Source organism: Neoarius graeffei, chromosome 1 (genome assembly GCF_027579695.1).
Source record: "Neoarius graeffei isolate fNeoGra1 chromosome 1, fNeoGra1.pri, whole genome shotgun sequence".
NCBI classification, from domain to species: domain Eukaryota; kingdom Metazoa; phylum Chordata; class Actinopteri; order Siluriformes; family Ariidae; genus Neoarius; species Neoarius graeffei.
In genome coordinates, this window is record NC_083569.1 from 76513502 (window position 1) to 76636148 (window position 122647).

A 122647-nucleotide genomic window follows, 5' to 3' on the forward strand; every position below is an offset into this window, starting at 1 on the left:
ATGTAGAAATGCTGCCAATTTCTCTGGGCCTAAACTCACCTTAGATGGCCTGAAAGACAGTAGAAATGTGTTCGGTGGTCAGATGAGTCCACATTTCAGCTTGTTTTCAGGAAAACCTGACATTGAGTTCTTAAGGCGAACACGACCATCCAGTTTGTCATCAGAGAAAAGTGAAAAAGCCAGCATCTGTGCTGGTATGGGGGGCATCAGTGCCCACAGCATGAGTGAGTTGCATGTGTGTGAAGGTACCACTGATATATTGGGGCATATATTGGGATTTTAGAGAGACATATTCATCAAGGCAACATCTCTTCCCGGGAAGTCCATGTTTATTTCAGCAGGACAATGCCAGGCCTCATTCTGCACAGGCTACAACAGCATGACTTCATAGACACAGAGTGTGTGTGCTTGACTGGCCTGCTGCCAGTCCAGATCTGTCTCCTACTGAGAATGTTTGGTGCATCATGAAGAGGAGAATCAGACAACCGTGACCATGGACTGTTGAGCAGCTCAAGTTTTGTATCAACAGGAATTGTCAAAAATTCCACTTGCAACACTGCAACAATTAATATCTTCAGATCCCAGACAATTAAAAAGTGTTATTAAAAGGAAAGGTGATGTAAGACAATGGTAATAATGCCTCTGTCTCAACTTTTTTTGAGTGCGTTACAGACATCAAGAGCCAAGGTGGCCAAGTGGTTAGAGCGCTTGACCACTAAGCGAATGGTCCCCGGTTCGAGCCTCATCTCGGACAGTGATTTGGGGCTCGCCTCCTGTCCACCCAGCAGTGAATGGGGACCTGGTGGAAACACTGGGGAAGTTAAGGAAGTGAGGAAAGGAACTGGCCACCCTACCTCATCATGCCGACGGCCCAGGACAAGTGTGCTCTCTAACAGGCACTCCCCAACATATGTACGAAAACATATATGGGACTCTTTGACTTTTGACAGGCATCAAATTCTAATTCATTTATATTTACAAAATACAATTCAATTGGTCAGTAAAACTATTGAAAATCTTTTCTTTGCACTTTTGTCAGTTAAATTAAAGTTCACTTAACAAATCATAGATTTTTGTTTTTATTGCATTTTGGAAACTATCTCAACTTTTCTGGAAATGGGGTTAGTCCTTCCATAGTCTCTGAATTATCTTTTCCAAACATTACTGAATAAGTAAGTCATTTGTCTGTGTTCAATAATGATTGATGTGTCACTGTGTCCTTCTCGAGGAGTCCATGGTGATCTGAAAAGTGAAACACATACAGTAATAAGTAAGGCATAATGTACAGTGAGCCGGTCATTATTGCAAAATAAACCCTGACAGGGTGATGCAGAACCCCAACATGAAGTAGAGGGTTTGTTTTGCAAGAATAGCCTTCTTGCTGTACCTTACCCACTTATTACATGGCTACTTACTAAATAAATTGATAACGACACAAACCATTGATTTAAAGATGATCTTATTGATTTAAAAATGATTTTATTGCTTTCATTAATGACGTGGTCCATATCAATGGTCTGTTGTACAGATATAATAGACCATAGAATGCTGTAATTGACCAATCAGAATCAAGCATTCAACAAAGGTGTGTCATAACTCATGATAGCACACAATAACTCATTACCGATGACTAGTTAGTTCTTAGTTCTCCAGAAGATAGATATAAAATTATAAAACTAAGAACAGATGACGTTTTTCAATTCTTCAGCTCTCTAGGTTTGGTGAGGCTACGTTCCTGTTTTTGGCTGACAGGAGTGGAACCCAGTGTAATTTTCTGCTGTTATCGCCCATCTGCCTCAATGTTCGACATGTTCTATTTTCTGAGATGCTTTTCTGCTCACCACAGCTGTAAAAATTTGTTAGTTGAGTTACTCTAGACTTCCATCATCTCAAACCAGTCTGGCCATTCTCTTCTAACCCCTTACATCTGTTGCCATAAGATAAGATAAGATAAGATAAGATAAGATAAGATAAGATAAGATAAGATAAGATAAGATAAGATAAGATAAGATAAGATAAGATAAGATAAGATAAGATAAGATAAAACTTTATTAATCCCAAAGGAAATTATTGTGCCAGAAATTGCTCAATAGCAATAGTGTGTTAAAATACAATAATACAAGCTGAAAATAGACTGTATGTAAAATAAAACTGTACAAAAAAATAAATGCCTAAAAAAACAATGCCTAATACAACAATAAAATAACAATAGAAATACTGTAGGTTACATAAGGGGCTAAACTACAAAATTAAGATGGGGGGGGGGGGGGGAACAGTGCCTAGATAGTTAGCATTCTTGATTGGCTGATTGGATAATAGCCTGAATAAGGAAGTGTACTGATGTTCCTAATAAAGTGACGTATGAGTGTAGATATCCTATTCTAAATATTATCTAACCAGTGTTGTAGTCAAGTCACTAAACCTCGAGTCCGAGTCCAGTCTTGAGTCCCCAGTGTTCAAGTCCAAGTCATTAAAGAAAATTTCGAGTCAAGTCCGAGTCGAGTCCACTATTGATCCGAGTCGAGTCTGAGAACAAGACTCCAGCTGCACCATTTGACGGTGGCTGTTGCTGCCTTTATGTGAAAGCGTCTCTGCTGCTGTGTTGGACTAGCGTTACTGCTTGACTGCCCCATTTTAGTTAACAGGCTACAGATAAAAAGCTTGTTCATCGCTCAGCAAGCCCCGCCCACTATCAACAGGGCAAATAACATGAGAGAGGGTTAACACTAGCTAGTTCATCAGTCAGCAAGCAAGCCCCGCTATCAACAGAGCAATGAACATAGTGTGTCACTTACTTCTCTGGGTGGAGTCTTACCAAATGACAATTGAAGTTCGAGATTGTCCCCGTGATCTCCTCAATAGTTCTTCTACATATGGAACACATTGCAGTGCATTTTTTTCCCACTGTACGAGAAGTCTGTATAAGCAAAGCAGACAATCCTGGGGCATTCTCTCCAGACATTTTAGTGCTGTTAACCTTAGTTTGTTCCTGAACATGGCATATGAACAGGTGAATGTGCATTCTCTTGCACGAAATTAGTATAAAAATTAATGTAGATAGAAATATCTTATGGCAAATTATTATGGCATGTTACAAAAAATAAAGAAAAAATCAGAGTCCTCGTCTCCAATTTACGAGTTCAAATGCAGTTAATGCACAAGTCCAAGTCCGAGTCATTAGTGCTCAAATCCAAGTAAAGTCATGAGTCCTTAAAATTAAGGCACGAGTCGGACTTGAGTACTACAAGTCTGCATCTAACTTCTGATAAAGATGACATAATCAGGGGTAAAGACAAAGCCTGATCCTAATTCTGCAAAGGCAAGAAATGGAATAAACGTTCATTTCTCTCATATGCATAACAATATTGTTTCTTTATAACCAAGGCGGGGGCGGCACGGTGGTGTAGTGGTTAGCACTGTCGCCTCACAGCAAGAAGGTCCAGGTTCGAGCCCCGTGGCCGGCGAGGGCCTTTCTGTGTGGAGTTTGCATGTTCTCCCCGTGTCCACGTGGGTTTCCTCCGGGTGCTCCAGTTTCCCCCACAGTCCAAAGACATGCAGGTTAGGTTAACTGGTGACTCTAAATTGACCGTAGGTGTGAATGTGAGTGTGAATGGTTGTCTGTGTCTATGTGTCAGCCCTGTGATGACCTGGTGACTTGTCCAGGGTGTACCCCGCCTTTCGCCCGTAGTCAGCTGGGATAGGCTCCAGCTTGCCTGCGACCCTATAGAACAGGATAAAGCGGCTAGAGATAATGAGATGAGATGAGATAACCAAGGCTCACTTCTAAAACCTGTGAACAAGTTATCAAGTTTCCTCCCTACAAACATGTCAAAATTCTTCCCAAAGCACACCTACAATGCAAACGACTTGCACAAACAAGCCGTGTTGATCACATGGAGCTCAGTCAACAATTTATTAACACAAGAGGAAAACATTCCTTACAAATGACTGTTGTTCACACATAAATGCTTTTGTACTCTGTTAGGGAAACATCTGTGTTTGCATGTGAAATTCGAGTGCTTGGTGAGCCACGCAAACTCTAACTGTGTTAGATTCAAAATATGTATTGATTCTATTAATTACAGGCTTTTCTCCGAAGCTAAACAAATTCTCTGAGTCACATCTCAAAGGGGCAAAAAGGAGCCAGTGAGAACATTCATGAACTTTCAACTTTGTCACCCTGATCAGTTGGTGCATGGCCATAGATTGTAATCAAACCCTGAAGAATTCAGGTTTCACTTTTTTTTTCCTTCAGTGGTGATGTTTACAGAAGTTGGCAATAGACAGCAAATCTTTGTTCTCAGACATCTGTACAAGATTAAGATATGTGAGGACCTGTTGAGACCTATTTACTCTGACCACCATGCAAACCTAATATGTTTTATGTCAGTTATCTTCAGCGATCTTTATCGAAGGGTATATAAGTAGAAGTCAGACATCTCATTTGTATCACAGAAGAAAGAAGAACAAACAAATTATAAACCAATCCTCCTGAAAAGATGTCCAAGCTCGTTTTGATGATTTTCACCTTGGTCATCCTGGCCACCATCTTCAGCAAGCACTCAGGTAATATCAACAAATTATATTACTTTAAATATATACTCTTGCATATTTAAAAAAAAAAGGCTGTTTTATGGATGTCCAATCCTTTGTAGATGTTTAATTCATATTCATATATTTATTTCATGATGATAAACCTTTCATATAGTCCAGTTCAGTTTTTTTAGAAACTAACAGAGAAATAAATCCCAGTGAGCACAAACATGTAAACAATGTGTAAAAGGGACATCTAGAGTTTCCGCAATGTAAATATTTTAAATGTCTTTTGATGATGTGGAATAAATATTGCTCTAAAACAACTTATGATACATGATGGTATATCAAGATACCTGAGACTATATTGAAGTTGATCAGAACTGACGTGTGTTTATGGACCCAATAATGGATATCCATGAATATCTGTGGTCAATTGGGTAACCAAATGCTCCTGGGAATTTGTCTATATAGGGAAGTACAACCTGGTAACAAGCTGAGAAGAATAATGTTCCAGTTTCATCGTTCTATAAATGAATGTGGAATCTAATACAATTCACAATTTCTGCATCTATAGAACTGTGCAAAAGTCTTAGACACGTAAAGAAATGCTGTCAACCAAAAATGGCTTAAAAGATAATGAAATGAAATGTTTCAACATTAAAAACATACTATTAACAGCAGTAAGCCATAATAAATTAAACAAAGTCAATATTTGGTGTGAGACGATCCTTTGCTTTAATAACATAGTAGTTTCGGGTACAATGAGTGCAGTTTTATAAGGAAATGAGCTGTAGGCTTTACTGAGCATCTTGTAGATTTATGTTTTCTTTTTTCATCTGAAAAGCGGTCTCTTATGTAACATGCTGCTCAGGTACAAAATTTTTTTTTTCCGTAACATTTAATTTTGTGCTGGAAAATAAACATTTGGAACTGTTTTTGTACTGACTTGATAATGTCGATGTCATAAAATAGAAATCTGTAACAAAGTTTGCATGAAAAAAAAATAGGGGGCCGAAGACTTTTACACAGTACTATGTGTATATGTGTGTGGGGATACACACACACACACACACACACACATACATACATATATATATATATATATATATATATATATATATATATATATATATATATATATATATATTACACTTTTTTAACATTATTTGTTATATTTGTTAGTACAATCTCAGAGTTTGAAGAAGCCCAATCAGAAATCAAGGAATCTTTGCACATGCACATGTAAGTATTCTGTTACTTTTCATTTCAGGGCTGATTTTTTTTTTTCCGCTATCCAATACAATGTTGTTATACCAAGTCCCGATCAGAAATCATTCTCTCTTTGTCTCTCCAGTCCACAGAAACAACTATGTATCATTGAAGTCACAGTATTCCTCGAGAGCTGATGGAACATATATTTGCAAGAAGAAGCACCAGAGTGGTAATTTATTTAACCCTTGCTTATAATATCACAGTTTATTTGTATGGCATTGATTAAACAGATTTTTAATCTGTGTGTGTTATTGACTTTCCCCAGGTGCCAGTTTGACACAGCAATCATCTCAAAGCGAGAACAGTCGCCAATCTTTATACAGTGTCTCCATCCCTGTTTAAATTGCCATAATCTAATTTCAGAAGAGTATATTCAGGGGGATTTTTTTTATCCTTTCTCTACATTTCTCATTTGTCTGGCTGCTTGTTGTGTAACATTCAACTTAATCCATCTGGGGATATGTGTATGTATATTTTTGATATGTAGCTGATCAAGTAATTACCTACACAGGAAATTTGCCTGAGTAAAATTGGCTCAAATTTAAGAAAATTTTACTCGACGGCAGATGACATTTGGTCCCTCTCTAAAAAGAGTAAAAGGTACTCTTTTGATAGAGCTGTTTTTCCAGAGTCAGTTCTCCTCAATTCACTGTTAATATTTTACTCTTTGTGGTGGGATTTGACTCTATTCTGTCTGTCTTGAAATTACCTCTTGTACTATTTTACTCAGTTCAGAGCCACAAGCAACTCCTATTGAGAGAAATTGTACTACTTTGTAATTTTGCTCCCACTCCAACTCCAAATATTACTCTCTAAACTCAAAATGGAGCAAAATTAACTATTTTTGAGGAAAACGATTTAATTCTGGAAAAATTTGCTCAGTTATTTTTCCTGTGTAGACACTAATTTTCATGTATTTTGAATTGCATTGGTTCCTGGTTCTTTTGTCTCTGTCTTTTATATAAAATATCTTGAAATACATTTTTATGGATTTACTTGGCTTTACAATGACAAAGACATAACTATGTCATGTCATATAATTTCAGATATTTTGATTAAATGTATGATGTGAAATTTTGCTCTTGTTTATCTGCTTTTGTCCTGAACAGGATGTTGTGAAACGCTGATATAATGTTTATTGAAGTGATGTTCAGTTTGGCCAGATTCAAGTCTAAACCATGACATTAATCATGTTTCTACAAGTTTGTATCCACATGGTTGAAAACCCATTGTCTCAGAGCCAGTGCATGTCTCTTATGCATAACGCTTTCTTTCTGAAAGTACTATCAGCTCAGCTCCTGGTGGCCCATGAAATTCTCACGAAGCTCTATGTTTATGTATCATGTGAAGATGAGGAAACACAACCACTATATGGCTGTTTGAATGGTTGCAAGTGTGCTATCAGGTTTAGTGTTACTCATTAAGAATTCAGCATGGCTTTATGGAAGAAGAAGAAGAAGAAGAAGAAGAAGAAGTCAAAATGTCCATTAAAATTAAAGAAATGTGAAAAGGTTCAGATAGTAAAATTCCCTTTCCATTTGATCAACCAGGTCTAGAAATTAAACTGGAAGAGCAGCTCATTTAAATTTCACTGCCATGAACAAATTTACATATGTAAATCTTTAAGCTGGACTGTGTATTTTTTGCCGAGGCCCTTCGAAAATTCTGATATGATTTCAACATGCATATTTTTGTTTGTTTGTTTCAATGAATGCATGCTTTCTTGAGCTGTTTCAGGGTTTTAACCCTTTTATTTCCAACCAAAATCTTAACAATGGAATAAGACTTGAATAAATTATACATCGTCATTATATGACATCAAATAAGCTAAAAATTTACAGAAATTTCACTTTTAGTTATCAAAAATCCTTACACCTTCTCTGAAATGAGAATTAATATATAGAAGGAATCTTAGGAAGCTCAGCCAATCAGAACATTGCCCACTATTTTTTTCAAGGTACAGTAACAAAAACCACCTGTTGAATTTTAAGGGATAGAAAGATGTTGGGAAACTGAATGAGGAGTGGTATGTTTTGGTACCTATGGTGTGAATGTGAGAGTGAATGGATATTGTATATTGTATAAATATAATAAACAGAGTATAGAAATACAGTTGTGGTCAGAAGTTTACATACAGTGACATGAATGTCATCTTGGAAATGAATGTCATGGCAATATTTGGGCGGTCAATGATTTCTCTGAACTGTTCTTTTTCTGTGGCAGAATGACTGTACAGCATACATCTTTTTTTTTTTTTAAAAAATGGAATTTGGTGCACAATTTTCTTTGGGTTTTCTGAAATCAACACAGTGTCAAAAGTATACGTACAGGGTCAAACTTTTACATACAGCACACCTAATATTTGGGTAAAATGTCTCTTCACAAGATTCACCATGACCAAACATTTTTTGTTTACCATGAACAAGCTTCTGGCAGAATTCTGGTTGGATATTTCACGACTCTTCATGGTAGAATTGTTAGAGTTCAATTAAATTTGTTTTTTGTTTTTTTTTATTTTTCTTGGCATGGACTCATTCTTATAAGCACAGTCCATATACTTTCAATAGGGTTGAAGTCAGGACTTGTTTTAAGCTTAATTTTAGCCTGCTTTATTCTCCACAACCAGTTCTGATATGTGTTTGGGTTCATTGACCTGTTGTGACTCCCAATCATGTTCAAGCTTCCAATGGTTTGAGGTTATGCTGAAGAATTCTGAGGTAGTCCTCTTCCTTCATTATTCCATCCACTTTGTGCAATGAACCAGTTCCACTGGCAGCAAAACAGCCCCAGAGTATGATGATCCTACCACCACCATCAGCTGGTACAGTGTCCCTCTGTACATGGTGGTCATTGTGGCCAAACAACTCAATCTTTGTCTCATGTGACCATATAGCTTTCCCCCAGAAGGCTTTTTCTTTGTCCATGTGGTCAGTTGCAAACTTTAGTTAAACTTGAAGGTGTCAATTTTGGAGCAGGGGGTTAGTTCTTGGATAGCAGCCTCTTAGTCCATGGTGATATAAAACTCACTGAACTGTAGACAGTGATCCATCAGCTTCCAGTTCATGGCAGGGCTGTGCCATGGTGGTTCCTGACAATCTGAACCAATTTCCTTACAGCTGAGGGTGACAGTTTAGGTTTTCTTGAAGCAAAGTGGCTTGGCAAAGTGACTACACCTTCCAGTAACTTACATACAATTATTTGAACTGATCTTGGAATTTGCAGTTGTTTAGAAATGGCTCTAAGAGACATTCCTGAGTTGTGTACATCTGCCATCCTCTTTCTCAGATCTGCACTGAGCTCATTGGACTTTCCCATTTTACTGTGTGTTGGTCAATGCAATGAGTGCTGTAAACAAACTCTTTTTATGAAGGCACAGAGAAGCTACCAGCTGTAGTCAATCATGATCACTAACAGGAAGTTAAGAGACCTTGGCCTTGGCAAGAGAAGAGACATTTTGGAAATTTCAGCACCTCTGAATTAATAATCTAAGTGAATGTATGTAAATTTTTGACCCTGTATGTATAATTTTGACCCTGTGTTGATTTGAGAAAACCCAAAATAAATTAAAACTTCTGCACCAAATTCATGTTTTTTTCTATTAAAGAAATATGTTGTACAATAATTTGGCCACATAAAATGAACAGTTCAGAGAAATCATTGAAAGCCCAATATTGCCATGACATTCATATCCAAGATGACATTCATGTCACTGTATGTAAACATCTGACCACAACTGTACATGATAAGGGAAAGTTCATTGCAGCTTTTGAGACTTAAGCATTAATATGACTGAGATAGTTTCTCAAAGTGATCACTACAATATCTGTTGGAAAAGTGGGCTGTGATCTCGTCATCTGAATCTAAACACCACAGGTTCCTCTCTCTCTCTCTCCTATGTCATAAAGCTGTTACAGCAAATGTCATCATCATCATCATCATCATCATCATGGAAAAGGCTACTCATAACTGGCATCATCTTTACACTCATGCCAGGAAGTTATGCAAATCATAGTCTGGGAATGAAAATAAAATAAAAATAATGCCTCCTGCACCTTACGGTGGCGGAGGCATAACAAACCACTCAGTCAGAAACATACCTCGTGAATACAGTATATGTGTTGTTTCCACAACAGGCATTTTCCCCATAGCTAATATTTTTATTCCAATAACCCTGGCAATGAAGCAGGTAGGATAAAGAGTAGATTAAAAAAAATCTACTCAGCAAGTAGATCACACCCTGAGCTGACACCATCATGTCAGTTTACTGTTTATAGTACACACAGATCACATGAGCACACACTCTGTTGTGAGAAGGGAGAAGGGTGTACTAAAAAGGTATGTTTCATTCTGGTAGCATGGTGTATAATGAGTCCTGTATTCAGGACATTTAAAGTTGAATATGTACGAGACTTGAACATGGAAAGACTCCCTGTAGAGTTGACAGTGGTCTGGTCTCCGCCTGGTAAAGTTTCTGATGGTCAGTGGAGCACTGGACTGTATGAATATTGGGGGGACATGGACTACTGTGAGTGTCTTCCTCTTCTGGGATGCCTTATAGAGATATTGTAGGAATAGTTTAAGGTGGGGCGGCATGGTGGTGTAGTGGTTAGCGCTGTCACCTCACAGCAAGAAGGTCCAGGTTCGAGCCCCGTGGCCGGTGAGGGCCTTTCTGTGTGGAGTTTGCATGTTCTCCCCGTGTCCGCGTGGGTTTCCTCTGGGTGCTCCGGTTTCCCCCACAGTCCAAAGACATGCAGGTTAGGTTAAGTGGTGACTCTAAATTGACCGTAGGTGTGAATGTGAGTGTGAATGGTTGTCTGTGTCTATGTGTCAGCCCTGTGATGACCTGGCGACTTGTCCAGGGTGTACCCTGCCTTTCGCCCATAGTCAGCTGGGATAGGCTCCAGCTTGCCTGCGAACCTGTAGAACAGGATAAAGCGGCTAGGGATAATGAGATGAGAATGAGTTTAAGGTGGGTGGAGCACAGAAGCACGGCAGGCCAGAACTCAGTTCTCACAAACGCTTTTATTGCGCTTTTCAGCGTCTTACATTTAGCTCGCCCACACACATGCACACAAGTGTCAAGGTTGGGGGAGAGCTCCCTTCCTCTGCTCTCCCTCTCCTCTTATTGAGGTATTTCACTCACGTGACCAAGTCATGTGACGCTGCCATTTTGGACGGCACGGCTCGAATCAGTTTGAATGCGAGGAAGGCGACAAACGAAAAACATAAAAGAAAAAGGAGCGAGATGCAGAAAACACCTTCACTATCCAGCGACGTAGGGCATTTACAGGGCGAGCAGAGGGAGAGGGATTTGCAAAAATTGAGGTTAGCAGGCTTAGAGAACGACGTTTACCTGCTTCCACCAGGATTGTTCACTGACGTACGGAAGTACACGAAGCCCTCGTCTTTACCTGACTTCGGCCCACATGATCTGTATACCTATGTCGTTAAAAACCCATCGCCATACACAGGTATTGATCTGAAAGCGTATACGAGTTTGGATACCTACAAATATTTTGTGTCAGGCTGGGTAACATGCCTACATCAGCGGGTCGTCCCTGGAGCTGGTGGTCGCCATCTTATTACAGCTAAGGTTTGTTCACATTTTCATTTACTTTTGGTCCTCAGGATAAACAAAATGTTATTAAATGTCATTGAAATAACTTCTTAGTCTGTTGAGACATGGCCCGTTATAAATTTGCTGTTACCAGGCAATGACCAAGAACTGTATTATTAGGGTCGGTGTAGTTGTAGCAGTGTATTAGCAGCTAGCTGTTAGCACTAGCTAATGTCAACAACATCGTAGCTAGTATGTTACTGTAGCAATGTTTACGTTCAGTCATTTGGATGACTGTTAAAACCTTTCAGTCTCAAGTTTTTCCTTTACTGGATTTACTAGTTTACTGAGCCATCGCGCGCTCTCCGCCCGAGCCCGGAGCCATCGCGCGCTCTCCGGCCGAGCCGGGAGCCATCGCGCGCTCTCCGGCCGAGCCCGGAGCCATCGCGCGCTCTCCGGCCGAGCCCGGAGCCATCGCGCGCTCGCCGGCCGAGCCGGGAGCCATCGCGCGCTCTCCGGCCGAGCCCGGAGCCATCGCGCGCTCGCCGGCCGAGCCGGGAGCCATCGCGCGCTCTCCGGCCGAGCCCGGAGCCATCGCGCGCTCTCCGGCCGAGCCCGGAGCCATCGCGCGCTCTCCGGCCGAGCCCGGAGCCATCGCGCGCTCTCCGGCCGAGCCCGGAGCCATCGCGCGCTAGCTCAGTAAACTAGTAAATCCAGTAAAGGAAAAACTTGAGACTGAAAGGTTTTAACAGTCATCCAAATGACTGAACGTAAATATTGCTACAGTAACATACTAGCTACTATGTTGTTGACATTAGCTAGCTTGCCGTCCAAAATGGTGGACACCGGGGCGTCACGTGACCCTGTGACGTCAGGTGAAATACCTCAATAGGGCATGGTCGCTGGGGAAGGCACACAAACACAGGTTAATTCCCATCAAGTGCAGTGATTCTGCCACTTACCTTCCCTGACTCCGCCCTCCATTCACAGACCGACGCTTGACCACGCCCCCGCTGCCACAGATATATATTGGGAAACCTTCACAAAACCAACAGCACTGATGATCTGCTCACAATTGTGTGTAGGTGCTTGTTAACATGATTGTGTGTGGATATGTGTAGGTTGCTTTGCTCTCTGGTGTTTGCCTGTCTTTGCATGTAAGACAAGCAGAGCTGTAGGAGGATGTGCATGTGTTTGCCTCTGCTGGACTGTGTGAGTTGTGTGTCCCCAGCAACCTTCACTATACGTGCTGCAGTAAGAGAACACTATGGCATAGCGGTAACACACACACACTAACTGATATACATTACTGTTTATAAAATACCAGAAGGTACATACACACTTATAGTGGTGCTTGAAAGTCTGTGAACCCTTTAGAATTTTCTATATTTCTGCATAAATATGACCTAAAACGTCATCAGATTTTCACACAAGTCCTAAAAGTAGATAAAGAGAACCCAGTTAAACCAATGAGACAAAAATATTATACTTGGTTATTTATTTACTGAGGAAAATGATCCAATATTACATATCTGTGAGTGGCAAAAGTATGTGAATCTCTAGGAGTTAATTTGAAGGTGAAATTAGAGTCAGGTGTTTTCAATCAATGAGATGACAATCAGGTGTGAGTGGGAACCCTGTTTTATTCAAAGAATAGGGATCTATCAAAGTCTGATCTTCACAACACATGTTTGTGGAAGTGTATCATGGCACGAACAAAGAAGATTTCTGAGGACCTCAGAAAAAGCGTTGTTATGCTCAACAGGCTGGAAAAGGTTACAAAACCATCTCTAAAGAGTTTGGACTCCACCAATCCACAGTCAGACAGATTGTGTACAAATGGAGGAAATTCAAGACCATTGTTACCCTCCCCAGGAGTGGTCGACCAACAAAGATCACTCCAAGAGCAAGGCATGTAATAGTCAGCGAGGTCACAAAGGACCCTAGGGTAGTTTCTAAGCGACTGAAGGCCTCTCTCATGTTGGCTAATGTTAATGTTCATGAGTCCACCATCAGGAGAACACTGAACAACAATGGTGTGCATGGCAGGGTTGCAAGGATAGAGCCACTGCTCTCCAAAAAGAACATTGCTGATCATCTGCAGTTTGCTAAAGATCATGTGGACAAGCCAGAAGGCTATTGGAAAAATGTTTTGTGGATGGATGAGACCAAAATAGAACTTTTTTGGTTTAAATGAGAAGCGTTATGTTTGGAGAAAGGAAAACACTGCATTCCAGCATAAGAACCTTATCCCATCTGTGAAACATGGTGGTGGTAGTATCATGGTTTGGGCCTGTTTTGCTGCATCTGGGCCAGGACGGCTTGCCATCATTGATGGAACAATAAATTCTGAATAATACCAGCAAATTCAAAAGGAAAATGTCAGGACATCTGTCCATGAACTGAATCTCAAGAGAAGGTGGGTCATGCAGCAAGACAACGACCCTAAGCACACAAGTCATTCTACCAAAGAATGGTTAAAGAAGAATAAAGTTAATGTTTTGGAATGGCCAAGTCAAAGTCCTGACTTTAATCCAATCGAAACGTTGTGGAAGGACCTGAAGCAAGCAGTTCATGTGAGGAAACCCACCAACATCCCAGAGTTGAAGCTGTTCTGTACGGAGGAATGGGCTAAAAATTTTCCAAGCCGGTGTGCAGGACTGATCAACAGTTACCGGAAATGTTTAGTTGCAGTTATTGCTGTACAAGGGGATCACACCAGATACTGAAAGCATATCTGCCACTCACAGATATGTAATATTGGATCATTTCCCTCAATAAATAAATGACTAAGTATAATATTTTTGTCTCATTTGTTTAACTGGCTTCTCTTTATCTACTTTTAGGACTTGTGTGAAAATCTGATGATGTTTTAGGTCATATTTGTGCAGAAATATAGAAAATTCTAAAGGGTTCACAAACTTTCAAGCACCACTGTATCTAGAGATCAGATTTGTAGTCTTTTCAAAGTTCTTGTTCTTCATGCCATTTGAAAAAACACATTTAGATAAATATCTTAAATCTCAGTGTATGATCTAGTGTGAACAATGTATGAAGTTCACAGTTAGAGCCTCAGAGCTGATAAGGGCATCTCAAACACATCAAACCTCAAACAGCAAATTTTCCCAGCATTCAACAACACTATGAACTGCAGTTATGTGTGGGACAGTACAGTGGGGGGTTATATGATAGTCAGATGATAGTCAGGGTTAGATGAAGTCACGAAAGGGCCAAATTACCACACACACACACACACACACACACACACACACACAGAATGCCACCATGGTTTACAGACGTGTGTGTGGGAACTTAGTATGGTTCACCTCACACACGTTCTGTATACACTTATTACAATTAAAAAAAAACTGGAAAACACACACACACACACACACACACACACACACATACACACACACATACATATATATATATATATATATATATATATATATATATATATATATATATGGAGGAGGAGGAGGAGGAAAAGAAGAAGAAGGAGGAGAAGAAGAAGAAGAAGAAGAAGAAAACCTGGATAAAATAATTTCTAATTGACTAAGTTTAATGCAAGTTTTATAAATATAAGACAGTGTGTTTACAACCGTAATTCAATCACAATTTTAAGATTTAAGATTTTAAGACACAATTATCTAAAATCACCACAATATTTTATTCCGGACTAAATCCATTATTAGATGTCTCATCTCATCTCATTATCTCTAGCCGCTTTATCCTTCTACAGGGTCGCAGGCAAGCTGGAGCCTATACCCAGCTGACTACGGGCGAAAGGCGGGGTACACCCTGGACAAGTCGCCAGGTCATCACAGGGCTGACACATAGACACAGACAACCATTCACACTCACATTCACACCTACGGTCAATTTAGAGTCACCAGTTAACCTAACCTGCATGTCTTTGGACTGTGGGGGAAACCGGAGCACCCGGAGGAAACCCACGCGGACACGGGGAGAACATGCAAACTCCACACAGAAAGGCCCTCGCCGGCCCCGGGGCTCGAACCCAGGACCTTCTTGCTGTGAGGCAACAGCACTAACCACTACACCACCGTGCCGCCCATTATTAGATGTATATTTTTAAAAATAATTTGGCACATGTATACCCTACCATTAATCTTTTTTATAAGTTTTTCTACACATGTGCATGTGTGCAGATGTAAACAGAAAATGAAGCCCTGCCCACAACAGACATCATTTCAAACGACACCTTCTGAATCAAGCTAAATCTACTTTTTCCCTAAAGTCAAAAACTCATGGTTAAAAAAAATGGCAGGAAATTTTAATTTATCCCACCCTTCCTCTTTATTGCCATGAGTTGGCCTGGTGGTTAGCGTGTCCACCTCTCGACTGGGAGATAACACGTTCTACTTGCGGTTGGGTCATATCAAAGAGCATCATAAAAATGGCTCCTACTGCTATCTGGCAAGGCACGTTGCAATACAGATGTGAGTGGGGAGTCAAACTCTCGCAGTTACCAGAGGACCAGCCCCCCACTGTAACCTTAGCTGTATAATAGGTGAGAGGCCAAGGGCAATTGAAGCAGAGATCAGCACCCCCAGTGTGCCTTAAAGGAACAGTCCACCGTACTTCCATAATGAAATATGCTCTTATCTGAATTGAGATGAGCTGCTCCGTACCTCTCCGAGCTTTGCGCGACCTCCCAGTCAGTCAGACGCAGTCAGACGTGCTGTCACTCCTGTTAGCAATGTAGCTAGGCTCAGTATGGCCAATGGTATTTTTTGGGGCTGTAGTTAGATGCGACCAAACTCTTCCGCGTTTTTCCTGTTTACATAGGTTTATATGACCAGTGACATGAAACAAGTTCAGTTACACAAATTGAAACGTGGCAATTTTCTATGCTATGGAAAGTCCGCACTATAATGACAGGCGTACTAACACCTTCTGCGCGCTTCGGCAGCGCATTGATAGGGAGCTCAGATATCAATGCGCTGCCGAAGCGCGCAGAAGGTGTTAGTACGCCTGTCATTATAGTGCGGACTTTCCATAGCATAGAAAATCGCTACGTTTCAATTTGTGTAACTGAACTTGTTTCATGTCACTGGTCATATAAACCTATGTAAACAGGAAAAACGCGGAAGAGTTTGGTCGCATCTAACTACAGCCCCAAAAAATACCATTGGCCATACTGAGCCTAGATACATTGCTAACAGGAGTGACAGCGCATCTGACTGCGTCTGACTGACTGGGAGGTCGCGCAAAGCTCGGAGAGGTACGGAGCAGCTCGTCTCAATTCAGATAAGAGCATATTTCATTATGGAAGTACGGTGGACTGTTCCTTTAAGGGCCTGGTTAGTCCTGGGACAGGAGACTTCCTGGGAAGACCAGGTCCTGGCATGGGAGGGACTTTGACTTTTTTCCTCTTTATCAGGTTATTTAGTGAGTTTTAAGGAACTATCGAGTTGCATGAGTTATGTACTTTGAAAGAAATCTCTTTTCTGAATGTCTCATGAAGGTCAGCAGTTTCACATTTTCACATATAAATATGTAGGGTAAATTATTTGCCAATGTGTTTTTGCGATTAGCAGATTATTTTGCACATGTAAAAATTGTGTTGGATTGCAGAGTGATTTGATCTCTACAGCAGACATACTTGAGTGCAAAAGGGTTCACAAACTTTCAAGCACCACTGTACATGTCACATCTGCACATGCTCGCACTCTAGACTCCACTTCCCAGCATTCACAGCAGCCTACAAATATGGCCACCATGAACTACAACATCCATCCTGCACTTCACTGCTCACAGTCTCTTGAGGACTGATCAGCACACACTGATTGCACACTAGTGGTCTCTAATGGTAATAGCAGAGACTAGTACATATATGTTTTTGTTCCTGTTCACATAATATATCTGTCTGATTTCTGTAGAAAGTGTATAAGGTTAATTATTCACTGTGTGTTTTAACATATGTAAAAACAATATATTTTGGTTATATGACTGATGGATAAACGTGATTGTGTGATAGAGGAACATGGGAGGTTTGAGTAAAAACTTGGAGAATTTAAAGATTTTCCCAAATGTGAGAATGTGTCCTCTTCTTAGTTTGTCCCATTTGTATCAGTAAAACTCGTAGAAGTAAAACTCAATGCTATGCACACAAATCAGCTTGAACCAGTTTTAACTGCTTCTGAAACACTGAAAACACAGTCACATGGGTGTGTACAGAACGAAGCTTCAGTCATCACTCAATCACATGACTTTGGCACTTCAAGACAAGTTTCAAATCATTTATTTCAGAAGCACTGCTTTGTAATTTTCAAAGCAAGCTCCAGAGCTTCAGGTTTTCCATTCCATCCCTAGTACTAGCCTTTGCTTCTGATACCTTGTTTGTGCCTGTCCTGACCATTGCCTGTTTTTGATTCTGCTTTTTGCCTCACGATTTGGATTTGCAGGATAAAGCGGCTAGAGATAATGAGATGAGATTTGGATTTGTCTGCCTATTTGCCTTAATAAACTCTGTTCTGCTTTTATATCCATCTGCCATCTGCATACTTGACACTGGTTCTGGTTCTGCTTCAGCATGCCTTATCCTTTGAAGGGTCATCAGCACTTCACTCAATGGCCACCCTTCTTGCATTCTCCATACCATCCCTCCAGTTTCAGATGTTGTCCACCCATTCTGACCATCTTCCTCTTTGTATGATGGCACAGATTTCACCCTCACTAGTTGTCAGGATCAAACTGTCACCTCTCCGTTTCCAGTGCTCATATTTGTTCAGCTCCCTCTACTTAATCATCTCCAGAAGAACTTCTTTTTCTGGCACTCCAATGGTTTCCCTTCCCCACTGATATCATACCTGAGACTACACTTGTCGGATCAGGCTATTTACTGTATTGTTATTATTTACTATTTACTGTTTGATCTCAAATGCATTAAGAAGGCAAGAAATTGCACTAATTAACTTTTGACGAGGCACCTGTTAATTGAAAAGCATTCCAGGTGACTCCCTCATGAAGCTGGTTAAGATAATGTCAATAGTGTGCAAAGTGCCATCAAGGTAAACTAAGGCTACTTTCTCAAATATGAAACATTTTTAACACTTTTTTTGTTTGCCACATAATGCCATTTATTTTTTTCGCGGTCCAAATCCTGCGCCCTGATTGGCTGAGGAGCGGGTCCATATCCTATGGTACGGACCCCAGTTATGGACCTCTGGCGACTCATTCGTTCACAACAACATAGTAGCAATTTTTGTCAACATTTATTTTTGCACTTCTCAGGAGAATAGCATTAATTTTACAGCATGGATAGCGATAACGACAGTGTTCACAGCGAAAGCGAGTTTTACGACCCTGAGGAAGACAAAATAAAACATTTCAGGAGAAAGCTAAAAACCTCTAACTTGCTAACGCCAAGCAAAAACATGGCTGAATCCTGAATGACTCCTATTTGTATAAATAGGGGACTACATAGGTGGCAAAATGTAGTTTTTTTCCTGCTATGGAAGCGCACTTGTATACTGATAGGAAAGCAATTTGCATTACAGCCGTGAATGAGGATTCAAAATGGCATCTCGGCTCGGTTTTCCCTTTCGGGCGCTCTCGTTTTCTGTTAGAATTTGGTAAAGAAAAAAATAAATCTATTATTTACCAGCTTAAGGTCGGTCCGTATGGTGAAATACCGTGACCTCGGCCTTGAATACTGACCTCAGCCCAGAGGGCCTTGCTCAGTACTTTCAAGACCTCGGTCACGGTATTTCACGATATGGACCTCCCAGCTGGGAAATAACATATATATGTTCCATATGTTATTTCATAGTGTTGATGTCTTCAGTATTGTTCTATAAAGTCAAAAATAGTCAAAATCCAGGAAAAAAAATATGAATTCGTCTGTGTGTCCAAACTTTTGACTGGTACTATAGCAACAAGATACCAATTTAAAGCAAATCTAAATCAAAATCGATAAAAAAATAGTCTGAAAAGAACAAAGGCAGGAAGTATTGCCAGCTCACATTTCTGGTATCATGAGTTCAATCCTGAGCCTGTCAGTGTGGTGTTTCTGTGCATGTTTTCCAGAGGTTGACCATTTTCCTCCCACCTACCAGAAACATTCCAGTAGGTGGATTGGCTCCACTAAATTACCACTATGTGCGAAAGAATGTGTGAATGTGTGTGTCCATGATTCCCTGTAATGGACTGGAGTTTCATCTATGGTGTATTCCCACCTCAGATCCAGTGTTCCCAGGGTTAGGTTCCATATTCTTCACAATCCTGACCTGGATAAAGTGATTACTAAACATGAATGAAAACAACCATCAAAAAGAAGGAGTTTTGTCAAGATCCTTTCAGACATCAGACATACTTCGATGAACGCAGTGTACAATGCTGTGCAAAAATCTTAGGCACCCTAATTTTTTTCATACAAACGTTGTTACAGATTTCTATTTTATGACATCTACATTACCGAGTCAGTACAAAAACATTTTAGAGTCCAAACATTTATTTTCCAGCAAAAAATTAAATGTTACAGAAAAAAATGTTTGTATCTGAGCAGCATATTACATAAGAGAGCACTTTCAGATTTAAAAAAAAAAAAAAGCATAATGAAGGCTGCTGGGATTTGGTGCAAAATTAAGAAGCAAGTGTGACACTCAAAGTGTCCAGAAGAACTGTGGCTGGTTCTGTAAGACGCTCAGTAAAACCTACAGCTCATTTCCTTATAAAATACCTCAGACTGCTATTTTTTTTTTAAAGCAAAGGGTTGTCTCACACCAAATATTGACTTTGTTTTTTTTTTTTATTATGGCTTACTGCTGTTTATAGTATTTTTTAAATGTTGAAACATTTCATTTCATTTCACTATTTGTAAGCCATTTTCGGTCGACAGCATTTCTTTACATGTGCCTCAGACTTTTGCACAGTACTGTATTTCACTGGAAAGAGTTCCTGATGAAAGATCAAGAAGAATTGTGGCAGCAAATATTATGACCACAAGGATTTTAAAGCTGCTCAGAGGATACAAAAGATGGAGACAGATGTAAAGGCAAATATTTCACGAACAGTATCTTAAAATGCACACTTGACAATGCCTGTTACTTCTAATAGTGAAGGAATATCTGCGAATCCTAATGACTTTGTCTTGTTGATACCTAATTTTACCGTAAGCATATCATAAGCATATGCAGACATTTGGCAGGAAGTGTAGGTAGACATATACAGCTATATTTGGAAGCACTTTGCTTCGATGATGGTCAGCTGAAGAATATCCTGTTTCTCTAGAAATCTGGTATACTACAAAAAGATATGGTAAAAGTTAAGCAATGTATATAATATTTTCTTCAGAAACAGGATGTTTCACGCAAATGACCTGACAATGACAATGAGTTGGTCTCCTCTTGGTTTCTCCAATCTACAACAGATCTTTTCCAGGAAGTCAAAAAAAAATTGCAGTGATGCATAAGGAGAGCATTTTAAGTGGTTCCATGCAGAACTACAGTAGTTATTCTGAGGCTGATCACTCCTAACTGGGAGGCATGTTGGAGACAAGTTGAAGTTAAAATGAAAGCGGTCTGGATCATTGTGGCAGGTTTTTAAGTTTTGAAGTATAATTTCAGCCACTGTTTTATTAATATGTTAAATAAGCGACAGAGGAATTCTCTCTGCCTTCAAAGTGTATTATGGAGAGTTTAGTGCATCTGTTCTCTCAATGGGCATCGTTCATCAATGTTTGAATAAAGTTGTGTGCAGTATTTGCATACGCCAAAGCGAACTAAAAGTTTCTGCTGAAAATCCAAAAATGTCATGAATGCTGATTCCCCCCCTGGGCATTTGGTGATGCTGAGAGAACTCCATAAAAAGAAACATTTCTGTGAGGCAGAAGTTGAAGTGCTTTTGACTCACATGTACAAGAATAAAAAATATATAATTGAACAGCATATCCAGCAAATTAACAGGACCTGAAATTGTCAAAATGAATTCAGTGTCTTTCATCCTGCCCCATATACAGTGGTGCTTGAAAGTTTGTGAACCCTTTAGAATTTTCTATATTTCTGCATAAATATGACCTAAAACATCATCCGACTTTCACACAAGTCCTAAAAGTAGATAAAGAGAACCCAGTTAAACAAATGAGACAAAAATATTATACTGGGTCATTTATTTATTGAGGAAAATGATCCAATATTACATATCTGCGAGTGGCAATAGTATGTGAACCTTTGCTTTCAGTATCTGGTGTGACCCCCTTGTGCAGCAATAACTGCAAATGTTTCCGGTAACTGTTGATCAGTTCTAAACACCGGCTTGGAGGAATTTTAGCTCATTCCTCCATACAGAACAGCTTCAACTCTGGGATGTTGGTGGGTTTCCTCACATGAACTGCTCACTTCAGGTCCTTCCACAACATTTAGATTGGATTAAGGTCAGGACTTTGACTTGGCCATTCCAAAACATTCACTTTATTCTTTTTTAACCATTCTTTGGCAGAACAACTTGTGTGCTTCGGGTCATTGTCTTGCTGCATGACCCACCTTCTCTTGAGATTCAGTTCATGAACTGATGTCCTGACATTTTCCTTTAGAATTCGCTGGTATAATTCAGAATTCATTGTTCCATCAATGATGGCAAGCCGTCCTGGCCCAGATGAAGCAAAACAGGCCCAAGCCATGATACTACCACCACCATGTTTCACAGATGGGTTAAGGTTCTTATGCTGGAATGCAGTGTTTTCCTTTCTCCAAACATAAAGCTTCTCATTTAAACCAAAAAATTTCTATTTTGGTCTCATCCATCCACAAAACATTTTTTCCAATAGCCTTCTGGCTTGTCCACATGACAACAATGTTTGTTGTTGTGGGAGCAATGAAGTGAGAAAACATATGAAGAAGGCACTCATCTACATTCTCAGAACTCTGAAATGGATATCCTGTTTAACAGCTTGTAAACATTCCCTGACTGGGGAGGTCACTGAAACAGACAGACAGGCAGGCAGGCAGATACAGTTCAGATTCTTTCTTTTTATTTTCAAACAACAAGCTTTCCAGTGAATTGTGAACAAACATGGACAGAATAAAAACAGCTTGCAATGATCAGCCGCGACTCTGGCCAGAAGCACCTCTCTCCACTCCTCGCCCCCTTTTATCCACTTCCTGTCACTGCAAACAAACACACAGACACAGCACACTAATTATCAACAGGTGCTTCTGCAACTTTGCCACTCACCTTCCCCGGCTTTGCTCTCCATTCACAAACCAGCACTCGACCACACCCCTGCTGCCACACATCTACATAACATCGTGGATAACATCTATTACATTATCAAGCATTTCAAGTATCCAGTTTCTCCTCCTACAGCCTCAGGGGCATGGCTGATGGAGATTTGTAGAAATGTCCTGTTGCTCTCAAGACTTGTGTATATCACTAAAATTTTACTCCATCTACAATAATTGATTAATTATAATGATAAACAAGTGTTGCCAGGCAAAACAAGCCTTGCCCGGCAGCACTTATTTTATACCTATATGTTGATAATAGTAATATTTCTCAATCAGCTGTCAGGTTATAGTCCAATGAAAATCCATGACCTTGAGTTTGACATTTCAAAGTCATTCAAGGTCAAAGTAATGGTGCCAAATGAAAGCCCATATGGCACTTCCTATAATTTGATAATGGTAAACATCTGTCTACCATCAATCGTTTTTAACTTATAGCCCTCTGAAAATCCATGACCTTCAGTTTGACCTTTCAGGGTCACTCAAAGTCAAAGATCATGATGCCAAATGAAAGGCCATATGGTAGTTCCTATATGCTCATAATAGTAAACATTTGTCTATCGGCAGCCGTTTTTGAGTTATAATGGAAAATCTGTTATTTTGACTGAAATGTTGACCTTTCCGGTGACCTTGACCCGATTACCCCCAAAATTTAATCAGGTAATCTACAGACCATTGCCCACCTACACTGAAAATTTGAATTCAATCGGTGCAACCGTCTAGACCAGACCTGGGCATTGTACGGCCCCAGGGTCACATTTGGCCCTTTGTCTGGCCCTTTGCACACCATATGATGCTGCAATGCTTTTATTTTGAAGGCCTCTGGGTTTTTTTCTTTTTTTTATTTGTGGACGTTCGTACATTCGTGTGCATGCGTATGCATCATCCTTGTTACTGTTTACATGAGATGCGGGTTAGCTGCTAGCCCTCAAAAATGTGGTAACTGGACAACAACCAAATAGAAATAAAACAGAGAACTTGTATAAAGTTGATTAAATGCTGCTCTTTGAAATACTGCAAAAAACATGTACATTTTCAGTGCTGTAATGTAAAGAATGTTAAAAATGAAATAATGATATTATATTTGGCCTGCTCTACATTTTCATAGCCTAATCAAAACCAGACAATTTACTGTTGTTTTAACAAAGTTAAGTTGAGCAGAGTTAAGTTCAGACTATTGGTTCGGCCCTCCACAACAGTCCAAGTTTTTCATGTGGCCCCTTGGGAAACTTAATTGCCCAGCCCTGGTCTAGATGCTAGATTGTTAACAGACAGACACAAACAAACAAATAAACAATGTCAAAGGTCATGATGCCAAATGAAAGCCTATATATGACTTCCTATATGTTGAGAATGATAAACATCTCTCTATCTCTAACTGTTTTCAAGTTATAATGGAAAATATGCAAATTTTATCAATGACCTTGATCCCCTGACATTTGACCCCAACTGCTAAAAAAAACTATGAGAGATACCCCATCATGTAGCATATCAATGGAAGCAGAATTGAAAGATGAACATTGTGGAATTGGTTTGAAGTAAATATGATGACTATGAAGGAAGATATCACGAAAAAAAACAATTTTGATGTTTTGGTGACCTTGACCTTGACTGGATGACCCTCAAAATGTTGGAGGTTCTATTTGAGACCAATGCCCATCTATCCTGAAAGTTTCATGAAGATTGGTCCAGCCATTTTCCCATAATGTTGCTAACAAAAAAGAAACAAAAAAACAAAGAAACCCCACCAAAAACAATGGTGGACTCCGTCCTGGCGAGGTAATAAATTATAAATGAATTACCACTTCATCTTATACCACAATGATTTGGCAAAATGTACAAATTTGAATTCATAAACACACGCAGGATGATATCAAATTCGCAACGATTGTGCAGGCTGCAATAAACTTGGATGTTGATGTCCTGGCTATGCAGGAAGTCAGATGCACGTCCTTTGGGGTCCTAACTTTTAATGACGACTCCTTACATGGCTGGCAGTTAGTATGCAGCGGACACAAGCGCAAACACGAACACGGCGTTGCAATATTGCTTGTTCCACATGTCATACTAGAAACACATCAAGAACATTTACAAGCTAGAATAATCTCTGCCAGCATTTGGGTGAAGGGGATGCGACTTGCAATATTGTGTGTTTACGCACCTACTGACTCAACAAAATCATCAGCAACTAAAGCCGTGTTCTACTCAGCATTGGACAAAGCAAAGCGCGAACTTGAAAAAATACCGAAGTACAAACTGATAACACTTGGGGACTTTAACACTACAATCTCAACCCATAGCAAGGAAAGCGGAACATGGGATACGATATTGGGAAGTAACAACTCCGACCGCATAGAAACCAATAACAATGGACAGCGGATGCTTGCCTGGTGTTTCAAAAACCAAATGAAGATTATCAATACGTTATTTAGATTCAAATGTATCCACCGAGGAACTTGGCACCATGCTGCTACTGGAAAATGGAAATGTGTCGACTATGTGTGCACCAGCGCATGGGTGGCTAAATTTGTCACATCATGTCGGGTGTTTATTGGTCCATCCAGAGTATTTGACTCCGATCATCATCTACTGGTCATGAACATAAGATTTCCAAGTACAAAGAAAGACCTCAGACATCAATTGAACAGATCTTTATGAAAATCACCCCAAACGGTAAACTTCCAAGCTCTGCGAGATAAGGCAGATGTCCAGTAAAAACTTACAGAAGAGTTGGATAATGCGCTAGAAAACGTGGAATCTAATGGGGTTGATGAACTGAATGATGTGATAATCTTGACAGTGCGCGATTGCGTTGATCGGGTGTGCCCTAAATCTGATCCGGCTCGTAAAAAGGAACCATGGCTGGATGAAAGTCTGCAGCAACTTACCAAGGAGTTACATAGATGTAAACGACAGGAAGATATTGCTAAACTACAGAAGACAATCAAAAAGAGAAGGAAGTACCTTAAGAACCAGTATTACAAGGAACTAGCTGAAAACATCAATATGGCTGCTGAGACAAGACAAGTTGAAAAAGAGTTCTCACTGGCAAAGAACTACACACCATTTAGAACCACTTTGAGTGTAGCAGCAGTATCAAACAAGAAGCTGGCTGAACACTTCCAAAATCACTTTGCCACCCGAGCTTGCCGAACCAGAGGAATACCCCCACCTAAAAGATACAAGGGTGGAAATAGACAAGAGTATGCCTGTGGAAGCTGAAGTGAAAGCTGTTTTGAAATCGTTCAAGAACAAGAAGAGTGCAGGAACAGAAAGAATAAAAACAGAAGGACTAAAATATAACAACAGTGTAAACCTTGTAAGAGCACTTTTGCTGCTCCTATCAATGATATGGTCTACCATTATGGTACCAATGTCATGGCTGCATGCAAGCATTACCTGCCTTTATAAGAAGGAACAAAGATGCCTTGCCAAGAACTACCATGGAATATCAATCGGCACCAACATGAGTCGGATTCTCGCAAAAATAATATTACTACTATTTCAAGACACTTATGAGAGGCATATTAGTGAAGCCCAGTTTGGATTCAGGCAAAACCGATCAACTATAGATGCCCTTTTCATTGTCAAAAATGTGACTGATAAATACGGAGATCGACTAGTTGCAGTTAACATAGACCTTACAGCTGCATACGATCACATACCAAGGGACTTCCTATTTCGAGTACTGACGATGCGAACTGGAGCAACCCAATTGGTTGCAATTTTGCAGAAAATGTATGAAGGCACGACTGCTTCTATTCGTGGAATGAAGACGAAGTTTGATGTGCTGGTGGGATGCAGACAGGGAGGTCAGGAATCACCGTGTTTATTCAACTATTACTTCAACTATGTACTTAAAGTGGCAGCATCTGAAATAGACAAAGCATTTCTGAATGGCTGGGGTATACAGTTTGATTTCAACATCTCCCACTTGTGTACCAACAGACAACAATGCCGTGTGATTGGAAAGATGAGGGGAGTTGAAGTGATAAAATGGATCCTGTATGCTGATGACATGGTCATGTTTTGTAGAAGTGTTAGTGAGGCCGAAATACTAGTGAACATCATTAATGACACATGCAAGCGGTTTTGTTTGACAGTATCGTTTGCCAAGACGAAAACGCAAGTATTCAATGATGATGAATTGGCGAACCAAACTACCCTGTTTAATATAAATGAAGTTTCTATTGAGAACGTAAGGACATTTCTGTACCTTGGACAAGTAATTTCTTCAAAGGAAAAGGGGCCATTTGTCGACCATTGCATTGCAAGTGCATGGGCTAAGTTTGCAGAGTTAAAGACAGTATTGCGCGACACTAAAGTCCACACAAAAACGCGCCGAAAGATCCTAGAAGCTTGTGTAAGCTCAAGGCTGACTTATGGCACACAGGCCTGGTACCCTAGCGCAGTCCAAATGAGACGCCTTGAGGCCTGTTGGAATGAGTTACTTAGAACAATGATTAAGGGTGGGTGGTCGAGGAAAAATAGTGCTGGCGGCCCTGAAGAGTACGCATTTGTGCACTCGAATGAAGAGGTGCAAAGAATTTTACAGACTACCTCAATAACCCACTTCATAAACAAACAATACCTTAAATATATCGCCCATATCTGCCGATCGTCAAACACTGCAACAACCAAGTGAATGCTATTCACCACTCCCATCCAGCAATATTATAGAGACCCGTGGCTAAAACTCCCCAGCCTCCTCCAGGTTACAGTGGAGCAGGCAAAACGAGCGACGCAGGAGAGGAGCGACTTCACTGAGCTGGTTGCCCAACTCAACTCGAAGGGGGACTCCGTCTCTCAAGAGGAAATGTATACTGAACTGAACGTGCACACACACACACCATGCATTTTAATCATTTAAAGTTGCATTTAATGTTGAAGCACATCTGTTCCCATTCTAATTTACATTGTAGCAGCTATAAACCATCTTTCTCTCTCCAGTCTTGCTTTTTATCTCTCTTAGCAATTAGGTTAATAAGACAAACAAAATAATTCCCGTGCTTGTCATGTTAAAAAGAAACCACAAAAGTGCAAAGTCCTGAAAACTTTCCCATCGAGGAATTAAAACCACTTTAAACCACTCCAGTGTAGCTTCAGCAGTATATTTAGGGTTATTGTCCTGCTGGAATGTGAGCCTTTGTCCCAGTCTCAAACCTCTGGCTGACTCAAACAGGTTTTCCCTCCAGGACTGCCCTGTATTTAGTGCCATCCATCTTTCCTTCAGTCCTGACCAGCTTGCTGGCTGTTAAAAAGCACTGATACCAGAGAGAGACTACCTCCTTAAATGTGAAAAGAAATGTCTTTCCAGAAAGCTTCACCATGTCAGTGATTGTTTTTGTTTTTCCAACTGTGAATGAGCTGTTATAATAGTAATGATAGGTATTAGAACAAGCACATTAATATGAACTTGTGATTAGAATTACAGCCAAAACTATTGTCACAGCCTCTTTTACAGAAAATAAATCAACACCTACTGATTATCAGATATACAGTTTGTACACACTGTTTAAACAACTATGACACAGCAATATGAGTACACAGTAGATACTAAATGTAAAAAAAAAAGTGTTGTTTTTAAAGTGCAGACAGTTTATAAATCATGAAATCAAACTCAAATCTTCAGGCACTGGATTTACGTGTTACATACTGGTAGTGTTGTTTTTCTTGACATAAGCCAGAATTACCATCATTGAACTCCTACTTTTGCCCTTTATGTGTCTTTATCCTCCCACTCCTGGCCTTTCTCTCTCTCTCTCTCTCTCTCTCTCTCTCTCTCTCTCTCTGCACTTCTTCTCTATCTTACTCTGACTCGTCATTTCTCTTGCAGGGCAGTCTTTATAGTGATTGTTTCTACGGCTGCTGTTGTTATCCTCTGTCCTGGTGTCAAATCTCCTGAGAGATTGAGCAGCTGCACTGGCCAATGCCTAGTCTTCCTCATGCTCTTCTTCCTCATCAAAAAGATAGCATGTGCTACTGCTCTGTCTGTCTAAGTCAGTGCGTTTACATGCACATCCAAATCGAGCTACTGTCAGTAATCGAGCTAAGGGTCCCAGCAGGGGTGCCAGAGAAATCCAATCCTACATGCACACAAGGAAATCGAGCTATTGTGTGAGGTACATTGTGCATCCAAGCCACAGGTGGTGCTACACGCCCCATCGTGTTGGTACACTTCTGGTTGTCGTCAGGAAGAAGAGCTATTCAAGAGTATAAACAAAGTTATCAGTTCCGTGTTCACAAGAAGAACGACGACGTTCGTTCTCATTGTTCCTCCTGACCTCTTCTGCTGCTCGCTACTACTACTGTTGTCATGCCGACCGAGGCTGTTGTGTTTCCCGCTTGTGGTCTCATCACTCATCACTTCCGAAAGGGGCAGTGCTGAAGTAAGTAGCTCGACTACGTAGCTCGATAGGGTTTACATGCACTAAGTAGCTCGGCTACAATCGCATAATCTAGGTCGCGTAACTCGAGAAATCCAGTTCGGTTTGATTTCAGCCGACCTAAGGTGTTTCCATGGCATTTAGAACTTCGATTTCAGTCGAGCTACGGCAGAAATTTGATTTTCTCTATGTGCATGTAAAAGCACTGAGTCAGAACACAAGCACACACCCCTCTTTCATAATAATAAACCGTAGCATTCTCCGAAAGCGTATTCATCATTAGCAGAGATTAAGAAGCCAGTGAATGAATGGTCTGTTGCTGTAAATCTGTTGACTGATACCTGGTCTGTCCAGTTCATCTGAACTTCATATTTTTAAGGATGTGGTTGTCAGAGTAAAAAAATGTTGCATGGCACAATTAATCCTTCGGAAAACTCGTTGTGAACTGGAGTTTGAAGAATGGCATCTTTCTATATCTGCCAAAGTTGTGAATGTGCAATGGTAACCTGTGTGCACATTTATGTATGCATGTGTAATATCTGTGACCATTTTGAATGTTTTATCTGTTTGAATACTTGAACAGTTTTGTTTGTCGTCAGAAATCTGAGCGTGAGCGTTCATGGAAAAACAAATTGTTGTAACATGACCTAAAGGCATTTAAAATATGAAACCAATTTAATCTGACATTATGCCATAAATATCCCTTCAGCATTTTCTTATATATACTTTAAGTACTGCTTACTGAACATGACAAGTTTATAAGTTATTTTTTTCTTTCTTGAAAACACCACATAGTATTTTTTAAATCAATTTATAGTTATACTTAATGTTGTGAAATTTCTGTGAAAGAAGTTCCCATTATGACTTCCATGATACCAGACTCTGTCTCTTTTGTCTATCTCTTGAGGCTAATACAAGAAAAAATAATCTCTTCAGAATTGTGCAGGTTAAAAAGTTGGTTTGATCGAAATAAATTATCATTAAATCTGTCTAAAACAAAAATCATGTTATTTAATAATTATAAAATAAATAGGGCAATAAATGTACAGGTAGATGGTGTTGATATTGAAAGAGTTTCTAATAAATTTCTTGGGGTAATAATAGATGATAGAATTAATTGGAAATCACATATAAAATACATACTAATGAAACTATCAAGAAGCATATCTGTGTTGAGTAAAGCTAAGCATGTCCTGGACTATAATTCACTCCGCATTCTTTACTGTTCCCTGGTTTTACCGTACTTAAATTACTGCTCAGTGGTGTGGGGAAATATGTATAAATGTTCACTTCATGCAATAACTATACTTCAAAAAAGAGCTATAAGAATAATTCATAGTGCTGGTTACCGAGATCATACTAATTCACTATTCTTAAATTCAAAATGTTTAAAATTCAGGGATATTATAGAATATAAAACTGCCTTAGTAATGTACAAAGTAAGGAATTATAAAGTACCAAGGAATATCCAAATAATGTTCTCGGATAGAGAGGGGGGCTATAATTTTAGGGGGAAATTGAAATTTAAAATTCACAGTGCTAGGACAACATTAAAAATGTTCAGTATTTCTATTTGTGGAGTAAAGCTATGGAACAGTTTGAATGTGGAGCTCATGAAATGTACAACTATAAACCAGTTCAAAAAAAGGTATAAGGAACAGATGTTTATGAGGTATAGGGAGGAGGAATTACAATAACATGCTATTGATAATATAAGTGTATATATGTGGGTATGGGTACATTCGGATATATTATATAAAAGTGAGTATTTGTGTATATATATATATATATATATATATATATATATATATATATATATATATATATAGAGAGAGAGAGAGAGAGAGAGAGAGAGAGAGAGAGTGCATAATTGTATATACTATATAAGCATAATATGCATAATTATGATATGGGCGGGCGGCACGGTGGTGTAGTGGTTAGCGCTGGCGCCTCACAGCAAGAAGGTCCGGGTTCGAGCCCCGTGGCTGGCGAGGGCCTTTCTGTGCGGAGTTTGCATGTTCTCCCCGTGTCCGCATGGGTTTCCTCCGGGTGCTCCGGTTTCCCCCACAGTCCAAAGACATGCAGGTTAGGTTAACTGGTGACTCTAAATTGACCGTAGGTGTGAATGTGAGTGTGAATGGTTGTCTGTGTCTATGTGTCAGCCCTGTGATGACCTGGCGACTTGTCCAGGGTGTACCCCGCCTTTCGCCCATAGTCAGCTGGGATAGGCTCCAGCTTGCCTGCGACCCTATAGAACAGGATAAAGTGGCTAGAGATAATGAGATGAGATGAGATGATATGGGCGTCTGTGTACGTATGGATGTGTATAGTTATAGGTATATGTATGTACTGTATATATGTATTGTATGTGTGTATATATGCATAGCATAAGTATTTGTATATATATATATATATATATGATTTGATTTGGGCGATACTATACCATGTTAGTATGTCTTGGTATTTTTTTTTTTTTTGCTGTTGTTGATTTTGCTTTCTTTTGTATATATAGTTTATTATAGTGGAAAGTGACATTTGATTAACGGTGATATAGAGGGTTAGGATTTGATAAGTTATTTACTTCTTCCTAATCCTTTCCGAACATTATTATGTTATTGCCTTGTGGCTACGCTATTCTGTTTCTGACGATGTTTTGATGATTGCATTTTAAATTTTTTGGTTTTTTGTTTGTTTGTTTTTATATCTTCTTTACTGTTTGGAATAAAGCAATCAATCAGTCAAAAAAAAAACTGCAGTTTGTAACACAAATTGAAAAGCACAAACATCTACAGTGTCTTGCAAAAGTATTCAGCCCCCTTGGTATTTGTCCTGTTTTGTTGCATTAAAAGCTGGAATTAAAATGGATTTTTGGAGGGTTAGCGCTATTTGATTTACACAACATGCCTACGACTTTCAAGGTGCACATTGTTTTTTTTTTTTTTATTGTGACGCAAACAATGATTAAGATGAAAAAACAGAAATCTGGAGTGTGCATAGGTATTCACCCCCCAAAAAAATACTTTGTTGAGCCACCTTTTGCTGCAATTACAGCTGCAAGCCTCTTGGGGTATGTCTTTATTAGCTTAGCACATCTAGCCACTGGGATTTTTGCCCATTCCTCAAGGCAAAACTGCTCCAACTCCTTCAAGTTAGATGGGTTGTGTTGGTGTACAGCAATCTTCAAGTTATGACACAGATTCTCAATTGGATTGAGGTCTGGGCTTTGATTAGGCCATTCCAAGACATTTAAATGTTTCCCTTTAAACCACTCCAGTGTAGCTTTAGCAGTATGTTTAGGGTCATTGTCTTGCTGGAACATGAACCTTCGTCCCAGTCTCAAATCTCTGGCTGACTCAAACAGGTTTTCCTCCAGGATTGCCCTGTATTTAGTGCCATCCATCTTTCCTGCAGTCCTGACCAGCTTTCCTGTCCCTACATATGAAAAACATCCCCACAGCATGATACTGCCACCACCATGCTTCACTGTAGGAATGGTGTTCTCAGGGTGTTGGGTTTGCGCCACACATGGCGTTTCCCATGATGGCCAAAAAGTTCAATTTCAGTCTCATTTGACCAGAGAATCTTTTTCCATGTCTGTGAGTTTTGGTGGGCGGCCTTCTCTTGTCAGGTTTGTAGTGGTTCCATATTCTTTCCATTTTGCTATAATGGATTTAATTGTGCTCCATGGGATATTCAAAGTTTGAGATATTTTTTATAACCCAACCCTGATCTACACTTCTCCACAACTTTGTCTCTGACCTATTTGGAGTGCTCCTTGGTTTTCATGTTGTTTGCTTAGTGTCAGTCCTGCGAACCTTGGCGCGTGCACCTGAAGGCGCGCCTTGGGCTGCGTGCACACCGAATGAGCTCCAGCATGCACGCCGTGAACAAGGCGCACCTGTCCTCAATCAGTGAACTAAATCTTGGGCTATTTAAGGACTGCGCCGAAGGTAATGCAGTCAGAAGTGTTACGCCACATTCTGTGCGCATTATTTTTTTTATTAATTAATTTATTTATTTGCACAACAAAAAAGAACATAATACAGTGTGGGCTTTATAGATAATTGGGCTAATTTTGAGGGCACTGCTGGCCTGTTAGGGCGGGACGGTATCCATCCCACTCGGGAAGGTGCTGCTCTCATTTCCTGCAGCATAGGTCATAGTCTCAGAACAGGCCTAGTTAATTTCTGACAATCCAGAGCCAAGGCCAGGGAGCAGACGAACAGGCTAAACCGACTGTCTGCTAGCTGCACAGAGTCGTCACTCAGGGCCCACTACATCGAGACTGTGTCTGTTCCCCGAGCTCAACAAAAAGGTAGAAATTTTCAGAGAGTTTGTTCCAGTAATCTAATCAATATAAAATTAGATCATACTGACAGTACAGCTGCTGCCAGCACCTTTGATCTAAAGGTGGGGCTATTAAATATTAGATCTCTTACATCTAAAGCGCTAATGGTTAATGAACTCATTACTGATCAGGAGTTTAATGTACTGTGTTTAACAGAAACATGGATTAAGTCAAATGAATATATAGCATTAAATGAAGCGAGTCCTCCTGGATACAGTTATATACACCAGCCTCGTCTAACTGGCAGAGGAGGAGGCGTTGCGGTTATTTATCAAATCAAATCAAATCAAGTTTATTTGTACAGCGCTTTTAACAATAAACATTGTCGCAAAGCAGCTTTACAGAATTTGAGCGACTTAAAACATGAGCTAATTTTATCCCTAATCTATCCCCAATGAGCAAGCCTGTGGCGACAGTGGCAAGGAAAAACTCCCTAAGACGACATGAGGAAGAAACCTCGAGAGGAACCAGACTCAAAAGGGAACCCATCGTCATTTGGGCAACAACAGACAGCCTGACTATAATATTAACAGTTTTAACAGGTATAACCCTCAACTGTCCTCATGGGGCCGTCCTTCACAGGAGTGGGGCGATAAAACTCTGACCAGACACAGGGCACCAGGATGGATCAAGCAGGTCCGAGGGGCAGAAGAGGCCAGCATCTCAATCCCAGGATCAACATGTAACTCAGAGGGACAGATGGGGGGGGGGGGGGGGAGAGAAAGAAAACATGTTGTTAGGTATGCCCTAAAAATGACAAGTATTAAATCTGTGTGGTAGGCTCGCAGAGACGAGAGTCTTTACATCAGGCATAACACACAATGGCATGTTAATATGGTAAAATATATCATGACCTGCTCTGGCTGGATGCTTGATTGGGTGATGGGAGCACACTCCTCAGCAATGATGAGATGCAGATGGGACCCTTAGGGCTGGCCAAGACAATTCAGTTACATTTCACCGGGTCTGGGACATGCGACAGAATGTCTGACGGCCGATTCCCTGTAGGCTACGATAGCCAGTCGAGGTCTCCACCGTCTCCACCAAAAGATTTCCTGTTGACTCCATGTAACTCAGACGGACAGATTTGGGGTGGGGGGGAGGGAAAGAAAACACAGGTGGTTAGGTATGCCCAATGTCACCTGAATAAGTAGGAACAGTATACATATTGCACCGAGTACAAGCAGGGACTCCGGCAACTAACTATGACAGCATAACTAAAAGGAGAGAGCCAGAAGGTAACACAGGCATGAGGGAGCCCCGGGACATAAAGCAGCCAGCCACTACACCTGTCAACAAACTCTTTACAACAAAAATTTATAACGATTATCTAGGTGTAACACAAAAACCTGGTTATAAATTTAATACATTTGAAGTTCTTCATACTCATATAATGTATGTAGCCTCGAAAAATAAGTCTACCCAGTTAATTCCATTGCTTATTATTTACAGGCCCCCGGGGCCATATTCTGAGTTTCTTTCTGAATTTGCAGATTTTATCTCAGATCTGGTTATTTCCTTAGACAAAGCTTTAGTTGTCGGAGATTTTAATATTCACTTCGATAACCCAGAAGACCCTTTAAAAACAGCGTTTGTGTCCATCTTAGATTCAGTCGGGATTAAGCAGAATGTCATAGGACCAACCCATAATGGTGGTCACACCCTTGATCTAATACTAACATTCAGATTAAACGTAGATAATATAGTCATACTTCCACAGTCTGAAGTTATCTCAGATCATTGTCTCATCTCATTCAAGATATGTCTGAGTAATAATATATGCACCTCACCACGCTACTGTATTAAACGTACTTTCACGTCAACTACTGCACAGAGCTTTATAAATGATCTCCCAGAGCTGTCAACTTTGATTGGGTCACTGTCAGCCCCTGCAGAACTTGATCAGGCAACTGAATGCTTAGAGTCAACATTCCGCCATACTTTAGATAATGTAGCTCCTCTAAAAAGGAAAATGGTCAGAGACAAAAAAATTAGCACCCTGGTATAATGATGACACTCGCACATTAAAACAGACCACTCGAAAATTGGAACGTAAATGGCGTCAAACAAAATTGGTAGCGTTCAAATTAGCTTGGAAGGAGAGCTTCCTGAAGTATAGAAAAGCTCTTAGTGCTGCTAGATCAACATATTTCTCCTCCCTAATAGAAGATAACAAAAATAATCCTAGATTCCTATTTAATACTGTAGCAAAATTAACCAGGAATAAGTCCACTATCAACACATGCACACCTGCAGTATGTAGTAGCAACGACTTCATGAATTTTTTTAATGACAAAATTGAGAATATCCGACAAAAAATTCAAACTACTAATTTAAGGTTAGACAATGAAAGTGACCTTGTAGTTAACAATATAACTGTATCAGATCATCAGTTAGAATGTTTTACTCCCCTAAAAGAAACTGAATTACTTTCATTAATCTCTACATTAAAAGCCTCAGCTTGCGTACTAGATCCCTTACCGACACATCTATTCAAACAGATAATGCCTGGAGTAATTGAACCGCTTCTAAAAATAATAAATTCTTCTCTTATGATTGGCTATGTACCCAAATCCTTTAAACTAACAGTTATCAAACCCCTGATTAAAAAACCTGACCTTGATCCCTGTCAGCTGTCCAATTATCAGCCAATATCAAACCTCCCCTTTATCTCCAAGATCCTTGAAAAAGCTGTGGCACAGCAGTTATGCTCATATTTACATAGGAATAACATCCATGAAATGTATCAGTCAGGATTTAGACCTCATCATAGCACAGAGACAGCACTGGTTAAAGTAGTAAACAACCTACTGTTGGCATCTGATCAGGGCTGTGTCTTGCTACTTGTGTTGCTTGACCTTAGTGCAGCATTTGATACCACTGATCATTCCATTCTTCTGGATAGACTAGAAAATGTTGTGGGAGTTAAGGGACTGGCCCTCTCCTGGCTCAGGTCTTATCTAACTGATCGTTATCAGTATGTTGATATAAATGGTGATATTTCTAGACGTACCGAGGTAAAGTTTGGTGTTCCACAAGGTTCTGTCTTGGGTCCACTGCTTTTTTCTCTATATATGTTACTTCTGGGCGATATTATTCGTAAACATTGTATTAGTTTCCATTGTTATGCTGATGACACACAGTTGTATGTTTCTGCAAAACCTGATGAGAGACACCAGCTTAATAGAATTGAGGAATGTGTTAAGGACATTAGACACTGGATGCTTATTAATTTCCTTCTGCTTAACTCTGACAAGACTGAAGTACTTGTGCTAGGACCACATGCAGCTAGAAGTAAGTTTTCTGATTACACAGTGACTCTGGATGGCCTTTCTGTTTCTTCACGTGCAGCAGTAAAAGACCTCGGAGTGATTATTGACCCCAGTCTTTCATTCGAAACTCACATTGATAACATCACCCGGATAGCTTTCTTTCATCTCAGAAATATTGCAAAGATAAGAAATTTAATGTCATTGCATGATGCAGAAAAACTAGTCCATGCTTTCGTTACCTCCAGGTTGGATTATTGTAATGCCTTACTGTCTGGATGTTCCAATAAGTGCATAAACAAGCTCCAGTTAGTTCAAAATGCAGCAGCAAGAGTCCTTACTAGAACTAGAAAATATGACCACATCACGCCTGTCTTATCCACACTGCATTGGCTCCCAATCAAATTTCGTATTGATTATAAAATACTACTATTGACCTTTAAAGCACTAAATGGTCTCGCACCACAGTACCTGAGTGAACTTCTGCTCCTCTATGACCCGCCACGCCTACTTAGATCAAAAGGTGCAGGCTATCTGCTGGTACCTCGTATAGTGAAGGCTACATCAGGGGGCAGAGCCTTTTCTTACAAAGCCCCACAGTTATGGAACAGCCTTCCAAGTAATGTTCGGGAATCAGACACAGTCTCAGCATTTAAGTCTAGGCTGAAAACATATCTGTTTAGTCAAGCCTTTTGTTAATGGTGTTTGAGGTAAAGGAGTAGATCTGGAGGGTCCTCAGACATAGAGTGTTTTGGTAAACTGGGATGTATGGATGCTGTCAGTCCCCACTCGCTTGCTCACTCGAGTTTGTTGACGGTGTAGTGGCTGGCTGCTTTATGTCCCGGGGCTCCCTCATGCCTGTGTTACCTTCTGGCTCTCTCCTTTTAGTTATGCTGTCATAGTTAGTTGCCGGAGTCCCTGCTTGTACTCGGTGCAATATGTATACTGCTCCTACTTATTCAGGTGACATTGGGCATACCTAACAACCTGTGTTTTCTTTCCCTCCCCCCCCCACCCCAAATCTGTCCCTCTGAGTTACATGGAGTCAACAGGAAATCTTTTGGTGGAGAGGGTGGAGACCTCGACTGGCTATCGTAGCCTGCAGGGAATCGGCTGTCAGACATTCTGTCGCATGTCCCAGACCTGGTGAAATGTAACTGAATTGTCTTGGCCAGCCCTAAGGGTCCCATCTGCATCTCATCATTGCTGAGGAGTGTGCTCCCATCACCCAATCAAGCATCCAGCCAGAGCAGGTCATGATATTTTTTTACCATATTAACATGCCATTGTTGTGTGTTATGCCTGATGTAAAGACTCTCGTCTCTGCGAGCCTACCACACAGATTTAATACTTGTCATTTTTAGGGCATACCTAACAACCTGTGTTTTCTTTCTCTCTCCCCCCCCCCCCCAATCTGTCCCTCTGAGTTACATGTTGATCCTGGGATTGAGATGCTGGCCTCTTCTGCCCCTCGGACCTGCTTGATCCATCCTGGTGCCCTGTGTCTGGTCGGAGTTTTATCGCACCGCTCCTGTGAAGGACGGCCCCATGAGGACAGTTGAGGGTTATACCTGTTAAAACTGTTAATATTATAGTCAGGCTGTCTGTTGTTGCCCAAATGAGGATGGGTTCCCTTTTGAGTCTGGTTCCTCTCGAGGTTTCTTCCTCATGTCATCTGAGGGAGTTTTTCCTTGCCACCATCGCCACAGGCTTGCTCATTGGGGATAGATTAGGGATAAAATTAGCTCATGTTTTAAGTTGTTCAAATTCTGTAAAGCTGCTTTGCGACAATGTTTATTGTTAAAAGCGCTATACAAATAAACTTGATTTGATTTGATTTGATTTGAATACAATAAAAAAACAAGTGCAGGAGGAGGGAAAAAGCGTTTATCGCTTATACTAGGCCCTCCTCCCCATACTTATTTAAAATTGATTATAGTCTTAATTACCAATAATCATGACTATAAATGAAATAATACAAGTAATATAATACATAGAGAGTGATAACAATACAATAAGGATAATTAAGTACTTAATGATATAAATCAAAATAAGAACTGATCATATGAGCCTATTACAAGGGACTATGATGGCTTATGAGATGGCTTTTCAGGGCACTTTTAAACATCAGAAAAGAGGAAATTGTTCGTATATTTGTCTGAAGCCTGTTCCATATTGTGACACATTTATATTTTACACATCATTTTGCTAATGATGTGTAGAAGAGAGGAATATGGAGCTGATTCCTTTGTCGGGTACAATAATTATGTACAAGTGAAAAAGGATTTAAGACATTGTCAAATATATTGGGGAGATTGTTTGGCAAGATGTTAAATGTGAAGATACTAATTTGTAATGTATTGATATCATGGATATTTAGTATTTTTAATTTTTGAAACAAGGGAGCTGAGTGTGATCGAAAGTCAGAAGCAGTTGCTATTCTTACGAATTTCTTTTGGAGGGTTATAAGAGGGTGTAGAGTTGCACGGTAGGCGCATCCCCAAACAATGTTACAGTACGTCAAGTATGGGTAAATGAGGCTGTTGTATATAGTTATAAGAGTCTTTTGAGGGATAACGTATTTGATTTTCCCAATAACACCAATTGTTTTAGCAACTCTTTTACTTATGACAGAGACATGGGCTTTCCAATTTAATTTGTCATCTATTACTACCCCAAAAAATTTAGTCTGTCTCTCTTGTGTAATAGAAACATTCTTTAAGAATATTTTGGCCTTATTAATATCATAACTTTTATTTCTACTACAGAAAATAAGGAAATTTGTCTTTTTAGTATTTATTGATAATTTATTTGTTTCAAACCATGTAGCTACTTTACTCAATTCTTGATTAGCCAGTTGTATCAGAGAATCAAAGTTTTTGTGAGAAAGGAATATGTTGGTGTCATTGGCAAACAGTATAAAATACAGTATTGAGGAGGCTTCTGCTAGATCATTGATGTAGATCAAGAATAGTAAAGGACCCAAAATTGACCCCTGTGGTACTCCACATTGAATTTCTTTGTAGGTAGATTTGATTCCGTTCAGAGTCACATATTGTTTTCTATTATTCAGGTAATTTCGAAACCAATTTAATGCAATGCCAGTAACACCGTAAGCAGCTAATTTCCGGAGGAGTATGGTATGGTTTACTGTATCAAAAGCTTTTGATAAATCTAAAAATATTCCTATTGTATATTCATTTTTGTCAATGGCTGTAGATATTCTGTCTACTAGTTGTATTAGGGCAAGAGAAGTGGATACACCCTTGCGGAAACTGTATTGGTGTTTGTATAGGATATTATTAGTGTTGAGATATTTAATCAGTCGATTATAGACAAGCTTTTTGTACAGTTTTGACATACTGGGCAAGACCGAGATTGGTCGGTAGTTGTTAAATGATGTTGGGTCTCCACCTTTGAAGATAGGGATTACTTTAGCAGTTTTTGTCCCAGTGGGAACCTCTCCACTTTGTAAAGACAGTGTAAGAATATGGGTGAGAGGAATGAGGATGTGGGGAAGGGCCATCTTTAGGGCTTTAGATTTAATTTCATCATATCCAGCGGCAGAGTCTTTAAATTTAAAACTATATCCTCTACTTCTGTTTTCGAAGGTGGTTCAAAAAGTGACAGGGAACAATTTCTAGGGGCCTTAACATAGCTTATGGGATCTTTTTGCATTCTTGAAATTTTATTTGCTAGATTAGTACCAATATCAACAAAGAATTTGTTAAACTCGTTACACATTTCAACATTGTCATTGATGATTATACCTCCGATTTTAATTTCTTGTGGGCCTGCATTTGTCGTTTTTTTACAATTTAGTACTTCATTAATAACTCCCCATGTTTGCTTTATATCAAGACTTGCTTCCGTAAACCTCTTGTGAAAATATTCCTTCTTTGCAGTTCTCAACATGTGATTGAGTTTGTTTCGATATTTTTTTTATTGGTGTTGGTTCAAAGGCGTTGGAATTTTTAGGTCTTTTTTATATAGTTGTTGTTTCCTGTTTATTGATTTGAGTAATCCTTTGCTTAGCCATGTTTTTTTGTAACTTTGGTTGGGGCTTTTAGCCGTCTTAAGAGGAAAGCTTTTATCATATATGATTCCTACAATATTATAGAATAAATTAAATGCTGTCTCAGTGTCAGGTTCCTCTAATACTCTGGTCCATGATACGTCAGACAGCAGTTCTTTAAATTTCTCTGTGTTTCTGTTATTAACTTGTTGGTATGTGTATCTATCCATTGTTATCTTAGGTTCTTCAATCCCGGTTATTATAAATATAGGAAAATGGTTGGAAATATCTGTAACCAGAACACCTACTTTATAGTCACTATTAAAGGAATTTGTATAGATTTTATCTATTAGTGTTGCAGATTTGTTGGTTACCCTTGTTGGTCTACATACTAGTGGAACAAACGAAGATGAAAATAGGTTATTTATATGATCTGCAGTGAGGGAATTAGAACTTTTTATGAGATCTATATTGAAGTCTCCGAATATGTAGCAAGGCTTGTTTTTTCCATTGACCTTACTCATGCTTTGTGTCAGTTGTTCATCAAAGTCATGAATGCTTGTGTTAGGCGGTCTATAGATACATCCTATAACTACATTTTTATCTTTTTTGGATGTACTCATCAGTTCAATAAAGATACTCTGAGTGCCCGTTTCATCATTTTGGAAGTCAAGATCATTTTTCTCCACATATTTCAACCCAGTCTTTATATACAATGTAAGTCCCCCTCCCATCCTATCTAGCCTAACACGGTGAATACTACTATAACCCGGTATATCAAAATTTTGGACAGTATCTCCCGTTAACCATGTTTCTGTCAAACTGAGAACTTAAATTGTAAAGAGTGGAGGTAGTTGTTGAGTTCGTCAATGTGACACGGAAGACTACGAATGTTAATGTGGATCATAGACAGGGAGTCTCCTTTGCTTGAGTTTGATAATTTCTTGAAAGAATCTTCAGAATGATACTGTGAGATAGTATTAGAAGCACAAAAATGGTTATAAAGTATGTTGGTGTCTGGATCTAGATCAAAAATGGGTGTCGCATTACAATCATCATTTACATCAAATGGGTTAAAAATGAAAGAATTTATGTTAAGAGGATCAAGTGCCCTAACTGAGGAATGATCGGAAGTAGTGGTCATGTCTGGTTTACTTAACAGATTGTTGTTCATGTGACGCAGTTTGGGATGGACTCAAAACAGTTCAGGAGTCTCAGATGTTAGGGGTGGAAGCACCAGCTTCTGTCCTGGAGGATCTGAGGTCGGGTCTGCGATGTCCGGTATCCGTTCCTTCCTTGTTGGAATGCCTCTGGGAAGTACTTCTGGTTGTCAGTCTTGGGGGATGCACGATAAGACGATCGTAGCACAGGTAGGCGACGTTGCCCCTCTCCCTGGCGGCCTTCATTTCTGGGATGAATTCCTTTCTTTTCTGTCTAACTGCCTCAGAAAAGTCTTTGTTAATGAATATGTGACTGCCCCTAAGGTATTTCGCGCGTTGGAGTATGGCTTCTTTATCCTTGAACCACAGTAACTTGGCTACAATTGACCGTGTGTGTGCATCAGGCTGGAAGCGTCCATTTCTGTGAGCCCGTTCGATTTTGATCTTCTTTGGATCTCGCTGCAGTTTGTCTTTCAGGAGGCTTCTTACCTTTTGTTCACACTCTTCCCATGAGTCTTCCTTAACGTCAGTTATGCCATCTATCAAAATGTTGTTACGCCGTGTCTGGTTTTCCAGATAGTCTGTTTTGTTGTGATTTGAGGTTATGTCAGCTTTCAGTTGCAATATCTTTGATTCGATCTCTTTGATTCTCTGCTCCTGTTGGTGAGAATTAGTGTGGATGTCTTCAATGTCTTTTTGCGAGTACTGCAGACTGACCTTGATTTCTTGGACTTCGCGTATGAGGTCGTCAAATCTTTTGTTGTGGCATTCCAGTGTTGTTTCCATAAAAGATCTGAAATTCTTCTGTTGCAGTTCAAGCATGCTGTTGAAGACTTACTTTTGATTGTCTAGTAGATCTTTTAGTGTGGACATAGAAACAAGCTCGTCATCTTGGATACCACTTTTCCTCCTAGACATCTTGGATTGTCAGTGGGAGGGGGGTGCACTGAAACAACAAGAAAAATGCGCGGCAGACAACTGGAAGAAGAAAATGGCACAAGGAAACAGCAGAACCTATAAGAACAGAATCTGTAGGATTTCGGGGCGACCTACTGGCGGGGGCTCCACTGAGGGAGCCCGCTGCGGTGATTCGGCTTCGCTGATTGCTGGATAATAATGGCTTCACCCTTTGTTGTATCACTATGGAGTCACCCTGGAAATGACACTCCTTCAAATTTTGATGTGAGTAAGAGTAGATTTCCCAATTTTTCGATGCTGGACAGTCCTAAAGGATCTCCATTTCCTTCTTTAATGCGAAACCATGAAAAACATCAAAACACGCAATAGTCCTGAAAGTCCTGTGTATTCTAAAAGTTGTATCATCAATATTAGTATAAATATGCAGATGATTATAGGAAATCGCACACACTGATTGGTCGAGAAATTCAGACGATTTCTTGATAATCATCTCGAGCAATTCAGCAAAATGTCGGCCAATCGCTTTGTCACTGTAAGTGAGGAAGAATTACAAACTATGAAAGAAAATGCTGCTCCTAAAAGCACTAAAGATGCTACAAAGTTTGGTCTAAAGCAATTCAAAGATAAGGAGGAATTGTGAGTTATTTTATCCATTTCAAAACAAAGTATTTTTTGTGAGTCGGCATAAATAAGTGACAAGTCTGCTCATGAGATTTGGTCTCTGTTATTATTCACTGATATTCACTTCACCTTCTGTGAATAAATGTTAAATAAATAAAATAAAGAAAAAGTTATTTAGTCAGAGACTAGTAATCTGTGCAAACCAAAAAAAATTAAAAATCTGTGCTTAAAGGAGATATGCAGAACCTTTATTTTTAAATACATTTCTGAGTGGATAGTATCTCCATCCTTGACTCTTGTATGCTGCATAAATGGGAATAAAAAATTTATTTTTTTGAGATATATTTTGAGATATAGCAAAGTTGCCATTGGAGCTGCCCCACTGAGGCAGCCAGCCCTGAGTGTGTGACGTCACAGCGGTAACTGGGTTTAAGGCCGAGTCTTTTGACAGCTATAGACCAAAGTCATATAAATAAACATTTATGGTGAAAGTAAGAAATGCCGTTACCTACTTCCTCAACTAAGACTAATTTGACTTCATTGATTGTGGGTTGACTCTCATTAAAACAGGATGGGTGTTATAACTTATACAACATACATGTACATGCATGCATTTTCACTGATAAAATGTAAAAGGCTAATTAAATAATCAGATGAACTGAGACAATCACATTCTGAAGCAAATTAAATAATCTTATACCGGTAACTTAAACACACAATACAAGTTACATGTATTAATCTAAATGCAGGTAAACAACGTGTTGTTTTTGTTGTTTTGTATCCAAATGAGAGTTGCATCTTACTCGTCTGTGTTCTCGCTTCATGAAGGCTGAGCTTGTGGCTGATTGTTTTGAAACAATCTGACTTTCAGTTGTTCATTCAGTTCTCCGTTCATTTGCTTCTCCCATGTAAGGGCGAGATATTGCTGCTGAGGCAAGCATATCCAGTGGAGAAATCAGATGGCTGGTCTACTCATTCTCTATTTTCTCCATACTGAGTACTTCGCCATTACTGCTTGGCTCAGGCAATTACTAATACCCTGGACAGAACGGGACATCACCGGTTTTAGCAGCAACTGCGGGTAGGTCACTGCCCGAACGATAATATGTCAAGTCCTGTTCCATCCCGGGTTTTACCAACAAACCTCGGCTCATGCTCCGGAAGAACTGGTGCAACTGAACTTACTTTCCTTTTTATTTTAAATAAATAAATAAATATTTTCCTTTTCTTGTAGTATTCTTTACCTTTAATTGTTGGTACTGCACCTTCTTTCAATATGAGCTTATAGTCAACATTCCTCAATAGATCAGAGGTTTCATACGAGTCTTCAGTAAAATGTGCAAAGCAGAGGAGAGACCACTTCATAGGCGCCCAATGTGCCCATGAACTTCTTGCAGAATGCATCCAAATCTTTGCAGTTTGAACATTCTTGGGCCATGAATGCAATGTAAATCCACCTTCTGTCGTGTTGCTGCACCCACCAGCAACACATCTACGTGGCATGGCGATAAATTAGCTCAAAATGGAGGATCGGAGTTACAGTCAGCTCTGTGTTTTAGTATAGCGGAAATGGCGATGAGACTGATAGACTTCCTGCTATGACGTTACGGACGTCAAGGTCATTCACTCAGACCGCTACCTATATGAATCACTTTAATCATAAAAATGACTGTATTAGATTTATTGTTAATGCTTAAAACTATTCCTGTGCCATTCTTGAGGTCTCAAGGCATTTATAAACAAAAGTGAGACCATGGTTCTGCGTATATGCTTTAAAATCTTCTTGAAATTCCTGAAAACTTGTTTTCAAGAATATGTATGAACCCGAATTAGAGCATTCTGTGTATGTATGCTTAAACTAAACTCAAGCCAAATAAGAACTGAATGAAACATTTTTTTCCAATGAAGTCTGCCATCTCTTAACTAATGACTAAAAATAAACAGTTCGAGTTTCAAACAAAACATGACATTTAAAGAACACACTCGCTCGACTAGCTAAACCAGTAGCACAAACCCTGAGGAATGAATATAGCCCTTACTGTACCTTAAATGATCTTATCATTACTGTCAAGACTCAAACTGCAGTCAGTTTCTCAGTGTGTCCAGCTCATGAACCTGCAGCACTTCACACAGGTGAGTGGCTATGTGAGCTACATTTGTGGTTGCTGAATGTAGAAGAATACTTTAGGATTCAAGGTTTAACCTTTCGTTTACATGTAGTAATCTATGTAATAACACCGGGGGTGTCTTCTTTGATTTAGACATACCTTCATGGATATTATTTACTGTATAATCACATTGTCTGTTATCACCCAAATGAGGATGGGTTCCCTTTTGAATCTGGGTCCTCTCAAGGTTTCTTCCTCATGTCGTCTGAGGGAGTTTTTCCTTGCCACTGTCACCACAGGCTTGCTCATTGGGGATAGATTAGGGATAAAATTAGCTCATGTTTAAAGTCTTTAAATTTCTGTAAAGCTGCATTGTGACAATGTCTTCTGTTAAAAGCGCTATACAAATAAACTTGACTTGACTATTAGCTTTTTAAAATTGAAGCTTGACAATAAAATAGTTTTCTTTTTACCCACCAGTAATTCTTTTCATCTTGTGTTTTAATATAGGAAGCAGTGACCTTCAGAAATATATTAGTTAATATCTGTAGTGATAACCTGCATATACAGTATCTGTGAACTCATCGGTAAACTAGGAATAATTTAATAATACTAAATTCTTGTGTCTTTGAATGATGTTAAACTCCAGATGTTCACTTTATGTTGAACATCTCATCTCATCTCATTATCTCTAGCCGCTTTATCCTGTTCTACAGGGTCGCAGGCAAGCTGGAGCCTATCCCAGCTGACTACGGGCGAAAGGCGGGGTACACCCTGGACAAGTCGCCAGGTCATCACAGGGCTGACACATAGACACAGACAACCATTCACACTCACATTCACACCTACGGTCAATTTAGAGTCACCAGTTAACCTAACCTGCATGTCTTTGGACTGTGGGGGAAACCGGAGCACCCGGAGGAAACCCACGCGGACACGGGGAGAACATGCAAACTCCACACAGAAAGGCCATCGCCGGCCCCGGGGCTCGAACCCAGGACCTTCTTGCTGTGAGGCAACGGATAAAGCGGCTAGAGATAATGAGATGAGATGATTCTGAGATTTTTATGATTATAGTTATTACTACAGTTTAAGAGTGGACGTTATAGATATTCAGAAATCTGAAAAATGATTGACAGGAGCAAAATAATCAGTTTTATTACCTGTTGTGTCTTATTTTAAGACTTGCAGAAAGGCTTTAGGATTAAATTGTCTCTGTGTGTGTGTGTGTGTGTGTGTGTGTGTGTGTGTGTGTGTGTGTGTGTGTGTGTGTGCGTGCACAGGAATCATGGCAAAGATGGTCGTGCAGCAACCTCAGCCTGTCGTAATGGTGGCGCACTCCAATCAGTGGAGCACAGGAATCTGTGACTGCTGTCAAAATGTACCAGAGTGTGAGTCAGTTTGCATAAATGTTTCCATTTACATTGTAATAATATCTTTATTTTTAAAAAAGGGCCTGTATTGTCTTTTTCTGTATGACAGATATAGGACTAAACACCTGTAGACCTGAGAACTAACAGTCAGGCATGATACATTTAGGACACTAGACCATGAAATAAGGGCAGCACGGTGGTGTAGTGGTTAGCGCTGTCACCTCACAGCAAGAAGGTCCGGGTTCAAGCCCCGTGGCTGGCGAGGGCCTTTCTGTGCGGAGTTTGCATGTTCTCCCCGTGTCCGCGTGGGTTTCCTCCGGGTGCTCCAGTTTCCCCCACAGTCCAAAGACATGCAGGTTAGGTTAACTGGTGACTCTAAATTGACCGTAGGTGTGAATGTGAGTGTGAATGGTTGTCTGTGTCTATGTGTCAGCCTTGTGATGACCTGGCGACTTGTCCAGGGTGTACCCCGCCTTTCGACCGTAGTCAGCTGGGATAGGCTCCTGCTTACCTACGACCTTGTAGAACAGGATAAAGCGGCTAGAGATAATGAGATGAGACCATGAAATAACCTGAAAGACGTCTGCAGTTTTTTTTTCTTTGAAATCAGAGCGCATACCACAAATAAACTCCTTTTATACACAACTTTGTGATGACTAACCTTCCTTTCTCTTCTATCAGTCAAAATGACACTCGGCAAACCCAGTCGTCTGTGAACTTATGTATAAGAAAGAAGACAGTTGGTGTATTCAGTCCTACAACAGTGCAAAAGTATGAAAACCCAAGAGTAAGATCTGATAGCTGTGAGTGATGATTAGCAAAGACCATCAGAAATAAGGTTGTAACACTGTTCAGAAACGAATGAAAAGGCCATTTCTTACTCAGGTGAGATTAATGAGTGTGGAGCAAGCAAAATCTACAGTGGATATAAAAAGTGTACACACCCTGTTAAAATGATTGGTTTTTCTAATTAAAAAAAAATGAGACCACGATAAATAATTTCAAAACCACCTGTCACGTGGCCTATAACCTGTACAATTCAATTGAAAAATAAACAAATCTGTTAGGGGGAAAAATCACACACACACACACATCACATTATCTCTAGCCGCTTTATCCTTCTACAGGGTCGCAGGCAAGCTGGAGCCTATCCCAGCTGACTACGGGCGAAAGGCGGGGTACACCCTGGACAAGTCGCCAGGTCATCACAGGGCTGACACATAGACACAGACAACCATTCACACTCACATTCACACCTACGGTCAATTTAGAGTCACCAGTTAACCTAACCTGCATGTCTTTGGACTGTGGGGGAAACCGGAGCACCCGGAGGAAACCCACGCGGACACGGGGAGAACATGCAAACTCCGCACAGAAAGGCCCTCGCCGGCCCCGGGGCTCGAACCCAGGACCTTCTTGCTGTGAGGCAACGGATAAAGCGGCTAGAGATAATGAGATGAGACCATGAAATAACCTGAAAGACGTCTGCAGTTTTTTTTTCTTTGAAATCAGAGCGCATACCACAAATAAACTCCTTTTATACACAACTTTGTGATGACTAACCTTCCTTTCTCTTCTATCAGTCAAAATGACACTCGGCAAACCCAGTCGTCTGTGAACTTATGTATAAGAAAGAAGACAGTTGGTGTATTCAGTCCTACAACAGTGCAAAAGTATGAAAACCCAAGAGTAAGATCTGATAGCTGTGAGTGATGATTAGCAAAGACCATCAGAAATAAGGTTGTAACACTGTTCAGAAACGAATGAAAAGGCCATTTCTTACTCAGGTGAGATTAATGAGTGTGGAGCAAGCAAAATCTACAGTGGATATAAAAAGTGTACACACCCTGTTAAAATGATTGGTTTTTCTAATTAAAAAAAAATGAGACCACGATAAATAATTTCAAAACCACCTGTCACGTGGCCTATAACCTGTACAATTCAATTGAAAAATAAACAAATCTGTTAGGGGGAAAAATCACACACACACACACATCACATTATCTCTAGCCGCTTTATCCTTCTACAGGGTCGCAGGCAAGCTGGAGCCTATCCCAGCTGACTACGGGCGAAAGGCGGGGTACACCCTGGACAAGTCGCCAGGTCATCACAGGGCTGACACATAGACACAGACAACCATTCACACTCACATTCACACCTACGGTCAATTTAGAGTCACCAGTTAACCTAACCTGCATGTCTTTGGACTGTGGGGGAAACCGGAGCACCCGGAGGAAACCCACGCGGACACGGGGAGAACATGCAAACTCCGCACAGAAAGGCCCTCGCCGGCCCCGGGGCTCGAACCCAGGACCTTCTTGCTGTGAGGCAACGGATAAAGCGGCTAGAGATAATGAGATGAGACCATGAAATAACCTGAAAGACGTCTGCAGTTTTTTTTTCTTTGAAATCAGAGCGCATACCACAAATAAACTCCTTTTATACACAACTTTGTGATGACTAACCTTCCTTTCTCTTCTATCAGTCAAAATGACACTCGGCAAACCCAGTCGTCTGTGAACTTATGTATAAGAAAGAAGACAGTTGGTGTATTCAGTCCTACAACAGTGCAAAAGTATGAAAACCCAAGAGTAAGATCTGATAGCTGTGAGTGATGATTAGCAAAGACCATCAGAAATAAGGTTGTAACACTGTTCAGAAACGAATGAAAAGGCCATTTCTTACTCAGGTGAGATTAATGAGTGTGGAGCAAGCAAAATCTACAGTGGATATAAAAAGTGTACACACCCTGTTAAAATGATTGGTTTTTCTAATTAAAAAAAAATGAGACCACGATAAATAATTTCAAAACCACCTGTCACGTGGCCTATAACCTGTACAATTCAATTGAAAAATAAACAAATCTGTTAGGGGGAAAAATAAAAATAAAAAAAACATACAATAAGCTGGTTGCATAAGTGTACACACCCTTAAACTAATACTTTGTTGAAGCACCTTTTGATTTAATTACAGCATTCAGTCTTTTTGGGTTCACACCTACCATCAACTAAAATGACTCTGATTAACCCCAAATAAAGTTCAGACATTTACTGAGTTGCCTCCTCCAGCAAAAGCCAGGGTTCACAGAGAGCTTACAAAGCATCAAAGGAATCTCATTGTTGAAAGGTATCAGTCAGGAGAAGGGTACAAAAATATTTCCACAGCATTAGATATACCATGGAGCACAGTGAAGACCGTCATCAAGAAGTGGAGAAAATATGGGACAACAGTGGCATTACTGAGAACTGGACGTCCCTCCAAAATTGATGAAAAGACAAGATGAAAACTGGTCAGGGAGGCTGCCAAGAGGCCGACAGCAACACTGAAGGAGCTGCAGGAATTTCTGGCAAGTACTGGTTGTGTACTACATGTGACAACAATCTCCCGTATTCTCCATATGTCTGGACTATGAGGTAGGGCCAAAGAAAAATATCCAGGCCAGGCTAAATTTTGCAAAAAAAAATACATCAACTCTCCCAAAAGCATTTGGGAAAATGTGTTATGGTCTGATGAAACCAAGGTTGAACCTTTTGGCCACAATTCCAAAAGGTACATTTGGCGCAAAAACAAAACTGCGCATCACCAAAAGAACACCATGCCCACGATGAAGCATGGTAGCGGCAGCATGATGTTTTGGGGTTGTTTTTCTACAGCTAGAACAGGGGCTTTAGTCAAGGAGGAGGGAATTATGAACGGTTTTAAATACCAGTCAATTTTGGCCCAAAACCTTCAGGTGTCTGCTAGAAAGATGAAGAGGAATTTCATCTTTCAGCATGACACTGATCCCAAGAAAGTTTTGGAATGGCCCAGCCAGAGCCCAGACCTAAATCCAATTGAAAATCTGTGGGGTGACCTGAAGAGGGCTGTGCACAAGAGACGCCCTCGCAATCTGACAGATTTGGAGCACTTTTGCAAGGAAGAGTGGGCAAATATTGCCAAGTCTAGATGTGGCAGGCTGATAGACTCCTACCCAAAAAGACTGAATGCTGTAATTAAATCAAAAGGTGCTTCAACAAAGTATTAGTTTAAGGGTGTGCATACTTATGCAACCAGCTAATTGTACATTTTTTATTTCTTATGTATTTCCCCCGAACAGATTTGTTAGTTTTTCAATTGAATTGTACAGGTTATAGGTAACATTAAAGGTGGGAAAAGTTTTGAAATTATTTACCGTGGTCTAATTTTTTTTTACATCAGAAAAACCTATCTATCTATCTATCTATCTATCTATCTATCTATAAGCATACAGATTAGATTAGAATAGAATGTTTTATTTGCCATTGCACACAGTACAATGAAATTTAAGGTGCAGACCTCACTGGAGCTATAATCAGAGCACAAATACTATAAAAAATAAAATATTAAAAATTGCCACAGAAATTCCCAGAACATGTCTGTGAGTGATTGGGATGTACTTGAATATGTAACCACATAAAACTACCTTGACTTGAATGCAAAGGACAGGGAAGTGCAGTGAGGATAGAGCTCAGTGGGAATGTTAGGAACATGGAGAAGTTTTCTGCTTTGCAAAGTTCAGTTCTTTGATGCTGCTCAGGTACCAGTAGAAACCTCCCAGGAATCTAGAAGTGCGAGCTTTGATAGACATATTGGTGACTGGAGATTAGCCAGAGGGAAGCCATGCCTTAAAGGTTAGAAAAGCAGCTTTGGGACCAAAAGGTCACAAGTTTGATTCCCTGGACCAGCAAAAATGGCTGAAGTGCTCTTGAGCAAGGCACTTAAAGGAGAGATGCAGAACCTTTATTTTCATAAACCTGCAGGTTCATGAACTGAGACAATCACATTCTGAAGCAAATTAAATAATCTTACACCGGTAACTTAAATACACAATACAAGTTACATGTATTAATCTAAATGCAGGTAAACAACCTGCATTGTTATGTAACCAAATGAGAGTCTCAGCTTACCCATCTGTGTTCCCGCTTCTTGAAGGCCGATCTTGTGACCGATTGTTTTGAAACAATCTGACTTTCAGTTCTTCATTCAGTTCTTCATTCATTCGCTTCTTCCACGTAAAGGCAATATATTGTTGCTGAGGTAAGTATATCCAGTGGGACGGGAGCATATCCAGCAGAGAAATCTGATGACTGATCCACTCATTCTCCATTTTCTCCATACTGAGTACTCAGCCATAACTACTCGGCTCACACTCTGGGAGAACTGGTGCAACTGAACTTACTTTCCATTTCTTGTAGTTTTCTTTTCCTTTAATTGTTGGTACTGCACCCTCTTTCAATATGGGCTTATAGCCAACGCTCCTCAATAGATCAGAGGTTTCATACGAGTTATCAGTAAAATATGCAGAGCAGAGGAGAGACCACTTCATAGGTGCCAAATCTGTGAATTTCTCGCAAAATGCATCCAAATCTTTGCAGTTTGAACATTCTTGGGCCATGAATGCAACATAAATCCACCTTCTGTCGTGTTGCTGCACCCACCAGCAACACATCTACGTGGCATGGTGATAAATTAGCTCAAAATGGAGGATCGGAGTTGCAGTCAGCTCTGTGTTTTAGTATAGTGGAAATGGCGATGAGACCGATAGCCTTCTTGTGGTGATGTCACAGATGTCAAGGTCATTCACTCAGACTGCTGCCTATATGAATCATTTTAATCATAAAAATTACTATATTAGATTTATTGTTCACACTCAAGGCATTTATAAACAAAAAGTGAGGCCATGGTTCTGCGTATCTCCTTTAACCCACAACTGCTCCCCAAGCTGCCCACTACTGTGGGTCTGTCAGGTTCCTGTTGTATCTTGCTCTGGATGAAAGTATCTGCTAAATGCCTGTAATGCAGTGTAACATGTAGCAGTATGAAGAGGTGATGAACTAGGTGAGATGTGTCCTTTTAACATTTCCAATACAGATTGTGGACAGACCATTGACAGAACATGTGCAGAGAAAGTACAGCGCTTCTAGCTTTAAGATAGCTGCTGATGCTGTGTTTATCTATATGACCTCCTATGTGTTTCTACGGTGTCACAAATCACATAAACATGTCTACATAATAGGTAACAACATGACATTCTTTGAAGCAAGTCTGATTAGACCAGCAGTTTTGTGAAATGCTAACTTGGCAACTTGGCAGCAAAAACACCTTCTGAGCTGGTCAAACTGGTCCAAAAGAAACAACATATACACTAAACACTCTATTTGACAACTTTAAGCCATAATATGTCATGAACCACTCAATTAAGTAAAGAGAAATAACAGTCCATCATTACTTTAAGACATAAAGTGTCTTATAATTAATACAAATAAAGAACCATTGAATTAGAAGGTGTGTCCAAACTTCTGACTGGTACTGTACATTCATAATATACCATAGGCTAAGTAAATGCCACAATTTGTTGGCATTATGTTTAATTCCATGGTTATTCCTATTATCATAATATAATAGTATAATCTGATTATACTATACTTATGGTCGAATGTACAACACAAGATCTATATTGCTTCAAGTGATTTTAGCAGTCCTACATTGGTCATGACTGAATTTCTCAATATTTCTCTGACTCTGTGTTCACAGGTTGTTTCTCATTCTGGTGTTTCCCCTGTTTTGCCTGCATGACGGCAAAGAAAGCCGGCGAGTGTTTGTGTTTACCGATGCTTGATTTTTCCGGCTGCATTCCCCCAATAACCCTGGCCATGAGGGCAACAATGCGCCAACGCTATGGCATTGAGGTAAGGACAAAATAAAGGAAGGATGAAGCGATGGTTTATCACCACCTACTGGACTCAGGAGTCATTTAGTCAATGCTTTTGTCTTAAAGAGAGACAAAGTGAACCAAATCCCACATAGCAACCTTTTTTTAATTGACCTATAATGGTCAGTTAATATTTAATTAACCTATACACTGTTTAACCTTGTCAGGACTGTATGGTCTTAGCACCAGTCATCTCTCATTTTTAAGCCTGGGACTGGTAAACTATTTTTGTCTCATCTGACTGTAGAACCCAGATCCAGTCAAAGTTTTCAGTCATATCTAGCAAATGACTGGCACTTAGGTTTGTGGTTAGATGAACGAAAAGGCTTTCTTTTGGCACACCTTCCAAATATTTTGATGTCATGGAGGTTATGTAGATTTGGAGACGAACCATAAAATGTTACCATCTTCTGCAAATCTCCAACTGTGATCCTTGGAGAAACCCTCTTTACTGTGCACATAGGGGGAGGGGGCTAGGAATCAAGTCAAGTCAAGTAGATCTTTGTCATCCCAGCGATATACAATATGCAGTACTCAGAGATTAAATAAAATTTCAACTGCAAAATTTAAAGAAAGAAAGCACAACTTTATTCATCACACACTTGTGAAATTTCCTCTCTGCATTTAACCCATCTGAAGTAGTGAACACACACATGCGAGTAATGAGTGCACACACATACCCAGAGCAGTGGGCAGCCATGCTAACAGCACCCAGGGAGCAGTTGGGAGTTAGGTGCCTCACTCAAGGGCACCTCAGCCCAAGGCCATCCCATATTAACCTAACCGCATGTCTTTGGGGGAAACCAGAGCACCCAGAGGAAACCCATGCAGACATGGGGAGAACATGCAAACTCCACACTGAAAGGCCCTCGCCGGCCACTGGGTTCAAACCCAGGACCTTCTTGCTGTGAGGTGACCATGCTAACCACTTACACCACCGTGCCACAGTGCAAGATGCATGTATGACATATACAACCCCGATTCCAAAAAAGTTGGGACAAAGTACAAATTGTAAATAAAAACGGAATGCAATAATTTACAAATCTCAAAAACTGATATTGTATTCACAATAGAACATAGACAACATATCAAATGTCGAAAGTGAGACATTTTGAAATTTCATGCCAAATATTGGCTCATTTGAAACTTCATGACAGCAACACATCTCAAAAAAGTTGGGACAGGGGCAATAAGAGGCTGGAAAAGTTAAAGGTGCAAAAAAGGAACAGCTGGAGGACCAAATTGCAACTCATTAGGTCAATTGGCAATAGGTCATTAACATGACTGGGTATAAAAAGAGCATCTTGGAGTGGCAGCGGCTCTCAGAAGTAAAGATGGGAAGAGGATCACCAATCCCCCTAATTCTGCGCCGACAAATAGTGGAGCAATATCAGAAAGGAGTTCGACAGTGTAAAATTGCAGAGTTTGAACATATCATCATCTACAGTGCATAATATCATCAAAAGATTCAGAGAATCTGGAAGAATCTCTGTGCGTAAGGGTCAAGGCTGGAAAACCATACTGGGTGCCCGTGATCTTCGGGCCCTTAGACGGCACTGCATCACATACAGGCATGCTTCTGTATTGGAAATCACAAAATGGGCTCAGGAATATTTCCAGAGAACATTATCTGTGGACACAATTCACCGTGCCGTCCGCCGTTGCCAGCTAAAAAACTCTATAGTTCAAAGAAGAAGCCGTATCTAAACATGATCCAGAAGCGCAGGCGTCTTCTCTGGGCCAAGGCTCATTTAAAATGGACTGTGGCAAAGTGGAAAACTGTTCTGTGGTCAGATGAATCAAAATTTGAAGTTCTTTATGGAAATCAGGGACGCTGTGTCATTCGGACTAAAGAGGAGAAGGACGACCCAAGTTGTTATCAGCGCTCAGTTCAGAAGCCTGCATCTCTGATGGTATGGGGTTGCATTAGTGCGTGTGGCATGGGCAGCTTACACACCTGGAAAGACACCATCAATGCTAAAAGGTATATCCAGGTTCTAGAGCAACATATGCTCCCATCCAGATGACGTCTCTTTCAGGGAAGACCTTGCATTTTCCAACATGACAATGACAAACCATATACTGCATCAATTACAGCATCATGGCTGCGTAGAAAAAGGGTCCGGGTACTGAACTGGCCAGCCTGCAGTCCAGATCTTTCACCCATAGAAAACATTTGGCGCATCATAAAATGGAAGATACGACAAAAAAGACCTAAGACAGTTGAGCAACTAGAATCCTACATTAGACAAGAATGGGTTAACATTCCTATCCCTAAACTTGAGCAACTTGTCTCCTCAGTCCCCAGACATTTACAGACTGCTGTAAAGAGAAAAGGGGATGTCTCACAGTGGTAAACATGGCCTTGTCCCAACTTTTTTGAGATGTGTTGTTGTCATGAAATTTAAAATCACCTAATTTTTCTCTTTAAATGAAACATTTTCTCAGTTTAAACATTTGATATGTCATCTATGTTCTATTCTGAATAAAATATGGAATTTTGAAACTTCCACATCATTGCATTCCGTTTTAATTTACAATTTGTACTTTGTCCCAACTTTTTTGGAATCAGGGTTGTACACTGATCAGCCATAATATTAAAGGTAGACTGCCTTTCAAAATTTTCAAGTGTAGGTCATAAAAATAATTTTCCCTGACACCCAATTATTTTTGTTTAGTGGACCAAAAGCTACTGAATTCAAATCACAGAATTCCAATTTTATTAGTTTTTTTTTTAATAGAACAATGCATTTAGGGCCACATGGCCCTAAATTCTCCACCATTTTTCCTGCTTCACCATGACCCAATTCATGATACTATGTCATGCATCATGTGGTGGGCTTTCCCCATTCATGCAAGGCATTGTGGGATACAAATTTGAAACAGGAGAGAAAAATGGAGGACATGAGTGCCCGAATGAAACATGAAAGACTGAAAACAGGAAAAGAAAGCAAGAAGAAAAGATGTTATGGAGCGAAGGAAAGGAAATGCAGGACCCCCTCATATTAAATAACTTCCCAGCCACAGAATGGTCTGATATGTTGTGAGATATTACAGAAATAAACATATCACAGTGACGACATTTCAGAGGGAACTAAATTTCACCGATTTTATGAACTCAAAAGGCCGTCTAGCTTTAAAATCACTGACAGGTGAAGTGAATAACATTGATTATCTCATTACAGTGGCACCTGTGAAGGGGTGGGATATATGAGGCAACAAAAGAACAGTCAGTTCTTGAAGTTGTTGTGTTGGAAGCAGGAAAAATGGGCAAGTGTAAGGATCTGAGTGACTTTGACAAGGGCCAAATTGTGGTGGCTAGATGACTGGGACTGAGCATCTCCAAAATGGCACATCATGTGGGGTGTTCCCGGTATACAGTGGTTAGTACCTACCAAAAATGGTCCAAGGAAGGACAGCCAGTGAACCGGTGAAGGCTCATTGATTCACATGGGGCACAAAGGCTAGCCCATATGGTCCAATCCTACAGAAGGCTCAAGTCAGTTTATTTGTATAGTATTTTAACAACAGACATTGTCATAAAGCAGTTTTACAGAAAAATAAAGACTTCAAACATATGAGCTAATTTTATCCCTAATAAATTTATTTATCCCTGATGAGCAAGTCTGTGGCGACGGTGGCAAGGAAAAACTCCCTCAGATGACTTGAGGAAGAGCTACTGTAGCACAAACTGCTGAAAAAGTTAATGTTGACACCTTTCTGTTTGAGCCGGCATTAACTTTTTCAGCAGTTTGTGCTACAGTAGCTCTTCTGTGGGATTGGACCATATGGGCTAGCCTTCGTGCCCCATGCAAATCAGTAAGCCTTCGACACCCATGACCCTGTCGCCGGTTCACCTGTTGTCCTTCCTTGGACCACTTTTGGTAGGTACTAACCACAGCATACCGGGAACACCCCACAAGATGTGCCATTTTGGAGAAGCTCAGACCCAGTCATCTCGCCATCACAATTTGGCCCTTGTCAAAGTCACTCAGATCCTTATGCTCGCCCATTTTTCCTGCTTCCAACACATCAATTTCAGGAACTGACTCTTCTCCTGCTGCCAGATATATCCCACCAATTGACAGGCGCCATTGTAATGACAATCAATGTAATTCACGTCACCTGCCAGTGTTTTTAATTTTATGGCTGATTGGTATACACTGGTGAGACATCATAAATAAAGTGCAGTCGGAATGAGAGGAGGTAATGAGGAAACAGTGAGGTGAGAGCATGGGGGGCAGAAGAGCATAAATACATTTATACATTTAATGTCCCCTTTTGCCTAAAAATTTGTCTATATTTAAGTGTTTTCCTATCATATATTAATGTTTATCTTGAACAATTATTCCACGAAATCAAGTCATACATGAGCTATAAACCATGTACGATGAGACTGAGTGGAATAACTACTTTATTCTATCCACATTCACTGGATTTCGAGAAACAGAGCATTTTTATTTTTATTTTTTGCAAACTCAAAAAATAAAAACTTTGTACCAAATGTCCGACAAAATCATTTCCGCTTAGAATGTAAACAAACTGGCGAAATGACAGCAATTTGTGAAAAATGCTATAATAATAATATTAATAATAATTCTTCAAAAATAAAAAAGATATGTTCTTACCATCGAATACTTTTATTCCATATTTTGTTGCTTTTTTGTGTTTTGGGGGGATTTTGTTTTCAAGTAGAGTTTTTATTTCATCCTCGGTTGGTTCAGCAACACGCTCCGCCATTTTGTTTTTCTTTACTCACGGTATATGAGCTGATATCTGAGTAGTAGAGTAGCCAATCAGAGCATGCGATTGCTCATATCCAGTGAATGTGGATAGAATAATAACAAATATCCCTGGACTATATCATGGTGAGGTTTCTGATTTTAATAGTTCACACTTGTATGCTGAAAAAGCATATCTCAGCCTGTGGTTGTAGGCTGTAAATCCCCAAGACTCATCTGAGATCCAACTGAAGTTTGACTCTGTTAGTCTACCCAGTCTGACATCTATCATCATATCTAAGCTCAGTTTGCATTCATAACTTCTAAACTACTTTGTATGTTATTTATGAGTCTCTTTATCTCTGTCTTTGTCTGTGTCTCTTTCTCCACCAGGGATCGATATGCAATGACTGTGTCTATTCATACTTTTGCTTTCCCTGCGTTTGGTGCCAGATGTCACGAGAGATGAATCTCCGTAATCCACCAGTCACTTTCATTATTTCTAACCCAAAGTGAAGACTCAATGTCATCGTAATCACTAATGAATACTCCCTGTTATAAATGACATCATTTACAAAGTAAACTACTAGAGCGGTGGCTACAATTATCGACTGTCCATAATTAGACACCTTTTCAGATTTACCAATAAAAAATAATTTTACAAAGGCAAGTTTCAGTTAATACACTTATTATTGGTTAATTAATCAACTGGAAGACTGCCCTCGCCCTTTGATCTTGTCGTCTGATGACACAGCTCGTTACCTGAGATGGAATTTTTTTAGCACGATCAACAATTTGAAGAAAACCTGGATGTTATCATTGCAGGTAAGCGTGGTGGAAAGATCATGGACATGTTTTTACTTCTCAAATTCACTGATATTTCATGAGCTCCTTGTCAAAACCTACTTTGTTTATTACTTTTTCATTTGACAGTCGCCATTTTGAATCTAAACGTGCGTTTGAGAATCACGTGAGGTGTCAGTAATAGTGATCACTTTCACCGGTGTCCACCATTATCGACACCCTGTGGAAGTGACATTTACAACTGTTATGGATCGATCTTTGTGTAACATTGTTGAAGTAGATGAAGGACTTAAAAATAAAAGTGCTGTGATTTATAATAATTTTCTTCTGATTCATAACAGAATGGAATGTTTACAGAGTATTTGGAATCCTATTGCAGTGAATAGAATTAGACCAGAATTAAATTCTGAGCATATAAAAAAAATACACGCTTGAAATATTCAGATTTTTCTATTCTATTCAGAATTTTTTTTTTTTGCAGTTTGTTGTAAATATCTACCACATATTACAATATCAGTAGACATTTTGTATTTTGGATCACATGTGACCTTTGACCTGGATGTTCATGTGGTTACAACGTCAATTGCCTGTTGACATTTATTGGTAAACTACAAAACTAGAAATTAATACAAACAACAACAAATGATTACAAAAATCAGCCCTGTGATGACCTGGCGACTTGTCCAGGGTGTACCCCGCCTTTCGCCTGTAGTCAGCTGGGATAGACTCCAGCTTGCCTGCGACCGTGTAGAACAGGATAAAGCAGCTACAGATAATGATTTGAGATGAGATGATCGATAAAAATACTTCGAAAGTGGGTAGAAAGTGGAACAAAAAGATTTTCTGACAGGTTAAACATTCAGTTCATTTGTTTACAAACATTAGAATGACTTCCTCATTTACGTAAACACCAACATCCATATATTTATATAAAATATGTTTTTGTACGAGGCGGCACGGTGGTGTAGTGGTTAGCGCTGTCGCCTCACAGCAAGAAGGTCCGGGTTCGAGCCCCGTGGCCGGCGAGGGCCTTTCTGTGCGGAGTTTGCATGTTGTCCACGTGGGTTTGCTCCGGTTTCCCCCACAGTCCAAAGACATGCAGGTTAGGTTAACTGGTGACTCTAAATTGACCGTGAGTGTGAATGGTTGTCTATGTGTCAGCCCTGTGATGACCTGGCGACTTGTCCAGGGTGTACCCCGCCTTTCGCCCGTAGTCAGCTGGGATAGGCTCCAGCTTGACTGCGACCCTGTAGAAGGATAAAGCGGCTACAGATAATGAGATGAGATGTTTTTGTACGAAATGTAAGTCTATGTAAAACATTTTTTTAATAAAAACTATGTTTTGTTAACTTAATACCACATACCGATTATTTTTTTGTAAATAATCATCTGGGTGTCGATAACTGTGGACAAAGATGTCGATAATTGTGGGACGGTGTCACGTGATCTGATAGGCTAAGTAATTGGGAATCAACTCATTTTTTTTCCAGTGGAAGTTTGAGTAATTATTCATGCACAGTTTATGTATTGAAAGTCTTTTCTACTTTTGCAATGGCCAAAAGATTATTAAGATGTCGATAATTGTCGCTACCGCTCGATATCTACCGTACTCGAAATACTGTATGTTGAAATGTAATCTGTTTCTCTGTACTGTTTATTTTACCTGATCTAATCACTAGAGGGAGCTGTCTGTAGTCTAATATTGCTTAAGATAACCTGAGATTTGATTCATTTACTTGCAGTTTTAATGCCAGTTTGGTGAAAGTGGTGAAGGAAATCTGAATAACTATTTGTGCTGTTGAAATCAAGGATTCAGGGATGGAAGGTTACTTGCATCAAAATAGATAGTTACTCTCTCTTGGGATAATCTAAAATGTGTACACGCACACATTTACTCATTCATACCTGGGTAATTTACTCGAGCCAGTTCATCTACAAGCAAGTTTTTAGAAGAGATAGATAGATAGATAGATAGATAGATAGATAGATAGATAGATAGATAGATAGATAGATAGATAGATAGATAGATAGATGCAATAAGTAAATTAAAATAAAATGATAAGTTCTGAAAGAATCATTAAAGTGATTGTAGTGCAACTCTAACCTACACTGTAAAAAAATTGCGATGACTTTTGCAACAATTTGCTGGCAACCTGAGTTGCCAGTAAAGCACTGTAAATTCTGCAGTTAACAATGAGAAACCATATTGACAACAAAGTACTGTAATATCATACATCATATAAAATAGCATAATCCAGTACATTTGCTCATATAGTACTGTAAAATCTACAGTAAATTTTTTTACAGTATACTACTCAATTGGCATAATGACATTTGTGTACGTTCTTCAAAAGCAATGACTATACATGTATGGAATTGAATTCTGTTATAAAATAAAGTCTTATAGCTTTTATTTTCTGTGTGATAATGTGTAGTAATAATGTCAGTGACTGGACTGCTCAATTGCAATCTTTAATCTTTGTCATATTTCATGGTATGCGCTTCCCAAATAAAATGGATTAAAAATGCACACTCAACTTTAATGAGTATTCAGTATATGAGATAAACATGGACTAGAAGATAAGTGTGTTTTTGAGTAGATGTGGCACAGGAAAGGATGATAGAGACATCATCATTGCCGAACCTGATCCAGGCTTGAGGCGAACCATGTTTTGGTTGACTTGGCCAGAATTGCAGCAGTAGGATGGCCAGTTCCTTTCTGTGCACTCACCGCTCATGCATTCACACCTCTGGGCAATTTAGAGTAGCCCATTCATTCATCCATTATCTGTAGCCACTTATACTGTTCTACAGGGTCACAGGCAAGCTGGAGCCTATCCCAGCTGACTATAGGCGAGAGGCAGAGTACACCCTGGACAAGTTGCCTGGTCATCACACACCTACGGTCAATTTAGAGCCACCAATTAACCTAACCTGCATGTCTTTGAACTGTTTTTGGACCGGGGAAACCGAAGCACCCAGAGGAAACCCATGCAGACATGGGGAGAACATGCAAACTCCACACAGAAACTCCACACAGTGGCCCCCATTGGCCACTGGGCTCAAACCCAGAACCTTCTTGCTGTGAGGCGATAGTGCTAACCACTACACCACTGCACCACCCCTATTACATCACAGTTATTTTAAAATGGAACACTGTGAAAAGCACATGCAAACAATAATGCAAAGTGGCTGAACCCCGATGTGATGTAGAAATTAAAACATGCTGGACATTTCCATGCCTCACTTGTCATCAGTTATGTGGTTTTCTGCAAAACAAAAGGGGCCTTTCACATGATGTCATCATCACTGCAGATTTTTTTTATGTGGCCATGTTGCCAGGCGAGCTTTGCATTTGAGAACGACCAGCACAAGTGTACATGAGCAACTGTAAGGCTAATTCAGTAAAGCGCTACAGATAAACTTGTAGAAGTTACATCTAAAAGAGCAATGCCAGAGACCTGCAGTGCTTTTGGATGTAATAACAGACATGGAGATAAGCCTGGTTTAACTTTTCACCGCTTCCTGGCGAACCCAGAAAAACAAGAAAAATGTTGAGGTGCAGTTAACCAGAAAGACTGGATGCCAATAAAACATTCCTATGTGTGTGGAGAACATTTTATATCAGCTCAGTGTGAAAGTTCTGTACATCTGTTATTTCTCCTAATACTTTTTCTAGCTCAAGGTCATTCAGTTATAAAAATCCTATAGCTCTAGATCTAGCCTTGGAGTACACCACCATGCCACCCCTTATTGGAGACAATAACCAAAAAAAAATGGATATGAGAAAAGAAGAATACAGACTCGAAGTGATAATGAGGCACACACAACAACAACAAAAAATCAATTACAACAAAAGTTTGACTTAAATAATGGTGCTAACAAGGCATAATGAGGTGAGAGTGATTAGTGAGGCATGTGACTTGCTGGGACTGATGGGTCATGTAGTTCTGCACCATTTAGTGCTACGGTGACATTTGGTTTGATTTTATATGGAGTAAAATCTTTTTCAAAATACCTGACCTTTTCCAATTATTCATGCACAAGGACAAGACAGACACTTCAACTGAAATTGTCTTTACTGAACATTTCTATATCACTATTCAATATAATTCTGCACACATATACAACTACATACAGTTGTGCTCAGAAGTTTACATACAGTGACATGAATGTCATCTTAGATATGAATGTCATGGCAATATTTGGGCTTTCAGTCATTTCTTTGAACTGTTCTTTTTCTGTGGCAGAATGTACAGCATACATCTTTAAAAAAAACACTAGAATTTGGTGCACAAGTTTTAATTTTCTTTGGGTTTTCTGAAATCAACACAGGGTCAAAATTATACATACAGGGCCAAAAATTTACATTACATATGGCACACCTAATATTTGGGTAAAATGTCTCTTCGCAAGCTTTACCTTGACCAAATATTTTTGCTTACCATGAACAAGCTTCTGGCAGAATTCTGGTTGGATATTAAACGACTCTTCATGGTAGAATTGGTAGAGTTCAATTAAATTTGTTCTGGGGTTTTTTTTCTTGGCATGGACTCGACTTATAAGCACTGTCCATATAATTTCAATAGGATTGAAGTCAGGACTTGTTTTAAGCTTAATGTTAGCCTGCTTTATCCTCCACAACCAGCTCTGATGCGTATTTGGGTTCATTGTCCTGTTGTAACTCCCAAGTCCAAAGTCTTGTTCAAGTTTCTGATGGTTTATGCTGAAGAATTCTGAGGTAGTCCTCCTCCTTCATTATTCCATCCACTTTGTGCAATGAATCAGTTCCACTAGCAGCAAAACAACCCCAGAGCATGATGATCCGACCACCACCGGCAGCTGGTACAGTGTCCCTCTGTACATGGTGGTCATTGTGGCCAAACAACTCAATCTTTGTCTCATCTGACCATACAGCTGTCCTCCAGAAGGCTTTTTCTTTGTCTGTGTGGTCAGCTTCAAACTTTAGTTAAGCTTGAAGGTGTCAATTTTGGAGCAGGGGGTTATTTCTTGGAAAGCAGCCTCTTAGTCCATGGTGATCTGAACTGTAGACAGTGATCCATCAGCTTCCAGTTCATGGCAGGGCTGTGCTATGGTGGTTCCCAGGTTGTTCCTGACCATCCAAACTAATTTCCTTTCAGCTGAGGGTGACAGTTTGGGTGTTCTTGAAGCAAAGTGGCTTGGCAAAGTGGTTGCACCTCACAATAACTTGGAAAAAATTGTTTGAGCTGATCTTGGAATTTGTACTTGTTTAGAAATGGCTCCAAGAGACATTCCTGAGTTGTGTACATCTGCGATCCTCTTTCTCAGATCTGCACTGAGCTCCTTGGATTTTCCCATTTTACTGTGTGTTGGTCAATCCAATGAGTGCTGTAAACAAACCCTTTTTATGAAGGCACAGAGAAGCTACCAGCTGTAGTCAATCATGATCACTAACAGGAAGTTAAGAGACCTTGGCCTTGGCAAGAGAAGAGACATTTTGGAAGTTTCAGCACCTCTGAATTAATAATCTATGTGAGCGTCTGTAAATTTTTGGCCCTGTATGTATAATTTTGACCCTGTGTTGATTACAGAAAACCCAAAGAAAATTAAAACTTGTGCACCAAATTCTAGTGTTTTTTTATTAAAGATGCATGCTGTACATTCTGCCACAGAAAAAGAACAGTTCAAAGAAATTACTGAAAGCCCAAATATTGTTATGACATTCATATCCAAGATGACATTCATGTCGCTGTATGTAAACTTCTGACCACAAGTGTATACACAAAATGCCATTCATTATAGTTTATCCTGTTCATTTTCTCATGAGATAACACCATAGCATTACACTGAAGCAGACTATAAGAGAAAACTGTCTGACTTGATCACTGTATTTTTCTCTCATGACCAGTCCCAATTTTAGCTACAGTATGCCATACTTTATATATCCACTAAGAGGAGCTTCCTTCACTACACATGTTTCAATTATGATAATGTCAGGGATGGAAAATAAGTGATCACGAAGTTACTCTCAACAACTTTTCATCCAGGGCATCCATTATTTACGATAAAGCCAACACTAAAGACATGCAAGTCTGTTATCTCTCATAAAGACTTGTGTGATCATGTGTAGTTATAACTTTATTGCTCTTAACAACTTAAGACCTTAATCTTAATCATATTCATTGTCAATATTTTTCCAAATAGAGTAAATGCAGATCCAAATATTGAAATATTTATAGAAATAATGCAGACTCTAAAAGTAGAAACAGCCAAAACATAGCCTGTTAAATGTGTAGTGTTTGTGGTTATAATTGTTAAATGTAAAATAACAAACTTTATTTTTTTCGCGGTACGGTTTCCATCAAATCCTGCGCTCTGATTGGCTGGAGAGCGGGTCTGTATCCTATGATACGGACCCCAGTTACGGACCTCTGGCAACTCGCTTGTTCACAACAACAACAAACATAGTAGCATTTTTTGTCAACATTTATCTTTTTTTATAAGATTTATTTATAAGATTATCAAAAATCTTATAAATTTTTGCCAGCATTTCTCGGGAGAATAGCATTAATTTTACAGCATGGATAGCGATAATGACAGTCTTCACAGTGAAAGCAAGTTTTACTACCCTGAGGAAGAAGAAACAAAAGAAAACATTTCAGGAGAAAGCTAAAAACTGTAACTTGCTAACGCCGAGCAAAAACTTGGCTGAATCCTGAATGACTCAATTTTGTATAAATAGGGGACTACATGGTGGCAAAATGTGGTTTTTTTCCTGCCATGGAAGTGCACTTGTATACCAAGGAGGAAGCAATTTGCATTATAGCCATGAATGAGGATTCAAAATGGCGGCTCGGCTCGGTTTTCCCTTTCGGGCGCTCTCGTTTTCTGTTAGAATTTGGTAAAGAAAAAATAAATCTATTATTTACCAGCTTAAGGTCGGTCCATATGGTGAAATACCGTGACCTCGGCCTTGAATACTGACCTCGGCCCAGAGGGCCTTGCTCAGTACTTTCAAGACCGAGGTCACGGTATTTAATGATACGGACCTCCCAGCTGGTAAATAACATATATATATATATATATATATATATATATATATATATCAGGGGCGATTTCTCAGAGACAACAAGAGAAGCCAAACTTCCCCTAAAATTCTCTCCCCAAACTGCGGCGTCTACGACATTGAATTCTCATTAAAACAATAACTTTCATAACATAATATATGCCCAAGATTGTATTTACATTCATAACTATCCCTATGTCATCCTGTAACTTATTTGAGCGATGTCTGACGAACTTGCAGTTCACTATGGACTGGCAGCCGGGTATCCATTGCAGTCTATGAGACGGCTCTGAACAGCCAATTTCGGCTAGTTGATATTGGTTAAAATCAACAAAATCATCACTTCCAGGGAAGCCGGGTATCTCTGGGGGTAAACGGGACATTGGGAGGGCCAAGAAGCCGGGCTGATAAAGGATTATTGGAGGTGGTGTTTGAAAGACATGAGGAGGGGGCGGTCGCTGTACTTCGGCGAGGAACACGGAAGCATGATCAGTCAGTCCCTAGCGGATGTTGAGAAAGTGTAGTTGTGTGCCAAAGTGCTGTCCGAATTTCTTTTCATATAAACGTTTCTTCTCATTGATGTCTCTGTACATTACTCTGTAAATAAATGTAAATATTACTCGTTGTGCTCCGTTAACTTTCATCCATTCTATCAGTTTGATCATTCGTGAATTCACTCGTTTATTTCATTTGTAGTTCAATCAACGTGGTTGTAGGCTAGCTTGAGCCTTATTGGGATCTTCAGTGCTAGCTGCTAACAGCTGGTATCTATCTGCTATAATGGCAAAGTACGGCCAGTCATTTTGCCCCGCCTCGCGCTCCGTCCGGTGTGGTATTGATGTCCCATTGCTCGCGCGCCACAGCAGAGACCCGCGCGACCTTCAGCCGGTACAGTCGCTGTTCTTTTACCACCTCCGTTATTCTCATCTTTCCAGTGCGTTCTTGATTTTTCCATTGTGTCCTATTTTGCCATATCAAGACCCAAAATGGTATCGTATTATTCATATTTAAGTGAATAATCAGTTCAGTCATCATAACTTGGCATTTTTAACCCAAGCAATCAAAAAGAGGAAATTTATTCAATATTTTCAAAAAATTTTACAAAAACATTTGAATTGTAATAAAAAAAAAAATTCTACAGCAGAGGCCAGATAAAGCAAGATGCTATCTTTATTCTTATTAAACATGATAAAAGAAACATTGAGTGTTAGGTAAATGCAAAAAAAAAATGGTAAAATTAGAAAATTTATTTTTTGACCATAATGTCCCAAATGAGAGACCAGTTTCTGAGACAGACCCACATAACAACAAATTGACTCATGACAAATAACAAATAATTGAAAAATTGTATTACGTAGACCTAAAACTGAGCTTCCCCTATTTCAAAGCCCACCAGCCGCCACTGATATATATTTATTTCTCTGGTCAAGTATCTGACCTTATTCATGAAGAAGGAAAATTCAGACAATTCCGTGAAATTGTGATAATTTTTTCGTACAATTCAATATCATTCTGCACCCATACACATAAACACAAAATGGTACATTCCTTCATGTTCACATTGTTCATGGTTGCGAAATGTAATGCCAGAGAAAAACACCTCCCTCGAAAGCAGCCAGCTCCTCTTATCTGAGCTGAACTCAAACCCAGGTGTTACCTACAGCATTCCAGACATAACAGTGTGGAGCCTCTTTCACTACAAGGAAAATGATTATTATATTCCAAGGCTGATGTTTGTGGTATTCCAAAATATTAGTTAGAACTTAGATTGTGTGAGGTGCTGGTGGAAAAAATGGAAAAAAGGTCAAAGTATTGCTCGAGTACATTATTTGAGCATTTAAAGCTAGACGGCCTTTCGATTTCATAAAATCGGTGAAATTTAGTTCCCTCTGAAATGTGGTCATTGTGATATATGTTTATTTCTGTAATATCTCACAAAATATCAGGCCATTCTGTGGCTGGGAAGTTATTTAATTCGAGGGGATTCCCGAGCAAATAACGTGCACGAAATTGCTCACTTCGCGCAGTCAAGCAGACAGAGGAAGTCCGTGTGCGCATGCGCAGGTTTACCTTTGACCGTGCACTGACAGTTCCATCATTCTGTCGCTAAACGAACAGCTGATCACACCGAGGTGCTCGCTGACCGCCGATATTTATTAGTTTGGTCCTGCGTTTCCTTTCCTTCTCAATATAACATCTTTTCTTCTCACTTTCTGTTACTGTCATTGGTCTTTCATGTTTCATTCGCAGACTCACATCCTCCGTTTTTCTCTCCTGTTTCAAATTTGTATCCCACAATGCCTTGTGCGAACAGGGAAAGCCCACCATGTCATGCATGACGTAGTATCTTGAATTGCGTCATGGTGAACCAGGAAAAAATAGCGGAGAATTTAGGACCACATGGCCCTTAATTCATTCATTGTTCTATTTTAAAAAAACGAATAAAATTGGAAGTCTGTGATTCGAATTCAGTAGCTTTCAGTCCACTAAACAAAAATAATTGGGTGTCAGGGAAAATTCTTTTTATGACCTACACGTGAAAAATCTGAAAGGCAGTCTACCTTGAACACTTTAGACTACCAGGACATGGGAGAGAACAGTGGGTCCAGGCTTTTCTCCTTTACATGCCTACAGTACCAGTCAAAAGTTTGTACACCCCTACTCATTCATCGATTTTTCTGTATTTTGACTACTTTCTACATGGTAGAACAATACTGAAGACATCAAAACTATGAAGTAACATACGGAACATATATAGAATTATGTGATAAACAAAAAAATGTTTTAAAAAAACAATATATATTCCGATTTTAGACTCTTCAATATAGCCAGCATTTACCTCGATGAAATTTGGCACACTATTAGCATTATCTTACCAGTTTCATGAGGTAGTCACTTGGAATGCTTTTCGATTAACAGGTGTGTCTTCGTCAAAAGTTAATTAGTGCAATTTCTTGCCTTCGTAATGTGTATGACATTTGAACAGTAAATAGTAAATAATAAAAATACAGTAAATAGCCTGTTCAATTTAAAGCCATGATTTAAGTTAGTTTTACAGCTACACGTGATTTAGGATTGTTAGACTTTATGATTTTAATGTTTTAGAGCTTTTAAGATCCTTTATTATTTTAGACTAACCTGACCTTCCTCTTTGCTAGACATAAACATGGTGTCTTGTTTAAAATTGTTGTGAAAATATCTCGCACACTTTGACGTGCCTAAATGCTGAAATTGCTGAATCGCTGATATGAATATTATTTTGCTTATGATTGAAGGTTTCATTCACACACACATATTGTAAGGTTTTATTCCTTTGTAAGGATAAATAATTGTAAATATTTATTCTTGACCACGAAGGCAGTCATTCTTAATACTTAATACTTATTCTTAATATTGTTCTGTTCTGTTCTATTTTATTATTTCAGTTAGAAGGCATTGAATTCTGTGTAACTTGTAAGTTACTGTGTGACCTTCTGTCTAAGCTAGACACATTGCTTGAGACATGTTTTGGAACATTCTATCAGAACATAAGGTAAATGTTGATATCTGTTAGAACATCTGAAATGTATACAGGATATATTTTCACTTACACACATACATATATTGATGGAATTAAGATGTGATTTGCTGACCTAGCCATATTCACACCCACGCATTCACAGACACACCTACACACACCCACAGATCCACACAGACACACAAACACATAGACAGATATCAAACAGTGATGTCATTTCATCCACACAGATAACACCCACATATAATAACCCTCTGTATTTTTGTCTAATTGGGGGGACTTGCGAATAAAGATGTGAACTACTTTGGGGTTCCTGTCTTTCTTTCGCGACTCCCCCCCCCCCCCCCCCCCCAGACGTCTGGGTGACACGGGGGGGACTGATCTCGAGATGGTGAGGGCCCGAGAGGTAAAAGAAAAAATCTTACATAGCCCTATTCCACAACTGTAGTAATCCATATTATATCAGGAACCGCTCACCTAAGTAAAGAGAAACGACATCCATCATTACTTTAAGACATGAAGTGACTTTTAATTAATAAAATTAAAGAAAACCGTTGAATTAGAAGGTGTCTCCAAACTTTTGACTGGTAATGTCCACAACTTTCCTGCTAGTTTCATTGTAATTCCTGAATAATTAATGAGAGTTACTGCATAACATATAATAAGAAAAATAAATAAATCATAAAGTGATTAATAAGGAACTAAAACAAGGTTGTCTTTAAATACACAGAACCATTTTTTATGTAATTGTTTAAAAATCTACTTCAGAGTCATTTTTACAATTTTCTCAGTGTTATTCAAACCTAAATAAAGAGTAGTAATGCATTTTTAGACAGGTACTTTGACAAAATGCACTCAAGTGAGCTTCACGTATGTAGACTTGTAGACATGTCGACACTTCCAGCACTGTGCAAAAGTCTTAGGCACGTGTAAAGAAATGCTGGAGACCAAAAATGGCTTCAAAAATAATGAAATGAAATGTTTCAACATTAAAAAAATACTACAAAGAGTCATCAGTCAGCCATGAAACAAAGTCAATATTTGGTGTGAGACGGCCCTTTGCTTTAAAAAAAAAAGTAGTCTGAGGTACAATGAGTGCAATTTTATAAGGAAATGAGCTGTAGGTTTTACTGAGTACAGTGGTGCTTGAAAGTTTTGAACCCTTTAGAATTTTCTATATTTCTGCATAAATATGACCTAAAACATCATCAGATTTTCACACAAGTCCTAAAAGTAGATAAAGAGAACGCAGTTAAGCAAATGAGACAAAAATATTATACTTGGTCATTTATTTACTGAGGAAAATGATCCAATATTACATATCTGTAAGTGGCAAAAGTATGTGAACCTTGAGGATTAGCAGTTAATTTGAGGGTGAAATTATGAGGGTTAATTTGAGGGTGAAACATAAATGCAGATATGAATAGGTTGGGTGAACCCCCAGAGATATCATCTGCATCAGCATGGATAAGTCAACCTTAGTGATCCTACAATGGAATGCTAGAAGTCTCATAGCTAATGGTCAGGAATTCAAAGGTTTCATTCAAGATTTAAATGAAAAACCAGACGTCATCTGTGTTCAGGAATCCTGGCTAAAGAGTCAATTGGACTTTGTAATTAAGGGTTACTCTAGTATCAGGAGAGACAAGGTGGGGGGTAATGGTGGAGGGTGTGTTACTTTTGTTAAGAGGGGACTACAATATAGAGAGCTAAAGAAAGGAGATGATCTGGAATATATAGGTGTTGAGGTATGGACGAAAGAAGGGAGTGTGAGTGTGATAAATTTTTATAATCCATGTAACCAGATTGAGTTAGAGCATTTAGAAGAAATTTGGAGGGGTTTGGGTGAAAAGGTCATTTGGTGTGGGGATTTTAATACTCGCAGTTCACTCTGGGGAGATAAAAATGATTTAAATGGTAGTATAATTGAAGAGTTTTTAGATGAAAAAGAGCTTGTATGTTTGAATGATGGTTCGTATACAAGAATAGATGTAGCAAGTGGTAATGAGTCAGCTATAGATAGTTTTCACTGACGTCACGGCATTCCGGGGAATGCCCCCCAGCCGCCATCTTGGAGGGCAAACAAAACGGACCATCGCCACTACTGGCTACATTATCTCGGACGAATTTATGAAGTTATATAGTCAGTTTTCTAAAATAAAGATCAATGTTGGCAAAATCAAGCAAACAGAAGTATATAGACACACATCTCACGGTATGCAGCCAAACTGGCCTTGATTGGGGGAATTGACCCCTACGAAGTGGACAAAGATGCATTTTCAAGTGACTATGCAGGGCTGCCAAAGCCTGAAACTGCCAAAGCCTGCTCCAAAGCCTGAAACTGACTTCATCAAACTTTAAAGGCTGTCTGATATACACAACTTTATATATTCACAGCACGTCTTTTGGCGGATGCCGCCTAAATCGCGCAGATCCGATTTTTTTTTTTAGGGGGGGCGTTGGAGTGTCTGATTATAATTTCAAAGTAAATTCTGTATTAAAATTACTAAATAAGCAAATCCGTTACAGTCCATGAAACAGGAAGTATAAGGATGAGAAAAAAACAGTTTAAATCGGGAAGCTGCGCACATTTGCGCAGTCCTGCACACCGCTCAGGACTACAGAATAGACCTAAAATGTTTTTCAAAAATGACCCTTGCGTGAGTGAAGTGACAAGTTTCAAATAGAAATGTGACAAACGAGCGATATTAAGTGTACATTACAATGTAAACGTACACTCAGCGGTTCCAGTTAGGCATTCTCCAGAGATTGTTCACATGATGTTTTGGTTTCCAAAATCAAACTTAAACACAATTGATTGTTTATTTAAACAACTTACCACTTATAAAATGATCGGAGCAGACTTTGCTGTGTTTGGAAGGCTGATAATCCTTGCAGTTGATTATCGCAAGCCATAGATTTCTCCTTTGTATGCTGAGCTTCTTTGTTTGCTCACCTTTGTGCTCCTGTACAGTGGGAATTCCATAAAAGCTCCGCTTGACTTCATCATCTGACCTATTACGACAGCCGTGAATACAACAAGTTTGCACCATTGCTAGCTTTAAATAAATGTAAATAATATATAAATGAATGCAACTCGCCTGCTACAATGTGTGCTCAGTGACCTGTACGGTAAGCTTGCCCTCCAAGATGGCCGCCACCAGGGAATCCCCGACTCTGTGACGTCATGTGAAAACTATCTATAGACCTCACAATAGTTTCTCAAACTTTAGCTGGCAGATGTAGTTGGGAGGTATTAAATTACAGTACACTAGGTAGTGATCACTATCCTGTTGTGGTTCAGTTTGAGATAGAACTAATAAGAGATCAGGTGATAAGAAAGGGGAGATGGATTTTAAGGGAAGCAGATTGGGAAACCTTTTCAGTCATCACTGAGAGCAGTCTAATGGGTATTGGAGCTAATTCCAGTGTTGACTCCATGTGCTTTTCTGTTACAAATAACATAATTAGGGCTGCTGAACTAACCATTCCCAAGTCAAAGTCAGGTAGAAAGGGAAGGATTGTTCCTTGGTGGTCCGAGGAATGTAGTAGGGCTGTCAGGGACTGTAATAAAGCTTTTAGAACTTTAAAGCAAACTCTAAATTTTGGAAACTTGATGAAATACAAGCAGTGTCAAGCTGTGGTGAGGCAAACAGTCAAGAATACAAAAAGGGAGTATTGGAAAAAGTTTTGTGATTCAACAGAAAGAACAACTCCAATTCAAAGTGTATGGAACATGATTAAGAAAATGAGAGGCAATGGGAGGGATTTTGAGTATCCAGTAATGATAAAGCTGAGGCAACAGCAAAGGCATTGGTAAAGGTGCATAGCTCAGAGAACCTCACTCATGAGGAGAAAAGAGGAAGAGAAACGACAATAGGAAAGTACAGGGATGTTTTATTTGAAGAGACAGGAGATGGGGAAATTTTAAATACACCTTTCAACTTATAAGAACTTAATAGTGCATTAAAGAAAGTTGGAAAGTCTACCCCAGGGAAGGATATGATCTGTTACACAATGTTGGAGAATTTGACTGATAAAGGGAAGGAGGTGGTGTTGTCCTTATTCAATAAGGTGTGGACAGAAGGAGTCATCCCAGCAGAATGGAAGCAGTCTATTATCATCCCTATTAGGAAACCTGGGTAAGATGCAAAGTACCCAAGTAACTACAGACCTATAGCATTAACTTCTCAAATGGGTAAAGTAATGGAAAGAATGGTTAATGACAGGCTGGTCTACTGGTTAGAAACTAGAAATCTATTATATAGCTACCAGAGTGTTTTTAGGAAGGGAAGGGGGACTATGGATCCAATAGTTGCCCTGGAGGACTCAATAAGGAAAGCTCAGGTTAATAAAGAGACCGTTTTGGCCATATTTTTTGATGTTGAAAAGGCATATGACATGGTCTGGAGAGAGGGTCTTCTTATTAAGTTGAAACAGATGGGAATTAAAGGAAGAATGTTCCAGTGGGTTAGAGACTTCTTATCTGGTAGGAGAATTATAGTTAAAATTAATGAAGAATTTAGTAAGGAGTATATAGTTGGGAATGGTACGCCCCAAGGTAGTATTATCAGCCCAGTACTATTCTTCTCATCTCATCTCATTATCTGTAGCTGCTTTATCCTGTTCTACAGGGTCGCAGGCAAGCTGGAGCCTATCCCAGCTGACTATGGGCGAAAGGCGGGGTACACCCTGGACAAGTCGCCAGGTCATCACAGGGCTGACACATAGACACAGACAACCATTCACACTCACATTCACACCTACGCTCAATTTAGAGTCACCAGTTAACCTAACCTGCATGTCTTTGGACTGTGGGGGAAACTGGAGCACCCGGAGGAAACCCACGCGGACATGGGGAGAACATGCAAACTCCACACAGAAAGGCCCTCGCCGGCCACGGGGCTCGAACCCGGACCTTCTTGCTGTGAGGCGACAGCGCTAACCACTACACCACCGTGCCGCCCAGTACTATTCCTGATTATGATCAATGACATTTTTAAAGATTTACAGAGATCAGTTAATGTTACATTGTTTGCAGATGATGGAGCTATGTGGAAGAGGGGTAGAAACGTTAACTTTATTGTGAATAAGATGCAGCAGTCAGTGGATGCTGTCCAAAAGTGGGCCCTTGAATGGGGATTTAGAATTTCTATAGATAAGACTAAAACAGTATTTTTTACCAGGAGGATTATTCCTCTAGTCTTCAAGTTGAAGATATCTGGCACAGAGCTAGAAAGAGTCGATTGCTTCAAATATTTAGGCCTATGGTTTGATAAGAGGCTAACATGGTCTGTACATATACAGAAGATGATTGAGAAATGTAAAAAAAGTTTTAAATGTGATGCGATGCTTGCGTGGGGTGGATTAGGGTGCAAATAGGCCAGCCATGAAAACTATTTACATTAGCCTCATTAGATCTGTATTTGACTATGGGTGTGTGGCTTACAGATCTGCATCTAAGTCACTCTTAATGAAGTTGGATGTTATTCAACATAAAGCTTTGAGGTTATGTTGTGGTGCTATGAAAACTACCCCAGTTAATGCAATTCAGGTTGAGATGGGTGAAATGCCTCTTCATATCAGGAGGGATCAGTTAACTCTGGTTTATTGGGCTAACCTTAGAGGGCAAAAGGAAGATCACATAAGTTATTCTTCTTTAATTCACTGCCAAGAGAGAGATAAGTCTCAAGTTAGAAGCTTTGGGTGGATTATATCTCAGAAAGCAAGTGAAATGGGCCTCCAGTTGCTTAATGTGTGTCCATCAGTGTCTTATCCAGCTGTTCCATTGTGGCTATTGAGAGAACCTCTAGTTGACCTAGACCTGTTAGAATTGAAAACGAATGAGGAAATCAACAGAGATATCGTTGAGTATCATATTAGAGATGTGTATGAAGATGAACTTGTGGTAATATTTACAGATGCATCAAAGTCAATAGAAGGTAAAGTTGGTGTTGCATTTGTAATACCTAGCCTCAAGATCTGTAAAAAAAAAAGAAAGATTGAATAATGATCTTGCAGTTTACACAGCTGAGCTAGTAGCTATTCTTATTGCCCTGTCCTGGGTTGAGAGCAACAGGCCAAGGAATGGGGTGCTAATTGTGTCAGACTCTGCATCTGCATCTGCACTGATGAGCATTCAGAGTGCTATGTCGCAGTCCAGACAAGACATTGTTTTATAAATTGTGCAGATGATAAGTAGACTATTAAACTCTGATACAAATGTCAGTTTTTTATGGGTCCCAGCTCATTTAGGAGTACGAGGTAATGAACTAGCTGATAAGAACGCTAAGAAGGCATGTGAATCTCCTGAGATCACTATTACTTACTTACTTATCCTCTTCATCCCGTGTGGGACATAAGGCTGTGAGTTTCCTCCACTGGGGCCTGTTCTGTGCTAAAGACTGAGCTGCATCCCAGGTGATCCCTATGGCCACTAGATCTCTAGCCACAGTACGTCTCCATGTAGTTTTAGGACGTCCTCGTTTCCTCTTCCCCTCAGGGGCCCATTGTAGGGCAACTTTGGGGATACGGTCATCCGACATCCGTAGAACATGGCCCAGCTATTTTAATCTTCTGGTGGAAATTTCAGTAGACAGTTGTTTTGTGTTTGTTTTTCTGTACAGTTCTTCGTTACTGATTTTGTTAAGCCAGTAGATATTACATATTCTACGCAGACAGTTATTGTGAAATACATCGATTTTCTTCATGTCTGACTTTGTAACTCTCCAGCACTCAGAACCATACAACAGGATGGACTTTACGTTGCTGTTATAGAGTCTGAGCTTTGTTTTTAGGCTGAACGATTTAGACTTCCAGATGACACGGAGGCGACTGAAGGATCCTCTAGCTTTGCCAAGTCAGGCCTGAATATCCTTTTGTACTCCATTGTCAGCACTCATGACACTGCCTAAGTATGTAAAGTCTTCCACACACTCCAGAGGCTCTCCATCAATGCAAATTGGGGGCACTGTAGGTGTGTTAATGCACATTACTTGAGTCTTTTTCTTATTGATGTCCAGTCCAGTTTGTTTGACATATTCATTTAGTAGGCTGGTCTTTTCCTGGAGCTGGTTATGTATGGAAGCTAAGGCTGTGAGATCATCAGCAAAATCAAGGTCTTAGAGGTAGGTAGTGGAGGTCCATTTAATACCTCGAGGACAGGCAGAAGTTGTTTCCCGCATCACCCAGTCAATCACAATTAGAAACAGGATGGGGGAGAGGATGCATCCTTGCCTTACTCCAGAATTGACACTGAACAGTTTGCTCAAACTGTTTTCCAGAATTACACTACATTCAAAGTTTTCGTAGAATTTCCCTATGATAGAAACGATTTTGGATGGTATGCCATATGTCCTTAAGATCTTCCACAGACTTTCCTGGTGAACACTGTCAAATGCCTTTTTGAAGTCAATAAAGTTTATGAGTAGTGGGGCGTTCCATTCTATACACTGTTCTATGATGTTTCGAAGGGTAAAGATCCGGTCTATACAACCTCTTCCTTTACGAAATCCTGCCTGTTCCTGTCTCAACTTGGTGTCGATGGCAGTATCAATTCTCTTAAGGAGAACTCTACAGAAGACCTTACTCGGAATGGATAGGAGCGTTATTCCTCGCCAGTTGTTACAATTGCTGAGGTCACCTTTCTTTGGAATTTTAAAGATAAGGCCCTTAGACCAATCATCCGGAATGGTTTCATGTTCCCAAATCTTTGCAAACAGATCAGTAAGTACAAGAGTGGCTGTGGCACAATCCGCTTTCAATAGCTCTGCCTGTAGTGAGTCAATGCCAGGTGCCTTACCATTCTTCATTGCCCTAATGGCTGCCTCTACCTCGGCCTGGGAAGGCGGGCTGCTGTCAATGGTGTCATCATCAGAGGGTTCAGAGTCTATGGGTTCATCAGGGTCTGGTCTATTAACTACCTCTTCAAAGTGCTGTACCCACCTTGCTGCTTGTTCCCTTTCAGTTGTTAACATTTTGCCCTGCTTATCTCTGATTGGAACAGAACTGGTGGTGCTTTGGTTACATAACCTTTTGGTGATCTTATACACTGTACTCAGTTCCCCCCTTGATGCAGCATTTCCAGCTTCACTGGCCAATTCCTCCACAAAGGCTCTCTTATCCCTACGAGCACTTCTCTTGACTTCTTTATCCTTTGCCCTATACTCGGCCTTTACATGTTGTATCTTAGTACTGAGTAATTTACTTTTCATGTTCCTCCTGTCATCTATTTTGTTCCAAGTCTCTCGTGTTATCCACTCTTTGTCTTTCCTCTTTCTGAAGCCTAGGACACTTTTTGCCATGTCTCTGTACACTGTCGTAATAGTGTCCCAGGTTGTTTCCACAACATCCTGGTCCTCTGTGTTTTCTAGGGCTTTGAAGCGGTTTCTAAGTTCAATGGCAAACTCCTTCCTGATTTCGGGTACACGCAGTTTGTGGACGTCATATACTTTGCGTCTTTGTTTGGTGGGAGGTATTGCCCTTAGTTTCAGCCTGACCTTGGCTACCACTAGGTGGTGGTCACTGCCAACATCAGCCCCATGGTAGACTCTGACATCCAGGAGTGATCTCTGCCACTTCTTATTAATAATAATGTGATCAATTTGGTTTATGGTATGCCCATCTGGGGGCATCCATGTCAGTTTGTGAATGTTTTTGTGAGGAAAGATCATCCCTCCAATTACGCACCTATTACTAAGGTAAAGGTCAACTAATCTTTTCCTGTTGTCATTAATGACTCCGCACCCATGTCGTCCCATTGCATACTCCCTTCCAGAGTTGTCACTCCCAGCTTTGGCATTTATGTCTCCTATAATTAGTAACATGTCATGTTGTGGGACTTTGGAGATTGCCCGTTGCAACTGTTCGTACCATTCATCTTTTGCCTCTTCTTCCGCTTCATTTGTGGGAGCATAGCATTGCAGGACTGTTAGCCTATAGAACCTAGAATCAAACCTTGCTCTAATCAGCCTGTCGCTAATGGGCTCCCACTCTAAGAGAGATTTTGTTGTTTGTTTGTTGACTAACAGAGCTACACCATTGGTATGTTGGTTGTCTTTGCCTGAGTAGAGGATAGTTACGCCATCACTAGTTGCCTTGTGCCCTGAGCCAGTCCACCTACACTCGCTTACACCAAGTATGTCTAAGTTGTAGTTTTGCATTTCTCTACTGACTTGTGCTGTTTTTGAGGTTTCATACATTGTACGCACATTCCATGCTCCAATACAAATTGTACTTTTAGGGCCTAGGAGACTCCAATTCAAGCTTCCGGCTTCCTGAGGTAGGCTTTTACCGGGAGCTGTCATGGTGCCTGCATGTTGGCTAGAGCCTCCTCTCTGGCCCTGGGATCTGGTTTCTCTTACAGTTTCGATAACAGGTGTAAAGTTTTACAAGATGGGGTTGTTGACCCCACGCCAACCCCCAACCTGGAGGACCACTAGAGATCACTATGGATATTCATTCTAGTAAATCTGAAATTAAAATGATAGTCAAGTCAAAGTCTAAGGAAAAATGGCAAAGTGACTGGAATAATGTTAACACTGGTAGGAAATATCACAGTATTCAAAGGTTTGTGGGTGGTGCAAGACCAACTGCTAGAGCCACTCATGAGGAAGATATTATTTCTAGGATGAGGTTTGGGCACACTGGTTTGAACAGTACTCTATTTCTTTCAAAAAAGCATGCTGATGGAAAGTGTAGTGTATTTGATGCTGTTGAGACCGTAGAGCATGTTATAGAATACTGTATGAAGTTTGACCAGGAGAGGCAGCAACTTATCCAAGAGCTAGAGGCAGAAAGTGTGCCTTTAAAAATAAATACAATTCTTCAGAAAAATTCAGGCAAAGTTTGCTTTAGGTTTTTGTTTCACTTCTTGGAAGAATCTGGTCTGATTAGAATTTAGGATTTATTTATTTATTTATTTATTTATTTATTTTAGTATTACTTAGATATCCAGACTCACACTCCATTTCGGTAGGTGGCGGTAATGCTTCCAAAAGTTGTTTGCTAATCACCATTAAAAAGGAAGAAGAAGAAGAAGTAGACAAATGGCCCTTTTCCACTACCCTTTTTCAGCTCACTTCAGCTCACTTCAGCCCGACACGGCTCGCATTTCGACTACCAAAGAACAGCATGACTCGGCTCGCTTCAGCCCTGCTTAGCCCCTAAAACTCGCACGGTTTTGGAGTGGGGCTGAAGCGAGCCAAAGCGAGCCGAGTGAGGCTGGGGGCGTGAGCAGACACTCCCCTGTGCACTGATTGGTGAGGAGGAGTGTCCTCACATGCCCACACATACCCTGCCAGCACGCTGGGATCTGTAAACACTGTAAACCCGGAAGAAGAAGAATTACGAATTATGAGAATTTCTGAAGCCTTATGCGCCTCGCCTCATCTATACGCTCTTGCCAGTATCTGTTGGCGTTGTCGGTGACAACAAGCCACAGCACCAAGACCAGCAACACTAACGACTCCATGTCCTCCATGTTTATTGTTTACTATTCTGGTCGTGAGACTACCGCTTAAAAGGTCACTGATGTCACTGTTTGCGCTGCTTAACGACATCACGTGATGTCCACCCACTTTCGCTAACTCCACCCAATGTGTCCACCCACTTCCAGCCAGCACGGTTCAGCGCGGTTGTAGTCGAAATGCAACTCCAACAGCCCCGCTCAGCTCGACTCAGCCCAACTCAGCACGGCACGGCTCAGCCCGACTCAGCCGTGTTTGTAGTGGAAAAGCGGCAAAAGTCTGATCTTCACAACACATGTTTGTGGAAGTGTATCATGGCACGAACAAAGGAGATTTCTGAGGACCTCAGAAAAAGCGTTGTTGATGCTCATCAGGCTGGAAAAGGATACAAAACCATCTCTAAAGAGTTTGGACTCCACCAATCCACAGTCAGACAGATTGTGTACAAATGGAGGAAATTCAAGACCATTGTTACCCTCCCCAGGAGTGGTCGACCAACAAAGATCACTCCAAGAGCAAGGTGTGTAATAGTCAGCGAGGTCACAAAGAAAGCCAAAAGAACATTGCTGCTCATCTGCAATTTGCTAAAGATCACGTGGACAAGCCAGAAGGCTATTGGAAAAATGTTTTGTGGACAGATGAGACCAATATAGAACTTTTTGGTTTAAATGAGAAGCGTTATGTTTGGAGAAAGGAAAACACTGCCTTCCAGCATAAGAACCTTATCCCATCTGTGAAACATGGTGGTGGTAGTATCATGGTTTGGGCCTGTTTTGCTGCATCTGGGCCAGGACGGCTTGCCATCATTGATGGATCAATGAATTCTGAATTATACCAGTGAATTCTAAAGGAAAATGTCAGGACATCTGCCCATGAACTGAATCTCAAGAGAAGGTGGGTCATGCAGCAAGACAACGACCCTAAGCACACAAGTCGTTCTACCAAAGAATGGTTAAAGAAGAATAAAGTGAATGTTTTGGAATGGCCAAGTCAAAGTCCTGACCTTGATCCAATCGAAATGTTGTGGAAGGACCTGAAGCGAGCAGTTCATGTGAGGAAACCCACCAACATCCCAGAGTTGAAGCTGTTCTGTACGGAGGAATGGGCTAAAATTCCTCCAAGCTGGTGTGCAGGACTGATCAACAGTTACCGGAAACGTTTAGTTGCAGTTATTGCTGCACAAGGAGGTCACACCAGATACTGAAAGCAAAGGTTCACATACTTTTGCCACTCACAGATATGTAATATTGGATCATTTTCCTCAATAAATCAATGACCACATATAATATTTTTGTCTCATTTGTTTAACTGGGTTCTCTTTATCTACTTTTAGAACCTTTGTGAAAATCTGATGATGTTTTAGGTCATATTTATGCAGAAATATAGAAAATTCTAAAGGGTTCACAAACTTTCAAGCACCACTGTATCTTGTAGAAGCAGCCACAGTTCTTCTGGACACTTTGTCACACTCGCTTCTTCATTTTCCAATTTAGGCTGGCTAAGACTTTTGTACTGTACTTTACATTTGGTGGTTTGTTGATTTGTTGTACACATCTCTACATCTGCTGATAAAAGGATCTGCCCCATCCAACCTGCTCCAGTACAAGAGGCACATTTTGATCATAATCTTGTAAGAACATACCATATGCACGTGTATGAGTTTGTGCATGTGTACGTATGTACGTGCGTACTTATATAAAGCCACACATGCCTTTTCTTCAGAGTTCAGACACTTCTTTTCGTCTTTCTCTTCCTGAGCTGTCTCCTTTACCTTGATGCACCATTAAGGTAGGACTCTCTAAAGACATTATCTATTACTGCTACGAATTAGCTGATGTAAAATGACTTATTCAACTGCTTTAAATAGTTAAAAGGAAAGATTTTTCCAGCTGTTTCATATTTTTTTTCCATAATCCCAAATAAAAAACTAAGTGTCCCAGGTGACAGATAAATTAATATTCCCTTCATGGTATCATAGTATTATTATACTTTTGTATTTTAGATAATTAAATCATGGAGACTAAACTGATCAGTGAGCAGCCCAAGCCGCTTCAAATCAGTCCAAGTGGCGAGGAGTGGTCCACCGGCCTCTGCGAGTGTGACAGCATCTGTGACTGTGAGTGAAACAGCTGTTTCTTTCCATGCTTTTAATTTTTTTTAAAGTTTTTATGCAAATTGAATTTGGCACGACATTTTACCTTTTACTGACGGTTAGACGTACATTCCTCATGCAAATAATGTCATATCTTTCATTTATATACATTTCACTGTAGGTACTGAATCAAATCATATGCTTTAAGATTAATACTTGAATAATAAGGCAGGAGTCACTGTCTTTATATACTATATGAAATTAACATGTGAGTGGTGCAGAATTATCAGCAAAATAGTGATGGGTTTTGTGTCTGTCCAGGTTGCTTTGCATTTTGGTGTGTCCCCTGCTTCAACTGCATCACAGCCAGGGACCATGGTGAGTGTTTGTGTCTGCCTCTGCTTGAGTGCTGTGGATTCGTCCCACCCATTACCATGGCGATGCGAGTGTCCACCAGACTCACCTATGGTATTGAGGTAAAGATATTTTGGACATTCTGTGCTCAATTATTTCACTGTTTGCTTTATTATTCAACTATTTGCTACTTCTTTGGGTGCAGAGGTCAGGATCAAATACAGGACTCTTCTTTAATCCAAATAATCATCAGTAATCAACAAATACTTCTAATTATTAATTTAATAATAATGCGTGTGTAATGTGAAACAAGGCGTTAAAAAAATATATCGACGGAAAGTTAATTGAACCACTGAAGTCAAGAAATACCTCAAAGCTGCACTTGAACGTTTAAGTTTTCTCACCTCCCTACCTTGCTGTTTCACCAGGACACCATATGCAATGACTGTGTGTACGCCTGCTGCTGTGGCCCCTGCACCTGGTGCCAAATAAGACGTGAGATGAAGGCCCGTCACCATCCTGTAACGAGGTTACATATAAAGAAATAACATCATCATCATCTCCTACTATCATCAGATGAATTGTAATGCTATCAGAATCATCCAAGAGACACTTTTGTGGATCCTTTAACAGTTAATCACTATCTGGGGCTCAGGTCTGATATGTGTCAACCAAAATGCTCATGTATGAAGACGTATACTTTCTAAAAACAAGCATTTTGTAAAATGCTCAGTGCCCCTCTTTGTATTTATAATTCTGAGATATTATATTATATTATATTATATTATATTATATTATATTATATTATATTATATTATATTATATTATATTATATCCAGTACATTCCTGCCTGGATAGTATTTGTCTATTCCCATTTTTTTCATTGTGCTGATTCTCAAACCCAAAATTCTTTGCTGAAACTGTATCAAAATATGTACACAAGCATAAATAAACGATTGACAGAAACGGTTCCTTTTCTTGTCTGTCCCTATTTCATAATATAAAAATCTACATGATCAGAAGATTCAGAATATATGACTATTCTAATTTTATCTGTCTAGTAAAGGCACACACACACACACACACATAAAAAAAAACATAAGTCACTATAACTCTTTAAGACCAGTGCATAATGTTCTAAAACGTCTCCAACAAAAATATCAGCAGTCCTATATTTCATCCAGAGCGAGTCCAGAGGAAAGGTCGTAGTTGTTTTTGGATGTGGGAACTGGAACAGGTGTATAACTGTATCAGCAGTTTGGGAAATAGTCCTATGGGCAGCCTCGGGTAATGCTGAGCCTATCAGCTTTCATATTTTTTGCATTTGGCCCCAAGTACTCACAGTCAACTGAGAGAGCTTCTTTTGGATCTCTCTGTCCATGACCACAAAATCCTTCTTAATGCTTTTCAGGGACAGAGAAGGCCATGTGTACCTGATGTCCTCATATGCACTTCTAACCTAATTATGTCATCAGCTGTGTGCTTTATGAATCACATCTAGGTTGCAGCCATCTCAACATAAAAACATTTTGCAATATATTTTGTGATATTGCAGAGATAAGGGCTTGGTTTGCGACAAAGTACTCAAATGTAAAGTGTTTAAAAGTGTATAAAGCAGGTGGCACGGTGGTATAGTGGTTAGCACTGTCACCTCACAGCAAGACGGTTCTGGGTTCAAGCCCAGTGGCCGACAGGGGTTCCCCCACAGTTAAAAGACATGCGGTTAGGTTAACATGGGGCAGCCATGGCCTGAAGATTGGGCTGAAGTGCCCTTGAGCATGGCACCTAACCCCAAACTGCTCCCTGGGCACTGTAGCATAGCTGCCCACTGCTCTGGGTATATGTGTGTGTGCTCATTGCTCACTTGTGTGTGTGTGTGTGTGTGTGTGTGTGTGTGTGTGTGTGTGTGTGTGTGTGCGTGCATGTGTGTGTTCACTACTTCAGATGGGTTAAATGCAAAAGTTAAATTTCACTGTGTGCTTGAGTGTTACATGTTTAAAGCACAACCCCAATTCCAAAAAAGTTGGGACAAAGTACAAATTGTAAATAAAAACGGAATGCAGTAATTTATAAATATCAAAAACTGATATTGTATTCACAATAGAACATAGACAACATATCAAATGTCGAAATTGAGACATTTTGAAATTTCATGCCAAATATTGGCTCATTTGAAATTTCATGACACCAACACATTTCAAAAAAGTTGGGACAGGGGCAATAAGAGGCTGGAAAAGTTAAAGGAACAGCTGGAGGACCAAATTGCAACTCATTAGGTCAATTGGCAATAGGTCATTAACATGACTGGGTATAAAAAGAGCATCTTGGAGTGGCAGCGGCTCTCAGAAGTAAAGATGGGAAGAGGATCACCAATCCCCCTAATTCTGTGCCGACAAATAGTGGAGCAATATCAGAAAGGAGTTCGACAGTGTAAAATTGCAAAGAGTTTGAACATATCATCATCTACAGTGCATAATATCATCAAAAGATTCAGAGAATCTGGAAGAATCTCTGTGCATAAGGGTCAAGGCCGGAAAAACATACTGGGTGCCCGTGATCTTCGGGCCCTTAGACGGCACTGCATCACATACAGGCATGCTTCTGTATTGGAAATCACAAAATGGGCTCAGGAATATTTCCAGAGAACATTATCTGTGAACACAATTCACCGTGCCATCCGCCGTTGCCAGCTAAAACTCTATATTTCAAAGAAGAAGCCGTATCTAAACACGATCCAGAAGCGCAGACGTCTTCTCTGGGCCAAGGCTCATTTAAAATGGACTGTGGTAAAGTGGAAAACTGTTCTGTGGTCAGACGAATCAAAATTTGAAGTTCTTTATGGAAATCAGGGACGCCGTGTCATTTGGACTAAAGAGGAGAAGGACGACCCAAGTTGTTATCAGCGCTCAGTTCAGAAGCCTGCATCTCTGATGGTATGGGGTTGCATTAGTGCGTGTGGCATGGGCAGCTTACACATCTGGAAAGACACCATCAATGCTGAAAGGTATATCCAGGTTCTAGAGCAACATATGCTCCCATCCAGACGACGTCTCTTTCAGGGAAGACCTTGCATTTTCCAACATGACAATGCCAAACCACATACTGCATCAATTACAGCATCATGGCTGCGTAGAAGAAGGGTCCGGGTACTGAACTGGCCAGCCTGCAGTCCAGATCTTTCACCCATAGAAAACATTTGGCGCATCATAAAACGGAAGATACAACAAAAAAGACGTAAGACAGTTGAGCAACTAGAATCCTACATTAGACAAGAATGGGTTAACATTCCTATCCCTAAACTTGAGCAACTTGTCTCCTCAGTCCCCAGACATTTACAGACTGTTGTAAAGAGAAAAGGGGATGTCTCACAGTGGTAAACATGGCCTTGTCCCAACTTTTTTGAGATGTGTTGTTGTCATGAAATTTAAAATCACCTAATTTTTCTCTTTAAATGATACATTTTCTCAGTTTAAACATTTGATATGTCATCTATGTTCTATTCTGAATAAAATATGGAATTTTGAAACTTCCACATCATTGCATTCCGTTTTTATTTACAATTTGTACTTTGTCCCAACTTTTTTGGAATCGGGGTTGTATTTGCATGTTATGTGTCTACAGTATGTGGACAGTTTCTCTCATCTCATTATCTCTAGCCGCTTTATCCTTCTACAGGGTCGCAGGCAAGCTGGAGCCCATCCCAACTGACTATGGGCGAAAGGCAGGGTACACCCTGGACAAGTCGCCAGGTCATCACAGGGCCGACACATAGACACAGACAACCATTCACACTCACACCTACGGTCAATTTAGAGTCACCAGTTAACCTAACCTGCATGTCTTTGGGCTGTGGGGGAAACCGGAGCACCTGGAGGAAACCCACGCGGACACGGGGAGAACATGCAAACTCCACACAGAAAGGCCCTCGCCGGCCCCGGGGCTCGAACCCAGGACCTTCTTGCTGTGAGGCGACAACGCTAACCACTACACCACCGTGCCGCCCCCTGTGGACAGTTTATAAATGTTATATAAGTTAAAATATTTTTGTTTTGCAAAAATGTATTTGCAAATGATCAAAGAAAAATGTGCACCTGAAAATAACAAAGGACCAAATGAAATCCAACAGTATATTAAAAATGTAATAAGCCTGGAAATGTGTGCTGGGACTTGAACTCCCAACCTTCTTATCAATAACCCAGCACCTTAAACACTGAGTGTAATCAGTGTCTCATCAGCTTCATCAATGTAATAAAAAATTTTGCAAAACAATCCAGCTATTTCGTCTTATTTTGTCCTGGGGTTAAATCCTATTAACTTAAACTATATAAACAAAATTGGTAATGAAATGAATCCAGATTATCCAAATGCTTGGTACTTTTTCATCTTTACTGCTTTGAAGCCAAACCTTTAGCATAAGAATTGAAGAATTGCCACTCTATTGAAAAAGTACCTTGCTCATGTTGCAAAAACATATCCATGTGTTTGAACTTCAGAGTCAGAACATTGTGATCTTCTCAATCTAATGATCTGGAATTTTTCTTCGAACTTACCTCACTAATATGCACCTGTCTGGCTAAGCCAGACACTCAGACTCTGTTCTGTGATAAGCATCCTGGAACACGTCAGTATGTATGTCTGTTTGTGCGTGTCTGGCAACAAGCGTGTTTACACCTTTGCACGTCTCTATGTTGATCCTTTTGCATGAAAAAAAAAAATGACGACATGGTATACCTAGCCCCCACCCTTTTTGTCTCAATAAAGTGTCCCAGTCGACAATCACTTTCCAATCCTGTCCTGAAATTCATCTCGCAGGTAAGTCAGCCGGCAGCTGTAAACTTGGGCAATCAGAGACATGGGGTCAAATAACAGACGTTTGAGTGATTTATTAAAGTTTGCAACAATTGCTTATAATTTACTTCAAAGAAACATAATGCTTTTACTACTTTGTTTTAGTCTGTTAGAGTCTATTATTATTATTATTATTATTATTATTATTATTATTATGCATATCTTTCATTAAAGGTGGCTTAGCAATTTTATTGAATTATTTCAAAGTATTATTGATTTAATTACAAAAAAAAGTTGATGCATTCCCAAAGTGTTTTACCGTCTATTCCATTCATTCTTTTTGTGTGTTTTTCCTGTCATAAAGTCTTCAACATGGCTACCAAGATGGTCATCCAGCAGCCAAGGCCAACTGTAGTGCCAGCTGGCACGGACCAGTGGACCACCAACATCTGCGAGTGTGATACCGTCAATGAATGTGAGTTTGTTAGACTATATCTGCTTGATACTCACAAATACAGGGTTAGTCAAAATTATGTTAAGACTAATGGATAATTTTTCTCCTGAATGTGTAATACGCCATGACCACTGCTGGCATAATTGGGCCCTACTTTTTTGACACCCCAACAGTGACATCAGACGTCTACTTACAGATGGTGCAGCAGTACGCCATTGATGAACTTCCACTACAGATCCAATTGGTTTCTACCATTTAAGCGTTAACATAATTTTGACTCACCCTGTATATAGCATTTCATTTTGTCCTATATGTTAGATAATGTATTCCAGATGAGTCAAATAAAATAGTCTGTATAGAGCTTCAGGGAACTCTAAAACTCAGCTTCATGCTGGTTAGCTCATCTGGCTGCAGGTCAGGCCAGATGAGCTTACGCGATCATGCGTCGTCTGTCGTCATCGTCGTCTGCCCACAATTTACAAAAATCGCAGGATTGACCGAATTTCGATCGAACTCACAAACAATGTTCCCCAGGTGGATGTGCATAAAAGTTGTCAAGATGGTGGCACCACCTGTCATATTTACGATTTTATGGGCGTCTGAAATTTTTGGGTGACTCATCACATGAAACACTACTCTTCAATCAGATTTCAAGCTCACACACAACAGCAGTGGCTGGTATGAGCTACAGCTTGGTTGAGGCTATTTTTTATGTATTGACGGATGTGCTGGCGCATAATGTAGCACTAAGTGTTAAAGACATTTGAATGATCACTTACAACTGTTAATGATACATCAATCAGTCATTTATAAAGAGTGTGTGTGTGTGTGTCCAGGCTGTTTCTCGGTGTGGTGTTTTCCTTGCTTCGCCTGCATCACAGCTCGAGACCATGGTGAATGTCTCTGCCTCCCTCTGCTGGATTTGTGTGGTCTCATCCCAACAGCCACGCTGTCTATGAGGGTGTCAACACGCAAACGCTACGGAATTACCGTAAATACCTTTCTATAACTCTCCAGCTAGTCAACATTAAATTCATGATTTTCAATTGGTTTTAGGCACCATCTTGTTTTTATTGCCTTGATGAAGCCTGTTGAAAACTGTTAATAATAATCAATGAATAAACTTTCACTGAGCTCTGGGAAATTTTAATTTTTTTCTCTTCAGGACACTATTTGCAATGACTGCGTGTACACTTCCTTCTGCGGCCCATGCAGCTGGTGTCAAATCAGGCGGGAGATGAAAGCCAGACTTCATCCTGTTACACTGCTGAACAACAGGCTAATAGGCTAAAAACCCACATCATCACTATCATCATCATCATCATCTCGTCATTATAATTACTGTCATCAGCAAGTGAAGTGAAGTCTGCATCTCTACTTAACATAGCACATTCCTTATTCCATATCTAATCTTGAATGCTTGTGAATCTTGGTGAAACCTGGAGTCTCGATCACCACTCCCTCCTACTCACACTGAACCAAAAGCTGTTTACAGTCAGATAGAGTTGTGGCATTCCGTCTAATCACCATTTGGGCATCAGCTCAGGGAGTTGTGAGGAATGCCGCTCACATATGAAGACTGATCGGATAACACCTGTATCCATGGAGAGAAATGTAACATAATAATGCATTTACTAGGGTGAGCTTTAAAAAGGCTATTTAAAAAACTCAATCTAAGCTTAATTTATATATGTTACATTTCACAAGGATTTTTTTTCCACAAGGATTTTTAAATGAAATGATGATACTTACCTACTATTGGACTGTCCTGTTATGACTGTGATGTGTATTCATACTTCATAGCATGTCTGCTTCACTCTCATCACTGAAGCATACAAGGAAATAATAACAGAATGCTGTGTGTATAAAGGTTCAAATGAAATTGTGCTTCAAATGATGTAAATGTGTGTTTTTGAAGTAATTATCAATAAACTTCTCGAAAATAAAAGGACAGTTGTTGTTCTGGAAGTTTGCCAATGACATTTCAGAAGCTTTAATATGGAAACCATTGACGAATGGATAGATTTAAACCCAAGTTCCTTGTTCATACTGAGATACTCATGGAGATAATTTACTTCCTTGTGATGATGCAATGGTTCATACACATTGAGAGCCAGTTACAGTTAGGAGGTTGTAGAATAACATTTCTGTTTTTTCTACAAATATACTCTGCAATTCAGTATCCCGTTATACCCATCCATTATCTGTAGCCGCTTATCCTGTGCAGAGTCGTGGGCAAGCTGGAGCCTATCCCAGCTGACTATGGGCGAGAGGCGGGGTACACCCTGGATAAGTCACCAGATCATCACACAGCAGACACATAGAGACAAAGAACCATTCACACTCACATTCACACCTACGCTCAATTTAAAGCAACCAGTTAGCCTAACCTACATGTCTTTGGACTGTGGGGGAAACCGGAGCACCAGGAGGAAACCCACACAGACACGGGTAGAACACGCAAACTCCACACAGAAAGGCCCTCGCCGGCCACTGGGCTCGAACCCAGAACCTTCTTACTGTGAGGCGACAGTGCTAACCACTACACCACCATGCCGCTCCCTTTATACCTGATATGTAAATGTTTCATTTGTGGTAAGGTCTTTTTTCTATGTAAAGATCATTTATACAGTATATTGTGTGTGGTTGAGTAACATTAACAATCAATTTGTGTACACAGTTACACAAATGATATTAGGGGAAAAAGGTAAAGTGCAGACAAACAAACAGATTAGATTAGATTAGATTAGATTAGATTAGATTAGATTAGATTAGATTAGATTAGATTAGATTAGATTAGATTAGATTAGATTAGATTAGATTAGATTAGAACTTTATTGATCCCTTTGGGCGGGTTCCCTCAGGGAAATTAAAATTCCAGCAGCATCATTACAGGATAAACAGAGAATAGAAAATAGAGAAAAACTTCTAGATAAATTAAATTAAGTATTTACATATGCAAATATAAAAAAGAATAAGATATGGGGGAAAAAAAGCCAGCAGGAGAGGTATTGCACATTGTCCAGTATTGCTTATTGTCAGGCTCCTTCCCTTCCCATCCTCTGTCCTCCTGTTACCCCTCCTTCCCCCCCCCCCCCCCCCCCCCCCCCCCCGAGAGAAGTTGTATAGTCTGATGGCATGAGGGACAAAGGATTTTTTAAGTCTGTTAGTCCTGCACTTGGGAAGGAGCATTCTGTCACTGAACAGGCTCCTCTGGTTGCTGATGACGGTGTGCAGAGGGTGACTGGCATCATCCATGATTTTCAGTAGTTTGTCCATAAACCTTTTCTCTGCCACCGTCACCAGAGAGTCCAGCTTCATGCCTACCACACAGCAGGCCCGCCTGATCAGTTTGTCCAGCCTGGATGGGTCCTTCTTGGATGTGCTGCCCCCCCCCCAGCACACCACAGTGTAAAACAGGGCACTGGTGACCACGGACTGATAGAACATCCACAGGAGTTTCCTGCAGATGTTGAAGGACCGCAGCCTCCTCAGGAAGTATAGCCTGTTCTGTCCTTTCCTGTACAAGTGGTTGGTGTTGCAAGTCCAGTTCAGCTTGCAGTCCAGCCACAGCCCGAGGTACTTGTAGGAATCCACAGCCTCCACCTTGACTCCCTCAATCAGAACTGGTCATGACCTTGGTCTGGACCTCCCAAAGTCAATGACCAGCTCCCTGGTCTTCGAGGTGTTGAGCTGCAGATGGTTTCTGTTGCACCAAATGGCAAAGTCCTTCACCAGGCTCCTATACTCCTCCCCTCTGTCGTCCCTGATACACCCCATGATGGCTTTGTCATCGGCGAACTTCTGAATGTGACACAGGTCCAAGTTGTAGCAGAAGTCCGCGGTGTACAGGGTGAAGAGAAGAGGGGCCAGCACTGTGCCCTGGGGTGCTCCGGTGCTGCTAATCACAGTGTCAGACGTGATGTCCTTCAGCCTGACGTACTGCGGCCTGTCGGTGTTCCACACCAACACCTGCCCAGTACGCAAACTGCAGACAGTCCTGGGCATGTTGCACCTGGGGTCTGAGGAGGCTAAGGAAGAGCCGGTCCAACGTCTTCATCAGATGCAAAGTGAGTGCCACCAGTCGGAAGTCGTTCAGCTCGCTGGGCCGGTTCTTCTTGGGAAATGGAATGATGCATGATGTCTTCCAGAGGGTGGGCACTCTCCCCAGCTGCAGGCTGAGGTTGAAGATGCGTTGGAGTGGTTCACCCAGTTCAGCAGCGCAGGTCTTCAGTAGTCGGGGACACACCTTGTCCGGGCCTGCTGCTTTCCTGGGGTGAAGCTTCCTCAGTTGACCTCTGACCTGGTCTGCAGTAATGCATGGAGGAGTCTGTGTTGAGGTGGGGGAGGAGGGGAAGGAGGGGCTGGAGGGGGCTGCTGCGATGACTGGGGGGAGGTGTGTTGAGGGAAGAAGGAGAGATGGCTGCAGTGAGGGGGAGGGTGGGGGGGAAGTGGGCTGGTTGAACCGGTTGAAGAAGTCATTCAACTCATTCACCCTCTCCACTGTCCCCTCAATGACTCTGGTCTTTGTATTGTGGCCTGTGATGGTTTTCACACCTTCCCAGACCTCCTTCATGCTGTTCTCCTTCAGCTTCTGCTCCACCTTTCTCCTGGAGCTGTCCTTAGCTTCCCTCACACAGCATTTCACCTCCTGCTGTGCTGCTTTCATCGCCTCCCTATCCCTGCTCCTGAAGGCGGCCTTCTTCCGATTGAGGACAGCTTTGACTTCCTGTGTTACCCATGGCTTGTTATTAGGGTAACATCATACAGTCTTAGCGGGGGAAACCACGTCTGCACAGAAGTTGAGGTAATCCGTCAGACAGTGTGTCAGCCCCTCTATGTCCTTACAGTGTGGGCTAAGCAGCACATCCCAGTCCGTGGTGTCATAGCAGTCTCTGAGGGCATCTTCCATTTCAGGGGACCACCTCCTGATGGAGCTAGTTGTTGCAGGCTGCCTTTGGACCAGGGGGGTGTACTTCGGCTGTAGATGAACCAGGTTGTGGTCAGACTTCCCTAGTGGGGGGAGGGGTATGACTCTGTATGCATCCCTCATATTAGCATACAGCAAGTCAATTGTCCTGTTGTTCCTTGTTGGACAATCCACAACCTGGTAAAGAGCAGCCAGAGTCCAAAGTAGCGTGATTAAAGTCCCCAGAAATGATAAATGCCTCAGGGTGCTGTGTCTGCAGCCTTGCTGTGACAGAGTGAATCCTCTCACATGCAGTGGCTGCATCTGCCCTTGGAGGGATGTAAACACAGATGGTGATCACGTGACTGAACATGCTTATATCTTTCATTTTGCATTTTGAATTTGTAGCTTTGAAACAACACAATGGCCACTTTTGCACTGAGTGTAGTACTTCAGCAGCTTCAGTCCATTACTAGCTACTTATTAAGTGAGCATGATGTCTTTACAGGAAAATATCAGACCAAGGTCTTGACAATAGTCTCAGTCTGTACAAAAAGACCAAGGACTGATATTTTCCCGTAAAGACTGAGCAAAGCAAAGTTAATACGGAGTTTATTATATGGCTTTTTTATTTCTAAGATTAAAATAGATGGTCATTATAATGAAGCGTGATGCTGCTTTCAGTCACATCATATTTGTAACATAGTTGAGTCATGCGTGCAGAATAAATGGCTGGCGGTTTCAAATCTGAATTTCTGTTAGCTGTTAGCAGTTTCTAAATGCTCTTTGTTGTTCATTTCTTGAATGACTCAGTGACTCTTGTTTGTCTTTTGTTTTTCAGCTGTTTTTTATTCTGTTTTAATTTTAAATTAATCTTTTTTGTTGTTGTTTGTTTTTTGCAACATTGAAAGCCGGTGCCTTGGAAAGAAAATCCGTAATCACCCACGGGCATTACGGGAAAATTCTGCCCACCAAGGAACCAATCAGAACGCATGATTTTACCTGAAGTAGCTTGTGCAATATAATAAATTACATTACAAGCATTTAGCAGATGCTCTTATCCAGAGCAATGTACAACATACCCAGAGCAGCCTGGGGAGCAGTTAGGGGTCAGGTGCCTTGCTCAATGGCACTTCAGCGATTCCTGCTGGTTCAGGGAATTGAACCAGTCCCTTTTGGTCCTAAAGCTGCTTCTCTAACCATCAGACCATGGCTTCCCCATACAGGCTTCTTCCTGTTAACTCTGTCCAGTGGAGCACAGGCATCTGTGACTACTTTGATGAGTTTGTCCTTTCTTAAAAAGCCTTTAAATATTCTTCTTAAAAGCATTTTATAGGAACCTTTACTGGAAGGGTTCTATATTGAACCTTTAAGGGGCAAATCAAGTTTTGAAGAATTTGACCTAATTTTCTTAGAATACGTATATAGGCGTACAGGTCAGATATAGGTTTATAGGTCATATAAATTCTAATCACAGTCTACATCCATTTATTCATCTTCAGTAAGCACTTTATTGTTGTCATGGTAACATCTATCCTGGGAACATTGGACACAAAGATTGGAATGCACCTCGAATGGAACTCTATGTACTCTTATTCACACACATTCATATCTAGGGCAACTTAGCACACACAATCCACATACCTGCATGTTTTTGTAACGTATGAAACTGGAATCTTAAAAAAGAGAGAGGTTACCTCCCGTGTGGTGCCATATTACCTAGAAATCGCAAGTTCAAATCTCCAGTATGACATCATGATTCACGGTTGGGAGCCAAGAAAGCAAAATTATCCTTTCAGGGTGAAGGAGATATCATCCTCTCTGTCTCCTGTCACTTACAGTGACGTTAACCAGCCATGGGTTCCTGTGTGCTCATGCATGCAGAATAGGACGGATAACGATTTCCTTGAAACGTTTGACACTGCCTTGTGTTGCTACATGAGCAGCAGTCCAGAAAGTCATGAAAGTTGGTTTCATGTCTGTAAAAGGAAGTGTATCCCAGCTTTCACTTTCTCCAACTGGTAGATTTCGAGTGATAGTGGAAATTTCGTGAGTGGGTTTGAAATTGGCAAGACCAAATTAGGGGGGGAAATGTCAAATATATAAAAGGGTTCTTTGGTTTGTCCATCTAGGGGAATTCTAAAAATGCTCTGTGTAGAACCCTCCAACAAAAGGTTCTCTATTAGACATGGTTCCAAATTGAACCCCTTTAGAAAGTGAAGAACTCGACCAGTGTAAGGAGATTCCTAGGCAAAGCAGAACACTGACATTTTCCTAGAGGTTGAGGTGAGAAGAAAAGTGCTCTTTTATATAGACACAAGGTGAGGAGGGGGGCTGTGGAGGTGAGCTGAAGGAGGCAGGGGTTCTCTGGGTGCTCTGTGCAGTGCTCGGCATAGTGCTTTGGTGCCAGAGTATTCCTTGTCTTTGTCATCAGTATCGGCAATGTCACCTATATATCAGAGGAAAAACAGTCAGGGCCTTCTAGGCCTTCAGAGAAGGCCCAAACATATCAGCATTTCAAATGTTATATTTAATTTCTTTCATTCTTTCATAATTTCATTATAATTGTTCTTTTCTAATTTGGCATCATTTTCTATCAAATTTGCTTCAGAAATGAAAGGGTTACTGTCCTGAAAGCATTAAAACAGAGTTATCCAATGAGATTTGTGTGGCAGCGGGGGTGTGGTCAAGTGTCGGTTTGTGACCGGAGGGCGGAGTCAGGGAAGGTAAGTGGCAGAATCACTGCACCTGATGTCAGTTAACGTGTGTTTTGTGTGTCTTCCCCAGTGACCGCACCCTATATAAGGAGAGAGAGGGCAGAGGAAGGGAGCTCTCTCCCCAACCAGACGCCTTGTGTGTGTGCGTGTGTAGCTGGGAGAGTGGAAACTAATGCCGCTTTTCCACTACCAACGCGGCTGAGTTGGGCTGAGCCATGCCGTGCTGAGTTGGGCTGAGTCGAGCTGAGTGGGGCTGTTGGAGTTGCATTTCGACTACAACCGCGCTGAACCGTGCTGGCTGGAAGTGGGTGGACACATTGGGTGGAGTTAGCGAAAGTGGGTGGACATCATGTGATGTCATTAGGCGGCGCAAACAGTGACATCAGTGACCTTTTAAGTGGTAGTCTCACGACCCGGATAGTAAACAATAACCATGGAGTTGTTAGTGTTGCTGGTCTTGGTGCTGTGGCTTGTTGTCATCGACAACGCCAACAGATACTGGCAAGAGCATATAGATGAGGCGAGGCGCATACAGGCTTCAGAAATTCTCGTAATTCGTAATTATTCTTCTTCCGGGTTTACGGTGTTTACAGATCCCAGCGTGCTCGCGGGGCATGTGTGGGCATGTGAGGACACTCCTCCTCACCAATCAGTGCACAGGGGAGTGTCTCCTCACGCCCCTAGCCCCACTCGGCTCGGTTGGGCTCGCTTCAGCCCTACTCCAAAAGCGTGCGAGTTTTGGGGGCTGAGCAGGGCTGAAGCAAGCTGAGTCGTGCTGTTCTGAGGTAGTCGAAACGCGAGCTGTGTCGGGCTGAAGCGAGCTGAAGTGAGCTGAAAAAGGGTAGTGGAAAAGGGCCATTAGTACACTGAAAAGTGGAAAATAAAAGTCAAGTCAACTTTATTGTCAAATATGCTATACATGCTCGACATACAGCACAGATGAAATTTCAGTCCTCTCTGACCCACGGTGCAAACAGAAAGAGTTTTGTTGAACTCAGTTCGGGCCTGCCATCCTTCTGTGCTCCACCCACCCATCAGAATTGCTACAGTTGTGCCGAAACCTGGGATCAGAGCACAGAGAAGAACAGCCCCATGGAGTCCTCCCCCTTCGCGGACCTGGTCCACGCCCTCGCCACGGCCCAGCAGAACCAGCACCAGGCACTAATAGCTCTCCAGAAGGATCAGGAGCAAAGGTTCGAGGCCCTGGTGCTGGCGCAGCAGGAAAATCGTCAGGCGTTCCGGCACCTCCTCCTCCTTTATGTTGCAGACAGACGTATCGGACAGAGGGCTGGGGGCTGTTTTGTCCCAGGAGGTGGAGGGGGAGGATCGTCCAGTGCTGTATGTCAGCAGAAAGCTGTCGGTGTGTGAGGGGCGCTACAGCACCTTCAAGAAGGAGTGCCTAGCCATCAAGTGGGCGGTCCTCGCCCTCTGCTACTACCTGCTGGGACGCCCTTTCACCCTCTGTTCGGACCAAGTACCCCTTCAGTGGCTCCACCGCATGAAGGATGCCAACACGCAGATCACCCGTTGGTATCTGGCACTCCAGCCCTTTAACTTCAAGGTGATCCACAGGCCGGGGGCGCAGATGGTCGTGGCGGACTTCCTCTCCCGTCAAGGGGGGGGGGGGGAGTTGGCTCCAGACCGGACAGCCTCCCGGCCTGAGTCGGGTGGTGGGGGTATGTGGCAGCGGGGGCATGGTCAAGCGTTGGTTTGTAACCGGAGGGCGGAGTCAGGGAAGGTAAGTGGCAGAATCACTGCACCTGATGTCAGTTAATGTGTGTTTTGTGTGTCTTCCCCAGTGACCACGCCCTATATAAGGAGAGAGAGGGCAGAGGAAGGGAGCTCTCTCTCCCCAACCAGATGCCTTGTGTGTGTGCGCGTGTGTGTGTGGCTGGGAGAGTGGAAAATAAGTACACTGAAAAGTGGAAAATAAAAGAGTTTTGTTGAACTCAGTTCTGGCCTGCCATCCTTCTGTGCTCCACCCACCCGTCAGAATTGCTACATTTGTTTGTTTGTTATCTTTAGGCTGAGAAGAGTTTAGAGCTGGCACACTCATTGGTTAGGACTTCATTGCCGGAACAGAAGGCCATGGCAGTGTATGTTTATGTAGGAAGTGACAGGAGAATTAACCAATCAGATTTTGATTTATAGTGGGAGGGAACAAAATTTATTGCCCTCAGCCTTCTCAAAGGCCAACGAGAGCTTAACCGCGAGTCGGCGCTGTCAGTGCAGCAGTGAAGTCACCTTCCAGCCAGTGTAGCATTCATCAGTAGTGTTGGCAAATGCTAATAAAACGGTCAAGCCAGTGCTATCGAGAGCAAGTAGCACAGGCTAATGACTGAAAAACTAAGATTTCTGTCTCCAGACTCTTCTTCTACACTGCATGCTCGCTACAGTATTTTTCACTTAGACTTAAGTATTCATTTCCCTTTGTAATTTACTTAGTTACTTTTAAAATCAACATCCACAACTACACATAACGGCGCTACCTGGCAGCCTGCTGCTAATCCCTTACAAAATCCCTTGCCCTGTTGCTTTTTTGGTGTGTCTGGCTAAATTTTGGCTGAGCTGAAGTCCCAGCTCTAATAATAACGGGTCACCACTGCTATATAGAGAAAAGAACAGGAGAGCATGAGCAGAATTTCTGTGCTGGAGCTCAGATCACCTGTGTGGTGGTTTGTGACACCTTCTTCGACTCCCCTGTTCTCTCAAAGAGGGTGAGGAGAATGCTGCTTAACTGTCTTCAGTTGGGGTTGGTGAAGTGGCTCTGCCCCACGGCCACATGCCGCTCTGCTCTCCAAAACATCAGTGCTGAAGGGGAGTTGTCCTTGTAGCACTCAGGGGTGCAGTAAGATGAGGAACTACATATAGGCTCCTATAGGATACATGAAACGCCGCCATCACACTATATAAAGAACTCTTAAGGAAACATGAATGTAGTCCTGGAGTTTTCCCTGTTCTATCACATTTCATTCAAATATCTGCTTTCTGTCAAACTTTTCAAATATTTAATCAACTGATTTAGAATTTGGAAAGCAAATTGAAGTTAAACTTTCTCAAACAATTATGCTGTTCTTTCTAACGTAATTGGATTATGTATACTGAATTCTTGCCTTGGTTCACTTCTCTCTGTAATTTGTTCTTGTTTCCAAGCTGCTTTGCAGTGTGGTGTTTCCTTGTGTTTGCCTGAAACATGGCATATGACTTTGAGGAACGCATTTGTTTGGCCATGTTGGACTATCTTAGTTGCAGCTTGCATATCTGTCACATCAGGACTCCACTTCCCAGAGTTCTCAGTTGCCTTCAAATATGGCCACCCACGAACCACAACAACCATCATGTATCACACCGTTCCTGGTCTCCAGAATTCTAATCAGACACACCTGATCATAACTCCAATATAAAAGGTAGTGATGGTCAAATGAGGTTCTGAAGTGCGTATTGGGTATAAGGGGGCATGGCAGATGAAGCCCCTCTTCAAGGCCTTTCACTGACATCACAGATTTTTGTTTTTTACGCAGCATCTGTCATATTGCTGGGCAAACAAAGAAGCATAGCCATGACAGTTAATAATGAAAATCAAGATGTCTGCAGTCAGTACAATCTCTCTGAAACAATTAAAATTTATCTTGTACTAGCAGATCCCATTACATCCAAAAGCTGAAACATGCAGGCATCACAGATTCATATAATTTATCCACAAATGTATTTATTCTACTTGAAAAGTGTTCTGCAAACCAGCTACCAGATTTGGGATACTATGACATCCTGAACTATTTAGTATTTGGGACTTCTAAATACACTGGAGAGATGTTAATGGCATAGGAAAGTACAGATGCATACCAATATTTCGAGGTAGGTTTCGTGCATGCTGGAATGTTATGGGAAATTCCTAATAAAGAAATAAACCTTATTATGACAAAGATTAGCTCAAACATGGACTTCTAAAAGTAATAAACAAGCCAGGGCCTAGATCTAGCATATTTTATGGTGTTTTGCATGTCTACATTATCAGTATATCACAAAGATGCTGCTAGTCAAGCCAAGCATTCGGTCTAATAAAATATATCATGTCCAAAGCCCACATCCAGATATACATTTTAATGTTCATACATTTGCCATTTGGCATGTTTTTTGCAGTGCAGTAGAGCTGCTAAATATGACATGCTTGTGTATGGACCAGTAGACTGTACTGAGTCATGCCAGTCCATGCAACCCGTTAAAGGCTTTACTATCTAGACCAAAGTTCTGTCCATGTGATGCCAACTTTTAGACTTGCTGAATGTTAACCTGAGTACACCAAGGCTAGATCTAGATCTATAGGATTTTTATAACGGAATGGCCTTGAGCTAAAAAAAGTGCTCTGAGAAATAACAAGTGCAGAGTTTTCACACTAACCTGATATAAAATGTTCTCCACACACACGAGAATGCTTTGTTGGCATCCAGTCTTCCTGGTTAACTGCAGCTCACCACTTTTCTCATCTTTCTGGGTTCGCCAGGAAGCGGTGAAAAGTTAAACCAGGCTTATCTCCACGTCTGTTATTACATCCAAAAGCACTACAGGTCTCTGGCATTGTTCTTTTAGATGCAACTTTTACAAGTGTATCTGGAGATGTTTACTGAATTGAGCTTACAGTCAATCATGTACACTTGTGCTGGTCGTTGTCAAACACAAAGCTCACCTGGCAACATGGCCACATAAAAAAATCCACAGTTATGATGACGTCATGTGAAAGGGCCCTCTTGTTTTGCAGAAAACCACATGACTGATGACAAGTGAGGCATGGAAATGTACAGCATGTTTTAATTTCCACATCACATCAGGGTTCAGCCACTTTGCATTAGTGTTTGCATGTGCTTTTCACAATGTTCCATTTTAAAATAACTGTTATGTAATAGGGGAGGTGTAGTGGTTAGCACTGTTGCCTCACAGCAAGAAGGTTCTGGGTTTGAGCCAAGCAGCTGATGAGGGCCTTTCTGTATGGAGTTTGCATGTTCTCCCAGTGTCTCCGTAGGTTTCCTCTGGGTGCTCTGGTTTCTCCCACAGTCCAAAGACATGCAGTCAGGTTAACTGGCTACTCTAAATTGCCCATAGGGGTGTGTGTGAGTGAGTGCACAGAAAGGAACTGGCCATCCTACTGCTGCAATTCTTGCCAAGTCAACCAAACAAGGTTTGCTTCAAGCCCAGATTAAGTTTGGCAGTGACGATGACGTTATATAATAAGTTTTTGTGTGCCTTTTTGTTATTTGGTGTCTACTCTTCTTATTTTCACACTCACACACACACACACACACACACACACACACACACACACACAGTCTCTCTGAATGAAGTTATGCTCAGTATAATTGTGTCTGCACAATGAAAAGGTGTACATAAACAGAAAGATGGGTGACATTTGTGTTTGTGTTTAGTGTTTTGTGATGGGACTGTGAGTGCTGCTGCAACCATCACCACCAAATAACATCTAAGGGAGCCTTTATTGATTTTTGTTTAGGAACAGATTTTTTTTCACTGTGTTTGGATTGAGGCAGTTCCTTTTCTCATGCACTCAGGATGAAACACTGATATGAACCAAACAAACTGAGGCCTCATCTGTCATCAGTCACGTGGTTTTCTGCTAAACGATACACGCCTCAAAGTGGGGCGTCGATACGTGCTTCAGAACCTCAGCTTCAGATAATCCATCACTGAAAAAAGGACTCTCAGTTACACAATTAGCTTGCAAAGTAACACTTGGTGTTTCTGTGCCTGACTTACCAAGCCTTTATGCAACCCCAATTCCAAAAAAGTTGGGACACTATGTAAAACATAAATAAAAACAGAATATGACGATTTGCAAATCATGGAAATCCTATATTTAATTGAAAATAGTACAAAGACAACATATCAAATGTTGAAACTGAGAAATTTTATTGTTTTTTGAAAAATATATGCTCATTTTTAATTTGATGTCAGCAACGTTTCAGAAAAGTTGGGACGGGAGCAACAAAAGACTGAAAAAAGTTATGTAATGCTAAAAAAAACTAATTTGGTTAATTGACAACAGGTCAGTAACATGATTGGGTATAAAAAGAGCATCCCAGAGAGGTGGAGTCTCTCAGAAGTAAAGATGGGGAGGGGTTCACCACTCTGTGAAAGACTGCGTGGGCAAACAGTGCAACAATTTAAGAATAACGTTCCTCAATGTAAAATTGCAAAGAATTTAGGGATCACATCATCCATGGTACATAATATCATTAAAAGTTTCAGAGAATCTGGAGAAATCTCTGTATGCAAGAGACAAGGCTAAAAACTGGCATTGGACGCCTATGATCTTCATGCCCTCAGGAGACACTGCATTAAAAGCAGACATGTATTCATGAACAAGCAGACACATGGAAATCACTATGGGCTCAGCAACACTTCAGAAAACCATCGTCTATGAAAACAGTTTATTACTGCATCCACAAATGCAAGTTAAAACCAAATATAAACGATATCCAGAAACATCACCACCTTCTCTGGGCCCGAGCTCTTTTACGATGGACTGAGGCGAAGTGGAAAATTGTCCTGAGGTCTGACAAATCAAAAGTAGGAATTCTTTTTAGAAATAATGGACACCACATCCTCCAGGCTAAAGAGAAGAGGGACCATCCGGCTTGTTATCAGTGCGCAGGTCAAAAGCCAGCATCTGTGATGGTATGAGGATGCATTAGTGCACATGACATGGGTAGCTTGTACATCTGGGAAGGCATCATTAATGCTGAATGATAAAAACACATTTCAGAGCAATATGCTGCCATCCAGACAAAATCTTTTTCAGGGAAGGCCTTCCTTCTTACAGCAAGACAATGCCAAACTGCTTTCTGCACATATTAAAACTGCTTGGCTCCATAGTAAAAGAGTCCAGGTGTTAAACTGGCCTGCCTGCAGTCCAGACCTGTCTCCCATTTAAAACATTTGGTGCATTATGAAGCGCAAAATATGACAAAGGAGACCCCGAACTGTTGAGCAACTGAAATTGTTTATCAGGCAAGAATGGGACAACATTTCTCTTTCAAAACTACAGCAATTGGCCTCCTGAGTTCCCAAACATTTACAGAGTGTTGTTCAAAGTAGAGGTGATGCAACACAGTGGTAAACATGTCCCTGTCCCCACTTTTCTGAAACATGTTGCTGACATGAAATTCAAAATGAGCATGTATTTTTCAAAAAACAATACAATTTCCCAGTTTCAACATCTGATATGCTGTCTTTCTACTTTTTCAATGAAATATAGGGTTTCCATGATTTGCACATTATTGCATTCTGTTTTTATTTACAGTTTACACAGCGTCCCAACCTTTTTGGAACTGGGGTTGTAGTTTGTGCTGATCATTTGGTTATTGACCCAGTTTGTGTTCTGAATATTGATTATAGTCTCTTTTTGCATCGTCTGACCATTGTTTGTTTACTGATACTGCCTTTGCCTCATGATTTGGATCTGTTTGTCAGTGTGCTCTTAATAAACACTGTTCTGCTTTTACATTCGTCTGTCACCTGCATAACTAACATTATTCTATCTACATTCACTGGATATGAGCAATCGTGCGCTCTGATTGGCTACTCTACTACTAGGCTATCAGCTCATATACCATGAGTAGAGAAAAACAAAATGGCAGAGAATGTTGCTGAACCAACCGAGGACAAAATAAAAACTCTACTCAAAAACAAAACCCTAAAAAATACAAAAAAGCAACAAACTATGGAATAAAAGTATTTGATGGTCAGAACGTATCTTTTTTTTAATTTTTCAAAAATTATTATTATAATATTTTTCACAAATTGCTCCTGTCATTTTGCAGGTTCGTTTACATTTTAAGCGGAAATGATTTTGTCGGACGTTTTGTATAAAGTTTTTATTTATGGAATTTGCAAAAAATAAAAAATGCTCTGTTTCTCGAAATCCAGTGAATGTGGATAGAATAAAACAGTTATTCTACTCATTCTCATCGTGCATGGCTTATAGCCGACTCGGTGCTAAACTCATCAGCTATCAGCTCATGTACGACTCGATTTCGTGGAATAACTGTTAAATATTTCTCTTTAAAAGCGACATCTCTGGTCGGACACACTGTACAAATCAAAGTTTTTTTCCCTGCAGTACAAATGTGGTTTGTGATAATTGTAAAAAAAAAAGAAGTAGCTGTTAAAAAAAAATAAGCAAAAGCCTTCTGTTTGTAAATCTTAACAGTTATTGCACTCAATCTCGTTGTATATGGCTTATAGCCAACTTGGTGCTACACACCTCATCAGCTATCAGCTCATGTATGACTCGATTTTGTGGAATAAGTATTAAACATCCCTGTAATATCTTTGGCCTTGAGAGCCTCTGTGCACAACCGATATAGGATCGAGGCAGAGGTGGGAAGTAATGAAGTACAAATACCTTGTTACTGTACTTAAGTAGAGTTTTCAGGGATCTGTACTTTACTCAATTGAGTATTTATTTTTCTGACAACTTTTCACTTTTATCCACTACATTTTAAAACAAATATCTGTACTTTCTACTCCTTACATTTTCAAGGCTTGTTACTATAGTTTTAATGTATTTGACAGGAATTATCAATTTATAAAAAAGACCGTGGGTGGTAGAAATGGGCAACTGGACTTGCTTGAAGATTCTTGAAAACGTTTCACCTCTCGTCCGAAAGGCTTCCTCAGTTCTGTCTGACTAATAGGGAGTATCAGATATTTCTGATTTTGAAATACCTGATACTCCCTATTAGTCGGACAGAACTGAGGAAGCCTTTCGGACGAGAGGTGAAACGTTTTCAAGAATCTTCAAGCAAGTCCAGTTGCCCATTTCTACCACCCACAGTTTACTATGACCTGGATGATTGAGAATCTTCACAGACATATATAAAAGACCGATTTCAACCCAAATAGCTGAGACTATAACACGTTGAAAAATGTTTCTGATTTGACTCAGAATCAAAATATGAGCTGAGCTCAAATTTAGCAAACAGAGGTGAATGGGTTTTCTTTGAACTCTTTAAATGCATGACTTGGGCATGGCAGTACCACAGGCTTTTGGAATAATTCAAACCATTACGAGTAACAGTAGTATAATCCTTAGGGATACCCAGTTCTACTACTGGCCTGTATTCCACAGGGCAGGAAATTGTTGTACCTGTTTGATATGAGTAGAAAGGAGCAATACAGAGCGAGGGAGAGGAAGCTGGAGCTTGGTGATAAGGCCCAAGGACTGACTCACACAAAACCAGCTTTTGTTTTTCTTTTGGCTCCTCTCATTCTCTTCCATACTTCTCACCATGGCAATAAAAATAGCAATAAAGAAGAAACTCACATACACGCACACCATGATGGTGCTCTTTGGAGTTATGGTATAGCCGAAGACCATGTGTGAAGCTCCTTATACTTCCTACTTAAATTTCTATGAAATCCCATCTCTCTCTTTCTCTACTTACGACAAAGTTTCTACCCCCACCACCTCCCTCTCTGTCGCTGTATTATTCAATAACTCCTACCCAAGAGTCTTTAGTGGGGGGTCTGGCTATAGTGCAAAGCAGATACCACCCAGAACTCAGAGTTCCCTTTGACATTTCCACAAACATTCTCTGTGTCATTTAGATACACTGACAAATTCAGTTATGATGTATTTTCGAGGTAGTATTAGTTTACTGCTTATTTTAATTTAAAGTCTGTTTTAAACAAGGGTAGTTTTATCTAGAAACATGCCTCATGGTGTAACACAAGCATAACTGTGCCTGTGGCTGAGCACTGCTAGTGTTTGGAGGTACTACCCATAACTAGCCTACTGTGTTAGCCAGATTGCAGACAACGCACTGTGGTGAGGGTTTCCTCCCATTATTATTCTGCTGTGCAAAGACTTGTGGGCCAGTGACTACATTCTGGCAGTGTATTCAAGTGATTCATTCTGCGTGGTACTCGTGGTTAGCCATGAAGGTAGTTGGCTTGCACAATGCACAGCCTTGTCTCCTAATGATTAATGAGTTACGCTTTAAGCTTGTAAGGCCCATTTCTAGGTTCCTGGAGGCTGAGGAGGAATAGCAGCTATGTGTCTGCTGCCTCAGCGTTACATTAGAAAAACAATCACCAGTTTGGATGTCATCTGAGCTGACTGTGCAACCATAGTGACATTGATTTAAACTCTGATTCCTGAACTGATTATAACATAAGTGCTGTGCAAGCCCTAAATTGACAGTCATACTCTGAAACCCATAGTAGCATGAGGGACCCTGTTTATCCCATAGGTCAGGCTCCAAACCACAAAAGATTTCATTTCCATCAACAGCCCACAACCATGTCAATTTCAGATCCCATCAACTTTGATACTCCATTCCAAGAATTTTCTTGCTTTTTGGACAGAGGCACAATATAAACAATAGACTCCACAGTTCAGAACACATGGTTCTATTCCATGTATGTAGTAGGTCAGAAGAAGGGCAGTGGTTTCCATCATTTGAGAGGGCTGAATTGGTTACAAGAAGCCATCCATTTCCTTCAAACTACCGTATCAGATGTTATTCATTCTGTGCACCCCCAAGATTGGTTCATGTCTGTGCACCCACATGATACATATTTTCATGTCATGTAAAGGTGCTCTTTGTCTCCCAAGGACAGGCATTGCAATTCAATACCATCTGACTTCTCTGTGGCCCTGCAGGTGTTCTCATAATGCATGCAGACAATCATGTTATCTTTGATTGCCAGAGACATAGGGATACTGCCATAATTGGTTAATTGGCTCCTGTGTGTCCCCACCATAGAGCAGGCCATCTGGGACACATCTATTCTTGGGTTTCAGTCACATGACTGTTCTTAGTGATTTCACTTCCAGTAAAACTGCTGGTGGTCAAGTAAACCAAAACAGCTGCCATAGTGCAAACAACTAGCGATAACTTATCAGAGTAGGCTCATAATCTAGAAGCCACTGCTTGCTTTAGGTATATTTAGAAGATTGCTATGTGCAATGGAATCGACCCCTACAGTCTGGGAAAGAAGGATTTGTCATAGGATCTCGAAAACTACCCTTCAGTCGAGTTCCCCGACATCTCGAACTATCTGGTGTTGCAGACATCCTTCTACACCGCAAAACAGATGAAAGCGTGGAAGAGTTTGCAGGCTTACAACTTTTTTTGTATGTGGCTGGGCAAAGGACCTCGGTATCAAGTCGCTGCCGAATGAATCCTGTATTGTTTTTGCCCTTGTAAGTATGTTTTTGTTTTTTTCAAGCTTTTCGTTCACGTCTTTACAACGAAGCACTGCAAGTTAAAGTGTAAACAAACAACAGTTCGCTTGATTCTCACTTGTGCTCGCTCTTATTTCTCAGGTAAATAATTCACAAAGATCATCAGAAACTCCTTTAAAGACCTGGATCTTAGTTAAACAAGATGGATAAGTGATCACGGAGCACTGTAACTGTATGGCTGGGTAAGAATTTTGTCGCAACCTTCATGCATATGGACTTTATTATTCATAGTTGTTTTGATCACGTGCACTTGCTGAAAGACTCGTTGAAAAGTAAACAAAGAAACAGCTGGGGACTTTAGCACTTCGTGACTAAAAAAAAGGACCATAAAATAACAACACATAGCAAACAAAGTACTTGGAAAACACTAAGGACAGCTGAGAGGGAGATACAAACCTTTCACCAAGTGATCACTGCAAACTCGAGCATGCTTCGACTCGGCTCCCTTCAATTTCAGTGAGAGGTTCAAAAGCCACCTTTCTCGACGTCCTTTTGTGAAACCCTGTGTTCATTCACCCTTTTTTATTAGTTCACGGGGAACCCTGAAGAAACTTTTATCAGTTTCACGGTTTGATCGATTCGAACAACTTAAAACAATGCAAGTGTAAGGCATTTTTCATGTGAGCAATGCACCTTCTCCGTACAAACGCTTTGTCAACGGAGCTTTGGTAGACCACCAGCTAAAGTTTTGAATAACTAATGAGGCAGATGTGACGTCACGTGAAACCCAAGAATACAGTGCCCTCTATGATTATTGGCACCCCTTGTAAAGATTAGTATAAAGGGTTTGGAAAAAATCCACCATTTGTTGAAGTAGCTTCATCTCGCATTGAAAAAAATGAGAAAAATCCAACCTTTAGTTGAAATAAATTTATTCAGAGAAAAGCAAATCCGTTATCAAGGAATAATTATTTTCAACAAAAACACATGCCACTATTAGCAATGACCAAATGAGGCTCTGAAGCGCGTATCGACTATAAAGGGGCCTTGATAGATGAAGCCCCACTTCAAGGACATGGCCGTAACTACCATTGAGGACACCGAGGTCATGTCCTCGGTATTTTTTTCAGAAATTTAAAATTGGCCTACGCTGAATTCGGCAGTGATCAATGTAAAATGCAGCGTCCACATCCACGTCATCTGTATTTCCCCCCAATAAAATTCACATTTGTCTAATGTCATCTGAAATCTCTCAGCCTCTATCTCTATCGTTGCCGTGTCTAACACAGCGTCACGCGACGTAGCCTATACTAGTGTCAGCCGGGGAAGTTGGGTTTTGGATAAAACAGGCAGGGTATAGTCTACGCTCTATCACATATGCCTACCTAACCTAACATAGGCTAATAGTCACATCGCATTATAGAGCTTTACCTGAGTGCAAAATGAAAACGTTGCAACAAACTAAATTAAGGTTTGGACAGCCAACAGAAGAGCAGGGAAAGAGAAGGAGGGAAGGTGAGAAAATATTGTCAGTGCAGTGGCAGACCATTCAGCGGTGTCATGCCAACTTTCCAAGGGGAAATGTTTCATTGTCATTGCCTAATACATTTTAGTTAGCATTTCGAGAAACATTCAAAACTACGTTGTCACAGGCAGCCCTGTGCAGGGCTAACTAAGCGGGCTTGTTTGAGTAACTCTCTTTCTCTCATAACTCTCTCTTTCTCTCTCACTCACACAGACACACACACACAAATAATACACTCTCACACACTCTCTCTAATACATAGTCTTCACACAGAACTAATAGCCCTACATTCTAATGTAATTTAAGATAATGAAATGTAAATAATGCCAATACTTCAGGTAGCTGAGCAATACACTCTGTTCAGTTCAGTTTTGACTTTTATGTCAGACAAAACTCCACAGTTATGATGGCACAGTTTTAGAATTGTTGAAGTAAATGTGTTATGAGCCAAACTTACATTACAGCCAATGGTGAGAACACTGTGTTTCAGAGAATGCATGCAAATGGATCTCAATTCAAGACAGCCAGATAGACTGATGCCTTTACATTACTGCTCAGAATGTCTCTACACATACAGACACCCACAAATAACACACAAACTCTCACTCTCTCTCTCTCTCTCTCTCTCACACACACACACACACTCACACTATTATTATAAGGTGTAATACTAAAGCTTACAATTCAGCAGTTCACACCCTTTCTGTCATGTGTATGCTGCAATGTAAATAATGCCAATACTTTAGGTAACTGGTACTTTAGGTATGTATACTCAGTTCAAGAGTTCACTACCTTTCTACTTTTATGTCAGATAAAACACCACAGTTATGGTGCCACAGTTGTAGAATTGTTAAAATAAATGTGTCCACCACCAAATCTATCCTTGGTTTGTTATTTATTTATTTAAGTTGTGCCAGCGGTGGTGTAGTGGTTAGCGCTGTCGCCTCACAGCAAGAAGGTCCGGGTTCGAGCCCCGTGGCCGGCGAGGGCCTTTCTGTGCGGAGTTTGCATGTTCTCCCCGTGTCCGCGTGGGTTTCCTCCGGGTGCTCCGGTTTCCCCCACAGTCCAAAGACATGCAGGTTAGGTTAACTGGTGACTCTAAATTGACCGTAGGTGTGAATGTGAGTGTGAATGGTTGTCTGTGTCTATGTGTCGGCCCTATGATGACCTGGCGACTTGTCCAGGGTGTACCCTGCCTTTCACCCGTAGTCAGCTGGGATAGGCTCCAGCTTGCCTGCGACCCTGTAGAAGGATAAAGCGGCTAGAGATAATGAGATGAGATGAAGTTGTGCTGGGGGGGGTGCTGTCAGCCATGCTTGACCTCGGTATTTGAAAAATCCTGGTTACGGGCCTGTTCAAGGAGTGTATCATTTAGCAGAAAATCATGTGACCAATGACAAACGAGGCCTAAGGTTCATTACTCAGAGTCTCACTCAACAGAGTTTACCCATGTTTTAATCTTTAACAATAATGCAAAGTGGCAGAACATCCGTGTTCTGCCACTTTGCATTACTATTTTTATGTGTTTTGCACAATATTCCATTTTAAAATGACTGTTATGTAATAAGTTTTTGTCTGCCTTTTTGTTATTTGGCATCTACAGTGGTGCTTGAAAGTTTGTGAGCCCTTTAGAATTTTCTATATTTCTGCATAAATATGACCTAAAACATCATCAGATTTTCACACAAGTCCTAAAAGTAGATAAAGAGAACCCAGTTAAACAAATGAGACAAAAATATTATACTTGGTCATTTATTCATTGAGGAAAATGATCCAATATTACATATCTGTGAGTGGCAAAAGTATGTGAACCTTTGCTTTCAGTATCTGGTGAGACCCCCTTGTGCAGCAATAACTGCAACTAAACGTTTCCGGTAACTGTTGATCAGTCCTGCACACCGGCTTGGAGGAATTTTAGCCCATTTCTCCATACAGAACAGCTTCAGCTCTGGGACATTGGTGGGTTTCCTCACATGAACTGCTCGCTTCAGGTCCTTCCACAACATTTCGATTGGATCAAGGTCAGGACTTTGACTTGGCCATTCCAAAACATTCACTTTATTCTTCTTTAACCATTCTTTGGTAGAACAACTTGTGTGCTTAGGGTCGTTGTCTTGCTGCATGACCCACCTTCTCTTGAGATTCAGTTCATGGACAGATGTCCTGACATTTTCCTTTAGAATTCACTGGTATAATTCAGAATTCATTGTTCCATCAATGATGGCAAGCCGTCCTGGCCCAGATGCAGCAAAACAAGCCCAAACCATGATACTACCACCACCATCATGTTTCGCAGATGGGATAAGGTTCTTATGTTGGAATACAGTGTTTTCCTTTCTCCAAACATAACGCTTCTCATTTAAACCAGAAAGTTCTATTTTGGTCTCATCTGTCCACAAAACATTTTTCCAATAGCCTTCTGGCTTGTCCACGTGATCTTAAGCAAACTGCAGACAAGCAGCAATGTTCTTTTTGTAGCGCAGTGGCTTTCTCCTTGCAACCTTGCCATGCACACCATTGTTGCTCAGTGTTCTCCTGATGGTGGACTCATGAACATTAACATTAGCCAATGTGACAGAGGCCTTCAGTTGCTTAGAAGTTACCCTGGGGTCCTTTGTGACCTTGCCGACTATTACACGCCTTGCTCTTGGAGTGATCTTTGTTGGTCGACCACTCCTGGGGAGGGTAACAATGGTCTTGAATTTCCTCCATTTGTACACAATCTGTCTGACTGTGGATTGATGGAGTCCAAACTCTTTACAGATGGTTTTGTAACCTTTTCCAGCCTGATGAGCATCAACAATGCTTTTTCTGAGGTCCTCAGAAATCTCCTTTGTTCGTGCCATGATACACTTCCACAAACATGTGTTGTGAAGATCAAACTTTGATAGATCCCTGTTCTTTAAATAAAACAGGGTGCCCACTCACACCTGATTGTCATCCCATTAATTGAAAACACCTGACTCTAATTTCACCTTCAAATTAACTGCTAATCCTCGAGGTTCACATACTTTTGCCACTCACAGATATGTAATATTGGATCATTTTCCTCAATAAATAAATGACCAAGTATAATATTTTTGTCTCATTTGTTTAACTGGGTTCTCTTTATCTACTTTTAGGACTTGTGTGAAAACCTGATGATGTTTTAGGTCATATTTATGCAGAAATATAGAAAATTCTAAAGGGTTCACAAACTTTCAAGTGCCACTGTACTCTTCTTATTTTCACACACACACACACACACACACACACACACACACACACACACACACACAGTCTCTTTGAATGAATTTATGCTCAGTATAATTGTGTCTGCACAATAAAAAGGTGTACATAAACATAAAGAGGGGTGACATTTGTGTTTGTGTTTCGTGTTTTGTGATGGGACTGTGAGTGCTGCTGCAGCCATAACCACGCAGTAACATTTAGGAGGACCTTTACTGATTAGGAACAGATTTGTTTTCACTGTGTTTGGATTGAGGCGGTTCCTTTTCTCCTGCACTCAGGATGAAATGCTGACATGAACCACACAAATTGAGGCCTCGTTTATCACCGGTCATGTGGTTTTCTGCTAAACAATACATGCCTTGAAGTGGGGCTTCATCTGACATGCCCCCTTACAGTCAATACGTGCTTCAGAGCCTCAGCTTCAGATTGTCCATCACTACTAGCCATTACTATTGGCACCCCTGCATTTAATACTTTGTACAACCTCTTTTGCCAGTAAAACAACACTGAGTCTCTCCTATAACATTTTATAAGGTTGAAGATACAGAGCAGGGCATCTGAGACCGTTCCTCTTTACACAATCTCTCCACATCATCCAGGGTCCTCGGCCCTCTCTTGTGCTCTCGCCTCTTCAGCTCATCCCACAGGTTTTTAGTGGGGTTCAGGTCAGGGGACTGAGATGGCCAGGGCAGAAGCTTGATTCTGTGCTCAGTTAACCATTTGTGTGTTGATTTGTGCACATGCTTCAGATCATTGTCGTGCTGGAAGATGCAATGATGACCCAGTTTTAGTTTCCTGGCAGAGGAGCCAGATTTTGATTTAAAATGTCCTGGTATTTCATGGAGTCAATGATGCCATGTACCCTAACAAGGTTTCCAGGGGCTTTGGAGGAAAAACAGCCCCCAAACATCACAGAACTTCCATCATATTTTACAGTTGGGATCTGATTCTTTTCATCATAGCCATCCTTCTATTTACACCAAACCCAGCAAGAGTGTTTATTGCCAAAAAGCTCCGTTTTTGTTTCAACAGACCACAAAACACGGTTCCAGTCAAAGCTGCAGTAGTGTTTTGCAAGCTTCAGATGCTTACTTTTGTGGTTAACTGAGAGAAAAGGCTTTTTTTCTGACAAACCTTCCAAATAATCTGTTGGCATGGAGGTTTGTCCTTGATGGTGGTTTTGGAGACTTGGAAACCCCAAGATTGTATTTTTTCTTGTAATTCACCAATGGTGATCTTTGGGGATTTTTTTTTGTCTCTCTTACCTTCCTCCTCACTGTACATGGGGGCAAAATAAACTTGGGTCCTCTTCCAAGCGAATTTGTAACAGTTCAAGTTGGTGTCCACTTTTTTATTTTTGCTCTCACAGTAGAAATGGATATATTCTTGCAAGTAGCTGGGTTTTTTTTAATCATCATTCCCTGGCTTATGAAGGTCAACACACTTCTCCCTCATTTGGTTTGTGTGTTCTCTTATCTTTCCCATGTTGATGGATGATTTAAAGGGAATCTGGCCTCTGTTTCACCTCATAATTATAGCCCAGTTAGTCAAGAAGTCATAGATTACAGCTTGAAAGCTCCACTCCAATCAACTCAAAAATACTGTATAATGTAAATGGGAAACATGTTTCAGTTACATTGTGTTCACTATAATCTCCAGGGGTCTGTGTTTTTGTTGAAATGATTATTTCTTGATGATGGATTTGGTTTTCTCTGAGTAAATCTATTTCAATTAAAGGTTGGATTTTTCTCATTTTTTTCAGTGTGCGATGAAACTACACCAAAAGGGGGATTTTTCCTAACCCTTTTAGCTAATCTTTACAACTGGTGCCAATAATTGTGGAGGGTACTGTACCTCTTGCACATATTATGGTGCTCAGTCTTACAGTGAACTCTGAAAAAAGCTCCCTAGTACCAAAGCAGGCCAGACGATTCATCAGTGTGAAACTATAGTCATTGGTTCGTAAGCATATCACAGTAGTCCCTGGATTTAAAGAAGTTCAGAAGTGCAATATCAGCCTGGGATTGAACACTGATACCGAAACTTGACGATCTGGATTTGAAGTTAGAAATAATGGGCACAAGGCAGAATACACCCATCAATGACCGGGCACGACACACTCACTCACTCACTCACTCACTCACTCACTCACTTATGAATATATATCAGCATGTACTTGGGAAGAATAAAATCAATATGTCAACTGCACAGAGACAGTAATTGGAGCTCAGGAGCAAATCCCAGACCCATGAACTTATAGTAGCTTAATGCTGCTCCAAAATAACATTGTACTCAGTTCCCTTTGTTATTGCACGACCATATTGTAGCAATATCCCATTCAGGGTGCTCATTTGAAGGAGTAATTTGACTCCACCATAATGGGGCAAGATTTTGTCATTAGGTTTCCACATGCCTAAATGTCTAAAGTTGTCTCTGCTGATGGATTGTTATGGAAAACACCAGTCAACTTATTTCAAGAAACTGTATCCAGGAATTAAAAAAAAAATCACAAATAGTTATTTCATTGTATTTGCTTGATTGTACTTTTTCACTTAAATATAAAATATTTCATTACCTAGCTCTAATCTGCAAGAGACATGAGAGAAATAAGAGATGTGTTCAAAATGTTTTTGGCACCCACAATCTTGTGAGCAGAGTAAATCTGTCCTCGGACCTGGGCTTCTGCGATGGGGAAACAGACTTCTTTGTCTTCCACTGGCACTTTTGTTTCGTGTCCCAATTTCAAGTAGTGAATTACTGAGCTTAAATCCATCATGAGTCACAAAAAGGGGGGAAAAAGGCAGGAAGAAGATTTCTCGCTCATTTGCATTCTGCTTGACAAGTTTTTGCATGACTACATAATCCAAGTCTATTTTGATCTCATGTTCCACAGAGACTACAGACTGCTTGAAAACAGTCTGCCTGCAGTGAGTATGTCTTCAAATTATCGGCAACCGGATGCCTGTGGAGATTTATGTCTAGATCTGGACATTTCAAAACTGGTTTGATTGGGTTTCCGCCAAACAACTGCAGAATCAAGAATTATCTGTGAGACAGAACAGGTATAGTACAACCACCTCATTTTCTGTGTGTTGTCTCATGTCTTACTAAGTAATATGTTGTCTTCAAAATTTTATACAAGGATTAATGCACACTGTTTTGTGCTTTTATGTTAAATCTTATATAATTACTGTTATGTTCAGTATTTGTGGCTGAATGCTGATGTTACAGTTAATGTAATTTGCATTTCAGTTCCAAATAAACCAAAAAAACAGAGGAGGAGTGTTATTCTTTGCAAATTCACAGCCAGTAATATTTGCATTTTTGTTCATCTTCGAGTCCATACAGAGATATCAACATTTGCAGCTTGTTTTTGGCTAAAACTGTAGGTTGTTTTTATTTGGTAGATTATAATAGCTTTTCTGTCCTCTGTTACATACGTGCAATTGTGCATATGCCTTCTGTGCCTGTATTATGATGTTAATCTGAAGAGTTTTTCTTATTTCATGTCAGCTTGGATTCAATTTATTCATATTGTCCTTAGATCTGAACGGTGCTGTTGTGTGTTTTTAATGTCTCCGAGGTACTGTATTTTCATCTAATCACACCTGATAAATATGGCAAAATGGAATGGAGATGGAAAAGTTTGTGAAAATGTGCTTTTATTAAAAATAAATAAATAAAAATAAAAAAATTACAGAATTTCTGTTGAGGACGTCAAGATGAAACTTGATATAGGCTTACAGACATTGAATATGCAGGTCATTGAATATGCAGGTCATGCTCAAGGAGTTGCATAGCCATGGTCGCAGACTGACAGCGGTACGATCTTTCAGAAGCTGGGACATTCAGGATAATTCTCCTCTCTATACATTCATTAATGTTAACCACACTAACACAGAAGATGGTAGCACAGAGTTAACTGAGACCTTGTTAAAGCAGTCACTAGCTTTATGTCAAAAGAGGCTCAACCTGTTTCTCTGGATCAACATACCAGTATGGTTTCTCAGATCAGAGTGTACTGTACCATGAATATGACACCAGTGGTGCACTAGATAGTATCTGATGATGTTGTTTACGTAGAGCTTGGACACGCCAACTAATTTGATAGAGTGGACTTGTACAAATGTCTTTATGAACTCTCATAAATAACTGGATTGTTCTTGCAGATGCATTTACCATTAATGCTTGTGTTTTCTGACAGGAAAAAAAATGAGATTAAATTACTTATTTAAGAGGTATATCTAGATCTAAATGAACACAATGAAATCATGACATCATAACAGGCTTTTAAGTGCAGCTATGTAATAGATGTAGTTTCATAGGTATGAGCTCAGTCTTTACTTGGTCTAACATTTGTTCTTTGTTCCCTCTGCTTTTCTCAGCTTTCTGGAACATGGGAGTGAATGCAAATCAGCTACTCTTCTTGTCTAGCCTACTTTTTGGGACTGGCTGTTGCAATGGTGGCAAAATCTTAGTATTTCCTGAAGATGGCAGCCACTGGGTGAATATGCAGGTCATACTCAAGGAGTTGCACAGCCATGGTCACAGTCTGACAGTGGTACGATCTTCCACAAGCTGGTATATTCAGGATAATTCTCCTCTCTATACATTCATTAATGTTAACCTCACTAACACAGAAGATGGTATCCCAGAGTTAACTGAGAGCTTTTTAATGCAGTCACTAGCTTTACGTCAAAAGACACCAATCCTGCGCTTTTTTGAACAGCAGAAATATCTGATGACCTTGCTGAAGATATTCCATGGTGGAGCCCTTCATATTATATCTACCATGTTGGATGACACAGCACTGATAAGAAAACTACAGGATGCAAAATTTGATCTAATGCTCACTGACCCTGCTTTCCCTGCTGGGGTTCTCCTGGCTCACTATCTCCATTTACCCACAGTGTATAATGTACGCTGGCTCAATGCAGGAGATGCACATATGATCGTTGCTCCATCGACACCATCTTATGTTCCTATGTTCAACTCATTGTTCAGTGACAGAATGGATTTCCTGCAGAGGACCGAGAACTTCCTTCGATATATAGTCATCCTCCTCCAGGAGCAATTGGTTATCCTGCCCATTTATGATGAATTGCTCAAGAGGCACTTTCCACCAGGATCAGATCTTCTTACCATGCAGCGTTCAGCAGATATTTGGTTGATGCGGGTTGACTTTATTTTTGAGTTCCCACGCCCTAGCATGCCTAATGTAGTCTACATAGGTGGCTTCCAATGTCGCCCAGCTGAACCCATTCTTACAGAGCTAGAGGAGTTTATGCAGAGTTCTGGGGAGCATGGTGTGGTGGTCATGTCTCTGGGAGTCATGGTCACTGCCCTTCCAAAACAAATGACAGAAGCCATTGCAGCTGCCTTTGCTAAGCTTCCTCAAAAAGTCATATGGAGGTATGTGGGTGAGCGACCTTCATCTCTGGGTAACAACACTTTGCTTCTTGAATGGCTTCCTCAAAATAACCTCCTGGGGCACCCAAAGACGTGTGCATTTGTGTCTCATGGTGGCACCAATGGTATCTATGAGGCGATCTACCATGGGATTCCTGTGTTGCTTCTGCCACTTCTCTTTGATCAGTTTGACAATGCAATTCGACTGGAAACCCGAGGTGCAGCCCGTGTGCTTGAGGTCAGTACAATGACTTCTGAAGAATTCCTTGAAGCCATCAAGGATGTCATTCAGAATCCATCTTACAGGAGCAACATGCAGAAATTGTCAGAGCTTCACCGTGATCAGCCCCTTCCTCCTCTAGACAGTGCCACTTTCTGGATTGAGTATGTCATCAGGCACAAAGGAGCTCAACACCTGTACTCAGAGGGAAACAAACTTCCATGGTACTCATACCACAGTCTAGATGTGGTAGGTTTTCTGTTCATCATCATTTTAGCTGTACTCTGGGCCTCGGTATCGCTTGTTAAATTACTTTATTGTATGTCAGACAGGAAGCAAAAGGTTGAGTGAACTGAACTGCTGAAACATATATCGACATGAATTATACGTGTTTTTAGGTGGTGGTTGTTGTTATTTTGTTTTGTTTTGTTAAGCACTTTAGGATGTGATTTAACTGTGAAAATATAATTGTCAAAATAAATTGTTTAACATCTAAGTTCAATACACATTATGTTTGCCATATAATCTTCATTAAAGCTTTAGCAAGTTTTATTTTATACAATAAATCAATTTCCTAATTAGTCAAAAGTAAATTCACTTCTCGTGTTGTTTGTACTGATTATGATGGACATGACTTGGAATAAAAATACTTTTTAAGGTCATCATATCTAATCAGTATGCATCATTTATGTACAAGGCAAGAAACAAACAGTATAACTTTTTTGAATTGAAATCAAAATGCAGAATCAAGTACAGATATTGATCATAAGACAAAATGTGAAATTGTTCCTAAAGTAAGATCATATAAAGAATATTCCTTTCATCACACATGAATATATTGTCAGTCTTCATATCGATGAAAACAAAACTAACTTTCTTTTGGAGTGGCTTTGGTTGTATGTACATGTGGTTATTTTTCTTCTGGCAGTTGCTGTGGTCATAACAAACTTAATGATGGTGGTATATGTTTATATGAACATCATCTTAAAGAAAGTATCATCTCATCTCATTATCTCTAGCCGCTTTATCCTTCTACAGGGTCGCAGGCAAGCTGGAGCCTATCCCAGCTGACTACGGGCGAAAGGCGGGGTACACCCTGGACAAGTCGCCAGGTCATCACAGGGCTGACACATAGACACAGACAACCATTCACACTCACACCTACGGTCAATTTAGAGTCACCAGTTAACCTAACCTGCATGTCTTTGGACTGTGGGGGGAAACCGGAGCACCCGGAGGAAACCCACGCAGACACGGGGAGAACATGCAAACTCCGCACAGAAAGGCCCTCGCCGGCCCCGGGGCTCGAACCCAGGACCTTCTTGCTGTGAGGCGACAGCGCTAACCACTACACCACCGTGCTGCCAGAAAGTATCATATGAAATTGAATAGAAATTTGTCTTTGTTTTCATAAGCAGATGGTTAACTGTCATTGAATAAGATAGCCATACATTTAGACAGAAAGTATATAAAGATTATATGTAAAAGTATTTATTTAAAGTAAATATTTAAGTATTTAAATAAAGTGAGAGTGTGTGTGTGTGTGTGTGTGGGGGGGGGGGGGGGGGCTGGTTTACAAATTAAGCAGAGGTCAATATGAAGAATTAGATACAGCACATTTTTCCAGGTCTGCCTGCTTAATCATTATATTAATGCATATTGAAGAAAAAAAATTTTTAATATATTTTTAGAAACCAAGAATGTTCACAATTTACTGAAAATGGGGATAGACACGTCACATACATCTCCAGTAGTCTCCTTCCACTCTCTGGAATTAAGGTCCCTGATCAGATGCACTTCTCAGCATACATTAAATACATGCTTTCATCTCCATCCCCTAGGAATATTTCATGAAAGAACTACTGAGCCCCAAACCTGATACCTTCACATCTTCTGATATAAGACGTTCCCATGAGAGAGAAAAAAAAATCCTAATACAGATATTTAGGCAGTGCCTAAAATATCTGAATAGAATAATAATATTCTAGCATATGAACCATCGAATTGTGTAATGTAGTGTATTTTACGTCAGTAAATGGCCTCGGTGCATGCATCACTTCCTCATTTGGTGTAAGGATGGTACGATATTTCCGGTTGGTATGCGGAAGTGCCGGTGTTATGGCTGAGTATGTACTGCACACCACTTGCATTGTCAGAGAGATGACATGAGCTGCCTCAGCCTTTTCTAGCTTACCTGGTTGAAATTACTGTCCCTTGCCAGTCATCACTCAGATCATCTCTGATAACCAAAATAAGCTTTACATAATTGCCAGCAATACTCAGCATTGAATTGCAAATATGTAGTCCATTGATCTTAATTGTCATCTCTATAATACAACTCTGGGACATTTAAGAACTATGGTTAGTACCTGGACCACACACAGATAATATTGTTATTTTTACTGCTTTTAATGTTATAGGCCTACTGCTCTATGGTTCTAACTCATACACAGTGGATATTTTTGTTTACCTGATATAGAATCGTATGTCCTCATCAGAGGCAGAAAACCGCTCCAAACCGAACTTGCTGCTGACGGTTAACTCCTCAATTTGTTTCCGGAGCCTTGATATCTCCTCGTGTAGCTCTTCCTTTTCACTGAGGGAGAGATCAAGTGCAGCAGGCTCAGTACTGGTGCAGTAGTCATGTTCATGACACGGCAATGGGTCATCATCAATCAGGGTCAGTCTGCATCTCTGTTGGGTCAGTGTTGGGTGGACGCTCTGTTCTTTCCCATACGCCAGGTCGTGGGGTTGGAATATTATAGTTATTCCAATGAAAAAGCACAGGAACAGCTCCAGGTCGCAGTTGTCGTCGTCCAGCAGGAGTGGGAGGCTCGATCAGATCATCAGTGACAAAGTGTCGCGAACACACTCGGGAAGTACTTGTGGTGATAAAATGATCTCTCCTGATCTTAACAGCCCACTGTTTCTGCAATTCTGAGTCCTTTGGAAAGGTGTGGAAGCTCAGGTGCAGAACGGCACACAGCACTGGCGGTTAGACCTGCTGTCCGCACGTTGTTGAAAGGATAATTTTGTTCGTTTACATGTCATGTTTAGTACATGTAGAGATGGGTCTGAAATACGGGATAAAACTGGAAAAAAATGGGAGTGTTGGCAGCTATGGACAGCACAGTGTGCGCTTTCAATGGCTACTGGATGTTTACAACCATCCTGACATTTTAGCGGAAATTACGTCACATTCCGGTGTGCACATAGGGTATTGCTGCGTTGTCTTGTGACAGTGAGACCAATAATGAGATACACATCACAGTTACAAATACATATTTATTCCTTTCTTTGACACCGCATGCATGCACCAGAAACAACACCACGACATTTATTATGGTGTGACTCTGCTGGGTGCCTGGTGGACAGCAGTCAACCAGCACTTTCACTTTACAGCATTACTATATAGTTATAATCGAATATTAAACTTGATATGCCAGACAGTTGTCTGGTTACATCTGTCACGTCCACGTGCATTGGAGCTTGGAGCATGCAGCCACAGATTGTAAAGTGCGTGCACACCATTAGGACTAATTTCTATGCACCTGTTCCTGATTAGAGCGCAATCACAGCACATACATATAAAGACTCTCAGTAACACAGAGACTTTGCGAAAGCCTTGTATTTTGTATCGCTTTTCTGGTTTTGAGCCTGTTTGTGTTTTTGGACTGTGAGTATTGTATTACCTCTGACATCCTGTCTGTGCCTCATTCAACTACTGCCTGTTATTCGACTCTAACTTTGTCTCAGTTTTGGATCTGTTTGCTGGCGTGCTTTCAATAAAACTCTTCCTGCACTTACATCCATCTATTGCTCTGACATGACAGAAACAGTCAATTGTCCAAAAAGCTAATGGACAAATAAAACTGTTTTAACTAGTTTTATATGAAACTGTCATGAATATTTTTGTAAAATGTGTTCGTAAATTATCCCATGTTATTTAAAAAAAAACATTAAAAATAACCGCTGGATAAAAAAACATCTATCTTATGTAAATAAAGATACATTGTTTATTGTTTATACAATGCATAAAGATACATTGATACATTTCATTGTCTGGTGGTTAAGTGTTTATTAGATACGTTGCCTTAAGCTTATGGTCAGGTTCCCTGTGGTGGTACACATTCGTATGTACATTTGTAGAGATGTAGTACAGTCAAAGCCATCAAAAATCAGGTAGATGCATTTCTGTTAAGTATGGGGTTCTGCTCCGCTATTAACCAATAGTAGCATGTCATATACACCAACCCCCAGCTATGATCACATGAAAATGTTAAACTTATATCACTCAGAAATAGATTACTTTCTAAAAAATGAATGAAAACATTATGTAATAAAGAAAAAGTATAAAATCAAAATCTGGTTAGATTAAAATAATTTTTTGAATGAATTCACTGCCCACCTTTGATCTGGGGAACACCATGGCCTAATGGTTAGTGAAGCAGCTTTGGGACCAAAAGGTCGCCAGTTCAATTCCCTGGACCAATGAGAATGGCTGAAGTGCCCTTGAGCAAGGCACCTAACCCCCAACTGCTGCTCTGGGTATGTTGTACATTGCTCTGGATAAGAGCATCTGCTGAATGCCTGTAATTTGTGTAAATAATTGGTAATTTCCAGGAAACTACAGATGGCTTGTTTTTGGCATTCCAAAATTGTGAGCACATTAAAACTAAAAGTGGTCCTGGCCTAATCCTGGGAAGTTGGGAGAAAAGCTTTTTTATATTCAATTTCACGCTGTAGTTTTGAACGTGGAATTGCTAAGTCAAATTTGGTTCAGATGGTTTCAGCAGGATCTACTGCTTTGCATTTTATTCATTACAGATTTCATTCATGACCATACAATGCAGGCCAGTTTGAATTTCATGTTCCACAGAGACTCACCACAGACCAGTGACACAGAAACAGTGTACAGTAACAATGAGTATTGAAATATTCAGATTCTTTCAACATTGCTTTTAAAATAACTGTGTCTGTGAGAGGTTTTGGATAAATTTAGAAATGTTTAAAATGTACAGACATCAATTACAATCCCGATTCCCAAAAAGTTGGGACAAAGTACAAATTGTAAATAAAAACGGAATGCAATGATGTGGAAGTTTCAAAATTCCATATTTTATTCAGAATAGAACATAGATGGCATATAAAATGTTTAAACTGAGAAAATGTATAATTTAAAGAGAAAAAATAGGTGATTTTAAATTTCATGACAACAACACATCTCAAAAAAGTTGGGACAAGGCCATGTTTCCCACTGTGAGACATCCCCTTTTCTCTTTACAACAGTCTGTAAACGTCTGGGGACTGAGGAGACAAGTTGCTCAAGTTTAGGGATAGGAATGTTAACCCATTCTTGTCTAATGTAGGATTCTAGTTGCTCAACTGTCTTAGGTCTTTTTTGTCGTATCTTCCATTTTATGATGCGCCAAATGTTTTCTATGGGTGAAAGATCTGGACTGCAGGCTGGCCAGTTCAGTACCCGGACCCTTCTTCTACGCACCCATGATGCTGTAATTGATGCAGTATGTGGTTTGGCATTGTCATGTTGGAAAATGCAAGGTCTTCCCTGAAAGAGACATCGTCTGGATGGGAGCATATGTTGCTCTAGAACCTGGATATACCTTTCAGCATTGATGGTGTCTTT

General features: G+C 40.5%; 4 protein-coding genes across 5 annotated transcripts; all 4 read left to right on the top strand.

The window, feature by feature from the left end:
- Positions 1-45385: 45385 nt before the first annotated feature.
- On the top strand, positions 45386-58931 carry LOC132890633 (cornifelin homolog B-like). The gene is made up of 4 exons (XM_060927723.1): positions 45386-45467; positions 46726-46833; positions 53368-53522; positions 58660-58931. Exons 2-4 carry the CDS (start codon positions 46731-46733, stop codon positions 58780-58782), a joined length of 381 nt encoding a protein of 126 aa, XP_060783706.1. The 5' UTR covers positions 45386-45467; positions 46726-46730; the 3' UTR covers positions 58783-58931.
- Positions 58932-81808: 22877 nt separating this feature from the next.
- Positions 81809-83458, top strand: LOC132888833 (placenta-specific gene 8 protein-like). Its single transcript, XM_060924929.1, has 4 exons — positions 81809-81889; positions 82104-82217; positions 82515-82669; positions 82976-83458. Exons 2-4 carry the CDS (start codon positions 82115-82117, stop codon positions 83093-83095), a joined length of 378 nt encoding a protein of 125 aa, XP_060780912.1. The 5' UTR covers positions 81809-81889; positions 82104-82114; the 3' UTR covers positions 83096-83458.
- Positions 83459-87280: 3822 nt separating this feature from the next.
- Positions 87281-89714, top strand: LOC132888842 (cornifelin homolog B-like). The gene is made up of 4 exons (XM_060924939.1): positions 87281-87359; positions 87700-87810; positions 88626-88780; positions 88955-89714. Exons 2-4 carry the CDS (start codon positions 87708-87710, stop codon positions 89078-89080), a joined length of 384 nt encoding a protein of 127 aa, XP_060780922.1. The 5' UTR covers positions 87281-87359; positions 87700-87707; the 3' UTR covers positions 89081-89714.
- A 24550-nt stretch (positions 89715-114264) lies between these two features.
- On the top strand, positions 114265-118525 carry ugt5g1 (UDP glucuronosyltransferase 5 family, polypeptide G1). 2 transcript variants are annotated; one of them, XM_060927859.1, is made up of 2 exons: positions 114265-114433; positions 115757-118525. In XM_060927859.1, exon 2 carries the CDS (start codon positions 115768-115770, stop codon positions 117349-117351), a length of 1584 nt encoding a protein of 527 aa, XP_060783842.1. In that variant the 5' UTR covers positions 114265-114433; positions 115757-115767; the 3' UTR covers positions 117352-118525. The 2 variants fall into 2 exon arrangements, with proteins under 2 accessions (XP_060783842.1, XP_060783929.1); XM_060927946.1 differs by lacking the exon at positions 114265-114433 and adding an exon at positions 114679-114756.
- Positions 118526-122647: the final 4122 nt, after the last annotated feature.

Excerpts from the sequence above, each read along its gene's own strand:
- LOC132888842 (XM_060924939.1), top strand. The coding sequence starts at position 87,708 with ATGGCTACCAAGATGGTCATCCAGCAGCCAAGGCCAACTGTAGTGCCA. Across the intron at positions 87,811-88,625 it reads GTGTGATACCGTCAATGAAT|GCTGTTTCTCGGTGTGGTGT; the intron begins GTGAGTTTGTTA and ends GTGTGTGTCCAG. Across the intron at positions 88,781-88,954 it reads GCAAACGCTACGGAATTACC|GACACTATTTGCAATGACTG; the intron begins GTAAATACCTTT and ends TTTTCTCTTCAG.
- LOC132890633 (XM_060927723.1), top strand. The coding sequence starts at position 46,731 with ATGGCAAAGATGGTCGTGCAGCAACCTCAGCCTGTCGTAATGGTGGCG. Across the intron at positions 46,834-53,367 it reads CTGTCAAAATGTACCAGAGT|GTTGTTTCTCATTCTGGTGT; the intron begins GTGAGTCAGTTT and ends CTGTGTTCACAG. Across the intron at positions 53,523-58,659 it reads GCCAACGCTATGGCATTGAG|GGATCGATATGCAATGACTG; the intron begins GTAAGGACAAAA and ends TTTCTCCACCAG.
- LOC132888833 (XM_060924929.1), top strand. The coding sequence starts at position 82,115 with ATGGAGACTAAACTGATCAGTGAGCAGCCCAAGCCGCTTCAAATCAGT. Across the intron at positions 82,218-82,514 it reads GTGTGACAGCATCTGTGACT|GTTGCTTTGCATTTTGGTGT; the intron begins GTGAGTGAAACA and ends GTGTCTGTCCAG. Across the intron at positions 82,670-82,975 it reads GACTCACCTATGGTATTGAG|GACACCATATGCAATGACTG; the intron begins GTAAAGATATTT and ends CTGTTTCACCAG.
- ugt5g1 (XM_060927859.1), top strand. The coding sequence starts at position 115,768 with ATGGGAGTGAATGCAAATCAGCTACTCTTCTTGTCTAGCCTACTTTTT.